Source organism: Esox lucius, chromosome 20 (genome assembly GCF_011004845.1).
Source record: "Esox lucius isolate fEsoLuc1 chromosome 20, fEsoLuc1.pri, whole genome shotgun sequence".
NCBI lineage: Eukaryota > Metazoa > Chordata > Actinopteri > Esociformes > Esocidae > Esox > Esox lucius.
Window position 1 is genome coordinate 36,424,915 of NC_047588.1, and position 144,179 is coordinate 36,569,093.

A 144,179-nucleotide genomic window follows, 5' to 3' on the forward strand; every position below is an offset into this window, starting at 1 on the left:
GCCGGGCACCGTGGAGGCCTCCCAAGGCTGGTCCCAGGTTGCAGCACACAGACACCAGCTTTGACGTGTCCGCGGTCACATGCAGGAAGCGTGTTTGTGTGGAAAAACATGTCAAATGGAAAAGTGACACCTGTGGCCACACCTCAACATCTCATCACGCCTCGCCTGAGAGGCAGCACTGAGTGGTGACCGTCTCACCAGGTGGCCCAGTTTGCCACATATGCAAAACATATTGTGGCTAGCCTCGGCCGTGATCACGGTTTCACGGTAGAGTTTCATCTGACTGCAAGGTCTGTGATCATCGTTTCATTTCGTTAATTACAGCGAAAGGTCTAAACTCGGTCCTCACAGGTTCTTCGGAGACCACAAATTATGATTTGACTGGGTTCAACATTGTGATGAGCATGTTATATTATTTTTGCCTGTTTGCCTTGCCTGTAATGTGTGAGTTTATTTTATTTTATTGGGTCAGTTGTGTTGTTGTATAGCTTTTTTTTGTTAAGAATTGTCACATCTAAAGCATGAATCACCATATGGTTAGTTGTATATTCTAATTCATTGATTGCATATTTTTATTCAGTGGTATAAACTGTATATTAAGTATTAAATATTTACATTTATACAGGAAAATGTTATTTTATCAAGTTTACATTATACAGTTCTTTACACTTTATACTTCTTTACGCCCTTGTAGTATGAATAGGCCCTACATCTCAGCATGAATAGAACTCTCCAGCCAACTCATTCGAGGTAGTCCACCCATTGATCATATACATACTATAAGCATGCTATGAAATCAGAATGCACACGCAAAGAGAAATAAACGTCATTAACATCTGTTGACATAAACCCCTGCAGGGCAGGCTCCAACAGTGTCTGTGCTGTCTTTGGACCTCTTGAGTCAACAACCGATGCTGTCCGCGGCAGCCAAGAGAGACAAATACGCTGTATGGGTTTACAGAAGCCTGTTTTGCAGATAAGCACAACAACCACTACTGGCAACCAATAAATCAATGGGACATATGGGGGTGTTCGAGCCATTTCGATCCAAGGGCACAGCTTTAATTGAGTTTCAGTGGACATGCGAGAAATGAAGTGGCCATGTCAGAGACGCGCGTCACATTCAGTTTTGCAGCTCGGCTGTTGATGTTTAAAACAAACCCTCATGAGTAGCACAGATGACGTTGACAGAATGGCGGAGTCATATGCCTCTTCTCCCGGGGACAGTGAGCCACCTCAGAAATGTTGTTTTCTGATTACAGTTATTACTGGAAGGAACAAACAACATCTACATATAACAGAAAACTTTCAAACAGGTGAATATTTATTAAATATGAATGTAAGTGTCCCTCCTTCATTCCTTGATTTGCATAACCACAACAACTCACTACAAGCTGAAATTGACTGGCACTACTAGCATTTTTACATACAATGTCCGAAACTTGACAGATGGTAGGACCCTGCAGAATGCACTGCTGGGTCTCCCATCTGTTTGCTATGCTAACAAAGTTGACAGTTCCACTTTTGGACCCAAAGTTGACATCCTTATCTTTATATTTCACTCTTTAATGGACTGCACAGCTAAAGTTAGTCATGGTGCCGTGTTTTGGTTTGCCAGTGCTTACGTTTCTTGCTCTGCCGAGCTTATTGCTTGGGGAGTTGGTGTTCCACTGCCCAAGCTGCACGGCGGAGCGCCAAGCTGCTTGTCCTAAGCTCGCCACCACGTGTACGGAGATAGTCAGGGAGCCTGGCTGTGGCTGCTGTCCAGTGTGTGCCCGGCTACAAGGGGAATTCTGCGGCGTCTACACGCCAAGGTGTTCCACAGGGCTGCGGTGTTATCCCACAGCAGATTCAGAACTGCCATTGGAACAGCTTGTTCAGGGGTTAGGGCGATGCTCACCCAAAGTGGACACCATACCCCAACTGACTCAAGATCACTGGGACATGAGTAGTAAGTACTGCTGCTTAACAAAAGGTTAGGATTAACGTAGGATAACAACTAATCAGTGTTATACACATCTTTATTCAGCTTCACTTAACACTGGCCACCGTTGAATTCAATATGTTTGTAAAAAAATATGAAACTGTACTTGACAACTATGTGCGATTAAGATTAGTTAAAGGTTAGTTTTCAATCCATGATGGGCTTTTTTCTGTCAAGCAGCATGGGACGGTATGTGTGTCATAAGCGGAAGTGAGATAGAAGAGTTGGTCAGCTAGAAAATTGGTTTTTACATGTCTTCCACTGTGTCAGCCCTAGTTTCATTCTGTTCACTGCTCAGATGCTTTGAGGTGAAGCAGTGACAGTGACTCTTCAGAAAGACTTTACCAAGACTAGTTTAGACTCAGGATCTAGGCTACTGGCAGGTGTCAGGCTCTTCTGTGATGTAAGATGTAAGATATGACAAACAAGCTGTTCGCTTATCTACGTTGCAATCGGAACTGCTACGGGTGATCATTATAAGCATGCAGTTACTAACTGTATAACTGTGATCCGCAGCTAAATGTGCGCAGTTGTTTTATATGGCATAATCTGAAATTATATGGCATAATCTGAAATTATATGGCATAATCTGAAATTAGTGCTCTCCAAGACATAATAATAATGCAACCAAATACAAAGATAGAATGCAGTTGTTAATGGCATAGGAACGTGCTCAAATGAGATGCCGTGCAACCTATTGTGACGTTTTATACAAAACGAACCATTCAAGTATGTTGCGCCTGCTGAATGTTGTAGGCTGAAAGTACCTCGCAACATGTATTGTTTCACAGTTCTGTATGTTTCCATGAAATATTAGAGATCAGTAAGTGGCAAAACATGCATTAAAAACACACACACACACACAACCAGACAACAACAAAACCATATGTTAATGTAGACAAGATTTACATTCGGTGATTAACTTGACACTGCTGGTTTCCCTGGAATACCTTGACTGGTGAATGACTGGTATACCTAAATTCAATTGGCCTTTGAGAACAAAAAGACAAATGTTTGTATGACAATTTTACCCCTTAGTTTGGTTATCAGAGCACAGGTCAAGATTTGCATTTCATAATCTAGTCAAATTTAGAGTCCCTAACAGTTGCCAAACAACTTAAAGTAGCAGGTGTAAAGGAAATGACTGAGTGGAGTTACAGCATCTGATTTTTGGTAAACTTAAGCAAGTCTGACAGTGTCGGTACCCATGAAAACTGGATGTTTGAGGTTTCTGTGGAATTTGTGGAGGGTTGGTGCCGAGGGGTTTCATAAATGGAGGGACACGTCACCTGAGGCCCTTTACAGTGTCCCTTCCACTTCTACAGTAGTTTAACCCGCTTTTCCATTCATCCATCATCCTCCCTACCTACAGGTAGTGTGGTCTTCCAGCTATGGAGCATATGTGTTCGCAAAATACAAATAACTAAGTTGCTCATTGGTTTAACTGGTGGCTGTCTGGAGGGATAAATACAACCTTTGTTCTCATTGGCCTGTATGCACATCTGACTGGACGTAAGTGCATTCAGTCTCTTCTGGCTAAGACATAACTTGTATGTTGTGCAATAAATACCACTGAAGCTGGCTGGGCATTGTACAGTCTAACAAAAATGATAGGTAGTTAGAAAAACCGACAAATCAATATCTACATGAAAACATGTGCTGCGCCGGGGATAGAATTATAATTTTTTATCACCAGTTTCATCAGGAGTCAATAACTGAGCTATAATTGGGCCTATGTTTTCATTAACTAATAAGTGTTGGCTCCGGTTAAAATACAACATTTATACACACTGTGTATAAAGCAAAAAATGTACCATCTCAAAGATGTGACTGTTTGCTGCTTGTATGCAACTCTGAGACCTTATAGAGCCTGCTGCTATAATGCATTGCCTCACCTCAGGCCAAATCAAAGGGTTGCATATATGTATATGACAAAACTTAGGTCTGCTGCATAAAAAGCATTGGATATTTTTACAAGAGTTCATTTCAGCTTGTGCATTTCACATTTTCTGAGGTTTCTATGTGGCACTAAGACACACCGGTTCTGGTTTTGTATCACAGTGAAATTACAAATCTGTGAGAAAAATTTGATTTTAGGAAGAGGAGGCTATGACCCCAATCCCATGTGAATGGTCCACCCTTGAAATCATACCTCCCAGCACGGTGAATTAGCCTGTCTGACACAGGCTCCAGGCTATATAGTTCACTTGGAATTATGTAGGCTAGTAAAGAGCATACAGACCAAGGGAACTCAAATCTTACCACACAAGGTCCAGGGTTTACAGATTTTTTTTCATTTTCTACCTCATCATTAATAGAACCCACCTGGTGTTTCAGGTCTAAATAATTCCAGATTACAATGCTGCAATGAAAAACTGTAATAAAACTTGGCTTCAACGTCCAAATTTGAATACCCAACCCCAGTGATATATAAAAGAAAACAGGCACAGAACGTGATCTGCACATGGGCAGTAGACTCTTGTACTTTAGCAAAAGAAGAGAAAAGAGTAGAAAATTTGACCCTGAGCCCGGCTCTATTGTTCTGAATTTAGTCCTTTTCTACTCTGAGGGATTTCAGTGGAATAGGGTTGCCCTTGTAGCCCTGCAGGTAAAGTTGTCCACAGACCTGTTTGTCTACACACTCCTGCAGGTGTTTAGTTAAGGCATGTGTTTGATTTTGCGTGTATGTGGTTGTGTGTGAAAGAGAGGGAGACAGCTCTCTGGGTGGGTACAGCATGTTAGTGCTTGTGAAAGCAGAAGAGACTGCCCAAAAGGAAAACAAAGAGTTTTCCAGGAAAGGAGTCAGCTGATGCTCCCTGACAGAACCTCAGCAGAATTAGACTGAACCTGTCCTGAAAGGAAAGGCTATGGGCCTGTAGAGCTTTAAGAATTAGACTGAACCTGTCCTGAAAGGAAAGGCTATGGGCCTGTAGAGCTTTAATAATTAGACTGAACCTGTCCTGAAAGGAAAGGCTATGGGCCTGTAGAGCTCTAAGAATTCTGGGCAATTTAGAGTTCAAAAAGGGTTGTAGACAAGCTCAAATATACAAACAAATTAAACACTTTTTGGAGAAAACAATCAATCAAATGTATTTATAAAGGCCTTTTTACAACAGCAGTTGTCACAAAGTGCTTTTACGGAAACACCTGGCCTTAAACCCCAAGGAGCAAACAACAGTAGTATTGAATTTCAGTGGCTAGGAAAAACTCCCTAAGAAGGACAAATTTTAGGAAGAAACCTAGAGAGGACCCAGGCTCAGAGGGGTGACCAGTCCTCTTCTGGCTGTGCCGGGTGAGATATTAAGAGTCCAATTGGAATAATTAATAAATGCATGTGGGCTAAATCCAGAGTCTATTTAAATTTAGAGAAGTATGACCAGATGGACAAGGACAGGGACAGGGACAGCAACGGGCCCCCCAAACCAGGTACTCCGCAGGTGTGGACCAGAATCTCATGACCTCCTAAAGTTTAAAACCGGAGACTGGGAAAATTCAGAAAATGCATTCTTCATATCAACAACGATTTATAGTGGAGAAGGAGAACTTAGTGGGGAAGGAGGACTGACCCAATCCCCCAGCACAATAATATAGCAGCGTAAGACCTTGGAACTGAGACGAGGGGGTCCGGTGACACTGTGGCCCTACCCGAGGGAGGCCCCGGACAGGGCCCAACAGGCAGGAAATCAATCCACCCACATTGCCAGGCATCAACCAAAGTGACACCCACCAACCGCAACCACCGTGAATGAGGGCCGAGTATTGCCAGCAGAGTACAGCCCAATTGCACAAGTGCGCAACAAAGAGACAACAAGCCAGAGACTCTCTATTTCTTCTTTAGCGCCACTCGGTAGGTCCCAATGTTTTATTTTTATGACTAAACAACTCAGGGAGAAAATATGTGGGTGACAATAAAATAATACCACCATGTGGTATTTATGCCAGAATATGTTGATGCCAGGCTGTCTCACAGTGGAGCCATGAGATGTTTAACGGAGGCTGAATATACAACAGTGCTGGCATAGGTTTATAATCTTCCTTCCTGTGCTCAGAAGGTGAACAAGGCCGAGAGTTTAAACAATAAACATATACTTTTGTGAGCTACTGTTACAATTACAAAAAAAAAAAACAACTGGAGTGAAATGGAATAACAACAACTGAAAGTTTAAGACATATTTCATATGGCATCATAACACAAGCCCCCAAAAATGCAGGTCGTATTTCTCTCAATGAGCAGCAAGAACAACATGTCCAAAATTGATAAGTTGACTGTCACAAAGATTTGTAAATGTTCTATTTGTAAAGAATGAAACTGTGACACTGACACACATACACACGTGCATTTAATTATTTTGCAATCATCTCTCCTCTTAGGCTGCATTTACACTGTATGCACAGAAACAAGGGCCAGCAAAGTGGAACGAGGGAATGGTCAGAAACCTCACTGAAAGTCACTGTTAACATGCACTGGTTTAGTTACCTGTACGTTGTTTGATGTTATGGTCAACCACACGATGCAATATGACAACCGGAACATGACTGATTGAGGTTTGGCTGGTTGTAGCATTATGTGCCTGCATTCATTGATCAATGTCAATCTATCTCCTTTGATTATTTATCTGGCTTTTCCCAACTTTATGCAAATAATATTTTTTTCTGCATCTTTTTTTTACTGTGTCCAACTAGAATGTCTTAATTTTCACAAATGAATAAATGTTGGTTCCATCAATCAAAACATTGATTTTATCCACTGAAGCATAAAGCCATCACGGCAGAGTAGCTGTGATGGGTTTCCCTGAGCTGTACCAAGTGAGAAGATGGCCACTAATAGCCAGGGGTTTCCTCAGTATTCGTTTCGTATTGGTAAAAAGGAGGAACCGACACAAATAAGATACTCCGCATCCAAAAATAAGATAAAAGCACTAAGGCAATTCATTCACTGCAGAAAATCTTGTTGTCTTTTCTAAATAATACGACATTCAAGGATGTAGCTTTGAATTAAATACTGAGGGGTCAGAGTCAATGGATCCTGGAATTTTCATTATTTTCCAAGGGGGTCAAAGTGACCTGTTTATAATACTAGGGGGTTCATGACCCCCCGTCCCCCACTAAATCTATATTCCTAATGACATTCCACTGACATCAGGAATCTGGATCAATTTTTCAGTTATCACACCAACAGGAAAGCAGTATCTTTACCTTTTTGATGTTAACTACAATGACAACAGTTGGCTAATCTTAGCGAGAGTTACATATGTCACTGATGCCTCTGTCTTTACATGCTTGAATTCCTGCTTTGGTTTGGGCATGCGGATGCACTAAGACAATTCGTTCAACCAGTCACTTCAACACTTCAAAACATTCGTACAGTAAGCCTAATTAGACCTGGAGATGAGGTTAGGCACAATATAACTATACCATCTGCAAACTGTTGTATTAATGATTTTTCCATGGGTTAGCCATTCTGAAATTGTCTCATTTAGGAGGTTGACTCATCGCCTCCTTTTATTTTCTTTCCATTTTTATGAGCTAAAACTGTGTTTTAGATGCAGAAAAGTCTAAATGCAGAGACTTTTGCAGTTAACTAAATATTTTTTTATACCTCCCATTTTCAGCTGGATGTGCAAAACTATGTTTGTGTGCACACATCTCCAAGTTGAAACACTATTATACCTGAGTTAGTAATATAATTCCAAGGTTGAAATCGGGTGGTTATGTTGACATGGGGCACAAATCAGCACATACATGATATAGTACACACTTCAGGAACGCCAGTGCCACCTTCAGGTCTAGCGGCCAAAAATCCCAGAATGCATCTTTAAGTTGAAGAACTTGAAAAACATACCATTTCTGGGGCTTTTTTGCCAGACTTACACAATAATTTTATTGTCACTACTTACCAACTGAAGTTGTTTGAAGTGGTCAAAGTGGATGAAAGCATCATGTTATAAAGAACCTTGGCAGAAGAAAAATTTACCAAATTCTGTCCTATTGGAAACCCTGTTTTAAAATCACTCTTCTGAAGTGTCTGATAGTTCTTAGAAAGTGCATTCAAGCGTTCTCAAAGCCAATGTTCAGGGGTAACGCATAACACATAGTATCACTGCTATCCTGACCCCCACAATGTCTGGTTACATCCTCTATTCTCCCTCTCCATCAATCTCCAGCAAGCTCTCTCTCAGACGCAGTTACTGACTAACTGTGTATGAATGCCACTGTCGACCCATCAGGTTGCTCTCCACCTCAGACCCACACTCTTCCTAAGAGTTGCATTGCTGTTTGTGCTCTTCCCAATCAAGGATAGGAGTTAGTGGAGCAAGATGCACACAATAGGTATTGCGATATTTTGTTTTTCTGAGATATATATTGCGATATGAAAAAATATAAGATGTCTTCAGAAAGAGCTCATTAATTAAAATGAAGGAAAGGTATGAAAATTGTTATATTTCAGAACAGGTTGCTAGGTAATAATATGTAACAGTAATAGTATGGCAATAGCAACAGTAGAAAAATTGAATGTGTAATTGGGCATAACTTACCAATTGCAAGATGCAGTCTGTGGCCAAAGCACTGCAATCTGGTCCACTTGTTCAGGTGCAGCCTTCACCATGTTCAAGGCATTGTCTGTTGTAATACAGACTAGACGACTCTCATCTAGGCCCCAATCAGCTAAAGCTTCTCTCATCCCTGTTGCGATGTTCTCACTTGTATGATCCTCTGGGAATAATGCAGTTTGCAAACAGCGACTTTTCAGGTGGAAGTCCTCATTAATAAAGTGTACGGTCAGACTTATGTAGGGCTCCGTTGTCTGGCTGGACCACAAGTCTGTTGTTGCTGTATAATATTCCACTTGTGACAGCACTTTTTCAACTTGTATTTGCCTTGCATTTCTCGTACAGCTCTGAGATGGAAACTTGAGATTAAATAGTTGCGTGATGGCATTTCATGCCTCTTGTCAAGCAAACGGATTATGGTTTTAAAACCCTCTTTGGTAACCGTGTTAATTGGTACCATGTCTTTGGTGATGTGAAATGTTCCTGAATATGTGATTTCTCTCTGCCGTTTGGAACCTTTCTTGTATGGTATTTCTGCTTTGGACGGCATTGAGAAGCTTTGCACTCCACATAGGAAGATTTGTGGTGCCGCCTTAAATGATCAAACAAATTGGTCTTGTTGCTTTGTGTTATGGCAACAATTGCAAGGCACTCTCGACAAAGTACCTGTTTTTGGTCAACATCATCTTGTCTGTAGCCGAAAACTTTCCATATAATTGACAATGCATTTCTTTTTGCAACCAAATTCTCAATTTCAGTCTTTTTTTGTCTGTTCCTCACTCATCATTTTGTCACGCGCAAGCAGAGCCTGCATGTCAGACAGATATAATGCAAGTTTTACATTTAAAAAAAATATATTGTAGACATATGTTTACCTTATTAAATCACACGTTCTGCGATGTGACTATTGCGGATGCGTACATCGCAATGTCGAGGCTGAAACGATATATCGTGCAGCCCTAGTACACACAAACAGACACTCACACACACCCAAACACAGACACACATGGTTGCACAGTGCCCCTGGCAGGTAGTTCATATCCCCCGAGAAGGCAGGCAGAGAGTCCTTACTCAGCAAGAAAACTCCCAGGCAAAAAGTGTTTCCATACTATTCTGTTTCATTCCCGTGACAGGCAGTAATGTTCTGCTCCTTAGACAACCATATGGTACTCGGTATTTTCCGTATCACAATTCTGCTGAGTTATAAACAGAGTTTTTCTGTTTCGAAATCTAAACAGAGGGATTAGGAAATGAGTATAACAACATAAGAGAGGGACTTTTGTTGGATGGATGATGTGTACTCCTGCGTCCTCCTGAACTGACCCAATATCATCATCATCAGGCCAATTCGTTCAGATTTGTTTGAGCAGACCCATGCTGCAATTGGTTTGAGTGGGCGGACACGTCACAGCTTTATCCCGTGGCCGTTTCAATGCGCTCATTACATGAATTTCTTTGTTCCTTCAAACGCTGAGACTGACTTTGCTTATACGCAGAGCCACTCCACAGATCTGGTGGTATGACATGTTCGCGTCAGACGGACAGAAGAAGTGTAGAGGGGAGGCGGGGCTTGTACACGTGGGGTTGCGGCGTTTACCGGCCATCTAACCACGTCTCGTCACTACAGTGTAGCGCGGCACACACTGTCGCCAAATAAGATCACAGTCCCGACCACTTCTGACACACTGCCCGGCGGGGGGAAATGACATCAGTGGGAGACACGTCACAGGACAATGCCTTGAGGGAGATCATGTGAAACACACGGTTTACAGAAACCTGTCATTAGAAACACAGCGTTTCATAGCTCCCCTGTGATTAAAGGAGAGCAAATCAGAGTGTGTGTGTGTGCGTGCGTGCGTGCGTGTGTGTGTGTGTGTGCACGTGCGCGTGTGGGTGACACACTGACAAGACACATTTAACGTTGTCCATTGTTTGCCGTGACTTTCAGCAGTGTGATCCTGTAGTGTGGTTACGGGTCTCGGGTGCATGTCAACTTTTGCTTGTGTGTGTGTTCGTAATCTATAGTGGAGTCGCAGGGTACTGAAGCCCCACCTCAGAAAAAGCCGGCCAAAGATGGCAGCCTGTGGATGTGGTCCAAAGAGACGGCCGTGAGGCACGCCCAAAATGAGCTGAAGACCAAGATGAAGACCAACCAGCATGCCGAGGAACCCAGGCCCTCGCCACCTACTAAGGTTAGGACACACTATTCTAAAACTGAAGAAAAAGTGAGAACTGTATGAGACAAGCCTCCGAAACTCCCTCGACATGCTGTTATGTCACTATCGGCAGTTGATGGAATACTGGCCTTACTGCAGGGGTCTGTGGTGATGCTGGTTGGCATATAATTTGGTACGGCAGTGCCCCCTTCTGGTCACATGCACAAACACCTATACAAACACCTATACAAGCACCTATACAAGCACCTATACAAGCACCTATACAAGCACCTATACAAACACACACACATCTTTCTATCCTTAAGGAGACCTGAGACCTAACCCTGACCTAGAAATCCTTGGTTCCTATTTCATAGGTCTAACCCTAAACTTAGCCTCAGTAACCTAAATGTTATGCCTAAACTTAACATAGCCCTAACGCCAAACCCTAAACCTAACCCTGACCTAGTAACAAAAAAAAAAAAAAATAATAAAAAAAACTCCCAACAAATGAGATTCTTTCTCCTAATTCTGACCTTTTCACTAGAAATCCGATTTTCTTCTAATGTAGCCGTTCTAAGGGACTTTAGACTGGTCGGGTTTCCCCATCTTGGTGTATACGTCAAGGTCTTCACATGTACACATCAACATGGATCACGCTAACACAGACAAGATTGTTTGTCTATCGTTGTGGGGTCCTGAAACGTAACCCTTACCCATGTTCTGTATCCTCTAAACCTGTGTTTCCCAATCCTGGTCCTCGGGACCCAAAGGGGTGCACTTTTTAGTTTTTGCCCAAGCACGGACACACCCCTTTTCAAATGTTGATTGACATTGACACTTGATTGACATAATCAACCTATCATCAAGTCTTTCATTTGAAACAGGTGTGTGAGTGCTTGGACAAAAACAAAACATGCACCCCTTTGGGTCCTCAGGACCAGGATTGGGAAACACTAATCTAAACCATACACAATTAAGTAATATTTTGACCAGATTATAATATAGCCCAAACTTTAAACCTAACTGTTAATGCCAAAAAAAAAAAACATTATCACAATAACCCCAGTAGTGTTTTGTTCATTCGAGATTATATGCAGACAACCTAGCCATTAGTTGACAAACCAAACACATTTATTTTGCAAATACATTTATAAAAACTGTTTGGCTACTGTGAAGGCCGTTCAAAGTAAAACACAATTGCGACATGCAAACAAGCATGGCCCCTGGGGGGGGGGGGGGGGGTTTGGGGGACAGGGAAGAGCCATAAGTGTTTTGACCTAGGAAACAATGATATACACACCCATATCTTCTCCCTCATTTAACTCTGTGTATTGCGACAAAACAAAGAGTAGGAGAGAGGGGGAGGCCAATTGATGAGACCATTAGAGACTACAATAGAATAGTGCATTGAGCGGGGGAGGAGTCCAATAGCCTATGCTATCTGGATTTTGTAATGGGCTGTGGAGAATAAGTGGGATGAACCAAAATAAACGTTTCAAACATTTTCCAGCCTGGGGCTTGCTGGAACAGAGAGTTTACAAATGGGTTCTCTATTTTCTGGAGAAAACAAATTCTGATTGTGAGGTAGATTAGTGATGTGGTCATTATTTTTCCCCAAGTAGAGATTAGAACGCGTGGTCATTTTATAGCCTGCTATTTCTACTGCTAGCCCCCTTTCCCTGTATACATGTAAAATGTGGCAACTCTGCATCCATTTGTTGTTGTAAAATCTAGATTTGAAGGCAGGCATGCTATGTCCTACTCGAATCTGAAAATATCAGAGCCCAGTTTTTCAAATTGATCAATCTGGATTTCACCTGACTGATTTCAGGATCAAATTAATGTTTCAAGTATAATCTAATAAAATGGTTGTCTCCATGTATATCAATAAATCTGATCTAAATTTCCATCAAAACAGTGCACCAGTCACACAGTTCAATCACTTCTGTACTGATTGGTGATGACATGTGTGTAAGATTAACAGTCAGGGAGACACAGCTTGCTGACTCAACATATCATGGTATGCAAGGCCCGTCTGGTGCAGAATTAATTCTTTTTTTTTTTTTGCTTGTATTTGTTTCTACAATTCTACCACCCGGCTAGTGTCAGATCACTACGGACCTGACACAGGTCTCCCGGCCTGGACTCAAACCCAGGCTGAATGGTGTTTTGTCTGTGCTCTTCAGAGCCCCTGTGAACAGGAGCTTGACCAGGTGCTGAAAGAGATCTCCAAAATGACATTCTTCGACAACAGGGGACCACTCGAGAATCTTTATGAGCTCAATTTGCCCAACTGTGACAGGAGAGGCCAGTACAATCTCAAACAGGTAAATGCCAAATTCACAGTTGTCGCAATGGTAATCTACGCATATTCACATACATACACAACACCACCCCCCCTACAATCACCACCAGCAGTACTGTATTGGGCACTGGGATATAACCCACAATCCCTAGAGCTGGTAGGTTAACTGCTTGAGCAACGTCCTCCCCCAGCGTCACCCTAACCACTCCTCTTAACGCTAATGGCGTTATCACTGCCCCCTACTGGCAGATTAAGTAATGTATAGAGGTTTGCCCCACCTGAGCAAACTTCTCATTTTGAAATTGATCTGGTGTGAGGCCTCCTCACACAAAACCTGCGCACACACACACACACACACACACACACACACACACACGTGAGCGCGCAACTTTCTTTTGAAGAATGCATTGAAAAGCACACCCCTTAACTCACCCCTGGATGCACACACAATCCCCCGCCCCAAACAGAGAGGAGAGCGCTGTCGTCGACATGGACACAACACTGTCTGAGTTCAGAGATACAAGGTAATACAAGTGTCTTGCAGACGGACTGAATCCAGATCTGGTTGAAACAACACATAGTTACCCACGGGACTCTTCTCAGTTTCCTCTGCTTGTCTTTGATACTTGGAAGGACCCACATATTGTTAGAATGTGGTCAAAACAACTACGAGATATCTGCGTCCTGAACATACAACCAGCGTTGGGCTTTTGTCTGAGGTGAAATGAGGACAGGACGGTGGGGAGAGAGAGAGAGATAGATCGACAGATAGAGAGAGAGAAAGAGAGAGAGAGAGAGAGAGAGAGAGAGAGAGAGAGAGAGAAAGGGGCAAATGAGGGCATTGTTTTGATGGTAAAACCCTTTGGTTCCCAGGGCTCAAAAAACACTGCACCTCCAACAACACTTAATCATTCGGTAATCATCTTGTTCCTCTAGCAATTACTGTAACTGTCACTTTTTGTTCTTTCTCATTGAAGGAAAAAATGGAAAGTGTTGTTTTTTTTTCTCTGGTCCTGTTCCGCTCGGCGTAAGATGTGTCCAGTTCAATCAGTTCAATTATGACCTCATTTTCGACAGAGGAGAAGAGGGTGTCCACGGGGGGCCTGGGGCCTGTTGACATGCTGGAAGGGACAGAGAGGGGATGGGGGGGGGGGGGGCATGACCCGAGGATGGGCTGTTATTGGGGGCCTGAGCCCCACCCCTCACACTCGTCTCATCTCAGCCAATCCGGATGCCAACGCCCTCATGTTAAGCTGCCACCGCCCCTTCGAACGCTCTATGACTGTATCTTGTGCTTCATTAACGCCCCCCCCCCCCCCCCCCCCCCCGTCTTATTTGCCCCTCATGTCTTTCAGTGTCACATGTCCGCCCATGGTCAGCGGGGTGAGTGCTGGTGCGTTAACCCCTTCACGGGTGTCCAGATCGCCAAGTCCACCAAGGTGCGGGGGGATCCCAAATGCAGTCAGTATGTGGAGGAGACTGGGGCACTGCCCACTGTTCTCCTGCAGATGGCAGAGATATAGCAGCACACACACACACACACAGAAACACATGTGGCACGGCCAAAAATGACTCAGGCTGACAGCTGATGTTGTGTGCATGGTTTTTACGTTTACGCAGTAGGTGAGGCCATCGTGTCTTTATGGGTGTATGTGTCCGTGAGAGGCACTGGTAATGTGTATTTTTATCGTCGTGAGATTGCATGAACGTGGAATTGTAATGTTTTATCTGAACAAACCATGGTTCTTAGTTATTCAATTAACTTGAACTATTAATTTAGGTTCAGTAATAACCCTGCAAACCGTTCAAAAAACATTGCGATAACTCTTAGTTTGCACCAACATTATCCTCACAAAACTGGCCTGTCGTGGTTATATCCATATTTTGTTTTGTACTTTTATTTTCACCTCACTTGACAAAAAATATATTTTTGCCTGTCCTTTAAAATGTTCACCGAATATTGCATTAGGTTGTTTGTATGAAACGGCACTGTATGTTGCCAAAACCAAAACTGTCCGGTTGTTTGGAAGATAATATACATTTTCTCAAAAGACATTCACCTGATGTAGGAAACAAACAAAAAAACATTCTCATATACACACACACACATTTAGTCTATTAAAGGTTCCCAGAATACATTAGGTTGTGGTAACAGTCTGGAAAAACTTGACCTTTTGTTGCAAAGTTACTTGACCTTTTGCTGAAAAGATATATTAATAAGGTTTTGCATAAATGGGCATATGACAAGAGTCAGTTCTCATGATGTTCACAGCAGTTTTGTTTAAGATGTTACATACTGTTCCATTGATATTCACAAAGTAGGGTTCATACAGTCATGACAAAATCTAATTCAAGGACTTTCCGGCACTTTTTCAAGCATAATGTCCTTATTTTCATGGACATCACCTGAACCAAGTAATATTACTATATATTGTTTATTAATTCAAAAATAATAGCATCAACAGCATCAAGTATCATCTCTGCTTAACCTACTTAACAAGAATCCAAAAACCAGCCAGGTATGCACCCTGGTATTTGACTACACTTTCATGTTGTTACTTGACGCTGGAACTAAAATCCATTGAAGTAAATGAAACAGAACAGACCTGCCGCCATCACCAACACAGTCAACTGCGTCAGGTATTTCTCTCATGTCTATGTGAGCATCTCTGCTAAATTGAGCTGACAGATTAACATAAAAGAATCGTTTCATGCACTATTACATCTGAAATTGTGTAATATACTTATATAAAACAAATAGTCCACTTAGTATCTATAATTTAGGTGCCAATATTAAAAGTGTATTGCGTTGGTAATCACATGTGGTATAAAGATTTCTGGTCTTTTTAGGAAAACAGAGGAATTTCCCAATCCCCATGTTACATGAGCTTCCCTAAGCCTAGTACGTTATTTATTACATTACTGTTTTGGGCTGAATACTGAAAACGATTACTGTCTTACCTGCTTTGATTTTGAGCCTAGCTGCAAGAAAAAAAATTACCTAATAACTACAAAAAAAATTTAAGTTATTTATTGTGAACTGTTTGGAAGTTGTTTCTTCTAAACCAAAGTTAAAAGTAAAAGTCAACAAGTCAGTAAGGGTGACTTGCCAATATTATCAGCATAAAGCCAGACAACTACCTTACTAATATAGGCCCATTTGAAAGATAATTGTAGGAAGGTTTTTGGTCTGTAAAAGTCCAAGGTGTGCCGTATAGCCAACTGCACGTCTGGTGTGTTTACTTACATTGAATAAGACAATAAATAAGACAACAAATGACTGTAGTCTACCGTTTTTATGATTTTCTTTTTGAGGATAATTCACTTATTATATCTTTTTGAGGATAATGCACTGTTAATGACTGAGCGATGAGGAACAACAGACATGTAAACCAGGAAGACAGTTTCAGATAAATGGTGTTGTTGGGCCCAGTGGGATAGGGAGGATGAAATAATTGACCTGTGACTGTATTCATATGATACAGCTCTGCCTCATGTGCCTTACTGCCTTTCTGGATTATTAACAAGGACATTCCTTGAGCCGATTACATTTGAGCCTCAGTTTAACTTCGTGATTTGGCATCTGCATCATGTGCTCTGGAATTATGAAATTAATTATGATTTTAGTTGGATAGAGCTTCCTTTTAATAAGTTGTATTTTCTATATTTAAATGGTTTTAAAGTCTCAGAAGTTTGAAACTAAAAACAACGTTCCCTTTTTTAACATGTTTTTGTTTCAAAAAATATTTTAAAATGATTAGCCTGACTGGACAGTTTTCACAATATGAGAAGTTTCCACTCTTTACGAACCATTCAAAAGACATTGCCGGGATGGATTTTAATCTCCACATAATGTTAAAGGCATTTAAAAAGTAATAATAAACAAGAAACCAGGCAAGCCTAGTTAAGCCGGCCCGCAATAGAAAATGTTGCCACCTTGAAATTCGCCCATGTGAAAGGCTTTGTCGTTTCACCACTACACCACAGAGCTGTACAGTTGCTGGGTGTCAGTATAGCCTCTTGTCTCTATCCTGAACAAATCCTTCTTTGCCACTGGCTGTTTTAATAGTTAATTTGCCATTCGTGAATGACATTGATACAGTTAAACTAACATTTCTTACTATGTATGGCGTTTGCCACTGGCCGTTTGAACAGCATATTAGCCAGTAATAAGCTTTACTCATAAGAATTAAGCAATTGCTAGCGAGTTTGCCAAAGCTATTTCATTTCATGGCATACAAACATCTTTTTTTCTTTCTTGGCAAAACAACATACTTTTTTCCGTAACACTTTATTTGAATGGGGTGTGCATAAGAGTGACATAATATTGTCATGATACTGTCATAGCCATGACATGACACATGTAAAAATCATTATGAACATTTATGAATGTTGTCATTAGGTGTAATTCGGTTGATTATGTCATTTTTTATGCAAGGTTGACATTGTTTGGGATGTCTTTGTGTTGACTCAGTTAATGTGAAGTTGTCATAACAATCTGTCAATGTCTTTGTTATGACAACTTGACATTAACCACGACAACATTAGATTAGATTCCACTTCATTGTAATTGAACAAGTACAGTCCAATGAAATTCAAGGAGTAGGATAGCATGTGCAACTGAAATGCAGGGATAGCACCAATGAGGTTCCCGAGGTAGACATGTACCTGTAGACAACTGAAAACTTCAGACTTTGTAAAGCAGTGTCAGAGTCCAGTAGTACAAAGGTTGGATATGGTTAGTGATGGGTCACGGAATTCAGCAGGGTTACAGCAGATGGAAAGAAAGCGTTCCTGAGCCTGCTGGTGCAGGAACGAAGAGACTTATACCACCTGCCTGATGGAAGGAGGGCAGTTTGTGGCATGGATGTGAAGGGTCTCTGATGATGCCACACACCCTGTGCAGACATCGCTTGTGCTGGAGGTCTACGATGGCCGGGAGCTGGGCACCAGTGATGTGCTGGGTGGTTTCCACCACCCGTTGCAGGGCCTTCCAGTCGAATACGGAGCCAACGCCAAACCATGCTATAGCGCAGTTAGTCAGAAACATTACCTGTCATAAACATATCATAGCAGGCCGGATTATCAAACTTAAAGAAACTATTTAGCTTTATGTGTTAGCATTAAATACAACTGTCATGTGGTTGGTTTTGACATTGGTTGTCATGAGACCATTATAATTGTGTCATGAATATTTTTCTTGACCTCAAGTAAAGTGGCACAATTTGGACTTGTCATAATAATAATAATAATAACAACTTATACTTATATAGCACCTTTCATAATACCCAAGGTGACTTAACAAATGAGGGGGGAGGGGGGACTTGGGGGTTAGGGATCAAAGGACTTATTGAAAATACATTTTTTTAAGGTGTTTTTTGAATATGGGCAAGGATGGGGCAGAGCGGATGTGGAGTGGTAGACTGTTCCACAGTTTTGGAGCATTGGCAGAGAAAGCCCGGTCTCCAAAGGTCCGCAACCTGGTACGGGGGGTATCCAGTAGGTCTTTGTCAGAGGACCGCAAGGAGCGTGACTGTGTGTTGGGGTGGAGTGGTTCTGTAAGGTATTATGGTGAGTGTCTCGGTTACTGAATGTGTGAGTGAAGGTCGGAGTCGTGAAATATTTCTGAGGTGGTAGAAGGCAGACTTGGTGATTTTGTTGATGTGGGACCGGAAGGAGAGAGTGGAGTCCAGGATGACACCCAAGTTGCAAATCTCTGTTGACGGGGAAATGGAGAACCCATCCACAACCAGGGCCAGGTCTCCAACTTTCCTGAGCAGTGGTGCAGGAGCCACCACCATGAGTTCTGTCTTGTTACTGTTGAGGAGGTTTGTGGTCATCCATGATTTGAGTTCGTGCAGGCAGTTGACAAGTTGTATGGGTGGAAGCTGGGAGGAGGGGTTTGTGCTGATATAAAGCTGGGTGTCATCAGCGTAGCAGTGGAAATTAAAGATGACATAAAGATGTCATGACATGTTGTTACACTGTCAAATGCATTCATAACATTGTCATTCATATTTTTCTTGACCTCAAGTTCAGTGGTACAATTTGTCATAAAGATGTCATTAAATTTGTCAAATACTGTAAAAAGGATGTAATTAAGTCTGTCAAATGCTTTTAAATACCTCAACAAAAGCAATACATTTCCTTCATTGTTTTGGCACAACAAATGTTTCCTAAAAAAAGAAAACAACTTTCAACAATCCTACTTCGGTAACACTCTCCGATAAGGGTACATGAACAACCACTAACAAATGCAGTAGTTACCTTGAACGAACATTGATGAACAATGATGAACAAGACATGAACGGTTAACTATGATAACCCTTACTTTATTAATGGTTTACAAATGCATTAACAAAGTGTGGTGTCATTTGTTCATGTTGACACAGGACATAAACTCATGTCGTTTTTTGCAAGAACACAGTACTGTAATTTGTCAAGGTTGATACAGGACATCAATTAATGTACAGTCCCTAGTTCTTAGCATGAACAATAGCCTAAGCAATATAAACTATTCATAATATAATCATATTGAAAACATTATTTATAAAGTAGGCTAGATAGTGATAGTTTAACAAATTATCTTCATGTTAACACAAATAGAACATGGTACAAATATAGCATAGAATACAGCAAACTGGAACCAGCTAATAACCAACCGAAGCCAGCTAACAACAAGGAACTAGCTAATCGCTAACCCTTACAATTAAACGATTGCAAAGTTCCTAAACAATACAGTTACAAATTTCAATTATATTAATCCTAGGGATATTGTCTGGAGTGTTGTTTTCGGAAAAAAAACCATTCAGTACAGTAGAGTAACAAATGTGTTTTTTCCCCCAAAAAATTCAAGGAATGCACCACCGTCATGGCATTTTACATAGACATGGGTCTCTGTCATAGTTATACAATTACCACGCTTTTACAACCCTCCACATACACTTTTGCAGGCAAGAACTGTATCGAAAGGTCCAGTGTACTTTTGTACTTTACCAACCAGGAAAACAGGATAAATGATGAGAAAGACATGGCTTTTCCATGTAGAGTTACGAGAACGTGCAGGTGTTTTGATCGTTAGCAGTCCCAACGCAACACGACCACGTCAACCTGCCCCCTATAGGCCAACCGTAGTAAGTGTCCTTCAATATAAAAAAGTGTCCTTCAAAAGTATTTTTCAACCCAAAATGAGACCATACATTTTGTATGTGTCACACCTATTTGAAGACGCAAGTATCCAGTCTACATTTTAATAATGGTTACCGCACTGTAATCATATTAACAAATTAGATTATGCATATTATCTCTTTTTAAGAAGGGGGACCGGAGGGTGTGTTCCAACTATAGGGGGATCACACTTCTCAGCCTCCCCGGGAAAGTCTATGCCAGGGTTCTGGAGAGGAGAATACGGCCGATAGTAGAACCTCGGATTCAGGAGGAACAGTGTGGTTTTCGTCCGGGCCGTGGAACACTGGACCAGCTCTATACCCTCTACGGGGTGTTGGAGGGTTCATGGGAGTTTGCCCAACCAATCCACATGTGTTTTGTGGATTTGGAGAAGGCATTCGACTGTGTCCCTCGCGGCATCTTGTGGAGGGTGCTTCGGGAATATGGGGTCCTGGGTCCTTTGCTAAGGGCTGTCAGGTCCCTGTACAACCGAAGCAGGAGCTTGGTCCACATTGCCGGCAGTAAGTCAGACTTGTTCCCAGTGCATGTTGGACTCCGGCAGGGCTGCCCTTTGTCGCCGGTTCTGCTCGTAATTTTTATGGACAGAATTTCTAGGCGCAGCCAGGGGCCGGAGGGTGTCAGGTTTGGGGACCACACAATTTCATCTCTGCTCTTTGCAGATGATGTTGTTGTGTTGGCCCCTTCTAACCAGGACCTTCAGCATGCACTGGGACGGTTTGCAGCCGAGTGTGAAGCGGTGGGGATGAGAATCAGCACCTCCAAATCCGAGGCCATGGTCCTCAGTCGGAAAAGGGTGGCTTGCCCACTTCAGGTTGGTGGAGAGTGCCTGCCTCAAGTGGAGGAGTTTAAGTGTCTAGGGGTCTTGTTCACGAGTGAGGGAAGGATGGAACGGGAGATTGACAGACGGATCGGTGCAGCTTCTGCAGTAATGCAGTCGATGTATCGGTCTGTCGTGGTGAAGAAAGTCTGGGCATCTCTGCTTAGACTGCTGCCCCCGCGACCCGGCCCCGGATAAGCAGAAGAAGATGGATGGATATTATCTCTTGAATAATGTATATTACTTAGCCTATTGTTCATGCAAACAACTAGTTATATAAATGGAGGTCCTGCATCAACATTAACATCACAGTACAAAATATGTTCCTGCAAAAAAAATGATATTAACGTGACTTGTTTTTTCACATCATGGAAAAGTCTGTCCAAGACACCATTATAATGGTGTATGGCTAACCAGTGGTGCCACTATCATTTTGAGGTGAATCTTCAGTGACTCAGGTGCGCGATAACCTTTATGACTCCATATTTCCACTGTATTTCTGCCATGCATGCTCAATATGCTGAGTATGAGCACTAGTCTCAGGATCAGCAGAGTTCCTTTTATGGCAGACAGAATACTGGTTAAATAGGTTACTCAAATTGGATAATTAGGCCCATGTTAATGCCAGGTTATGTTGTTTTGGTAATTGTCATGTTGTCATAAAAAAAGACACTGACAGGTTATGTTGTCTCAGTTAATGTCAAGTTGTCATAACAAAGACATTGACAGGTTATGTTGTCTCAGTTAATGTCAAGTTGTCATAACAAAGACATTGACAGGATATTTTGTCTCAGTTAATGTCAAGTTTTCATAACAAAGACATCCCAAACAATGTCAACCTTGCATAAAAAATTACATAAACAACCAAATGACACCTAATGACAACATTCATAAACGTTCAAAATGATTCCTTCATGTGTCATGTCATGGTTATGATAGTATCATGACAGTGTCATGTCACTCTAATGCACAACCCTTCAAATAAAGTGTTACCCTTTTGTCTTTCATTCGTGAATTACATTTATACAATAACTTTCAAGAAGGGCGACTATAACTAACTGTCTTTTGACTCCATTGAGGATTGTGTTAAACTGATTAATGTTTCTTATTAAGTTTACCTCCACTACAAATAGCGTCTATGAACTGTATTGCTTTTCCCACTGCCTGTTTTAACAACTTATTAGCCTGTAATAGGCTTACTAGTATCTACTAACTTCGTAGGATTAATCATAAGAACTGAGCAATTTCTAGCGAGACTGAAGATGAACTATTCCATGCCAGAAACAGTCGCAATATAACCGTATGCAGTTTCCTGTTTTAGCCAGCGAAGTTTTCGCCAATATGGAATAATTCACAATGCGTACTTCGCTTCGTCTGCAAGGAGATTTGAATACGGGACTAATAGTTCACAAGTCCACTTCTCTAACCACTACACTATTTAACAAGGGGTAGTCAGTCAGTCAGTCACTCACTCAGTAAGACACATTCGCTCTTCTTAGCCGGCAATCTTTTTTTAAATGTCATAATTTAATGTCAACAATACCCTTCCTTCAGTCCAATCATACTCTCAGAAATGTATTCATGTTCAATGCATACTTGGTAAAATATTTATAGCAGTGTTCAAGCGGTGGAGAACATTGCTAAGTAAACTCACAGTTTTTGGTCTGACACAAAGTCATGATCACATGTCTTTTGATTTACCTATTACAAGTTATAATTTCAAATCTTTGGTTAATATTGCACACAGATGTCTCAAAAATGTAATGAAACAAACTTAAAACAGTTATGCTTCTGCAACGGACATTAAAGTCATCTAAGGCACCATGAAGACCCCAAGTTTAAGGCTTCTGAAAAAGATATGAAACTAATCAATGTTATTGCAAATCAATCAATCAAACAGCATGTGTGACATTCAACAACCCGGAGGCACACTGCCTATAAAACAACAGACCATAGCATGAGTGGGAGCAATCAGGTAGGCTATCTAAGAAGAAAGCCCTGACCAAATTCAAAAAAAAAATGGTGATGAAAGAAACCAAAAATCCAAGCAGAGCATGCCCAGAGCATATGGCTGAGCGGTACCAGGGTAGAACTGAAGCAGTACAGATGCCCACCACTCCAACAATTTTGGAAACCCGCTCCGATCTCAAGCTTAATTATGTGTGCTCAGCTCTGCACTACAGTATACTCCAGCTCCACACCCTTCACATTCTCGGACGCACGCACACACACACCCATCAAAGGACTCATCAATCAAAGCCACCGGTGCATCTTAAACACACAACACAAGAGCACATCAGATTTTTTCCTTCCTGAAAACAGTGGCTATTAAAAATCTAGCTGGATCATGTTAAAGCGGTGTAGCCTGTGAAATAAGTTGACAGAGAGAGAGAGAAAGAGCGGCAGCTGTGCAATTATAGCCTCATCCTATTATGATTCCTAAACCTTTTTAAACTCACAGGCTATTCCCAGGCAGGTTTTATAAATAAATAAAAAGAGAATAGACACATTTCTACTACTAGCTCTTCGCCTTCCTTCCTTCCTGACTTACCCAATAATAAAGGTATGGATATGCACACAGGCATGCTAACCACTATGGTGTACTGTTACTCAACATTGAGCTCAGTGATTGCTAACGTGCTTGTGCCAAGGTCTCAAAATCTTAGCATTCTTTTGATATTTCTTATTTTGCTAGCAGAATTTGGCTTTTCTGAGGTCTGTGCATGATGATGTCAACATGTGTATCTGCACCTTTTCGAAATTTTCGTTCATTCATCTTTTTTTTTTAAATGCCAAACGAGGGGCTCCAACATGATTTATCAACTGAATTGTATCCATTTTATTTCATTAGACTGTTTGTTTTTTTGGTCAGGGCACAAAGTCAGTTAGGTAGCCAACAAAATGTGAGAAAAGAAATATGTGAGAAAAATGATGGTATGATTATGAAGGTGATGTACTGCAAAAAAAAACTCCCATGGGCGATCCCTGAACTCCATGTGATGAGACAACACAGCACCACTACAGCCGAGATTACACCAACTGAGATACCTGTACCAATGTCTTACAGCTAATCACAGATTAACACCAACTGAGAAATCTGTATGAATGACATACTGCCAGTAACAGATAAACCCTGTCCTATTCTTACAAGGACTCTCAAAGTGCATTGTTTAGACTTTAGACATACTGAAAATGTGTTGTGTAAATACACAGAATTGTTGTTGTTCCCCAATGGTAACCCACTGTTAATTTCAGGTAGTGAATTCATAAGGATTGTCAATCAGTAGGGCTATCAGGGACTGAAACTTTGATTATGAGAAAACACTGTTGTAGTGTGTAATAGCGTTTCCATTCTTGTCATGAGTTTATAGTTGTGTATAGTAGTAATGTCAGTGTTGGAGTAAATGTAAATAAAACAACTACTTTTTAATACTTTATTCTTTGTGGCTGCTTTTTAAATCCCATCATGTGTTCTCTCACAGGAACAGCTTCTGAACTGGACCACAAGTAAAACAACAACTTCATGCTCAATTTAAGCCTGCATTGCAGTACACAGTCATTTTTTAAATATGCTTAAATCGACAACCACAAACTTTTCTAGGCAACGGTAAATCAAATGCACAACAATTCCTGGGCGAGATATAGTTATAGACTTTGACAGTTCAGAATTAGAAGCATATGGGCATGGGAGGAATGTTTTAAATGAAGAAGGGTAGATTTTCTTGAATCCTAAACCAATATCTGTCCCTTCTAGAGGTCATGGTGAAAAATGCAATGTTGCATGACATCCACAGGTTTCTGGCACTGAGGAATGCATGTATAACACCACAGTCTAGCAGCTCCATGAAAGTTGCTTACACAATTGCATTTATGTGCTGTAATGACGGACAGTTTGTTTCCATCTAAACTCCAGCTTCTTCACCAATTGATGTGCGTTTTAGGAGACTTAAACCGTTTAAGCTATACATTTTAGGATCATCTTAAAGATGATTATGGGACCTAGAGAATATCATGTACCTAGTTATTATTATTATTATTTTTTTTTTTGCATTTTGCATCCAACCTGAGATTCAAAAGAGTATTCTGTAGTAGTAAGAAATCAAACAGTAGGGTGCAACAACTTGAGGAAGGGACAGGGCAGGAGCATACAGTACTGTGTCATCAGCATAACAATCAAATTAAATTACATTTTAAATTACATTTCTCACAGTGTTACAAATAGTACAACCCCGTTTCCAAAAATGTTGTGACACTGCATAAAATGCAAATGACACAGAATGCAGTGATGTGCACATCACTGATCCCTATTTACATTTTTCAAAGACAACATATCAAATGAGAAATGATGCCAGCAACAAATTTCAAAAAAGCTGGGACGGGGGCATGTTTACTACTGTGTTGCAATGCCTCATGTAATGCAACTGAGAATCATCTCACAAAAATGGATTACGGATTGCAGTGTCATTTGATACCAGCAACAGGTTTAAAAAAAAAAGTTGGGACAGGGCCATGTTTACCCCTGTGTTGCATTACCCCATGTAATGTGACTGAGAATCATCTCACAAAAATGTATTACGGATTGCAGCGTCATTGATTTTCTCTGAAACATGGCTAAACAATAACATACCCGACAACGTAACAGAGCTGGAAGGATGTCTTCTGAGCAGATCTAAGTCCAGGTGAGCTGTGCATTTATGTAAACAAAATGTGGTGTACAAACACTAACTAAACTTGGAGTCACTGCTCAAACAATCTGGAGAACCTGATGATCAGACGCAGGCCTTTTCACTCGCCTCAGGAGTTCACATCTATTGTTGTTACTGCAGTCTACATAACCTGGGTGCTAATGCTAAACAAGCAATGAAAGAACTGCAGGCTGCCATTAGCCAACAGCAGACGGAAAACCCGGATGGAGTTTTTGTGATTGCATGGGGATTTCAACCATTCATATCTGAAAGCAGTTTTTCCCAAATTACACCAAAATGTCTCCTGCCCCACCAGAGGAGACAATACACTTGACCACGTGTACATAAACATTCTGGAGGCTTACAAAGCCATTCCCCTCCCCCACCTGGGACCGTCAGACCATCTTTCATTGTTTTTACTTCCCAAGTATTTACCCCTCATTAAACATGTGAAACCATCAGTGAGGACAGTCAAAGTGCAGCCAGAGGAGTCAGTCTCACTTCTACAGCACCATTTTCAACACACAGACTGGAGTTTGTTTGCCACTAAAGCCACCCTTGACTCCCATACGGACATTGAAACATATCCTTCCTCCGTTCTGGATCAACATCTGCATCAACAATGTCACCACCCATTAACTAATTAAGACCTTCACCAATCAGAAGCCATGGATGAACAGAGAGGTCCAACAACTGCTAAAGACATGCAACGTTGCTTTCAGATCCGGGGGCCAACAGCTAATCCGGGGCCAACCTGAAAAGGGGCATCAAGATGGCTAAAAATGACCACAAAAACTAAAGATTGAGGAGCATTTCAACAACAACTACGAAATGTGGCACGGCATCCAAGCCATCAGTCTACCGGCCAAAAAAGATTCTCTGAATCTTTTAATAATATTATGTACCTTAGATGATGAGATCCCCAAAGTCTTTGCAATTTTATGTTGAGAAATGTTATTCTTAAATTGTTGCACTATTTGCCTACAGTCTTTCACAGTGATGAACTGCCCCAATTTTTACTTCTTAAACACTCGTCCTCTGTTTTTATACCCAATCATGTTACTGACCTGTTGCCATTTAACCTAGCTAGTTGTGAGATGTTCCATCAGTCTTTTTTGTTGGTATTACGCAGCTTTTCCAGTCTTTTGTTGCTTCTGTCCCAGCTTTTTTTTAAATGTGTTGCTGCCATCTAATTCTAAGTGGACATATATTTTTCAAAGAACATGAACTTTTCTCAGTTTCAACAACTCACGTCTTTTTTACTATTTCTATTGAATATATGGTTTAAATGACTTGCACATCATTTAATTCTGTTTTCCTTTACATTTTACAGTTCCCCAACTTTTTGGGAACAGGGTTGTATTAATGTACAGTGTAAAGGGCCCAAAACCAAACTTTGTGAAAACATTTCAGACTACAAGAAGTTCAAATTCATTACCTGCAATTACAATAGCACATGTTCTATTGTTGAGCAAATTTGTACATCAGAGACAAATGTCTTTGTTCCTGCTTAGTGAAGACAGCATTTCTAGTAAGACTGAGTGTTCAGGGAAACACAGCCCATTTAAGGCTTTTATAATAAAAATCACCACCAGTCGCAGTAATGGTACCAGTTCTAAAACAAGACACCAGAATAGTGCAAGGCATGATTAATTAGCGATAGGGCGATAATTATCAAGGTCTCTAGTATCCCCTCCTGAACACCTTAAACTTTAAGGTTAAAATATGTGCTAAAACCCCAGAAATAAGTGGTGCAGCACAAACTTGTAGGTCTGGATTAAGTCAGGACCAGGTGGATATTGAATGTCATATTGTCTATAGATAGCACTGAACAGATTATTTTCAAAAACTTTCGTCTTATGACAGTGTTCTTGCATGACTGCTCAATTGTCCCCCAAAAAAACACAGCCTGCTGCAAGCCAATGTTTAATAAATGCATTTACACTTGCATTTCTTCTAAATTAAACAAGTGGAATCCAGTATGATCTGCTGAATTCTGATTTCCAGAACCTGGTCACAGTTTCGATTACAAGAAGAAAGTGTGTTCACATAAAAGTCAGATTTTACTTTTCGAATATCTTATAAACGCAGTTCCTCAGCTTCTACAAGGTCTGCCGGTCCAAGCTTGTTCTTCTAGCCTTAGCCTATGCCTCATTTATTTTATGAATACCATCAGATAATTCAGAATAAAACCAGGGATTAGATCTGATTCACACATTTATCCTCTTATACGAAGCATGCCTATCTGCTACTGAGGTAAAAACAAGTTAAATTCTCTTGTGCAAGTTCGGTTTCTAGTACTTCTGCAATACAGTCAAGGTTATTTTGGTAAAGGTCTTGTTGCTCATAAAAAATCCTAAAATATCTTTCAGTGATGATGTGCGGTTTTGGCCCTGACAAATCTGGCATCTCTGGCACATGCAAATGGGCAATGATTACTAGTATCTAGTGGAAATAAACCACTTGCCATATATTTCTCTGGACCATTTGCTAGAATATAATAATGAATTACTGAAAACTTTACAGGATGTGTATTTGACCATGTCGCCTTGTCTATTATTATATTATTCCCAGTTCCCATCTCCTAAGATAAATAACAGTTTATATAAGTATGGCTAATAGGGTCAATGGCAAATGCCACATACCGATAATTGCAATATTACATGTGTCCAAATTCAATGTTTAAGGCAGGATATTTCAAATCTTTTGGAAAGGCGAAAGACAAGTGATGTGATCATTTGTAAAAATGGCAACACCAACTGTACCCATCCTATCACCTCCAAAAACATTGGACTTCCCTAGTGCAAAACCTTTGATAGCGGAGTATTAGATTAAATAAATCATGATTAGGGTGAGATACCCTAATCTTATATACCCCCATGTTTGTGAACATGTCGGTATATGATATGCTGATATAATACATTTCCCAGCATAGGTGGGGATCACGTACCTACTTGCCTTTGCCAGGTTTGGTTTCATCAGTCACTTTCTTAAGGCTGACTTTTCCTTCGAATCCGGGCACCCAGATGATTAGGGTGGATACCATCTTCCTTAGAATAATTCACATTGCTTCCAGAGCGTTAAACTGTCTTTAAAAGGTACATTGATGCATTTGCAGTAATCCAGTAGCCAAAAAAATTAAGGGAACACTTAAATCACACATCGCGTGAATGAAATATATCAACGGTTAAAATCTTTACTGTACCTTGTGTAATTAGTTGAGAACAAAATGACGGTCAGTGGAAACCAAAATCACCAACCAATTGAGGGCTGGATTCAACTCCGAAAAAACTCAGTAAACAATTGAAATCACAGGCTGTTCCAACTTGCGTGAATTTCATCACGGCAACTCATAACGTGACTCAATAGTGTGTATGGTGCCCACGTGCCTGTATGCGCTCTCAACGATGTCTGGGCATGCTCCTGATGAGTCGGCAGATGGTGTCCTGGGGGATCTCCTCCCAGCCGGGGATCAGTGAGTTCCTGGACAGTCTGTGGCGCTACTTGGTGGCGTCGGATGCACAGATACATAACGTCCCAGAGGTTCTCAATTGGATTCAAGCCTGGGGAACGTGAGGGTCAGTCAATGGTGTCATTGCTTTCATCCTCCAGGAACTGCCTACACAATCTGGCCACATGAGGCCGGGCACTGCCTGTGCAACCTGAATGGGCTGCAGGTACCGCCTCATGCTACCAGTAGTGACAAGGACACTAGCATAACGCAAAACTAGAGAAGAAACAGTCAGGAAGGATAAGGAGAAGGCAAATGTCTGTGGCCACCACCTGCAAAACCATTCCCTTTTTAGGGGGTGTCTTGCTGTTGCCTCGCCAGTGCACCTGTTGTCACTTTCATTTGCACCAAAACAGGTGACATTGATTCACAATCGCTTTTGTTTCCTAACCAGACAGATATCCCTGAAGTATAATTGACTTGGTGTTATATTGTCATATTACGTGTCCCTTATATTTTTTGAGCAGTGTATTCAATTCAAAAACAAGGTAGCTAACTCTAGAAAGATTCTACCCAGGGGACCTGTCCTATTGAAAACAATACAAACAGTATTCAACTCTTACCTAATGAAGTCCAGGGCCTGCTGTTTTTCTGCTCTACCTCATCTTTAATGGCACCCATCTGATGTCCCAGGTATAAATTAGTCCCTGATTACAGGGTTGCATTCCTTGCCTCTGACGCTTATCAATCATAGGACTGTAAAAGCCAGTTTAAAAAAAAAAGCCAGCAAACTATCGGAGGTCAACTCTTAAAACGTAGCTATTGAACACTTTCCATAATATTGGTGGTGTACAACAGCAGAAGTCAGGCCATCCACACTGCAGGCCTGGGTGGGGATGAGCTCCGCCATAAGGGATCCTGATCCTCTTTTCCCTCCTGTTTTGTGCCCCATTTTTGGGCGGAGGGCATGATGGGATTTCTGTTTCCAATTGTCTTTTTAATTTGATTCATTTATCATTGGCTCAAACATCTTGTATTGCATTATGTGATGTTGACTGTATGCTATGTTTTTCTTGTTCATTGTTCTTTGTTTTAGTATGGAAACTTAATAGAGAATGGAATTAAAAAAAAATACTATGATGTAAATAACCAAGTATTTGGCACCACACTGTTGTCTGATGAAAATGTGGGTCTTAGATTTCCGAAACATTTTCTTGATGTCATCTGGTATACAGTTATTTGTATTCACACCTTAGCAAAAAGAAAATCTGACACAAAGTAACCTATTAACGAAGTACCACCTAAACAACATCTTGTGAAAATCACATTTTTGAATAAATTGCCAGATAGAACCTTGTAGTTCCAAAGTTATGACAGTTCTTCCGTCCAATGTCTTGACAACGTTGCTACGTTACAAGGGTGCAGGACACAGGTGCAAAGGTTCTTCAAATTAAGTTTGTTAAATCCAGGTAAACCCGAGAACATGAGCCAGAAACATCATATGAAACAAGCAATAGCAAAAATGACAGACAAGAAACACTAGGGCAGGAGGAACTTAAATAGGGACATAACAAGGGGGCAAACTAGATACACATGAAAGCAACACACTAACAAGACTCAACTGAACATAGAAACAGAGAAACTAGAACAGAACAAAGACGGTCGTTACAAAGGTCTTGACAGTTTTGGCATTTTGGGTAAAAAAAACAATGGGTTCCCAAAAAACTGAGTTGAAATACCCAAACCCACATAGATTGACATTGGGATATAATGCACTTAATGAATTTGGGCATGTATTTACAATTACATACATTGCTGGAAAATTTGAAAGGTAGTATTTTTAAATAGGTAAAGTATACAAAAATTGTTGAGAATTAATTTTGATGTGACTTTACAGTAGGTCTTACCTAACTTCAGTCGCAGAGGTAGGACGATGAGTTTATTCTCCATTTCTTCATGGTACATTCAGCCACACGTGGTTATTTTATAACACCAAACCCACTGTGGGGCCCATTGTATGGGTCGTCCTGCATTGTGCTGGTGAACTTAATGACAATATCATTGACGTCTGCAGTAAACACAACCTTTGCCCGTTTAAAGAGTGGATCCAAGACCAATGTAATCTGGTGAGGCTTATTCTGCTTAAGTGGGTTAGGATGTTAACAGCACCGGCGAGGATGTAATTCTCCGGGCATGGATAGCCAGGGGACAGGAAGTGTGACAAGCTTTCCTGCATCCATACTGGGAGTTCCATCTTGATTCAGTGGCTGATGTCAAATGACTCTTCTGTCACACATCCGGTGCAAGTGTTGACATGCAGTGGTTAATGTTGAGGGCTTTGGAAAACGCTATGGTCAACTTTCATTGAGGAGCAGCAGTGTGTGAGCAAAGCATCTTCCGTGATGTGGGAAGCGAACATCCTCACTGTCATTGGATGTCATGGGTTGACAGTGTTGACAATAGTAAAAATGTCACCCGCTTCATACACCCGCGTCATACCCTCAGCTGTCTGACATTCACTTCCGTAGTTCAGCGTCTAGTATTGCTGCAATCTTCGTGGCCGGAAACGTTTTTGTTATACATCGTCAAATCATCTTTAGCCAAAGCTAATTGCGTACATTGTGTTTTAGATTAATAATAGAATGGCAGCCAAAAATATATGTATTGATGAAAGGACCTTCTTCACAAAAACCCATAGCATTGGTTTTTAGGATTGTCACAAATGCTCCAAAACCACACTGCAGTGTGCTACGCCCATTGGGAAAAACTGGACCTCATTGATCTCAAAGGGATCTGTCAAATTCGTGTCAGAAGAAACAGCTAATCAGTAAAACTTGAGCTAGTTGACTAAAAATGTGTTTTAGTTAACTACATGTCAAACGTAAGACTCTTTCTGTAACTGAACACTGAATAAGCCTACCTTTTTTGACACCTCTGCCTAATACTGTTAAGTATCTTGTGTGTGTGCGTGCGCATGTGTGTGCACAAAAACTTCCATCAGTGCAGGATCATCGATAGCACATACAATAGTAAAGAACTGTCCCCACCAATGTCCAAACCAAATGTATGCCCTTGGTCCAAAGTGCATTTGAACCCTGGCTTGCTAAAAAAACTGGGTTCGAGAGCCAGGCCGGGACTTTTTCCATGCTTAGATTCAGAGCAAGTTTCAGAATGCTGTATGCCTGCTTGTTTGTGCATATATGGTGTGTGTCTGTCTTTGAATTTGTGTGTGATTTATTTGTGTGCATGTGTGTGTATGTATGTGACTGGCTATTCATAGGTTTGATGCTGCGAGTAGCATGGATGCCAGAGATAACCCTACACTAATCACACCACTGTCATTGCATCTGGTTCAATTGGTATATCAGGTGGCATGTAACCTCCCATTTATGCAGCTGCTTGCCTTCCATGCCATGTTCCGTATCTATTTATTTAACCTTTCTCTTGTTACACCAGTCAATGTGTGACTGGATTCACAGAACCCTGCATGAAGCCTTTGCCGTATAGATGATCTGTACTCAGGGTTGGGTAGGATACATTTTAAATGTACTCCGTTACAATTACAAGTTACCTGTCCACATTTGTAATCAGTAACGTACCTTTTGGATCACTCAAACTCAGTAACGTAATCTGATTACTTTCATATTTAGAGGCATTAGAATAATTATTTAAATATAACCAATTGAACACCTTTTGCTGGATGAGGCAACATTACAGTTTACATAGGTGGCCAAAAATGGAATTAGCATTTTACCAAATTGGGTTATGTACAGTGCCTTGGTAAAGTGTTTTTAAACCATTGCTTTCTACTTCAGTATGATTGGGCTAGATCTCTACATTGCACACTCAAGGTCTATCAGATATTCAGTCATTCCAATGTATCCAATAAACCTTGATCTGACTTTTTATCTGAACATAACCCAAAATCTAAGGTTGAGTTAGCCTATTCTGTTATTTGTTTTTTGTTCATGGTTTTTATCGTTTTAAAACATTGGTGAACAAAAAAATGGTAATTTCTTCTTGATATTATTGAATATAAATATCAACATATCCATTGCTTTTCGCAGGTAAATTTGCAGTATTGTGATTATTTGCTCCACAACCACCAACATTTTCAAAATCATGCAGAACACCCAGGCAAGCGAATGCACGTTCGCAATTGGGAACACCCGCAATTGTAAACGTGCATTAGCAAAAATAGGTCTCGCTCACGCGAATGTAACCTGCGATTATTAGGGTCACCATTATTAGGGCCAACAGCTGGTATGATGGATTTTCAAAACGCAAATTACACACATGGCCTACCAGTATGGAGTTCAGGTGGCTGTATCGAATGCATCATCCTTAGGCTGAGTTCTTCACGACACACCTTTCCTCCACAAATAGCGTGATAAATTCCATATAACGTTTATCTTGAAGGCAGCGCCATATGGTAACAGATCCTATCTGACAACAGTTGCCTCTTCTAAACAAGTGCTATCTGAAAAAGAAAAAAACTGTTCGGAGAAAGATGCTTCGATAGTAGATTACTAAATCACATATAATATGGGAGACAATTAAACTAGCGATTCTTCGGTCAATTTGGTTATGCGCGGCACGTTTGTGTACATCATGATCACACAGTGTAGCGTTAAGCAAAAATCTCCACTCCAGCCCAACTTTTGTTGGTGCACAACATTGACTGTGCTACAAGTGAATCCACCGGAACAAAACTTAAAATGCGGTATGTACGCATGTGAAGCCGCGGAGCGTACCGTAGCTGACGTCTGACTAATAACAACACACAATATAGAAAGACAGATATGCATCGGCAGCAGTGGCGTAGTCAGAAATTGTATTTTGGGCGGGCCAGTGAAAAAGTGAGTGGGCCTAATTTTTCCTAGAAAGAAAATGACTTAAATAATAATGAAACCTTAGAGAGCAGAAAAAAGAATAGACAAACTAAAAACAGTTACACCTTCATTTTGCAATATTCGGCAAAGGCAATAACAATACACTAACACTGGTGTGAAATTAGTTGTTTTGGACACATTAAAAGTAACTAATTGATTAACTTTCCAGACTTAATGTCACAGTCAGTGTAAAGACGTAGATTCATGAGGATTTTCACTTGCAAATAAAGATTTTGAAAATTCAACTGTCACTCCCTCTGACTCTGGAGTATCACCAACAAACATTTAAAAGGCTTTATTTGTTTCAACACTGGTGTGTCTAAACACAAACCAGCATAGACAATTACCTGTCTATTTTATTCAGGCTAGTCAGCAGTGCTAAGACAATTCACCTGAAAATAAAGTAGGCTAAATGTAAAAGGAAATTAGTTAAACAATTGGCCTACCTTTGTTGTTTTCATTCTACAAAACAAGATGCAAGCACCTGGGTTTAGTGTTGAAAACAGAAATGATCTCATCATAGTCCAAAGAGTTCAAAGGACAAAAGGCACAGATTGTTGAGGCGGGTAGTACTCATGGATGCTCTGAGGTCCGTTTTTATTGTACCTGCAGTGGAGAACAGTCTCTCAACACTACAAGAAGTCACTGCAGTTTGTTGAGGTTTGGAAATATGTCAGGATCACAAATGTCCAATACTTCCATGAGGGCCTGAAATTCCAGGCCATTGGCTACTTTCCGACACAGTTGCTCAATGAATACTTTTAGTTCAGCATCTTTAACCAATATATGAAAGTGATCACACAGGGCCCGCAGAGAATCCTTCTCTGCATAAGTCTTAGACTGTGGGAGAAAAGTTGCGTCTGCCCTCATTATTCCATACTGATCCTCTTGGAAACGATTGTCCAGCTCTGTCAGCTGTCTGTCAAGGATGTCGTTCCATATGTGTCTTAGGTCATCATCATTTCACACACTTGTTGCTTTCCCCAAACAAGTTGTGATCACTGATCTTGCGAGCCTTGTCGGGAGCTTGCTCACTCTGGTCCCAGATGTGATGTCCCAGCTCGTGATTTCATCTTTCTGCATCAACTCTTCTGTTAGCTTCATTACTTGCTCAAAATCACACCCTGAATTGTCTCTAAACCGAGCAAAGCTCTCATTTAGTCCCTCAATTAGGTCGATGCACTCAGAGACTGAAAATGTTGGGCTTTGTAATCCCTGTGTGGCAAAATCGCTCATCTGAAATAATTTTCCAAATGTGATGAGTAAAAATAGGAACTTTTTGGTTTGTATTTGTTGCAGCAGGGACTGCGCCTCAACCTTTGATTGGCCGCTGCTTTCAGCATACTCGGCAAGCACTTCTAATATTACGCTGAGTAATGTCAGTACTTTGCTCACTGCTCCGGATTTGGAGCTCCAGCGCGTCTGTTGATCGCTCAAGTTCCAAGCACGGGCGTCCTGGATGAAGCTCCCTTTGCCCTGCCACAAACGTTGCGTGTCTGCTGCTGCCTGTCATGAAACTGTGAATATTGTTCAGTGTATCAAAACATTTGCTGACATACCCCGACACCTTTGATGCTGCACTGAGTACCAGATTCAGTCGGTGAGAATTGTAGTGGACATAGGACGCTTGAGGAAAGGTTAGTTTCAAAATCACATGCACACTACCCTTGTTTCCTGACATAACAGAGGCTCCGTCGAAACTGAAGCGAACGCACAGAGATGGGTCAAGTTGCAGTGGTTCAATCACCAGTAGTATCTTTTCTGAAATACCACTTGCGCTCAGGTCACTTGTGTCCATGAATCCAATTGCCCATTCTTTTATTTTCAATGCGTGAACATATCTCACACAAACAGCCACCAGTTCACGCTTTGACTCATCCTTATATTCATCTGCCATAAGTGCATAATAGGTGCCCTTTGTTTCACAGACTTCTGCTTTGATTTTACTCAACAGCAAGGAGGCTGCAGACTCCAGCAGCTCATTTTGTATATGGGCTCATCAAAGTTTAATTTCTGGACAGCTGCTCTAGATGATTTCGGATCTGTGGATCATATTTGCACATGAACTTGAACATTTCTATAAAATGAGTCTGAAGAAGTGGGTTAGGTGGACTCGGTAGATGGAGGCAGTGGCGTGTCTTCTTCCTCAACTCTTTTTTCAAATAACACAGTAAAGAAACTTGTTTAGCCATTATTGTGGTGATGTTAGTACATTCTAAAAGCAGCTAGCAAAGTTAGCTGGCTAAAGGCCGCCAGAGCCAGCCACCCAGAGGGTCTTCCTGTCGGAACCCCTAGCAACCATAGCAACCAATTACGTTCTGGAAGGAGGCTTTCTATAGCTTGCTTCAACAGTTCCATTTTATTCGGAAAACAAATTAAACACACACACCAGTCAACAATAAATCAGGTTAATATGAATATATTTTCTTAAATACATTTGAATAATAAAAATAAACTAAAAATGTATTTTGATAAAACTTGCCTGAGTGGGCCAGTGAGTAATGTGGGCGGGCCAGTGCCGCCCTGGCCCATTACTGGCTACCCGCCTGATCCGTTACTGGCTAGCCCAAAAACCAATTCATTCTCACCCGCGACATTGTTTGAAAATTAACAATAATTTCATGAAAACCATGGATGTGGCAACCCTGCACGCGGCAACTGAGGCGCAAAACTATTTGGTTTCAAATGGGTAGTTTTCACTTCACGGCATATGGGAACACCCACCTGCTGTGCAAAACAATTTCTTCTTCCGTTGTACTCCATCAACAACTCCAAAAATTACTAGTTATACTTCAAAGTGCCAGATAATTGCAGTTTCATTGGATGCGCGAACCGCGTATATATTGTATTTGCAATCATAGGCCTATGTACTAGGGGTGGAGCCGAACCCAAATACGGTATTCGGAAAGGCACAAATAACGTGGTTTTTACAAATACTTATTTCAAACAAATACTTTAAAAAAAAAATGTATTTGGGAACAAGAAAACCCTTATATCAAAAAGCTGCGTTTTCTCATGAGACCGCAGTACATGCCCGGATGAGTGAGTGAGTGACGTTCAGTTGGGGGAGGGGAAAAGAATAAAAGCGGTAACTGACACAGGCTGCTCCACACATCTCCATTTTCCACATAGCAACAGAGAGCGCTCGGCTGAGCGAAAAAACTTAACTGCGTCACAATTTTGTTTAATAGATTTTTGTACCTTAACTGGGTTCCAAAGGCAATTTATAACTTTCAGGAAGCGGAGTTTGATCGGGATATGATTTCATTACGCTGCAATCGGGTGAACCAGCCCTAACGCAAAAAAATTACGGCATTTTTACGCCTATTTTGAATTTTACTCGAATACAAATACAAATACTTTTTCCCCCTTAACAAATACAAATACAGATACAAATACTGGCTGCTTTGCACACCCCTACTATGTACATGTACATTGGAATGAATGAAATGGTCTGCTTTCGTCTGTACCGATTCAACAAATTCCAATGGCCTAGCTAACGTTAGTGAGGCTAGCTAAAACGCTCTTTTTAAACAAAAACAGCGTTAGCTAAGTAAACAACAAAGTTAATTCAGTAGAAAATCGCACCAATCCAACCTTCTCCACAGCAACCCAGGCTGTTAATTGTAGGTCATTTAAACAGTAGGAATGGTTTACCTGACATTGGGTAACAGTTTATATTATTACCATTACATTTGTCACACGATTCTGCGTTGTACTGGCTGCCATACGCTACACTGACCACACAGAACCAACGTTAATTAGGTAAATTAGCACTAAACATTGCTTTGACAATGAATACATTCTTCTCCTTCACCTCCCAAACAATTGCATTAATGACCCACCCTGGTGGAATGTACAAATAGCTGTCTGTACTTTTGTATGCTTTAATTTTGGCAGCAGTGTAATGGGATGGATTCCCCACAAGGTATATCCTACTGTATGTACACATTAGCAAAGTTCAGCTCCGGCTGGCATGTGGATGTTTTTTACCATGTAAACAACGCAGCGGGTACTGTATAATATGGGCCACAAGTGCCTAAGACTTGCAGTATGTTTGCATATCTTTATTTGTCATGTTTTGTGAAGTGATCTAAACACTCATGGGCTGTAAAAGTAGAAGATCGGCTTGTGCCGTAGCTCCATAGAATTCCCAGTGTTAGCTGCCCTGTTACAACAATGGTTTGCCCCCCAGGCTGTCAGAGCAACCACATGACTGAAACCTATGAATAGCAATGTTTTTAAAACATAAAATAAAAAATTAAAGCATGCAACATGTCATAATAATTTCGCGCACTTGTAATCGGTTACAACCCAACTCTGTACTAAACTAATGAACCATGTGAAACTTTATTATGTGGTCCACATATAACCGCACATAGGCCTATCTGCTGAGGCACTAAGCATGTTAATGCTAATTTGAAATGTTGGAATCATCCCTCAGTACAGAAACTCAGTTTCTTATGTAAGTTTTACTAACATGTATTTCATGATTGTTACTTAAATTATAATAATTTTGTTAAATAGTTGGACAGCTTCATAATGTACATTGTTACCAAATTCTTTCATGCTATTTCAATAATATGTTAGGATGACATTCTCGCAGACTGTTAGCTAGCGTTGTTTATGTGCACAAATCAAACTTTAGAAATGCTGTCTACTGATCAAACACACACCTTAATTAGATGGAAACTGGTATGATTTAACTTTCTCAAAAATTAGACTAGCTGAGCTTTTTCTTCCATAGCAAAGGCGTGTTATGACATCTGAGCCCATCACCAGGTCTGTTGCCCCGCTACGTTCAAATATGAATAGAAAAGTGGATCTACATTTTACTTAAATGCCACCTTGTTAATGAGAATAGGCCTTTACACCCTGGCTTCAGTGTTGGAAACAAAAAGGGGATGTTATGCATGTTAACAGTACAATTAATGGGGCAGTAAGATTTTTAGAGAAAGACAAGCAAAAATGACCAGTAGATATCTGCAGTCAATGTTTTTAGTTAATATTTCTAGTAATATTTTTCGGCAGAATTAATCAGAGTGAATGGCATATTCCCCATTTAAACGTTCTTGCTTGTCCATATACTCTATCAGTTGGAATTGACTTGGTAATCTCCTTATACTCGCTTTAGACAGTCACAGTACCATCCTTCTCACCCTAAACCACCCTGGACAAGTACCCAACTATACCTTGTTCAGTAAGGGAAGGCGAGGAGGAGACAACAGTTGCATTATTGTTTAGATAGCTGTCTGATAAGAGCTTCGGATGCTTGTCCCTTATACTGTGCATTTACCCTGAGTGCAATGAGTGAATGTTTTAAAATATGTCGGTTACCTTCTAAACATAGCAAATTGGAATGCAAAAAGGACTCAGACCACAACATTTTCTGAAGTGAACTGGCAAGAGAGCTGAAATCTTTTGCTTATTTGGTTTCATCCCAGAGTTCACTGGGCTAAATTGGGATTGGTTCTTTTATAGAGGACTGTAAGCCAAAACATCCCAAACAAGATTTGTCTGACACTCTCCATCGTTGTTTTCCACTGTCAACTTCAAATCATATCTCCTGTCCCTCTTGTTGATGAATTCTGACCACCGTCCTGTCTAGCTCCTGTGTATCTATCTTGTCCACTCTGTACACTCTGTCCACTCTTTTCAGTGTAATTCCATAATGACACTGGTCCGGAGTGGATATATTGTGGTGGTGTATGTGTGTGTTTGTTTATGGTGGGGAGGTGTGGATGTGTGTGTGTGTTGTTTTACTGTACTTGTGAGCCCACCCAAAAAAGTTCACCTTGTATATAGATGGCGATTGTTCTAGGAAAGGCTGTATGGGGGTGGGATTAGTGGTGGGGGAGGGTGAAGGTGTTGCTGGTTACTAATTAAGTGTTGACAGTGGGAAGAGATTAGAACCGAGGGCAGACATTGACAAATGTGATACTAAGTGGGTTAAAGTGTCTATAAATAAACCCAAGTTTGGAGTTGTATGTCCACTATGCCAACGCATGGGACCTGGCAGCCACAACACAGCTAGGCTGAGGACAATGACAACCAAAGGAGGGAGTAGGTGGTGAGAGCGGAAGGTGGACGTGTCCTGACCAATCCCTTATTCCTCTGTGAGTGCCTGCAGCTGATTGGCACCGATGGTCCCATGACACGATGAAGATGTCAATAAAATGTCCTCCCATAAGAATGCATCGACGATGGCAACAAGAAAAGAGGAAAGAACAACAGGCCAAACACGGAACCTCTGGCAAAAACAATAACATATGACCGGAGTCGCATAACATATGACTGGACCGGAGTTGTCAGTGCCATGCCGGTCCAGTCGCAATGCATAACCAGTTTTGTCACTCTCCGCATGCAGTGGAGCTAGCATTTTTCAGTTTTTGTAATAGTTTTTCAATAGCAAAAGCAAATTTGTTCTCTTTACTGTGATTTTAGTGCTTTAGGGACTTTGCCAGTTCTGGTTCATTTCCTGTATAGATTCGTGTTTGCCCGCTCGTACTGCACTATATTTAACGATAGTTTGAGGCTGGCCTACTTTGAAAAAGAAACCCATCCCTGTGGTTTTGGGTTGTATTGATTTGTCAGAGGGGGCTAAAGTGGATGCTGTGTGTGTGTTTATGTATTGTGTGTGCGCCTGCGTGTGAAGAAGGGTAGATTTGGCCAAGTGTGTATGTAGTATTTGTGGGCGGGGAGGGTGTTGGCATGGAGCAGAGTGAGAGTTCACCATATGCTGCAGTGTCAAACTATCAGAGCGTGTCCCTGTGTTTGGAGAACCTCACCCTAGGAGGGACAGAGGGAATTCTCTGAAGCAAAGCAAAGCGTCATAAGCCCTGCCAAGAACATTCACCCAGTGTTTGGCTTCCTCTTGTTTTTTCTTCACTTCCTATTTGATTTTAAGGCAGCACCTGGCAGAGTTCTTTCTGATCTGCGTGAGATGAAAAAATATACATTGTATTTTGAAATTCTTAAAAAACTGATTATACTGTAATATGGAGAATTGAAACACATGGAAAATGTTGCTTCTCTCACTGTAACAAGGCTGAGGCTATGGCCAAAATAACACATCTTTAAAAAAGCCTAAACTAATCATGTTACATGGAAATGCATCGATCAACAGGGTAAGATTTAAAATGAAAGAAGACTGACCTCACCAAAACTCTCCCTGTTCATCCTATAGCAAATACTGGCCTCTATTATCACAGCCTAAATGGTGGAGTGCTGCAGAGATGGCTGTCATTCTGGAAGGCTCTCTCATTTCCACACAGGAACTATGAAGGTTCGTCAGAGTGACCATTGGGTTCTTGGTCACATCTCTGGCTGTCAGGTTGGCTGAGTGGCCAGATGTAGGAAGACTCCTGGAGGTTCCAAAAGACTGTCATTTAATAATAATGGAGGCCATTGTGTTCTTGGAGACCTTCAATACTGCAGAAACTATTTGGTACCGTTCCCCAGGTCTGTGACATGACACAATCCTGTTTTAAAGCTCTCCATACAATTCCTTCCTCACGGCTTGGTTTTCGCTCTGACATGCACTGTCAACTGTGGGACTTTAATTGTTTAGACAAGTGTGTGCCTTTCCAAATCATGTCCAATCAACTGTGTTTACCACAGGAGGACTCCAGTCAAGTCATGGATATGTCTCAAGGAGGATCAATGAAAACAGGAAGTACCTGAGCAAAATTTTGAGAGTCATAGCAAAGAGTCCGAATAAAATTCTTTTTTGTCAAAAATGGCACACTGAACGTCAATGTTTACTACAAGTGGGTAACAATTTGTTTGTACAAAGTTTCCATCTTTCATTCGAGATGACATGAAGCTTAAATAAGTAAGGTAAGGTTGTCATTGTACATTGTACATTGTACACTGGCTTTCAAATGTATTCACCCCCCTTGGACTTTTTCATATTTATTGAGTTACAACATGTAATTAAAATGGATCCAATTTGTTTTCGCCATTGAACAACACAAAAAAGTCCATAATGTCCAAATTGATTATATGAGCATTCATCCCCTTTAGTCAATATTTGGTAGACATCTTTGGCAGTAATTACAGCCACGAGTCTATTTGGATAAGTCTCTGCCAGCTTTGCACATCTGGACACAGCAATGTTTGCCCATTTCTTCTTAGCAAAATTGCTCCAGCTACGTCAAGTTGGATGGGGGCCTTTGGTGATCAGGATCAACTGTTTCCAAATATTCTCAAATTGATTGAGGTCTGGGATGTCACTGGGCCACTCCATTGACATTATATATATTTTTTAAACCACTCCAATGTGGCTTTGGCTGTACGTTTGGAGTCATTGTCCTGCAGGAAGACAAATCTTCTTCGAAGTCCCAGATGTCTTGTTGACTTCAGCAGGTTTTCTTCCCAGGTTTCTCTGTACTTTTGCTCTCCAGGTCCTGACTCAGAGATGCATCCCCGTGCCGTGACGATGCCTCCACAATGCTTCACAGTAGGGATGGTGTCCTCAGGATAATGTGCGGTGCTAGGCTTGTGCCAAACATAGCGCTTAGCGTTGATGCCAAAAGGCCCTATTTTGGTCACAGTGATTCTTAAATATCCTTTCATCTTCATTGGAAACGGAGCATAAGAACCCACAGCCGTTGGGAAATAGACTTGTAATTGCCGAAAAACAACTGGTGATTTGGTATTTCAAGGTGTTCTAGTAAAACGCAGAGTGATTGAAAGGGACATTACCTCCATGATCTGTAATAGTTGTGTTTCTATACATATATATATTGTCCTGCATTTGGGTTTAGCTGGTCGCAGAATGAAGTAAAATTATTATTAAGGAATCAGCTTATTGCTTCTTAATAAAAATTTGAAACCAGCTTCCTTCCACATCTGCAAGCTGCTAATTCCTTCCATCAGTTATCACAAAGTCATTCAGCACAGCTCAGTACATTTTAGCCGACCCACAGCATTGCATTGTTTCTAAAACCTTCCCATGCGACTCTGTGGCCCCGATAAATCCCGGCAACCTCACATTATTTGACTCGAGTCACCTTGTTCTGGGACATGTTTGGTGCGTCAGGGCCCGCGTCGGGTTGAGACTCAGCCATCCATAGTTGTTCAGCCTAATTATGTAATAAAAGGGGCATGAATTCTTTGAAGCCCTAAGTGCCCTTGTCAGTCCCTTTGAAGGCAATAGTAATTGTCATGTTCACTACCTCACAAATCAAATCCCTACACATGTTCTCTCTCCGCGGAGTCTGCCCGGCTTCCCCCCTTATATTACTGACGCCTTGATCCGCCTAGATGTGTGTGGCGCACCGTCGATCACACACATCTGGAGTTGGTCAAGTCCCAGCATCCCGGGGGGAAGGATTTCCAGACCCCAACATCTCTTGTCTCATCAATGTGCTTCCTGGAAGCCGTGGGCACCCAGCCCCCCCCCCAAAAAAAATAAAGTTACTCTACCCTTGTCTTTCCTGTTATTGAACCATAAACCTTTTTGTGTGCGTGCGCGCGCGTGTGTGTGTACATGCGTGCGTGTCTGTAAGGCAGAGAACTACGATCGCAACATGGTCCTGTCCTGAACTTTGACTTGGCATGGGCAGAATGGCCACACCCAACATGCCAACCATGAGGAAAGTGTCCACGACCTTTGTCTTTTAAAAATCCCCTCATCCTCTATTGGGCTATTGCATAATGGTGAACTATGCTCAAATGTAAAAGAAAATGTGTTTGTGTGCGTTTGTGATGGTGCCTGCGTGCATGTGCGTGTGTCTGAGACTCAAATCTGCTTTTAAAAGCTGTGATAAAGGTCCTTGTCAGGATGCTATACCATTTGAATAGTTGACTCTAAATCACATCCGAGTTCACGCCCCTGGAAGTCAGTTGATATCCGATGTTAAATTACTTCCTAGTTCTTGTGCAATCTTTTTGACGTGTTAAAAACCAGCTGATTCACCCCCGGGCTGGCTTTTAATGAAGTCCTGGACACTACCTCTGACCACCATACTAATGTCTCCATCTTAGTCTGTATAATTTATTATTAGCATGTTCAGCATATTGCTCAAAACACCACTTATTTTGTTTTAAAGAAAACTGATTCTCTTCTTTCCAGTGATTTATCATCATGATTTATCATGATTTATCCTTGATTCTGGTGTGCTTCAAGTCTTTCCAGTGATTTATCATGATTTATCCTTGATTCTGGTGTGCTTCAAGTCTTTACTGTGGATTTTAAACATTTGCATTTTTTAGTAAGTTGATGATTAGTGTGGCTAACCAGTCATGTAGTCTTTACTTAATCATTACAATCTTCACAAGGCTTTCAATAGAAAGTGTGGCAGATAGCCCAGTGGTTAAATAGAGGGGCCAGGGACAGATAGGATATTGGTTAATTAAATCCCTGAGCCAAAAGATAAACAATCCGCCCTTGAGTCCCTTAAGCAATGCAATTAAACAAATCACTTTGGTAGACAGTGTTTTCAAAATTACTAAAATGTCAGATGCATTTATATTCTGGGTCTTTACATATATACTACATTCATCAACACTGTCTTATGGATTATGTTACCTCTTATGGATTATTTCCTCATCGAGGTATGCAAAAATGTAGCTGATGTCATGGCCAGTGTTAAGATATGACCTCATCATGTCATATCTGATCATCATATCATTAGGCGCTTGGCAACAACAGGGTCATTTTATTGGTTCTAGCTTCATGGGGTTTATTTGGCACAAGGTTCATGTCATTGTTCTCCTGTTGTGAAGGGATCAAGACCTGCCTGTGTTTTTAGTTTACATCAGACAAGCACTCAGGAGTGAACAATTTGCATGGACTCATTTGAATAATAGCTACCCTGTTGTTGTGATTTTCCAAATCACCACTAACACATGTACGCTGTGTACAGTCAGTGTGTTCATATGGTGTATTGCACCTCACACATGATTAGTGTTGGTCATTTGGGGCACTGGAAAAGAAGTCTCGAGCCTTCATCACACAAACTGCACATCATACAAACATGTCACTGCGAGGATTTAAATGAATACATAACTTTATTTAAATAAATGCTTTGTCATAACAAAAAAGACAAAGGTTTAAAGAGTACATAAATTACAAGTTGAATAAATATTACACAGTGATATTCACTTTAATAATTTGAGATTTTTTTTGTTTTTGTTCCATGAAGAGTTCCAAATGCTAACCATTTCATGAAGAGTTCCAAATGCTAACCATTTCATGAAGAGTTCCAAATGCTAACCATTTCATGTCACTATCCTGTGGCCACCAATGGGTCTTTTTTCACAAGCCAGTTAACTCCTCATGTTATTAAGAATACCGATTGATTTTGTCTCGTTTCATCAATAAAAACGTTATGCATTCAGAAAAAAAAGCTGTAGTTACTACTGTAGTATGAACTGTGAGTATGAGTCTATAACCAGCTCGGAGACTAGGAATCTGAAGAAGGCACTGTTAGAGTTGAAAAAAAGATATAAATCACACTTTAGAAGGAAGAGAAGCTGTCAACAGAATATCTCCCAACACCACAGTCTATCGCCATACCGTGAAGAAAATGAACACGCAGAATTTGAACGATTCGCAGCGTGTTTGAATTGTGCCAAATTATTGCTTAGATTAACATCCAATTGAGCCTTGAACCAATCTTAATTTAGAGAACCCCGGCTGGACTGGCCTGTGGCTGTCTGGCTGCCTCAACAGGCTCCCAATGAACCGGCGTTAAAATGGAAGGTGGACGTTGACGACTCTTTCTGCGTTCCTGTTCCTCAGATTCCCATGTCTCCTTTTGTCTGTTTCTAACTGTTTCTACCGTCATGCGATTGGCGTCCCCCCTCCCCCCCCTGTCCCCACCCCCCCCTCCCGTCCCCCTGAGGTGGGAGGCGTGGCTAGGCCCTGAACGCGACCACTGTCCACGGTGCTGTCTCTCGCTTTCTCTCTCTCTCTCACTTTTTCGTTCTCTCCCTCCTTCCTACCTTTCGTTCTTCCTCCCTCTCTCTCTGTTTCTCTCTCTCTTTTTGTGTGCTAGAGTCTGTAAGAGCAGATGAAGCGGGACTGTTGCACGGTACTGTGAGTAATTATCCCCCTTATCCTTGTTGGACATGGGTGATGAACGTCCCAGGCTTGGGCCACATAAGCCCCTGTCAACGATAGGCTGGACGTCCCTTGTAGAGGCCTTAACCTGTAACCCACCAAACGATTAGCTTATTTCTGCTTTTCTACTCAGGCGGCACTATTATAGGACGTTGTCGGTCGGCATTCATAACGTGATTGTTTCTAAGTCTTTAAGTGCAAGCTGCTTTCTTTCAAAGTGGACTACGGCAGAAGAGGGGAAGGGTATAGGAGAAGCTTGGGACCTGGGGTTTGCCACGTGCCCCGAAGAGGTCACTTGAAAAGTATGCAAAAATGCATTCTGGAGATGAAGGGTAATATGCTGTGTGCTGTATTTCTGGACGCGCTGAGCCCCCCCCCCACTACTGCATCACAGCCTGTCTTTGCCGCTGTGAGATTTGAAAAATGGCGACACGCAAGCCACCCCGTCTGATTTCCAAGCGGATGACGTCTGCAGTCCGACGTCACTGTCGGACTTCAGATTCCAAAGAGGATGGATGAAAGCTCCTTAATTTGTTGTCTGTTGATGGCGTTTCCGCCTCAGTCCCTCTCCCTGTCTGCAGACACTGTGACTAGTTAAGCTGTGGTCTAGAATCCGATGGCTACAAATACCCATCTTGTCTAACTACAGGGGGGAGAGAAGCCGAGGCGGTTTGACAGGCAGTACGCCCGTATTATGTGCCTCAGCATTTTCACATCACATTAGCGAATACTCTCTGGCAATCAAACACACTGTTAAGTCATCTTTGAGAGCAATATTCTAGCTTATTGGTGTTTTGAAAGAGACAGAACGGGCGGTCCGGGTCTCGAGCGTGGCGAGGAACAAGCGACGTGTTCAGAAAGCGTTTGCTGTTTTCTGTACTAGTCCTAAACCGGTTGCTACGGCCGAACGCCCCTTTGCCGTGATGGCCTCCCGGCCCGAGCTGGGTTTGTGTCCCTTAGACGACGGCCGTGCCACGTTTACGTCTCCTATTCAAATGTGGATTTGCATGTAGGAAGGCACTGCGACTTGCACACAGACGGACATAAAACGACTCTCCCAGCAGACCCCACCGGCTGTGTGCAACGCCATGCCCGTTTTCAGCGCTAGGAAAACCGTTCACCGTTCCCAGCAGAAGGAAAACCGTTCACCGTTCCCAGCAGAAGGAAAACCGTTCACCGTTCCCAGCAGAAGGAAAACCGTTCACCGTTTCCAGCAGAAGGAAAACCGTTCACCGTTTCCAGCAGAAGGAAAACCGTTCACCGTTTCCAGTGCAAGTATGGTGTTGTTCTGAAAAACAAGTCGCTACGAAAGACAGGAATAATTCTGGGGTGTGGCATGCAAGCGTAGGGGGAAAGACAGGAATGGGATATAGCTTTTACGACTGTCTTATATTCAAATAAGGATGGCCAGGTGTCATGGAAATATTCAAATTGTTTACAGGCTAAACTACAGGCGTCCTTTTCCATGCATCAGTACATTATCGTTGTTTGTTTTCTTAAAAAAAATAAAAGAACATTCATGAATCTATAGTTAAAGTAATACACCAAGTTTACACCATAGTAGTTAGGGGACCACTTGGTTAATGATCATGGCTCAAAAGTGGGCAGTTGTTACTTCACTGAAGGTAAAGAACCATACAAACAAAACCTTCCATGACTGCACCTGGAGCAACTGACACAAAGGGAAATCTGCTAGACTCCCAGGTGAATGCAATTCTGCAAAGTGCTTTACCCTTATTCTCCTCATGTTTGTCCATACTTTAGCAACTAAAGCATTAACGCTTATGATTATCAAACTGTAAAGTTGATCAGCCACATTCCAGTACTCTTTAAAGCCTCAGTTGTTTGGCCAGATTGCTGGGAAGAGCTAGAATCAGAGAGTGTGGGCACTTTGTGGCAGTATTCCCTTCACCAGTAGGGGCAATATTCTCCGTTATGTGTTGCTCTGCATGGCGTTGTCTGGTCACCACAGGCACAGTTGGCATATGAGGCTAGCTACAGAGTCAAAGAGTCACTTACATAGGTTCGTCCGTAATGCTTGTTATGTCAAACACTCAGTTTTCCCAGTGACCTAGGTTTCATAGTGGAAGAAAGCCATCCAACGACTACTTTAAGCACCCGCCATAACGATTGTTGATGTTGTGATGGAAAGAAAAAGAAGGATAATTCTTGTGTTATAGGCCCACTCTCCCTCTCCCGTACACAAACACACACACACACACACAAACATAAACACAAAATACACTCACACTAACTTAGTGAAGTTACATATATCAAAGCTGATTCCCCTATTGATAAGTGCTCTGACTGAACCAAATACACGGATAGAGTCAAATGTATCAGAAAAGCCCATCAGGTTTCCTTTTGTTTTTTTTGGGGGGGGAAACCCATATAGCTCTACCGATAGAAGGTCCAACTCACTCCTCTATCACCTCAATTGCAATAGATGAAAGATCCAAACCGTCCTGTTTATAATCAATGTGCCTTGTATTCATTTTATGTTAGGTTTACTTGACGCAAAGTTTGGTACTTACACCGCAGCTTCTATGAAAATATATAAACACAAGTATATATTTTCATGAATCATTAGTGAGGATCCCAGCCCTCAGTGGGGAAGGGGCTCAAGGGTCATACAAGGGCTTAAAACCTGCTGGGTTCCGTCTTTTAAGAGATGAGCATGCGGTCCCCACAACAACAACAAAACAAATTCAGGTGTCCTTTTTTTTCAAGCCTGTCCTTTCGTTCGTTTGTTTCGCTGTTCTTTTTCATATTGAAAATCTCAAAAAGTGACTGGAGGGCGGAGCAGACAGGCGAGAGGGAAAGGAGGAGGCGGGGCCCTGGGTCAAGTGATCGGGATGGGGGCGGAGCCGTCCATTCACTCGTTGTTGTTGCTACTGCTCTCTAGGTCCTTGCACTGGATGTCTCCGCCGCTGTAGTCTGTGCCGGGCAGCTGCACACCATACTTGTCCACACACCAGCAGATGCCCCGCTTTCTGCCGCGCGATGGCTTGCACTGGGGGGGGGGGGTTGGGACAGTGTAAGCCAAAAATTATATTTCCGAGCATTTATGAACATCCAAATGCACATCAGTCATTCAAGACGGGTTTATACATTGGAAGACATATTCTGTTGATGACGGTGTAGCGCTCACCTGTTTTCGTTTGAAGAAGCCCTTCCTGTCACAGTTGGGGAGGTACAGGGACAAAGGCATGACACGGGAGGTGTCCTTCATTCCCTGGATGATCCCGTCCAACTTCCTCCTGCAAGGGCCCTGTGAATGGAAGGCGCTAACATCAGCCATCTCCCAATGCAGGTGACGCGCACGGGGCAAAATCCTGCACAGCTAACTGGCTGTGTCTCACGATCAGAGCTAGAGATGTTAACACTCTGGGAAACGTCAGCCTCAGCCTTGGAATTGGCGGCAGCCCACGTCCCTCATGTTATCTATGTTTCTACTTACAAACTCTGGTTCATGCTTGTCGATGGGTAGAGGGGAGTAGTCCATGGGGCTGATGGAGCGCAGTTTGGCTGAAGCTCGCTTGCGGTCCTTATCCTTGCGCATGGCCACAATCTTCTTGCTGTTGATGAGCTCCTGCTTGGGGAGGAGCGGCACCTTTGCGGGTTGAAGTTGATCCTCTGTAATCTCGGTCGTCAGGCTTTCCTCGTGCTCCCGAGAATCATGTTCTGCACAGGGCAAAGACATATTTGTGTTGAGAAAAACAAGGCTCATTCGTCACATTGTCCCCTGTGTGCAATGAAAAAAAAAGTTAGATTTTCCTGCCCACTAAAATGTGGACTACCAGATGCCCTACCAGATGCCTTTCCCAGGGTTTGAGCCACCAAATGTTGCTTTTCTATTTGTTTACAAAGGGGGGGGTGGGGGGGGGCAGGATCACCAGCTGCTGAACTACCTCCAGCACCCCCCCACCCCCACCATACACAGTTAACATCTACATATGGAGACCAATGCCAAGAAAGTTAGCCCAGTAAACAAGCGATTTAGAGAAAACATTTTCGTTGAGGAGCACAGGGGCAAATTTAATTGATCGTAAGCTATTTTGGTAATAAAATACTTACCCTCATTTCCCTGCAAAGACTTTCAAATTCCCCACAAGATACATCAAACTTGGGAGACTTTGATATGGTTACTGAGGACCCATGGCAACTAAATGGCAGGGGCAGACTCCCGGGCGTATAATTTCCTTAAAGAAACATGACACACTAACGAATTAGCCCGAAGCTAGGCCCCATCCTGGCCCCCTAAGGAAAATCACAGTCCTAAGGGATACATATGGAGGCTCCACCAAGCTGGAGATTTGGGGTACTGATCCTTTATCCCCTCACCCCCAGTCCCTACTTGGGGCTCAGCCCACGTAAGCCCAGAGCTCCAGTCTGCATCGGGTTCCCTGAGGCTACAGAGATGAGCGCCTGTCTCCCCTCTTTGCTTAGTCTACCGTGAGCACACAGGGCACTGTCGTGGGTCTGTGCCAGGCCCTAACTGGCAAGCGGCTACGGTGCCAATACAGGAGCCGCTATATATTTACCCTGAAAGGAAACCCATGGGTCAGAGCAGCGGCGTTCATGAAAGAGGTCCGGCCCAACCAGAGTAGCGGCTGGAATGCCGCGGGCGAACGTGCCAAGTACTGGCAGGGTCGAGACAACTGCGAGATATCGACAGACAGCTGAGGAGGTGCGTGACGAGAAACGAATGAAACAAGTCACATTTCAGCGATTTCCCGTTCAAGGAGTGCCTATGAACGCCATCGCCGTTGACGTTTCCCAGCTAGCTTGTTGAAGGAGAGAAAAAAGAGAGGCAACCTATCAGTGACTTTACCCGCACACCAGTAAACTGATATTAGGCAAAGCACTGCAGAAGGCCGACCTTGACGTTTGCAGTGTATGCACGGTATTCTGCTTTTCCCACTCAGCATATGGTCAGTATTGAATTGATCATACAGCAACTTGAAAATGTGGTTTTCTGAACTGCTTTTGAATCGTTTGGACGTGTAAACACACGTCCAAACGATTGTTTAGATGTGTCCAAACAAACAGGACTATGAGAGAAAGAGCGCATCAGCGTTTGAATCAAACCATCATTTTAATAATAAAATAATGGCATTATTTTGTGTTACTGTGCCACTGAGAGATGTGGTCCTGGGAAACTGAAGAGTCTGGACACAGCAGGGATGTCTGGGAGGAGGTGTGTCGGGGATGAACGGAGGAGGGTGATTGCCAGCATTGGGACCCTGGGTTCTGCAATGCAAGGCCTCGCTTTGAAATTAATCTTACAACTCATGACTTGGCAGGTGGCTCTCAGTTTTCGGATACGTCCTCGACTCTCCTGACCACCAGGGCAATAAAACACTATAAATAAGTATGTCAAATGAGCGTTCCTACATGCTCAAAGCATGGATGCTTGGGCAAAAATCCTAAGTTTAACCGGTATTCAGACTACCACGAATGGCAGTGTTGCATTATTTTACTTTCAAATGTTTCAAACCGTCATGAAGGATTATGTTATTCTGAAAACAATCGCTCAGGGTCATCTACAGTAATATAGACTGCTGAATGTTTCACCCCTTCAATTTTAGAAAAACAACACACATAACATCAATTTGACCAATTTGACCTCCAACATCGCAGACAATTATGATGCTATATCATATCCTTGACATTTGAGCATTTTCCCAAAATACGTCCTGGTCTCTTAATCCATGATGAGACTTGTATTCACATTTAGCCTAATATAATTTTGTCTCAAAGATATCAAATTTAGAAATGTCAGCACATTGTCGGCTTACTGACTTCATTGCACTCCAATCACAATAGCAGTAGGATTTGGGAAGTAACGATTAGCTTATGAAAGTCATGAGTGAAGGAGATGAGAGTCTCTGGTTCTTGTATGTGGAGGCCTGTGAGGAAATAGTGGGTGTATACATTGGATGTTCATTTGAAATATGGCATGGTAAAAGAATTTGTCTCACATGACTTGATGGTGAAAGTGAACATCCATCAACAGTTTCTATTCTATCATTCCCATTGCAAAATGTAGCGTTTAGAATTATTTCAGTACAACATACTGCCTGTCCAGGGTAAATTAAGTGCTGTTGGGCTTCCAATACACATGTTGTGCCTACAATTCAAGACACAGAGACAGAATGTACCCATCTTCGGCCAACAATACCCAGAATGTAGCCTGTTTGCAGACAATAGTCTCCCTCGCGCTCTGTCTCTCTCTCACTCTCTCTGTTTCTAAATCAACAAATTCGCCTTTTCTGAAGTGGGCTCTTCACCACAACCTCAGAAACTCAGTTTTTCCGTGCTCAGGGTCCCCGGCTTGTAAAGGAGGCTTAGTGGGCCTGTGTTTAAGTACCAAAACACTGCCAAGATGCTGGCGTCATGCCAAGCCACCATGGTCACATGTAGCCCCCCTCTAAAAAGGTCAGGCCGAAGAGGTACAGGCGCCCCTACCCTTGGCCTCGTTGGAGTTTTCATTAAGACAAGAGGATCAGAACGGCCGGAGGAGGTACACCCGATACGCCTCTGTTTAAAAATTAACATGCGCGCGGGGGCAATTATGCTTCATTAATAACCCAGGTTTCCTGCAGCCAGAGCGCCTAAGCATGAAAGACAAGCCACTCTTCTTTCAGTTTATTTTTTTTTCTCTCGCTCAGCCAGTCTTTATGAGTCACAGTCACGCATCTCGGGGTGGAAAATGTGCCACGACAATGAGTTGCTGAAACTCTCACCAGCTTGCACACCTCACGCCACACCGAGCGTTCCCCGCTGTGTTTGTTGCGAGGACAGAGAACCTGGGTGTTGAGCGAAGGTGCTGTTACTCTGTGGGGACGGGTGGGGGACGGGTGTGGACGGGTGATTAGACCGTGATAACGGAACAGGAGCTCCTCTGTCATTGTGTTGTAGCCCAAACACAGACTAACCACGGCTCCCTCAGCCGGATTCTACCGCTTAACCGAGGCTTCAAGATGGAGTCCATGGCACGGTGGCCTGATGGCTTTGCTGCTGCATAGTGCGGGAGACATGTGGGGGTTTAAACAAAACGCACAGTTATTGGAATGCATTCCACAGATGAGTTAAAAAGATTAGTCCATCTTCATGAAATAAGAAGTGGCTTAAGCTGCTGCTTCTGAGGCCCTTTGAATGTGGCCCCCGTGCTCCATCAGCAATGTGGCCCCATGCTCCATCTGCAATGTGGCCCTGGGCTCCATCGGTACCGTTGCCCTGTGCTCCATCAGCAACGTGGCCCTGTGCTCCATCGGCACCATGGCCCTGTGCTCCATCTGCAATGTGGCCCTGAGCTCCATCTGCAATGTGGCCCTGTGCTCCATCAGCAATGTGGCCATGTGCTCCATCAGCAATGTGGCCCTGTGCTCCATCAGCACCATGGTCCTGTGCTCCATCTGCAATGTGGCCCTGTGCTCCATCAGCAACGTGGCCCTGTGCTCCATCAGCAACGTGGCCCTGGGCTCCTCCTATTATGTAATCAGTGAGGGCCTGGATTTGCCATTGAAGGCATCCGCCATTATAATTTAATCGATTGGGTGGGACTTCCAACATCCATCCTGAGGATATGACTCCAATTGGGTCACCAGGAAGGATCTGCCAATAAAGTTGCCGACTGGGTCATCAGGGAGAATGAAATGTGTAGCAACTGTCAAATCATAGCCAGACGGTGTTGTGGCTTGATTGTCAGGCCAGTAATATTGTGCCCTTGAGCAAGATAGTCACTCTAGATTGTTAAACGTTAAACTGAAACAAAATACAATTATTTTCTTCATTGACACATTTAGAAGGCATTCCCTCAAAGCTCATTAGCTGATTAATCTCCAAAACAAATGCCTCAAATATAAAAAGGTGGAATCAAAGGCAAGTGGTATCATTATTATCAAAACCTTTTGATCCAGCTTTGGTTGGACAAGTAGGCCATGTTGCTGCAAATTTCAGTAAATTGTCTTTGTGTTTAACTGAATATGTGAGGTGTTGCTTCTTGTTTTGGACATTGTTTCTGGCCTGTATCATCGGATTATCCCCACACTGAAATAAACAAGTCAGCAACTTACAGGAAACAGATTTTCCCTAAGGTACTATGGACAACAAATATGCAAAGTGCAATCAAAATGTTTCCTGTATTTATTTTTATTTCGGTTATCAGAGTTGAGCACGAACAATTCAGGAACTGAGAATTGAAAGAAACCTCACTAGGGATGAAAGTCACTTCCAAGTAGGTCATAGGTACTGACATCAATGCCCCTTTAGTAACTGCTGCGGTAAAAAAAATTCTCTTTTGAGGTAAAATAAATGTTTGAAAGCAGACTTTCAAGACAACGTTTCTGCTCTCCTTTTGTTCTGAGGTTCTAATTTCCCATCTTTTTTCAACAATCCAAATGGACACACGATGAATTTTTCTGGGTCACTGTCACCACAACACAATTGCTGGGTGTGATGAAATTCTTACTCCCCGGTGGCAGAGGCAGCTATTTTGGCTGTCCAAAGCTCAAATCCAGCCATTCAGGCCAGAGGAGAATGAATTGGCAAATATGAACTGCATTGTTTAGAAGCCGCAATAACATCCCTTATATGTGAAAGTGACAAATAAAATGCAAAAACTGGATGCTTGATTCTGGATGTGAAACTGATGCTGCAGATAAAAGATAACGTTGTTCTCATTCTGCAAATACACTTTTTTTTGTCAAACTCCTGACGTCAGGTTTTAACAACTTTAGGTCTTCTGCGGAAAGGGATACGTTTCTTGTGCTCTCCTGAGTTCCGTGGAAAGAATTTGCTTTCTAATAAGTGATTATTAGATAAATAATAAGTGATATAAAATAATAATAATTGCCGTCACTCCCAAAACATTTGGTGTTCTCTAATGAACACGACCCTGGTGTTGGTCTGTTAAATGGTGGCAGTGGGTTAAGGTGGCCTACTCAGCCTGGGCCAGATTACACCTGTTCCTGTTTAAAACCCAGCATGTGGAGGTTCCATCCTTTCCCGTGTTTTCGACCGGGGCGCCAAAGGGGCCAGCTGATGATCTCCCCAGCTGTTACTCACCCCCCTGTCCAGGTGTAAGTGACATAAGCATAATAGACTGATTGCTGTAAAACTTAATTGGAGGAACTCAACCGTACTATAGTTCCACCCTTAAGCATACTGCAGGGTAACTTAGGAGACCTTACATTGGCAACTGGTTTCTAATTATGAACACACGCGAGTCCACAGCAGAGGCAACTAGAAGCCCTGAACCCCTGCTTCAAATATGACGTGTTATACACCAAAGACAGAATGTCAGTTGACAGACTTCCAGTAACAAAAGGATTGTTGTTAGCATTCAACAACAACATATTTCTGTAAAGAGAGGGTTTCAAGGTGAGCTGTAAACTCAGCCGCGGCAATGGTCTTCTCCTCTAGACTGACTGACTCGACCCAGGTGTTTCACTGCTCTCTGGCCTGGACAGGAGCCTATAGTGACCGAAATATTAGCTCAGAAAATGTTTTAGCGCTTTGAATGTTTTCTATTTGCATGCGCAACACCCCGATCGACGGTCAACGATCACGTTTCGGTTGCCGCGGGGCGGTACTTCGGTAAAAAATCCAACATGTTCAAATTGAAATGGGAAGATCCAACCAGTGGGAGACAACGCCTTGAAGGATGAGAGTGCATCTCCTTCATTATCAACACCACTTGCCAACAACATCATAACACCCTTTCCAGACTCTGAATTCAGAAGGGCTTTGAGTCATGTGTCAGACAGACAACTTCCCCTCCTGAATAGGCCATGAAACATTCAAAACAGCTGGGACCATCTCTGAAAAATTATGACAGAGCAGTTTGTGAGCAGTACAATAGATGTTGTTCTAGTACACAGTAAATAGACCAACCAAGCTGCCTCAACCAAATGTCGTCTCTGATGTACGTTCTGTTGATTAGGGAAAACTGCGTCACAATACCGTAGCAATGCAAAACACGAGTTCAGAATTGCATTTTGCTGAACTTATATGTCAGTATATATGTATATATCAGTTCAGATCAGGACAATTGGTTTGCAGTGAAAAAAAAGTAATCGAAGTTAAACGTGTTACTGTAAAATATTTTCCCAGTGGCAGTGGGGTGTCCTCTTGCCATTAATAGAGCGTTGATGAAAATAACTTAATTAGCCCTCTAGTTCTGCCCTTTCAAGAAGAGTAAAGAGCCACAAATCACACTGCACATTGGCAGTTCATGTGTGGTGTTTACTTGGCAACTTAATTAATGTGCAGTGTCTGTTTTGTCACACAACCATTGTAAATATGGTAACAAGAGCAGGTGATCAACAATTGGCATCTTTGCATTGGCTTGTGATAGCACTAAAAGTAAATGTGCCCACAAAATATCCATCCTAGCTGTGTATCTGTATTTTCTCTGACATTTATGAATAAGGTCTGTCTTTAGCTAAAGATCCTGAAGCTTCTGCAAGTGCATTTTCCTAATAACACACATTTTATTTAGGCTATTTGGTGTCAGATGTTCAGAAGTATGATGCAGAGATGTGGGCAGTATTTTCAGATCAATCTGGGGGCAAGACACGAAGTAAAGGGAGGAATCAAGCAGTAAATAAGCAAGAAAACTTGCAGACTGTGATCCACACGTGCGTAGAACGTTCTGGATCTTTAGTGTAGTTATTCTCAAAAGCTCTGAGAAAAGACAATGTGCTTTTTCATGTGCAAGTCAGGCTTCCTAGATGTATCCACTCACTTCGGTCGTCTTCTTTTTTTTTTTGTTCTTGGCAAAGGCCAAACTGTTCAAACATAAGATTCTTTCACAGGCATTCAGAGCAAAGGGGGCCTTCTGCCATGGAGTCATATCTGTTGGCAGACATTCCAGGCTCCCATTCTATGGGCCTAACACAGTGCTTTGAGTGGCCTGCAACACAGACCAGCCTCCATGTGCGCAGCTATCAGAGCTAAGCACCGTTCCCCTGGAACACAACCCAACAGTCCACAGAGGACGATGACACTCATGCTGACATGAGCAAGACAGAGAACAGACTTGTGTAGTTTGGCAGCATTGTGTTACCGTGTTGTGCCCATGTCACGCACAGACATTATTAAATGCCATTCTCTCCTCTTTGTCAAGAAACATATCCTGGTCTTGTTTCCTACGTGTTAGTTCCATTCTGAACAAACTACAGCTTATGAAGAATGATACTGTACATATCATCACTATCAGACACACCCCTAAATCTAACAGGTTTATAACTGTACAACCAAGACAATGTATTGAAAATAGCTTTGGAATTTTCTAAATGGTGTGTGAATTCATGGAAAAATGCACGTTTCTTTTCCAGTCTAAAACAGGTCTGTTTTGGAGATGAGACTATATATAACCTTTATAATAATATAATAATATTCCTGTGTCCCGAGTGGCGGGACACAGGATAATGTAACGAATGAGGTTCCATCTTGGGAGACTTGACATGTCCTCTCTGTCTGGCTTGGTCAGCTGATCAGAGCTGGGTGAAACTCTACCCGGCCAGACACCAAAGGCTTGTGTCTAATTCCAATCGGAGAAGCCCTTGATGGACATCCCTTCAGAGAAAAGCAACCAGAGGCATTCTGCTGAATCACTGTGCCAGAGTACCCACACGGCCTGGCCAGGGGCAAGAAAAGATGGATGTGCTCTGGTTACCATCCAGAGCCTAAGGAGTCAGCGTTCACACACAAACAAATGCACGCATGAACGTCTGTGCACACGCGCGCACACACACAGATGCGCACTCACAAGCACACAAATGCGCGCGCACACACACTTACGCACGCACAAAAAACGCATACATGCACAGGCTTTGAACAAAGGCCCAGGTAGGATTCAAAGTTCTGGATCAGAGTGAAACTGTAGACAAAAGGGTTTATTTCAGTTATTGCTGCAAGTCTTTGTGGGATGTTATGCAAAGCTTTGCTGCCATTGCTACAGTCAACTGTGGCCTCTTGACTAAACTGAATTCAATTCCAATATTGATTGATGCACGTCAACCAAGGGAGTTAAATTTATATAAGGGTGAGTTATTTCAAACTGACCAGTCTATAATAAACCTGAAATATAAATCAAAAGTAGCTTGTCACCAAACATTTTTATGTTTGCCTAATAGTCTGGAGTGAAAATCTAAATATGAAATCCTAAAATACAATTTTTATCTCTGTGATCTCTAAACTGTGATGTTTGATTAACTCCAACCTAACCGCATTTGCTCCGTGCGCACCCACATACAAGAAGAACAAACGTGTACAAACTACACACATACAAATACACACCATCAGATTTAATCTTTGAGCGGTAATCCGACTCTTAACACCACCCACCGGGCCTAAACCTTAATTCTGCTTCAACGAGATCCGTTGCCTCAGGGGCAGAGAGCCCTCTTCATTCAATTACAAGAAGTACCGGATATTAAGCGGTAGACTACGTTGGAACATTTAGATTTTCATTAAGGGTAGCTTTTATGTTTTTGAGACATTCGAGTGTCGAACAAAGTGAAACGGGATGTGTGACATTTTTTAAACATTTTAAAGCAATGACCGAATAAACACAACGTTCTCACGTGAGAGAAAATGAAAGCACAAGAACGCAGTCCAGACAGGCTAGTGTGTCCGTCTGCGGCGAGGGAGGGAGCCATGTAGACAAACACGCAGTGGAACGCTTCGATTCAGTCTACCGTAACGAGCTCCGCGCAGCCAGTGCTGCGCACGCCGAATCACTCAAAACTAAACTGACAAGTGCGTCAGCACCCACTTGTTTCAGGCACAGACGTGCACATGTAATAACAATAACAACGATAACATAGGGAATAGAGTGTTTTGCGTAAGTGAATAATAGTTCAACAACAACTAATAGCGCTGTTAATCACAATCACAAAGCGTTTACAGACCAACACTGAAAACAACTCGCCAGAATTTCTATATCAATCTTGCTGTAACTATTGTTGGCTACGCAATAGCGTGTGCACGTGCTGTTCAGTTACAAACATTAAAGTGCAAGCAATAAGCGTGCAGTCTAACTGCAGTAGCCTACATATGTTTAAATATCAAAAAAATATGTCAACTACAGTACTCTCCCTAGTAAGTAGGCTAATGTAACTGTATTTATACTACTTTTAGAATTGTCGATTTTTGGGGGGCAATTACATCGTCCGATGTAGCACATTTAAATGCAGTTTGTGTGCTTTAGCTGCTGTTTCAAAGCTGCCTTTTTGTAAAGGTTATTGTTGAACATCGTGAATAATCGGACACACTCAAATTCACAAAGGCTGCCTAAATAAGACAAATATAGGACCGTTCATGCGTATAGCAGTTGCTCGTGCAGGGTGCACACCTGTGAAGTTATTTCAAATCGTTGAACCCAAACTAATCGCATTCATAATACCAGGTGTCTGTGAAAGCATTACTGTACAAAAACTTAAGCAAGCTCGTTTGCCAGCTTTCGCTGGTTTGGCTTGAACTGAATTTCAATAGAAGGACAATGTTCATGCTGTTGTATTTTACACTTTTACACATCTCTTTCATTGCTTCCCTCATGCGTCTTCTTACCTATGGGTGGATGGAGGGGTTTGTATCCTTTCTCGTTGGTGCACAATCCCCTGCCATGGAGAAGCGCATGAAGGGGCTTCTCCTCTCCGTTCCGCGGCAAGCAGCGCAAACCATGGGTGCACGTTCCAGTGTAAACGCCGCACGCCTGACCTTCCGACAGGGCGCAGGTTAGGCAGCAACCGCAGCCGGGCTCCTTCACGAGTTGACAACCGACGGGGACCGGGGGGCACATCGAAAGAGCCTTCTGGTCGCACGGCTCGCAGGGAACATATGAGCCCAAACACCCGGACAGCCCCAAGAAAAATGTCACCAGCAGACAAAAACTGAGAAACATAGCCGCCTCGATATAGATAAACCCCAAATATGAATCGAATTGACAGATAATTTTTGCGAGTTCAATTATCCGATTTATAAAGCTAAAAACCAGTCCGCATCCAAATGGAGAGAGTACTTTAACCACACTTAATTTGAAATAATTTGAGAGAAAAAATATATAGTATATATTTACAAAGAAAAAATATTCACAGAACAAGTCAAAATACCACGAAACTCTACACTTTGGATTGCAATAATGTTTTTTTCTTAATTGACAGAAGTGATGTCCTCTCTGGGTGCAATGTAATTATTTGCACAAAACCTGGCGTTTCTTTCCCTTTGAAATCAATTCCAATACTTTCCCCTCCGGAGAAGTTTCCTAAGCAGACTGAACAACTTTAGGCCAGGCTTGCCTTTATAAAAACAGCCGAACCCAAGCCCCTAACTATGAATACGACTAACATAAGGGAAGGGAGGCGCACTTGTTCGAGGTCTTGGCATGGGGCCAACCTTATTCGGCCACAGGATCAGTCTTTCACGCTGAAGGCTAAAGTTGCCAAGAGTGAGAAGATGCCAAGTGCGAGGAGCAACACAAGAAACCAACGCAACCTTTAATCAAAACATTTTAATAAAATAAAAAAAAAAAACTTCATTTGGAGGAATAATTCGATTCCATGAATAGCCTATTTAATACGTGCATTTGCTAAGCGAACACTTCTTTCGTACCCCTACTTCTAAAACGTAGACGCGGTGCACATCGATTTCATAGGTTTACGCAACAAGCGAAGCGCAAAACGAATGGAAAACCTGTTTTCAAAAATCAAAATTGCTACACAGCCAGAATGAAAAGCATTATAAAACGCGTGACCGTAAGAGAATGTGCCTAACCTACAGCACCTGCCTGCACAGCAATCACGCTACTGTATCAACTTTAATTTGGGTTGGCATCAGTGTCTTGGGATGAGAACCAACTAGGTGACACATTAATATCCAAAGCATTCAACGGCGTCACGCATTGCGTGAAAAGGCATACTATAAGCGAAATGCATGTGCTGTATTATCTGAAGGCCATCGTATGCATTAAGGCTTTATGCATTATAGTTATCCAACATTATTCAACACTGGTATGGAGTTCCCAGGTCATGATACCTAATGAACATGCCGTTTTCCAATAGGCTGTCCAAATGTGCAGTGTAAATGTAAAGCATGTCAACTGGTCTTCAGAGGTTGTTAAAATGATTTATGCCAGTAGGTGTTGAGGAATGTATGTCTGCCATGTAAGGCAATGCTCTGAGACTTTGGCTAAGATGATCTCTCTATTGTATTTAGATAAGGCTGGCTGTGGACGCCTATTTCATTCTAAATATAGGCCTACTTTAAAGCCCGCACCTGTTCTCACTGTTGAAAAACATTTTTGATACAAAGGTAGACAAGTGACTGTTGTAAATAAGCATGCCTTTCTGTGTATTGTGTGTGTCTGTTTGTTTGTGTGTGTGTGCCTTTGTGTTTTTGTGTGTGTGTGCGAGCACGTCTGTGCATTACTCTCCTACAAGGAGTGGAGAGACTGGCAACGATTCCCCATGTAGAAGCGTAATGGTCTGACAATTCTAATTCAACATGGGACCAGCATTTCATACTCGCAGAGAATCGCAGGATCTTTTAAGCATGTGTCCCTCACCATATGTAAACTACATCAGTCAAGTGAAATGCAGTGTTTCCATCTACATAGCTTGCAAATGAATGCATTCTGCTGTTACGTTAACCTTTGACCTAGGTACAGACTGGCTTTTTTTTCTTTCCACAGACACTGGGTATGTTGGAGGCTTCCCGTCTTTCTGGAAACATTCTCATTTGTTCATCTCCTGTTGGTGGGAGATTCATCCTGCTTATCTTTTTTTGAGGCAGTTTGAAAGTTGACCACTAGAAGGAGCTGTTACCAATGACAAGAGGGCGCTATGAGGGTTCAGGCCAAACGCAATACCGTAGCTCTGCTCCCACACAAACAATCAACAGTCAGCTTATCGCTGACCTGTCACAGTTCAAGACCACTGTGTGCAAGGCTGACAATACAATGGTGTGCTATGAAGTTTGAAGGCAACCACCGGCTGTGCTGTGAATTCTGACTACTGGCTGCAGTGCTTCAGTAGGGAAGTCAATCTGAAAAAGGAAACGTGTGTGTACAGTATGTACAGATGTGTTATAGTCTGTATCTATAACCGTAATATTATATTAATAAAGGGATTATTATAATTGTGATACATTACTATGAACCAATTATTTACACTGACCCTGCAGTATGTTACTCATTCGGTGTGTATTATGTATTCGGAACTTACTGCGAAAGGGTTACACACGTGTGCTTTAATTATGCTGATTCAATCTAAAAGTGTCATATATTATCATTATTCAATGTAATACAGGGTCTATTCCTTTGACGTGTAACACTCTTGGATGTTCCTGATCCATTCAAGCTCGAACAACCTTGGCATGCCAACTGGCATTGCCCATTCAGCTTCTGCATATGGGTAGGGTTTCCCATGCATGGCTCTCTCCTTCTTGCCTCCTTTCCTTCCTGTTTTTCTCTTTTTCCCACCGTTAACCAGAACCCAGAGCTGCCGCTGTCTGAATGTGGTTTCTATTCCCATCTCATAAGGTGTCTGGTTTCCTCTGGTCAGCCTTGCCCTGGTTCTTTACCTTGGAAAGAATCTAAAACTCACCAGAAAATCCCATGTACAGAAACCGTTGGAAAGATGCTGGAAATGTAATCCAGTTACTAATGAGGAGATAAACTGTCTTTAATGACTTGAGGCTGGCTCTGTGGGCCGCTGAGGTGCCGTAACCGGTGTTTCTTTCAGGAGTGTCCACTCACCACGATGCGCAAGCCTGAAATGGCATCAGACTGCCCCCACTGGTAGAGCCGGAGTTTCCTCACCGCAGCTACCAGGTTCAAGGGCGAAGAGTCAGTGAGTTTCTGTTTTTACTTTCAGTTGGTCTTCAATTAAGGACCTACACAATCAGGCGAGGGGGGTTCCTGACTAATTGCTGACCTTAATCAAATGCAGAGTAGGAGCAAAATCAACAGGCACTTCATGAAATGAGTTTGACACCTGTGTCATAGACTATACAAACCACTGCTCAAGTACACAGTAGAGAAACAGCTTTTACTTTCCAAGATGTAGCATTTGATCTGGGTTAGATCCAGCCCTCCATTTCTATGGCTCTTTGTTAGTACACCTTCAGCTGCTGGTTCACGATGAATTACAGCTTCATTAATCACATATCTTTCACCTTTGTTGAGACAAAGTCTTGAACATAAAGGGGCATAAGAACCTCAATAACAAAACTCTCTTACCATATTTAGGTGTGAAACCGTCCATGTTTGATTCATTCTACACTAGTGCAGCACGGGGCTGGTGTTTTGTCAGTTAGAAAATATTTACTTTTCTTTCATTTCTCTGTGTACACAAACACCCACATACTAAATAGACAACTTATTTTCAACCAAAAACAAAGAACAGAAAACACAGCTTTTTCCAAGCCATTTTCTTGGGGACTGAGATTGTGGGATAGAAGTGGGTGAAACTGAATTCCCCCTGTTAGTCAACGGAACAGAGGATTCATTTGGATATTCTGCTGGATGTTGTTTGTCTTTTCCTGTCCGTGGGCCAGTTAGTGGCACATCTGTGTCTTGTTCCATCTAAAATAAGTACCAATAACTTTGGTCTTGCATTGTTTACAGAATTGCATAACGGATGAATAATTCAGGCCTGATCTTAGGGCAACACCTTGCTCCCGCTCGTGTGTGTATGTGTGTGTGTGTGTGTTGTATCTGAGATTGTTTGTGTGTGTGTGTGTGTGTGTGTGTGTTTAAGCTGTGTGAATCTCCTGTGATTCCTCGCCTAAACAGATGGATCAGAAAGACTGTTGGAGAACTGAGCCTTTAATGCTTTCCTGTCCTACTTCATCAGACACCCATCATATACACATGATTCATAAACACTCTCAAAAAATATGCACAAACACTCCCACATTTCAGTAATTCACACCCAGATGTTTCCACTACATGTGCCACGAGGGAGAGGGAAAGAACGAAAATTCACAGACAATGTGTACGCATTGTGTTAACAATGATATCCTTCAGGGAATCTGGGCCCAGTTTAGTAACAACGATGGGCAGAGTCTTGCTCCTGGCTTTCTCAGGCGTGTCCTACCTTCAGACTATGCTTGGCGTCTGTGCTGTGCTCTCCCTTCTGCTATATACCCCCCATCTGGACCTGGCATGTCTTATACCATGTTGGGCTCCACTGGAAGGCTGATCACACACACACACACAAAACGTTTGTGTGTGTCCATCTGGGACCACTGCACTGATGTACAGTACGGTATCACTATGATCTTACTGTGATTAGATAGCATCATATGCATACCTTCTGGGTAGATCTGCACCTGTTCAGAATTTTCTTTTCAAAGCTTTTCTTGTCCTAGAGTCTAGACACATCTCATGGAAAGGTGATATGGACAAAAGCTCTACTGTCTTGCATTTTTTTTAAATGAAAACCACTGTCTGTGTTGTCTGGAGTCTGTCTGTTACCAATAGACTGTCTGTGTTGTCTGGAGTCTGTCTGTTTTGTCTGTAGTTCGTCTGTGTTACCAGTAGTCTGTCTGTCTATGTTGTCTGCAGTCTGTCTGTATTGTCTGTAGTCTGTTTTGACAATAGTCTGTCTGTTTTGTCTCTAGTCTGTCTGTCTGTGTTGTCTGGAGTATGTTTGTGTTGCCAATAGTCTGTTAGTGTTGTCTGTAGTCTGTCTGTGTTGTCTGTAGTCTGTTTGTATTGCCAATAGTCTGTCAGTGTTTTGTGTTGTCCGTCTGTGTTACCAATAGTCTGTCTGTGTGTCTGGCTACCTATATCTCTATCCTCTCATCACTGTCTTTCTGAAATGACAAAGAGGCCATATTGTTCTTAAGCTTTGGTCACAATCCATTTGAGTGGATTATCTACAGATGTTCAAACTATCAACAAATCTCTTGTTAAGCAACTGCTTGTTATGGTTATGGTTTATTGATTAGGTTTCCATTCACAAATGTACCAGAATAAGGGTTAAGGTTAGGGTTAGTGAAAAGTTAGTCGAAATGTTATTGACAAGTCATGAACCACTACAAATCATGTACAAACCACCTTCTGGGGATGTCCATAACTCGGAAACTCCAAAAAGTGGTACCACAGGTTCTCACAACACAGCGATTCTCACAAAAACATTTTTAACAGTAGCAAAGTCACTTGCAAAACCATGCCAAATGTAATGACGGGACATCGCTTCACCAGTCACAACAGAGTTCCGTCAGCACTCATTTGCCATGGACAGAATGAAAACCTTTGACCATACTGCAAATCACAAATTACACCCCGATTGTTGGTTTAAGGGCATTTAGTTAACTGTAGACATAAAACTTTGCATCTGGATGTGCGTTTCCAGTTTTTGATTAGAGGGTGGGTTTGAATTTTGATTTGGTCAAGGCTCTGGCTGTGCCTGTAATGCTATGGAGACTCCCGAATGGGCCCCGAGTGGACATAGAGGCTTTTTCAGAGTATGTAATTACATAGTAAATTATTCGGTGGCTCCCAACCAAAATATGAAGGCAGTAATTTTCTAAACCAGCTTACAATGTAGGTTCACTCACCCGAGGGCTACGCCACAACGTTGCGTATTTCTACATACGAGTTCGTCCGATCATTTGGGTCTACGTACTTTCATAACCGTATCTGTGATCGGTTTATTTTCTCATACATTTTCAATATGGGTTGGTATCTGCCAACTAATACTACAATGACATTAGCAACACTGTGGTTGAAAATAAGAAGCAAGGCCGTAATTTATGCACAATTTTAAAACGGCATCTTAAAACATCCTGGCACCAGTGTAAGCTGAACAGACAAAGTGTCTCAGTGCTACTGTCAAAGTTGTTTGTTATTTCTGCAGCCCAAGCAGTTTGTCAAGCCAAAAATCCCCACTCTCAAGGTTTCCGCCAAGCAATCACTTTACATATCTTTTTCTAATCAGCTGAGGAGAATTTGGCAATACAATTCTAGTCGGACAAACTCTGAAACAGGAGGGCTTTTCGTTAAACACAATGAAGGATCTATGAACTATGTGTATGTCATTAAACACAGTGAAGGATCTATGAACTGTTTGTATGTCGTTGAACACAATGAAGGATCTATGAACTATGTGTATGTCATTAAACACACTGAAGGATCTATGAACTGTTTGTATGTCATTAAACACAATGAAACATCAATGAACTATGATCAATGTGTATGTCATTAAACACTATGAAGGATCTATGAACTATATGTATGTCATTACACACAATGAAGGATCTATAAACTATGAGTTTTTTGTTAAACACAATGAAGGATATATGAACTATGTGTACATAATTTTTCAACCAGGTATTAATAATTGAAGTTTAATAAAGGTTTAATAGGTCACTAGAGTATTTGCCCTTGTTTGCCTTTAGTTTAGCTGAAATACGATGTGGGCCATAACTATTTGGACAGTGAGACTTATTTTGTTGTTTGGCTCTGCACTCCATAGTTTTCATGAGAAGCAAAAAAGTGTCAATGCCAGAAAAGCAAGCCATCATGAGGCTGGAAAATCCCAATAAATGTATCAGACACATAGCCAAAACTATAAGTGTGTCAAAATCCACTGATGGGTACATTGTCTCAGACCACAGGGGACCACTCTGGGGGTACTGAAGAATACATCTGTTGAACAGATTAAGAACACTCTCCAGGATATAGGCATGGATGTGTCAAGGAGTGTCATAAAGAGAACACTACCCCAAGCATAACCTCAGAGGGATTACCACAAGATCCACACTGTTTGAAGGCCTCATGAACGGAACAGCCAGGTTAAGGTTTGTTAAAAAGTACATGAAAGCCTGTGGAGTTTGGACAGGTCAAATTAAGGATCATCTTTACCAGAGTGATGGGAAGAGGATGGTGTAGAGAAATAAGGGAACTGCGTGAAACCTGGTGAAAGTGGTGCTGTCGCTTGGACATGCAGTATGGCTGCTACTGGAATTGGCTTACTTTTCTTCAGTGATGATGATATAACTGCTGACAGATGTGTTCAGAAGTGCATAGCAACATCTTATGTGGTCAAATCCAACCATATTCCAATGTGTCCCATTACTTCTGATCCTCTAAAAGGGTTTCTCTAAATTGAACCTTAATAATTTACGGTATATCCATGTGAATTCCTCCTGAAATTAAAGCTGACAGTCTGCTCTTTAAGAGTCAGACATGTTTCCTCACTTTAAATGCAGTCTATGGACAGCTGTTATTCTCTGATAGACAGATATTTTGTAAATGAACCCCAGGAAAAGTAGTTGCTGCATTTGGAACAAGCTAATTAGTAGCACTATTTGGAAATACCAGGTTTGGGCAAAGTTGGTCTTTGGGGAAACAAGCGGAAAGGGAGAAGGGAACTTGGACTGAGAATTTCCTTTTATTAGGGTGGAGACTTTTTAAACCATAACTCACAAAATTTAACACGTATAGGCACAAGTATTCAATTCTGGGTTGAAATAAGTCTTGTTGATAAATGAGACTGGTCTAAGGTGTAACTACAACCGACAATTTGGTTTCAGAAGAAAAGTCAGTACAAAGAAGAGCTTATCTGAAGCACTTTTTTGTTTCTATTAAATGCGTCTGACACATTGCACTATTACTACAGAGCGACTATTTGTGTCTATATTAGCTTCTAGTACAAATGTTTGTTGATAGCTACTTCACTGAATGGGACCCATGTACTACTATGTTGTACAACTCTTCCACCTACCTGAAAATGTACGCATTCATTGTTAGTCCGTCTGGATGAGAGCATCTGCTTAATTACTGAAATGTAATGTCTGCTTGTTGTATGCTGAAATGATCTATGGGCCATTTTGAAACCATAAGAAGCACTGGGTATTGTAGTAATGCCTACCGACCATATGTCCATTACTTTGTGAGAAACTGTTCTCTTTAATCACAACATTAATACAGTATGAATACAGTTCAGTCTGGAACCAATGGAAAAAGATCCTATCTACAGTCAAATATGGTGGTGGATCTTACATTTGATGGAGTTTTTTTTGCTTCCTCCGGTCCTCCGGCATGATAACCTTTACCAGTACCAAGACATTTTAGCTCAAATCTTGTTGCTTCTGCCAGGAGGCTGAAACTTGGCCATGTAGCTTTTCCAGCAAGACAATGACCTAAAATCACATAAAAATCTACAATTAGTGGCAATTTATTACACATTTAAATTAATTACAAAATCTCAATCTCTCGACATGAATGATATTGAAAACCTGTGGTGTGAATTGAAAAGGGCAAGCTAGAGGCTCTGAAGGATCTGGAACCAGGTTATTGTAAGGTTTATATTTTTCATTTTTCCGCCTCGAAGATTTCAGTCTGTTTTTCAATTGAATTGTTCACATTATATGTGACATTAAAAGTGGAAAAATTCTGACATGATTTATCTCTGTCTGATTCTTTTACATCACAAAAACCTTTTATATCCACAGTATAATTTCAGATTTTTTTTATTATTTAAGATTACATTTAGCCAATGAGGAACAACACATTTGAGCAGTATAAGATAACAAAACTCATTAAATGTGTTGTTTAATTTCATACAAACCTTTTTCTCATTGTTATAAATCATGTTGGAAGACATTTTATCTAACTTAAGATTTATATAAAAATGTAATAAATGGTCTCATTAATTCATTGTAAAATACTTTACAAACATATTTTATACAAGTGAATGAATAGTTAACTAATATTTACAAATGTGGGAGAGATTATTAAAAGATGACCAATAAAATTCTGAAACAATTGTTGTATCTGCTTTATCGTGTGTAGTTATTATTAAACACTAACCATTATTTGTAATGTACAACAATTAAAATACATTTTGAGTTTAAAGAAAATGTCAAACCATGTCAAAATGAATTCAGATTTCTGTTTCAGCTTTAACATTCTTATCTAACCTCTTCTTGAAAGTGTGTCTGCATGCATGAGTGTCAGTGTCAATTGGGATTTAACCGGCAAAGTAAGTGACCGGTAAACTGGTACCTTTGGTTTCCATTACACATCACTGGAACACCTCACCTCTCAGTTCTGACAGAAATATCAGATGACTCATGCTAATGACACTGCCGATAGATGACAGACGACCTAAGCTCTCTTCTGCGATGTAAGGCTTCAACTTTGAGCAGCAAAACTCGAAACTTATCGACAAAAGGCTGATTAGTAACAGTTAGGTTCAACCTCAAACTAATCCTTTAGTCCACAACCAGTAACTGAGTGAAACCTTCAAGTTCAGACTTCATTCACTGGAATTTGACCCTGGCAGATGGAGAAAATGGAGAAGCCATCACGGTTTTTGGCTGCCCAGAACATGTCTTTTTGCTTGTGCATGCTTTCTACCCAGTGGGGGGGCTTGTAAGCTTTAGGAAGCAAGCTGCATTCAGGCACTATTTAGAAGGGGCACAGCCTGCTCCACAGTGGCCCTGGGAAGGTTGAGGGGAGGGGTGTGAGTCGGTGGGGGGGTTAAGGGCATTTTTGCACTCATCCACTGTAGTCATGGTCACAGATGTTTGTTGGACCACTTTATTGGTGTGCCAATGCATTTTGGCACATTTTCACTCTAACATAGCTAGTATCTATGGGGACAGGTTTTTGTTACCAGAGAGACAGTGATTATTATTTCAAATGTTTCAAACTGTCATCGCAACACATTTCAAGTTCTTCCAACACGGCATCAAACTGTCTAGTTCTTTATTTCTGTGGCAGCAGTGTTCCCATTGGGGTTGTGAAAGTGGATTTCCAGTCTGTTATTTTAAGTTTGACTTTAATGGCAAGAACTGGCCAGTTGGTGCCCCACATTGCCACCTGTAATGTTTAGGGCACACACCAGATCATGTTGTCTGTTGTTCTACAGCTGTCTGAGCTGGCCAAGTCTCAATGCCCATGGTCGCTCATTGGCTGGCCAGTGCATTGTGACACGGTTGCCCATGGTCACTCATTGGCTGGCCAGTGCATTGTGACATGGTTGCCCATAGTCGCTCATTGGCTGGTCAGTGCATTGTGACACGGTTGCCCATGGTTACTCATTGGCTGGCTAGTGCATTGTGACACAGTTGCCCATTGTCGCTCATTAGCTGGTCAGTGCATTGTGAAACGGTTGCCCATGGTTACTCATTAGCTGGCCAGTGCATTGTGACACGGTTGCCCATTGTCACTCAATGGCTGGTCAGTGCATTGTGACACGGTTGCCCATTGTCGCTCATTGGCTGGTCAGTGCATTGTGACATGGTTGGCCATTGTTATCGACCCATTGTTTAGCCAGGATCTTCTGCCCTGGGTGAACAGGTGACTCCCCAAACCTTGTCCTCTGTCTAGGCCAAATTATACAGATATCTTCAGTTTGGCACTGTCATCAAAATAAACTTCAGCTACTTTTTATATTTGACAGATGAGTGGTTTCCTGAATAGCATACTGTAATGTAAACAATAAGCAAAGTGCTCATTACTTGTAACTTATAGCTGGTAAAGGATGACCTCTGATAAATACAGTGACTTTTTTCCCATGATCCTGTCCTCTGTAGAACAGTTGTGCTTATATGTGACTGACAGAATGCTGGCCATAAACAATACTAGTCGGCAGAGGCTTCATCTTTAAAAAGAAAATGATCCCAGTTTTCATTTTAGGAGGCAGCTTTAGCAAGTTATGAGGAAAAGAGCCATGATGAAAACACTATCCAGACGTATGAAATGACCCCATTCGTTTTGACTGACGGTGTTTAAATTACTTTCCTAATCCTCAAATTATATTAGAATTATTTACTTTGCGGATTTTGGCCATACAACTAGACATTTTGAAACTTGAGGGGAAAGACTGTAGGATCATCATTCTTAACTGCAAAAGAAATATCGTTTTTCTTTTGTGTCATGTTAGACACATGGATTGTTGGCACTGATATATTTTATGTGATGAGAACGTAAAATAACATACTAGGTACGGCAATTTGTTGTTTTATTTGTTGTGGCTATAAAGTGTGTGTGTTTTACTATCTTTGAGAGAAAGTGTTGCATCATGATTAATGAGGACATTTTGCCGGTCATTAATATGGTTTTAGGGCAAGAGTTCCCAATATGATACAGAGTTAGGGTCAGGGTTTAGGCTTTAAGAATTATGTTTTGGGTTAAGTTATAGGTTTAGATTTTGGAGTTTGGGGGGTTTTGAGGTTTAAGATTAAGGTTAGAGGTTAAAAAAAATAGGATTTTTTTGGTGGAAATACACTTTTGTCCTAAAAACAATAGTATTGTAAAACAAGCTTGGGTGTGTGCGTGCGTGTGTGCATTCCATCCAGCACAATTCAAATTGAGTGTACGTGATCAGTTTCAGGAAGTGCAAACACACTGCTGCAGCTAACAAACGATGATCCGTGGTTGACATTGCCTAGCAGAAATGGTTCACGGTGGTTGGCTTGTCTTTGAGTGCTGACAGTATGTCTGTTCCTCCTCAGTCCTGAACCCATGTGAAAAACCTGCTGCATACCTGACATTAGCTAAGCTTGTGATCAGTTGCCATGCCCCCCCCCCCCCCCCAATTAGTGGTTATATATTACGTTGCCTCAGATATGGTAAGATCATTTAGTCCACAGCTAAACAACCATAGAAATTAGGACAAGAGCCGATGAGATCAGTTCCTTGTCCAAATATTACAACATACAGTATTTTCTAATAAGCTCAATGCCAAATATATGTCTCTAATGAGGGATAATTATGTTCATACTGGAATGCTTCCAGCTAAATTGAGAGGTTTGTTATTCTTTTCTTGCTTTAAAGCAGACAGGAGGTCATGCAGAACAGTAGTTCATGTCCATGTCAGTACAAATGACATTAGAGGTGTGTTCTTCAGAGTCATTTTCTGTTGTTCCTGTAGAGTCTTGGGAGTTCTTCAGTCATTCATCTAATGACAACTGTCTAGTACAGGTTCAAGGGATGTGTTAGCAGGATGTGTTAAAATGTAAGCTCCTTACAGAACCTGTGTTGAAATTGCTTATATACTAATCTAGAATCAGGTCCCTCACTGTACATGCAAACGCTTTCAGTATTATCAAAAAAGGTCAGGCTGAACATTTGTCCACGCCTGCGATACATCAGCACAAGGCCCAGGCTGCAGTAAATGTGAGACATCTTCCATGGGTCTGGCTGAAATCAAGCCTGTCTGACAAAATAGCCTGGTCCAGCTGGTCATTCTGGCCGGCCAAGTAGCTCGCGTGATTGGCTCTCCTAATCACCCACAAGCCTCAGGGATGTCTTTGTGCCCCATGGGAGCCTGTGTCCCTCTCCCATCATCACTGAGGGGATGGAGGAGGGGCGTCAAGGGATGTTAGTCAACACACAGGCCTGGTTTCAACATGTGACCTCTGACCCCTACAGGGTATCACCTTGCGCTCATTTAAAAGGTCACGACACCGGGGAGACCTTGTGCCTTTTGCATTACCTGACCTTTGAGCCCGGACGGACACTTGTTCAGTCTTCAGGCCAGACAAAGGGCCCCTTTGAGAAAGGGTCAAACTGTGGAACATCTGTTGCCATGCACAGGGAGAAGGACTTGCCTGTCATGCAGGCCATTTTGAATTGGTGTCTGATTTGAAAGTACCTATAATCTAGAATTCAAAGCTTCCAACATTCCTCATTTGGTAAATTCAGTATGTTGTGAAGTTTGTGTAAGGAGGTCTGGTTTTATGTAGCCCAGATTATAATTTTTTTTACCAGATCTAAAAAAAGGTCAGAATCGGACTGAAGCAGGAGTTATTCTCTGCAGTTACAACAATATACCTAGGTTTACTTTTAAACATTTTCTGTAGATTGTCAGAATAAGAACAGATGTCTTGACATGTATTTGCCAGTTTTTGCAGTTTTTTATCCCCATATGCTGGATGATCGATAAGAAGAATATCATTGCATATTTTTATGTATGATAAACCAGAATGTATACAGGTATACTGTATATCTATATATCTATCTGTCTGGCTGTCTATATATATATATACATATATATTGTCTAAACAAATGTCAGATGTCATGTAATTGTGAGTTTTCTTTGAAATAGAACACACATTTACACCAACAGACAACACACAATTAAAAGTAACACAACTCAGTTCAACTCAGTTCTACACGTCAGACTATTTACACTGCAATCAAATCCAATCTTTCCAAAGGACACAGAAACCGAAGACCACGCAGACTTTAACGCACATTCTATCCAGTTACACCGGTAAGAGTGTTACGTGATCCATGCCGCGATTGTACCGCCTCGTGCCAGTCTCTGCCGAGACGGTAGGTTGGCGTGACGTGACAGGGATCTCTCAATCCGCAGGCAACGGCAGACAGGCAGCAACAAGGCATGTCGCTGAGTCACGGCAAGAGTGCTGACACGCTCACTCTGGGCACTCCAGTAGAGAAGGGGGCCCAAGCACTCGGCCCTATAAAATGAGTCAGTGAAACCGTTAAACTCTACAGTCTCCATGTCACTGTTTTTTTTGAAGTGCTCCTTCTTTTATTGTTCCTTGAACAATTGTAATTTGGGGTTTTGGATCAATCCATGAAGATGTATTTGTGTCTGAACTGGCAGTGGAGGTTGGGGGGAGGTTGAGACTGAATGGTTGGGGAAGATTTGAAATAAACAGTATTTTTGATCCAGTTATTTTTGTCCGTCACAATTTACAGCTATCTTGGATTTCAATTTTCCATCTAAAGGCTCAAATCTGGCCTTGATAGTCAGAGGAAAGACATGTAAAATACTTTGTGTTTGTGTGTGTGTACATTCGTGTACAAGATTGCATGTATTTTCCACTTGGAGGAATGGATATGAACATTGCAGGCAGGATAGATCCCACTCAATGTTTCTATGTTTTGGAACCCAAAGTGGAACACGCATCCACTTATTAGCAGGATAGCAGAGTCTCAAAAACATCAGCAACCATGTCCTCTTCAAACAGACATCTGCTCACTAACACAGATTTAGACAGATTTTTGAACAATATTTGAGAGAAATAGGCCTTTTGTGTACATAGAGAAAGTTCAGCTCATGATAAATGGGGGCAAAAACAAAAAAGTGTTGCGTGCATCAAAAGGAAAACATTAAATGTGATGTTAATGAAATTCTCAAAAGGGACAGGACGTCCACCAAGAAGATGGGAAATAGTAGTGTTGTGTACCGTGAGGAGGTGCAATTCATTCTTTTTTACAGAACTACCGCAGGATTCTTCTTTGTTGCAGATATTTTGTTGTCATGGATGTCATTTTGTTGCGAATTTTCAGCTCACTATACAGGTGCTGGTCATAAAATTAGAATATCATCAAAAAGTTTATTTATTTCAGTAATTCCATTCAAAAAGTGAAACTTGTATAATGTATACATTCATTCCACACAGACTGATATATTTAAAGTGTTTATTTCTTTTAATTTTGATGATTAAAACTGACAACTAATTAAAACCCCAAATTCAGTATCTAAGAAGATTTGAATATTGTGAGAAGGATCAATATTGAAGACACCTGGTGCCACATTATAATCAGCTAATTAACCCAAAACACATGCAAAGGCCTTTAAATGGTCTCTCAGTTTAGTTCTGTAGGCAACTCAATCATGGGGAAGACTGCTGACTTGACAGCTATCCAAAATATGACCATTGACACCTTGCACAAGGGGGGCAAGACACAAAAGGTCATAGCTAAAGAGGCTGGCTGTTCACAGAGCTCTGTTTCCAAGCACATTATTAGAGAGGCAAAGGGAAGGAAAAGATGTGGTAGAAAAAAGTGTACAAGCAATAGGGATAACTGCACCCTGGAGAGGATTGTGAAACAAAACCCATTCAAAAATGTGGGGGAGATTCACAAAGAGTGGACTGGAGCTGGAGTTAGTGCTTCAAGAACCACCACGCACAGACGTATGCAAGACATGGGTTTCAGCTGTCGCATTCCTTGTGTCAAGCCACTCTTGAACAAGACACAGCGTCAGAAGCGTCTCGCCTGGACTAAAGACAAAAAGGACTGGACTGCTGCTGAGTTATGTTCTCTGATTAAAGTACATTTTGCATTTCCTTTGGAAATCAAGGTCCCAGAGTCTGGAGGAAGAGAGGAGAGGCACAAAATCCACGTTGCTTGAAGTCCAATGTAAAGTTCCCACAGTCAGTGATGGTTTGGGGTGCCATGTCATCTGCTGGTGTTGGTCCACTGTGTTTTCTGAGGTCCAAGGTCAACGCAGCCATCTACCAGGAAGTTTTAGAGCACTTCATGCTTCCTGCTGCTGACCAACTTTATGGAGATGTAGATTTCATTTTCCAACAGGACTTAGCACCTGCACACAGTGCCAAAGCTACCAGTACCTGGTTTAAGGACCATGGTATCCCTGTTCTTAATTGGCAAGCAAACTCGCCTGACCTTAACCCTATAGAAAATCTATGGGGTATTGTGAAGAGGAAGATGCGATACGCCAGACCCAACAATGCAGAAGATCTGAAAGCCACTATCAGAGCAATCTGGGCTCTCATAACACCTGAGCAGTGCCACAGACTGATCGACTCCATGCCACGCCGCATTGCTGCAGTAATTCAGGCAAAAGGAGCCCCAATTAAGTAATGAGTGCTGTACATGCTCATACTTTTCATGTTCATACTTTTCAGTTGGCCAACATTTCTGAGATACTGAATTTGGGATTTTCATTCGTTGTCAGTTATAATCATCACAATTAAAAGAAATAAACATTTGAAATATATCAGTCTGTGTGTAATGAATGAATATAATATACAAGTTTCACTTTTTGAATGGAATTACTGAAATAAATAAACTTTTTGATGATATTCTAATTTTATGACCAGCACCTGTATATGACTTATATGCAAGAAATATGTTAAAATTTACATGCAAAAGTGAATCTTCTGTTTACATGTAAAACATCGCAAAATGTACTGTGTACATACAAATATGTATATTGTGTTTCTGTGTACTACACAATTGTACAGTATTCACTTTTCCCAGTAAACTTTTACCACTATTTGAAACTGGTATCTAAAAACCTCCATGTGATACACACCAGCACTCAGCTAGACAAAACAGAAATGTATATATAACAAACATTTCCAGGGTTGACTGCCATGGCTCACACGATGAGAAAAAAACCTTTTCATTTAGGTGGCACTGGCCAATTTACTGACACAATAACTAGGTTTTCGAAGCATGAATTAAAAGTTTTGGGTGAGTTACTACATTTTGCAGACATGCCATACAGTTGTGATGTCCCATGAAACAGTGGTAACGATTGCACTTAACAGTTCACATTCTTTTTAGACCGTTTCAAAAAATTAGCCAAAGCGATTGAGACAAACTGTAAGATTAATGCACGAGGCATGCCAACACATTTTCCACTCACTTGGGCCTGGCCACACCGGTGAAGAGATTTTTTTGCAGGCGCTTTGAGGTAATGGCAGAGTGAATGCTTACGATTAGCCGCGATTATGGTATTCTGATGAAACATTACCAGATGACAAATTAATCATACTTACGAAGAAGCCTCACGTAGAATCTGAATCATGTTCCCTCTGTAGATCAGGGAAAACAGTGACAAAAATGAAAAAGACAATTTACAATTACCAAAACACATGAGAGGATATGTGATTTTTATATACATTTGTTACTGCAAAAACAACTAGGATGCGTGGGAGATCGAATCCTTTACATGGTTCCTTTCCGGCACCAGTGTCTCTACTGACTCATGGTTCGATGCCGGTATTTTTTACCGCCGCCACGTGCGGCCCTCACACGACGCCCCAACGCCACCAGAGCCACGGGGTATTGTCCGATGTCTGGTTGTGGTGACCCCCCCCCCCAAAAAAAAAAAAACAATAACAAGGATCTGTATCCATGGCCAGTTGTATGGGGGGGGAGGGGACACAAACAGGAGAATGGAAAATAAACAATGCTAGCTCAGTAGAAATGACAAATGAAGGGATAAGGCCCCAGGGAGTTGTTTGGGGGACACGGGAGAAACCAAAATAAACTAACGGGCTTTGTGACGGACAGGCCTCGGAGGCTTTTGACTGCGCTATGCGTGGCACTTCAACCACATCCAGGCATATGGGGGCACTCTTTCTCGTCGCGGCGAGAACGAGCAGGTGAAAACACGCTCCGGATAAGATCTCTGCGCCGCATTGTGAAGACGAGGGTTGAAAGCCGTGAAGATAATCAGACACGTCAGTGAAAACACTGACCTTTTCTGCCTCGATATGTCCAACCACAGTGTTCTGGAGGGTCCTGTGTAAGACAGGGAGAGGGAGAGGAGGAGAGGGAGAGAGAGAGAGGTGGAGAGGAGAGGGAGAGAGGGGGAGAGGGATGTCAGTTTCCCATCTGATAGTGGTAGGGTGCTGGTTCAGACACGCTGCCACTTGAGCATTGACAGGAGAAATGTCTCCATATAGTTTCTACACGACACACACTAACGCACGCAAGCACGCACACACGCAATATTTGTTTTCATTTTTGGTATGGCTCATTGGATTGGCTGTGTGAGACACATTGGCTTCCAGGGGACTTAACAATTAACCACACCTGAGAGCCAACGGAGCACCTGACAAAAACCATAGAAAGTCAGTGTCTGTTCAACTAAAAGTAGAAATGTGTTTTTGGAACAGTGACGACGTGAATGGGATACACCCGACCGTATCTGTGCTTTACTGTGGAATCAGACAATGGTGGTCTTCTTTGCTGATGTCCAGTTTACCTTTTGGCCACATGCCTATCTGTCCTGGCCCCTTGGTGATTCACTATGATCCACTTCACAAGGCATCAACCCCTACTCTTTCCCCTAGCCTATCATCAACACGACCTACATCCAAGCGGAGTCACAGGAATCATATTGGACTTCACACTCATACCTGCTACAGGTTATTCAGGGGCCTTTTGCCACAGTGCCTTTTGTCCCAGCATGCAGAGCATTGGATCTTTCATTTAGCTATTCTTCCCTGTTGCCTTCTCTCTTGGGAGTCAGACCAGGGCTGGTTCTAAGCAGAAGCAACATAAGTAGTCACTTAGGGCCCTGAATTGCTAGGGGGCCTCCGACCGCTAGGGAGCCCCCTGAGGATAGGGGAGAGGGGCCCCCAAAAAACACTTCGCTTTGGGCGAAAGACGGCACTGAGTGAGACACTAACATATTATGTTTCTGTGTCTCAGAGCAGAAAAGGTCTGAATATTCTCTTTGAGTGGAATAACATTTCACACTCATGCCACAAATGGAAGTAACAGGATCCCTGTTATCTTCTAGCCGGAGTAAAACGGCTGTGGAATCAAACCTGGAGGTTTTCCTTTTCATGTATATTTTATTGCTGTATTGATTTCACACCACAAAACAGGGCTGCGGCGCATGATGGCCCTTGTGTAATGCAATTTAATACAGGGCAGTGTAAGGACCTCGGTTCACAATATCAACAATAGGTTTGTCATTGTTGAGCACTATGTAGCCTCTGTGTAACTACACTGTAAGGACACTGCACTTCTCACACAGTCTTACAACTGTGTGTGTATATAACAGGGGTATAAAGCACACCTTTTTTCAAACTAAACAACATCGAATTAAAAATGTATCGTTCTTGACTGCTATGAGATCCAGCTGTTGATGTGGAACCCTGGTTGGGATGATCCCTGGTGACCAAAGTTAGCTGAAGAGGTGATGAAACTAATAATCTCCCATGGTTACCGATCAGAGAGAGCATCAACACATCTCTGTTCATACAGGGAGACTAACCTGTTCTCCGATCAGATGACAAGAGGCGTGAAGACAAACACTGGCACTGAGAATGATAGGACACATGGAAGCCGTAGCTATGTAGATCATGAAACATTCCCACCCATTAACCCGATCGTCCAGTTCACCACGGCAACAGCACTGAAAATGATCAGGGCTGTTATACGCCGGGAGCAGCACTCTTCCAAAAAAGCGGAGGAGTGTTTTTCAATGTTTTTCTGTCGCAATGAAACCGACAACTCCTTGTTATTGTTTCAGTAGAGGACAGAAGCTCTCCAGCTGGAACCAGGTGTGATCAGTGTTTTCTGCCCCTCTGAGTCACATTGGCTGCCCTCATGTTGTCTGCCTTTTAGTAAGCTCAAAGGAGGTTTTCCATCCTTCTCTCTGCATTTATCAGACCTCACATTTAATTTTGTTGCATGGTCATCAGTTTTCACCATAACAGTACGAGGAAAAAAGAGATTAATACACCTTGGCAATAAAGAGGCATGGATACTGTCATGCTGTGTCATTTTAACCATTACTTCTGGGAACTCTGGCAGGTTTTATGCAGTTAATACAGTCCAGCAGAGTTTCACGTTTTGTAACACACGAAATGTAGGCTGTGTACAAGCATAAATACAGGAATATGTTATTAAATGTCATAAGATTCACAGCATGCAAAAAGCACAGGACGTGACAATCAATCTCCATGTTACAGTTCCAAAATCCAGCTATGTAAGAGAAGAAGAGGTCTCGTTTTGAAGGTCTCCAGGCACCATAATATTTGTTCTTGCCATGCCAAGCCACCAAGCAATTGAGAATAAAGTTCAGTCAATGAACATATTTACTTTCTTAAAATAGCAATTTGTTTGCTGAAGCAGAAGGCTAAATCCCTATTTTTAAATCCTTCATCTCAGTGAATTAGACAGCAAGGCACAATTTATGTTTTAGCACAGGCTTACGACTTCTCCAGATGAATAATTAGAGCAGGCTCAGACTTGTCAGGCACAAAAAAGTACTTGTAATTGCAGAAGGGGATTATATTCACCATAATGAGCCTATCAAAGGTGAGCATTGGTCCCGATGAAGACCCTGTTGAGTTTGATGGGGTGATGAGAAGTATGCTGAACTCCCTTTTTGGGTCATCTCATTTGCCCCCCACTATGATATATCAGGAGTTTCACTCCAAAAATTTTGTGTAAAACACACCTGTTCTGGATTTTAATCCAAAAGTTTTCCTTTGTCCTGAACAGCTTCCAAAATTGTTAGATTACTTTGGTTTGCCAGTTTGCCTAATACTTAATTTCCCACACAAACAATCCTAACCTACTTACTCACTTGATAGCGGGGGACTTACTAAAGGATGCGAAATAGCAAATAAACAGTGAATAAATACTGATCACACCACAAATCAGAGTCTGTCATCTGTGGCCTAATTTTAGACAAACACTGCCTCGCGCTAAGGGGGTCCTTTTCTCTGAACAAATTGCAAGTGCAGTGCATGGAACAAATTAGTCTCAAGCCAGCGAGCTCTGACTCACGCAGAACTTGCTTTTTGTATGAGAGAACTTGATGAGGCACTGGTTCCTATAAAACTACAGGGGAGATGAGACTTAAACAACCCTGGTGGGCTCTGGTCCTTCAGTCTCTGAATCTGCCTGGCACCGCCCTCAAACGTCTGATCATGTCACATTGTGGAATATCCAAGCCAGTGCCCAGCCTACCAAAATCTCCCTTTTGCATATTTTGGGGAGCAGAAAGGCATACAGAATAGCCTTTTAATGATTATGAATGCTGCCCGTGTGAACTTCTTCTCTGTCTTCTTCTCTGTAACAGATGATGGAGGTGGCGAGGTCCAACTGTGATCCGTAATGGAATATTCAAGCCTTTAGACAAACAAGCTGTGCCCAAGCAGTATTAGAATAACAAGCAGCTAATATGATTTAGTGCTGACATCTTTGCATTGGAATTCTTCTTGCCAGCATCTGGGGAGAGGTTCTCCCTGATTTCTTGCGTCTTTGAGCACATAATAACATTTTGTACATACCATGGAGCTGAGTGCAAGTGTCAGGATGGGACACAGATTAACAGCTGGAGACAAGGTCCTCATTATCAAACATGCAATGGAGATTCAGAGGATTTGGCTTTGTCACGAAGTACCTCAACCGTTTACAGAGTCATTATGTCTGGGCTTTATTTTTCAAGGGATGGGCCTGCACAGGGCTGATTTCCATGTATCAAACAGATTGGAAAAAATATATTTCAGCTCCTGAAAAAGTCCTGCATCCCCTGAAGGTTGTGATTCAACACTGGAGACCTCAATGTGCTGACAGGCTGGCAAAACAGCCTCACAAACGACTCGGCCGCAGCACAGTCATTAACGTGACTGCCACCGCTCGCGTTCGTCAACCGAATCTGGAAGAAAAGACCAATGAATGACACGCCAAGGGGTTGCCGCTGAACGTCCCCATGAATGTGTCAATGCCTTTAGAAAGCACCGGGTGCAGCTGCCGCTCCAGCCCACACATGGGCTCATCACTGAAGCCAAAGCTGTGTTCTTCGAGAGAGGGACGCTCAGGCGCCTTTGTGCGAGAGCGACGGTGTGGCGATGTGGAACCAGCCCGATGTTGGGCTGGTGATTAACTACCCTTCGCTGACGGCTGGAATTTGTGCACACAAAGCCGAAGAAACGGCGGGTGCCCAAGCCAAGTCCAAGTGTCATTCAAGTCACCACCACCTTCCACGTCGGTGTCTCCATGGACTTGGATCCTTAACTGGTCACGCTCGAAACAACGACGGCCCCTTAACTTTTTAGTTTTGCATTGGCCGAGGTTCGAAAAGGCAGACATGCAGATCAACGCAGTTGTTCTCGGGGAAAACCGTTTGTGGTGTGACCTCGAGGGAGGGCGTGACTAAGCGAATCGCCCACGTCTTCAACTGTTCTCTTCCTCATCAATGTGAAACTTCCTGATAGCTCACCCCTTGGCACGGGGGCGACACACATGCCTGGGAAAGGGAAACTCTCTGACGCCACCAGGTCTTCCCAATACCGCCGACGGAACAGGAAAAGATTCTCTCTACTCTGCGCTGACCTCTGAGTAACTGTTGCCTGGCACAAGCCTAACAGGAAACACCGGATTCCATCAGGGGGGAATTCTCCTGAGTGACGAATGATCGGATAATTGCTTTTGGGAATCAAAAGTTCCCCTTAGACAAGAAGTGCAAAGCAAATCACTGATGCGTTTTGCAACAAGGTGATATAATCAGCTTTGATTCTCAGTTGATTTGGAAAGTCCCAACAAAGAAATAAAGGTAGATTTTCCAGAGAGGAAATACATCACATTATTCATTTTTCTTTTTAAGGTTGCTAGTTCATATTTTTCCGTCACATCAACCTCCCTGGCCATAACACTGGACTGGTGCTGTAAGGCATAATGCATAAATGCAGATGTGCAAATTGTGGGATATTTCCTGATACAGTCACTGAAATTGATTCCATAATACATCAACCTTGATGTCACTGAATTTTCCGCTGTTGTTGCATGTGCATGTCAAGATTTCAGCTTGAGCCTTTGCTGGTTTCTTCCAAATGTGTCAGATGATTGTTACTCCTTCCTCTGCTGAGTCACTTCACATGTCATCAAAGAAGAGAGAAGAGGCTCCCAAGGCTTTACTAGCAACACATATCAGTATGACACAGTTTATTCCTTCAGTTTACTTATGCTATATATATATATAAATACACACACACACTCATTAGGAACACCTGTTCAATTTCTCATTAATGCAATTATCTAATCAACCAATCACATGGTAGTTGCTTCAATGCATTTAGGGGTGTGGTCCTGGTCAAGACAATCTCCTGAACTCCAAAATGAATGTCAGAATGGGAAAGGTGATTTTGAGCATGGCATGGTTGTTGGTGCCAGACGGGCCGGTCTGAGTATTTCACAATCTGCTCAGTTACTGGGATTTTCACGCACAACCATTTCTAGGGTTTACAAAGAATGGGGTGAAAAGGGAAAAACATCCAGTATGCGGCAGTCCTGTGGGCGAAAATGCCTAGAGGTCAGAGGAGAATAGGCCGACTGATTCAAGCTGATAGAAGAGCAACTTTGACTGAAATAACCACTTGTTACAACCGAGGTATGCAACAAAGCATTTGTGAAGCCACAACACGCACAACCTTGAGACGGATGGGCTACAACAGCAGAAGACCCCACCGGGTACCACTCATCTCCACTACAAATAGGAAAAAGAGGCTACAATTTGCACGAGCTCACCAAAATTGGACAGTTGAAGACTGGAAGAATGTTGCCTGGTCTGGTGAGTCCCGATTTCTGTTGAGACATTCAGATGGTAGAGTCAGAATTTGGTGTAAACAGAATGAGAACATGGATCCATCATGCCTTGTTACAACTGTGCAGGCTGGTGGTGGTGGTGTAATGGTGTGGGGGATGTTTTCTTGACACACTTTAGGCCCCTTAAATGCCACAGGCTTACCTGAGCATTGTTTCTGACCATGTTCATCCCTTTATGACCACCATGTACCCATCCTCTGATGGCAACTTCCAGCAGGATATTGCACCATGTCACAAAGCTCGAATCATTTCAAATTGGTTTCTTGACAATGAGTTCACTGTACTGAAATGGCCCCCACAGTCACCAGATCTCAACCCAATAGAGCATCTTTGGGATGTGTTGGAACGGGAGCTTTGTGCCCTGGATGCCACAAATCTCCATCAACTGCAAGATGCTATCCTATCAATACGGGTCAACATTTCTAAAGAATGCTTTCAGCACCTTGTTGAATCAATGCCACGTAGAATTAAGGCAGTTCTGAAGGCGAAAGGGGGTCAAACATAGTATTAGTATGGTGTTCCTAATAATCCTTTAGGTGAGTGTATTTGTAGTGGTGATGAGTGGTCTTCTGCTGTTTTAGCCCATCCGCCTAAAGGTTATGCGTGTTGTGGCTTCACAAATGCTTTGCTGCATACCTCGGTTGTAACGAGTGGTTATTTCAGTCAAAGTTGCTCTTCTATCAGCGAGTTGGCCCATTCTCCTCTGACCTCTAGCATCGACAAGGCATTTTCGCCCGCATACTGGATGTTTTTCCCTTTTCACACCATTCTTTGTAAACCATAGAAATGGTTGTGCGTGAAAATCCCAGTAACTGAGCAGATTGTGAAATACTCAGACCGGCCCGTCTGGCACCAACAACCATGGCTCAAAATTGCTTAAATCACCTTTCTTTCCCATTCTGACATTCAGTTTGGAGTTCAGGAGATTGTCTTGACCAGGACCACACCCCTAAATGCATTGAAGCAACTGCCATGTGATTGGTTGATTAGATAATTGCATTAATGAGAAATTAAACAGGTGTTCCTAATAATCCTTTAGGTGAGTGTACATACTATATATACAGATACAGTGTATCATATAAAATACTATTGAAATAATAGAAATAAAGGTCACATCCATTATACCTTTTGAAAATTCAAAAATTCAAAATGTTTAACCTTTCAAACTAAGGGTTGAAATATCCTTTCCCCTTCAATGCTTCCTCCTTCATAGCTATGCCAAAAACAATCCAGTAGGAACATGTGTCATCTGACCTCAAGGATGTTTCCGATCAAATCTGAATTTACTGTGACAAGCAAATTGTGTTATGCAAAACCACTTTTACCCGCCACGTATCCAAAGCCACTTGATGAAAGATAGCTGTGAAACAATCAAAATATTTCAAACGGGTTTGCTCTGACATTTTATGTTAAATCTTTCAATCTAGTGGGTTTTCTATCTACACACTTTGCTTCACATGAAATCCCCAAAACAGCCAGAGCATAACACAATGTATAATCCTCACATTTTTTAAAAATCATTATTAACAGACCCTTTCTTTTCTGAGCTTGGTAGGCACCAAATACATCTCAATTACTTGTCAGAAATAAGACATATCTTGTAATGTTCACACAGGAAAGATAGCATGAGGTGTTAGATCTTACAGGGGTGAAAAAGCCCAGATGAAATACCAGACAGAGTTTATTCAGGAACAAGAATGTTGATTGGAAGAGCAATGAACAATAACCCTGAGGAGATAACCTTGGTAGAAACAAAACAACGGCAGTGTATTATGACCCAATCTCTGTTTCAGACGCCATAACTACAAGGGAACCCACGTGGACACACTGGACACTCTATGTGATTTAACGATATGAGGTCTGGAGCCTGCTGGTTTTCTGTTCTACCTCACCATTAATGTCACCCACCTGGTGTCCCTGATTAGAGGGTTTCAAATGAACACAACGGATGGAACCGGCCTGGAGGTTCAGAGTAGAGTTTGAGGGATTTAAATCATCATCAACATTTGTAAGCTGGTCAGACAAAAATCAATGTTAAACTTGCTAGCGGTGTGAGTGTGTACGTTTGTTTTATAACAGACATTCTTTGGATATTCGGTTCCTGTAGTCAATTTCCATGGATAGACACACTGAACGTCCACCACAAGTTCATTATAAAACTACAGGAAATTATACTTTTCCTAGTCCAAACCAGTCTGAGGTGTAAACTTTACATAAAACGTACATTTGAGACACTCCGGGACAAATTCTCCATTGAGGAATGATTTTCTTAGTGCAGAAAATTTACAAATACTCTATGTCTGCCATTGTTCATCAATGGGTCTGAAGAGCTGATCATGTTTCTTAGTGTTGCAGATGTTGGAGCATGAATGCAGTATCTTCATATGCCAAAGGGCGGTGCAAACCAATAGAAATATAACATTACAGGATGATATTTTCACCGACACCCGGTTCAGATTTTTCCTCTGGAAATACAGACAGAATATATAGTTTTTCACACTATTCATAGAAAAGTTCATCACAGTATACGTTCACAGCATTAGCTTCTGGTAGGTCAACACGTTATATGGTAACCTATTTTGGATAACTCTTGGGGTGCCCGGTTTCAGCCGCGAGCCAGTGAACAACCCCACAACAAGTTTCAGACGGTACCTAAGGTGCAGGTAAAGACAGCTTCACACAGCAAACGCCCAGACTATTCACCATTGACACAGCCCACCGCAGGCTAGTGATAGTTCACACCGCGAAATAACCAATCCACACAAACGGCACGCTACATCAGCCAATCCACACATAAGGTAACTCATGGGAGTGTGGCCTCCTTTCCAACGACACCACCTCCTCCGTCCCCCCGTTAGCATCCCCAGGTCTGCCTACCGCAGGCACTGCCCACCATCCCCAGCTAGGTGACAGGGTTATCTGGTTCCTATGATTAGGGTCATGATGCTTCTTTTGTATTGTCATTAACTGCATTTTGTCAGCACAAGTAAAGTGACAGACGATGGTCAAAATGCTTTAATGACATTTTCATAAACTGTATTTTCTCAGTGACAAGGTCATGTTTAGTTATTTGTTCAAAGAAAAGTGACAAGAGCGTCGTGGCACATGACTTGGTAAATTATAGAAAATCTACACTAACATTATTGCATGACTAGCATGGTCTCATTTGGTCTAAATAAGGTACAACGTGTGTGTGTGTATATATATATATTTTAAAAAAACAGAGTTTTAGGAGTAACAGTCAAACCATTACAGTATCTTACGTCTTGCTTAAGTCCCGTTAACTGGAGGTGCCATAGGGAGGCTGGAGTGTTAAAATTGCAATAATATTACTACGAAATCAGATAACTCACCGAAACATGACACAGCTGTTTCCTCAACCGGTAAACTGTACATGGCCTGATGCTAATCAATACTGCTGCGGCCTCTGGTGCAGGGATGTCCTGGCGCTGTTTTTGTATTCTTGGATCCATTCTGAACCGAAAGGACAAGATCCCGGATACAGGCGGCCAAAATGAGTTTTCTCCGCAGGGTGGCTGGGCGATCCCTTAGAGATAGGGTGAGAAGCTCGGTCACCCGGGAGGAGCTCAGAGTAGAGCCACTGCTCCTCCACATCGAGAGGGGTCAGCTGAGGTGGCTTGGGCATCTTTTTCGGATGCCTCCGGAACGCCTTCCTGGGAAGGTGTTCCGGTCCCGTCCCACCGGGAGGAGACCCCGGGGAAGACCTAGGACACGCTGGAGGGACTATGTCTCCCGGCTGGCCTGGGAACGCCTCGGTGTCCCCCCGGAAGAGCTAGAGGAAGTGTCTGGGGAGAGGGAAGTCTGGGCATCCCTGCTTAGACTGCTGCCCCCGCGACCCGGCCCCGGATGAGCGGAAGAAGATGGATGGATGGATGGATGGATCCATTCTGAAAATGTCAAAGAATGTTATCTTTTAATGTACCTATAAAGTAATTAGTTGAAATCAAATACAGTTTGATTGCAGTCATTCTTACATTTGCATGGTCGGTGTATTAACTGCATGCAATTTCCTTGCATGAGCAAACAGAATAATCAAATGTTTGGTGCAATGCATACATCCTAGTTAATACGATTAGCTGCATGTGGAAATAAAAAGGCTTCTGTTAATGTACAACCTATAGCTTTTTAATAAGTTCGATATTTCCATGCAATTCCATTTGTTCTGTGCATACTGTATCCCAAAGAAGTCATAGCAATCTAAATTCCTGTAGCCCACCTACAAAAACGAACACTTCGAAGCTGCGCTCCTTCCATTGCGTGACAGACTTTGTGCCAACCATCATCTTCAACTTCATCAATACGTTTACATATGAACAAAAAACTAACACGAGGGCGCTAACATTTCAACAGAGGTTGGCTAAGCCCACCTTTGCTTTCTTGGCCTGGATAACAAAGCTAACAAGTATGTAAACTATTCGATAACTTTTTTGAATCTGCTGCTTGCTGGCAAAATACCTAGTGATATTACCTTGCAAATAGCTAAGTTAGCCAATGTTGTATATTTATTACATAATGTATTTAGCTGCCTATGTTAACATTTGCGAGAATATCCAGATTATCCTAAAAAGGGCAATACTGCTTGCTACAAGTAAGCTAGACAGTAATTTTTGGGGAAAATACCACAAGCTTATCTGCTTTACTTCAATTACTTACTGCCTGGAGGAATACAGGCAAACTGTGAAACAAAAAAAATTGACATACAGGACTATACAAACGCAGAGCTTGTAATTGGTCAGTAAACCCATCCTTGATTTCCAGGTGGAAATGAAATTGAGTTAACCTTAAAATACCTGGAAAAAGTTTACATTGTTTAGGACTGGTCAGTAAAAGAGCTTTGAAAAAAAAAACTGCATTTCTTCCAACACATGCTAGTCAGAGTTTCCTGGTTCTCTAAAGGGGTGTACATTTCAGTTTTTTTCATAAACCTGATTAAAAAAATAGCCTAGCACTTACATATCTGACTGCGGTAAAAACAATGTTAATCAGTAACAAAAAAACAGGCAACCCTTGGGGTCAGCAGGACGAGGATTGGGAAACACTGTGCTAGGCCTAGTGTATTGTCATTAAAAAGGATTAAATAGGGTTCCTCGATTTGTCCCCCAAGTGGAACCTTTCTTTAAATAACTATTTGCCGAGGGTTCAATATAGGGTTCTTGAAAGAAATCCCTGTATATGGTTCTAACTAGAACCCTATATAAAGGGTTCTACGAAGAACCATTTCACAATCAAAAGATGTATCAAACTGCATTAACTTCTTTTAGATCAGGAGCATGGTCATTGCATTTTTTTAAATCACCCAGTTTTCCTTACCAAGGCCAAGGTCCCTGTTTCACATTTTCAAATAAAGGGTAGTGTACATACTATTAAAAGCCTGTAATTATACAAAATTATGAATTATATTAAAATAGTGATATTATATACTCTAACTGTATTTTTTAAAATCAAAAGTATATAAATTTTTATTTACAAAACTACATCAACTTACATATCAGGAAATCTAAAACTGTGAACGGTGTTCACTGTTTCGCAGTTGATCCCAGTTATTGATGGATAGACCAGATTTTGCATTTTCATGTTTGCTATTTGTCACAGGAGAATGATCATGACTATAATGCACAGCTGTACTTATGTACTTATGAAAGGATATTATTGTTTATGTATATTATGGCTTTATCTACATGCTATATTTTTGCGGTGTATAAATACTTCTCCTTAAATTCTAACTACGTAGTTGTAATGTGCTATGCCACCATTCATAAGCTTATTACACTCATTTGTATTTATAATATTAAATAATTCTACCAATAGCTGCTAGTTTACACTTATGTATATTACTGCCATACTTCCCATTTCTAAATGTTCAATAATACTACCCAGATTGCTGCTAGTTTACAGTACTCTTTTCTTTAAACTGGTGCTAAAGTACGGTATTATGTATATTTTTACTTCATTTTATTATTATTTTTGGTCTGGCTATATTTTTGCTGATATATTCTCCTTCATAACTCTCACTACATATTTGTCGGGTGCTATGTTACAAGAATTTCATTGTGCAGGATGATGCTGTGTTGCTCGGTGCATTTCACAAATACATTTTGAAACCTGGAACTTGGATAATGATATTTTATGTCAGCTGACATAATATGTAATGACATGGTTATGGCAGTGTTATGACCATGTTATGACACTACACTTAACATGTTACCAAATTTCCATAAACTAAATTAAAAAAAACATTATGTATACACATGTATAGTGCAGGTAAACAGATTTAAATACTCCCTCACCAACTGACAATCTCTGAGTTGATCTTTAGAGAAGTGACATATATTATGTATAAGACTGTTTTTCAGTTCGATCAGAGCTAAGTGAGTTGAATGAGTCATTGTTGAAAGTAATTTTTTATGGTGTAGTTTTTCCTGTTTGGCAAAATGGATAGCAATTACATATCTGAAAGTGTATAATTTTTAATAGGCATTTCATCCCACTCCTTCACGGTTCATAAACTACACCCAGCCCTTATGGGATTTCATCTGAAATGCAGATTTTAGTGAGTCATTTCCTTTTACTATCTGTGTATACAATGAAGTAACATCAAACTGATCATAATGGACCCTATTACAGTTTCTGAATTTCAGCCAATACATTAGTAGCATTTGGAAGACATGTTCATAACAAGGACCTGTAATCAATTACCACTATGGAGAGGCCACTTGACCTTTGGAAACAAAATGCTAACTGCTATAAATCTACTCAGGCATCTGTTCGTCAAAAACATACACAATTTTACTAGTCCATCCAGAATTCCGTAACTGTGTGATCTAGAGATGTTTTTTTTACGAAGTTACAATCCCTTCTGAGAGTTTATATATTTAGACACATGTCATTCATAAAGAAATAATGTCATAATTATTGTTGTTTCGATTGAAAGTCACAGTATTGTTTGGTTTAGGATACATTCTGTGATGGACCTTATAATTTATGAACTACCATACCTGTAGACCAGGGGTGTCAAACCGGTTCCACGGAGGGCCGAGTGTCTGCAGGTCTTTGGGTTTCCTTTAAATTGGTTCCCAGGTCAGACCTGAACAACCAGGTGGGGGTAGAAATTAACCAATTAGTGAACTAATTAATCAATCAGGTACAAGGTGAGAGCGAAAACCTGCAGACACTCGGCCCTCCGTGGAACCGGTTTGACACCTGTGCTGTAGACTTTGTTTGCATAACTAATTGGTATTTAATTTTGATTGGTTGTACTGGGTTTCACCTAGTCTATTTATGTGGGTGTTGTGTGCCGGGCATGGATGACCTGATGAAGATTTGGGATCAAAACGTTGTCAATCTGTGTGTTTTATCGTATTACATTTCTTTGTTGGAGCATTATCAGGGTTGCAGACTTTCTTTACCTATATACTTTTTTTTTGTCCTGTACCAGAAGAGTTGGATGTGCATGTTTACTACCTTCTAGCTTATATATTTAACAATCAGCTATCACAATTTCCACATAAAAAAAGTCAAAACACTGCGAAAACGGATGTGTCGTGTACCTAAAAGTCCAGGAGTGGGGCACGAACAGAGTAAAAATGAGTAATGGCTTGCACATAAATACAAGATCTTTGGAGAAGTCAAGATCTTTGAAAACACTCAAAACATTGTTTATGAAATATAACGAAATGAAGTCAAATAATAATTGTGTCCTTTGCCAAATTTGCTTTCGTCAAAGAATCCTCCATTCCTAGCAATTACAGCCCTGCAGACATTTTGGATTCTGGTTGTCAATTTGTTGATGCAATCTGAAGAGACTTCACCCCATGCTTCCTGAACAGGTCATTGTCCTGTTGTAGGAGGAAATTGGATCCAATCAAGCACCGTCCAAGGGTATGGCACGGAAAAGCAAAATGGAGTAATAGACTATCTTCTTCAAGATGCCATTCAACCTGTACAAAAATTCCTCTTCACCAACACCATGTAGATACTCCACATAAAATCAGACGTTTCCAGCTACAATAGTCATTTACAAAATTAACAATGTCTCCACTGTATTTCCACTGCATTAACAATGTCTCCACTGTATTTCTAAACAATTTGATGTTATTTTAATGGAAAAGTTGCTTTTCTTACGAAAAACAAAGAGTGACCCCAAACTTTTGAACAGTAGTGTATGTGCAGTAGATGTGTGTGTACAGGTGAGTATGGTCAGTCAGTCCAGTTGAAGTGTTGAGCGATCTAATGGCTTGCAAATCGAAACTCTAAGGTTTTGTTTATGCTTCACTGTAGGGACAGGTGATCAGCAGAGCCTGGTTCCCTTCAGACCTGATGCTTGGCATTCATGCCAAAGAGTTTAATCTTGAGTTTAAAACACACCAGAATCTTCTTTCTCATGGTCTGAGGGTCCTTTTGGAAAACCCCAAGTGGGTTGTCATGTGCGTTTTACAAAGGAGTGACTTCCGTCTGGCCACTCTGCCATAAATGCCTGATCGGTGGAGTGCTGCAGAGATGGTTGTCCTTATGGAAAGCCTTTCTCCTCTGATTGTTCGCCTCAGCTCAGTTCAGCTTGAGGAAGAATGTTGATGGTTCATAACTTCATTTCAGAAGGATGGAGGCCACAGTGTTATTTTTTTGTTTACATTTGACAAAATCTATGCCTTGACAGAATCTTGTTTCGGAGAATTAACAGACAGTTCCTCAATCATATAGTTGTTGTTTTTTCCTCTGACCTGCACTGTCAACTGTGAGACCTTACAAAAACAGATGTGTGCCTTTCCAAATCATTTGAATCCATCACAGGTGTCCTCCAATCAAGTTGTAGAAGTATCACAAAAATGATCAATGAAAAGCGGATGCAATTGAGTGTGAGGTCGTTCTTCAGTTCTAGCACTAGACAACGCCATGGTGTCCCTGAACTCAGCTCGCTTCTCAGGTCGCAATCACCTGAACAACAGTACGGTGACGCTGAATGCAACCCTCCCCTCAGGTCGCAATCACCTGGACAACAGTACGGTGACGCTGAATGCAAACCTTCCCCTCAGGTCGCAATCACCTGGACAACAGTACGGTGACGCTGAATGCAACCCTCCCCTCAGGTCGCAATCACCTGGACAACAGTACGGTGACGCTGAATGCAACCCTCCCCTCAGGTCGCAATCACCTGAACAACAGTACGGTGACGCTGAATGCAACCCTCCCCTCAGGTCGCAATCACCTGGACAACAGTACGGTGACGCTGAATGCAAACCTTCCCCTCAGGTCGCAATCACCTGGACAACAGTACGGTGACGCTGAATGCAACCCTCCCCTCAGGTCGCAATCACCTGGACAACAGTACGGTGACGCTGAATGCAACCCTCCCCTCAGGTCGCAATCACCTGGACAACAGTACGGTGACGCTGAATGCAACCCTCCCCTCAGGTCGCAATCACCTGGACAACAGTACGGTGACGCTGAATGCAACCCTCCCCTCAGGTCGCAATCACCTGGACAACAGTACGGTGACGCTGAATGCAACCCTCCCCTCAGGTCGCAATCACCTGGACAACAGTACGGTGACGCTGAATGCAACTCTCCCCTCAGGTCGCAATCACCTGAATCTCAACCACCTGTGTTTGTTCTGCGTTCACTATTTAGTTCAGGTCTGTGGCTATAATAAGTCTGTGGCTTCATAGAGAGTCTGGAAAGTCTTCCTAGTGTCCTGGGCCAATTTTCCCAAAGCACTAAGATGATCGTAAGATGCGCTTAAGTGCCTTGTTATTTTATTGGTGCGCTTCCGGAAAGCATCGTTACTTAAGTGGCACATAACATCGCTCTTTAATTAAAGAGTGTTCCGGACCACTCCCTAGACCATCGCAACAGGCCCTTTACTGTTTTTGTGAGATGGCACCTCCCTTAACATGCAAACAGTGATTGAAAACAGTTAATATTAAGGCAATATAACGAATACAAATAATTAAAACAGTTTTGATTCAGACAAATTAATTTAGATAAATGATATAAGTGCATGGGGTGGATGTAAATGTAATTGAATGCAATTGGTCAACAGAGGATAAAGAAAAGCGTACGTAAAACAAGAAATAATTAAGCAAATGTGTTCAAAATGAACCATTCATGAGTCTAAAAACTCAATTGTACTGGTACTGTTGATTGGTTGAAGTCTACCCCATTCGTTGGATGTAACCATCCACCCTAAATTCAACTAATTCTTTGAGTTTTACATCTTCCTATTGATGCCTAATAGCAGTAGTAGAATACATTTCCAGGGATATTATATGCTTCTGATAAGCAATAGGCTCTGTGCACAAGCGTATGGACGATGTTCCGCTTTAGCCAGATGTCGGCATGTCAGTTTCTGGTTTACTTAAGGCGATCACCGCATCGTCCAAAATTTCAGTTTTTAGTAGATGTCTCCAAGACCTGCCTAAAATAAGCATTAGTGATGTCCATCGAATTGTTGATCCCTAGTCCCCTGCTCCAACAAGCAAGTGGAACAAGGGATTCAAACTCTACGTATCGAGTTATCTGCACAACTACGAGGGTAAGTAGTTTACTGTGGTGTAAGCTAGTTAGCGATGGGTTCTTTTTTAGTGTAGTATTAGGCAGGACAATAGAACGCATAAAAATTCACCCTAGCCTCAAAAACGGCAAAAGAACGCTGGCTGAGCTGGAACGCTAGCGTGTCCCCATAGCAAGTGAATTGAAACGAACCTTTGTTCAGCCTCTTCTAACCTGAATTAAGCTTAAAATTCCATAGCCTCAAATAAGCACCACAACAGGTCTCCTCTTTTATTTTACTACTGTAACCTCATTTCACAATTAAACTGAAAAATAACAACTGGCATAGGAAGTAAACATCTGGTCCTATATGATATTAATTGCGCTTAAACCTGCGTTACGTGGAAGTATATTAAAAAAAAAAAAATCGCCTTTTCTGACTATTTCTAGTCTAGGATTTGAAGTCATTGAATGGCGCAAGCCATATTTTATTAAAATGAGGACATTCTCCTGGTTAAAATGATGCCCCACTTGTACCTTGAAAATTAAATGAGTCATGTACATTATATTTATTTTTCCCCCGTACAACAGCATCACTCATCTTGTTGTGAGTTTAGGTGTTTACTAATGCGGATGAGTATTAGTAAGTAAACCGGAAACTGCAATGCAGACTTCTAGACAAAAGCGGAAGTTCGTTACTACGCTGGTGCACAGAGCCTATCCAGCTCTATCGAAAAGCATGGCCTAATTCCATTCCAAGCACCAAAGATGGACAATTTCCATTCCAAACAGCCATAACACTTACAAAGCACTTAATAAAAAATGACATACGTGATGGCTTTGGAAACAGGCATAACTCCGTAGTACCAAAATTCATCTTAAGGCTACATGCCTAAGTGCTATGTTATCGGGAAACTGGGCCCGGATCTGTGCCTGCCTTTTCTGACTGCCGTTTTCTGGATCATCCCTTTTGGTACTTCTGCTCCTGTCTATTCGAGTCCTGTGTACTGACCATCTGCCTGCCCTACGACTATGTGCCAGCCGTCTCCTTGGTTTTTTGTGTTGGATATCCAATAAAACACCAACCACCTCTCTGTCTCTACGAGTGCATTCATTACACTGAGCACATGTAACAAAGGGTATATGTAACATATCAGTGTTTTCTTTTGTAATACATTCAATATATACATTTTAGGATGGTCATTATAGATTATTTTGTGTAGATTAATGAATAAAAGGTTTTAATGAATCCATGTTAGAATAAAACTGTAGCATAGCAACATGTGGGGAAAACTCAAGGGGCTCACATACTTTCCGAATGCAAGATAATATAATTTGTTTCAATTGGATAGCTAACGTGTTGTCATGTCATAATCTCAACAATATTCCTAATTATTGAAAAGGTCATGTTTGGACATAGTCCAAGCTGCTCGGTTATGTTTTGATTTGGGAGAATGGGGATTGGTATCGTTGGCAACATATATTTCAGTATTAGTGACATGGATTACTGAATAGTTACTAAGAATGTGGAAAATTCCTCTAGTCATTATTTACTGGGTTTTTATGGGTTCCTCCCTCTGTTCTTTTCTGAGCACATCCATGCGTGACATCAACAGGAATACTCTTCGGTTGGTTTTTTGTGGTCACCGCATCCTTCCAGGGATACTGTCGGATACTTGTAGTATAATAATAGTAAAAAATAAATATTGACTTGCTTAAGGATAAAAATAAAAACGTCTCTGGGATCCAGTCAAGCAATATTTATGTTATATCAGATAACATAACTGCTATGCTTACTGCTGCCCGCTCAGAGCAAAAAACGTATATATTAGTATCATTACATTTGATGAAATCTGATTTGTACTAACTAAAATTTAAACAACATTAAAAACAACTTGGCACCCAGTTACTCTTCAAATTGCGGTGTTCATTATGTATTTAATTTTTTAGTAAAGGTAGAGATGCTAAAATCTGGACCTCATGATCTTGGCCATTTAATGATGCCCGCCCAGTTTCCAGTTGGCTCATTAATCCCCTTACACCCGTCTTTTGTTTTATTTTGTTTTTTACTCTAGGTCTTAAATGTACGCAATCATGCTACGTTGGTTGTTTTGGGGAAGAGTTTCAGCTAAATGGCTAAAATGGAAAAGCAAAACGTATGTAGCAAGTTTGTCAGATAAATAATATTTTTATGTCTGTGTTTAGTTTAATGCATATAATCATTTGTATTTTGTTGTTTTATCCTTGTACTGCTCTAGGCCCGGTTTCCCGATAGCGTAGCACTTACGATGGTTTAACGATACACGTAGCCTAAAGTTGTTTTTTGTTACAAGAGACTTGTTTCCCAAACCACCACGTAGGTCGCTCTTTGGAAAGTGCATGGTAAGTGCCATGTTACGGCCGTTGGGAATGGAATTAGGCCATCTTTGTTGCTTGGAGTGGAATTATGCCATTAATACGTTTTGAAATATAGCTTATTGCATTTTGGTAAACTTGCATTCTGGCATGTTCTTCGATGTTCTTCTTGGCAAGGTAGGCACTACCTATTAAATAATAGTAGCAGTACGATGCGGGCTTTCAGACTCGTGAACGGTTAATTTTGAAAACGTTTTCTTAATTAGCCTATTTCTTGTTTTATGTACGTTTTTCTTCATCCTCAGTTGACCAATTGCATTCGTTTAAGTTGCGCACTTATCTAATTTGTCTAAATCAAAACTGTTTTGATAAGTTTTATTCGTTCTATTGCCTTTATTAACTGTTCGATCATTCCTCTCATGTTGAGGGAGGCAATTCACAAAAACCGATATCGGTTAAGATGGACTAACGAATGGTCCGGAGTAGTGTTAATCTGTAAAAAAGAACAGACAAGAACCACATTGGAACGACATTAAACATGAAATGTACCGACTATATTAACTATACTGCCATATATATTGAAATGATGGCTTTTATTTTGAAAAGGAAAATCTGAGTTAGCGCTAGCATAATGTCCTGCTACTAGAAGAACAGTTATGAAGCCTCGAATGACCGTTCGGAGCACTGGTTAATTAACGAGCAATGTTGCGTGCCACTTAAGTAACGATGCTTTCGGGAAACGCTCTGATAAAATAACGATCCACTTACATGCATCTTACGATCATCTTAGTGCTTTGGGATACCGGCCCCTAGTCCATTATTGTTCTCTGTTTTTTGTGCGCAGATTAGCAGCTGTTTCAGGCACAGCTGACAAGGTGTCGAATCAAAATCACAAATTCTAAACATGACTGGGTGTGAACTAAACTCAAAAGACACGAAAGGCTATACAGCCCCAATTAACAAGACAAGGCCTATGATACACATGCTCCAACCATGCTCCCAGTAAAGTCCTATAATTGTAAGACATTATAACAATGTTATTCTTTAAAAAAAGAAGCTGGTCGTATAGCTGTGATTACATGACTACTAATTATTATAATGCCTTAAGCCCTCGCTGCATATACAAACCACCCCCACAGTCTACCAATCATTTACCCTCACAATGATGATGTAAGAGAAACATCTGGTGCCTGAAGCTAATTGCCAACAAGATTTCCAGTATATGGGAGGATAGGATAGTGTTTGGACTGGGAATTGAAGCCCAAACAGACAAACAAACAAGAAGTATTTTTTTCAATCTGTATTCACTATCCAAAGAGGTCGGTGCCAGGTTATTTAAAGACAAACTGTGTGTTCTGAGAGTTTGCTAAGTGGTTTGTTACGGTAAAATATACAGTGCTGTGTCTTTCCCGTTGGATAGTTTTTTTCTTGTCGAATGATGCAACTTCTGCATCATTGTGTGGCCTATTGCCCCACATATGCGGTGAATTGTAGGACGGTGTGTGTGTTTTCTGATATTGTCACTGACCGAAATGGAGGACACGCAGGTTGGATCAACATCTACTCCCAGGCTGTAGACCTGACTAAAGGCTGAGTTGAAGAGGCACCTGTTGTTTTCCCATTTAAGGTGCCCTTTATTGCTACAGCATTGACACCTTATCCTTGACCCTTATTAGCCTAAAACTAATCGTTGACAGAAATACACTTTAGATGGATATTCTCCCCTGAGCAACTCATTTAGTCCAGGAAAAGGTCTTAATCTGGGTAGGGATAACAGTTTGTGCTGTATGGGGTTTGCTGTGGCTTTGATCTCAATTTGGTCTCAACAATGGTAAATCAAACAAAGAGTTTCACACACCTCCATTCAGCCATGTGGAGGCTAGCTTATCAAAGAATGTCAGGGGAGTTTGCTGTTGATTGCTTTGGAAGGCAAGGTCATCAAATTTACCAAGTGCTGGGGAGGAAATCCTGAGGCTATTTAAAGAATAATATCCCATTACTTAGACTCAATAAACAGTAGTTGAAGAATTGACTGGGTACACTATGGGATCAGAACACAGACTTTAATCAGTTTTGTGTCAGTTCCAGGATGATTACGGCATTTTTTTTTAAAGCTTTTTAAATGTTTTAGAGATATTTATTTTACTGTACTTAGACACAACAATGGGCCCTTGAGAATTGGAGTTAACGAGTTCACGGATTACAGCAATGTTGGGAAATGTGTATGCCTCCGCTAAAAAAAATAGCTGAGCCAAACCACAAAAACCGTTGAGCCAAACCAAAATAACAAACAGACAAAAATATAAAAAATTAAACTTGGTCCCTAAGACTAAGACTATTGCATTATCTTGACCTTTGTGTGACAGACAGAAAGAAATTGTTGCAATAACCGCTGTTCACCATGTCCCCAAACCAATAATGTATTGAAATGCATAACCTTTTAAATCAGCTTGGAACACACGGTGGGCCCTCAGTCTTAGTATGTAATACCATATAGCCCAGCCATTTACTGCCTCACTGCCTACACACAATTTACATGCATGTTTAATGTTTAGCATTTCATGTCTTCCTTATTTAGGGCCATATTAAAGCAATTTATAACTAAAAATTAAAATATATATGTATATTTTTTTTGTCTGGACTTTCAGGACTAACTGTTTTTCCAAACCTTGAACTCTGCAATGCGATTTCAAACTTTAAGCTGTAACATAATTGTAAGTGGCTCTTTTTTCAGCCGGAATGATTGATCAGTTCTTCCATTATGGGCAGCTATATGAGTCCAGTCAAATTACTTATTCATGCTCATAGTTTCATTGCTAATGAACGTTTACTTGGAACTGTGTTAGGCCTGGCTTTGGGTAATGTGTCTGAGTTATTATTAATTTGATCAGTCACAGCATATGCATTTGCTGTGCAGGCTCCCCTCCTGTATATGGACAGAGTTCATAGCCGCAGTGTGTTTTCCACAGTGTAGATTAATCCAAAATCAACTAAATGTAAATCCTCCGGCATATGGTAGGTAGCATATCAAATACATTGTTTCCATCGCACATCTCACCCTTTTTACAGTGCCACACGGGTCTGGCAATTTAAAACAGGATTGGCCGACTGAAGCTGGTTCTAACCCATTCTGTAGTCTGCAGTCACTGATTCCTTGTAAACCGGGTGGTTTTTAAGTGAAGTGTATAAAGTCTGACATGAGAATTCATGTAAAGCCAATGTAAAACAAAAATGTGGAGATGTGCTAATGCATGAATCCTCTCCAGAGGTAGGCTTGGTCACTTCTTTTGAGCTAGCCTTTCCTGGACAGAAGAACATTTGTCAAAGCGGGGATGAAAGTGAACACCAGCTACCTCTCCATGAGGAGAATCGGCCATGCCTTCTCTATGGGTTAAACAGTGTAACTTCTATCAACTTCTATTATAACGACTTCTATTATAGTTGTCATCAAGGTGACGGAAAGGGCTGTCAAGCCCTGCTGCATTGCAGGATCTGGTTGGGTTAGTGACCAATTGAGATTGACTCTAAAACAGAGCGCATGAGGAACATGCCACAGGAACCCAATTTTGGTTAGCGTATTCTCACTGGTGGAGATTAAAACTGACTGCTGACATCCTGGCCTCTCAGCCTGAAAGGATATGAGATGGGTGTAGGTCTCCTCCTCGACGCACACAATGTGTGACGTCCAAATGACATGTTTAGTTGCTTTTGGGAGCTGTGACGAACCCATTCCCTACCGGATAAGAGGAAGGAAATTATAAACAATTTTCAATCAAGCCCTGCTGTTTGATGACTCTACCACATTTGGTCAGATGTCCCATGCAGCTGCCATTATAGCCCTTTCCGAACCTTTTCTGTCAGGGAATGATCTTCTGTATACAGTGTGTGTGTGTCCACAGAATGTTCGTCATATGGGGACTATTAGGTCCTCATTTTGGCACGTGTAATGCAGCAGACAGTGACGTCAGTGGTTGACATTACTTGGACTGGCTGTTGTGGCAACATTCCACGTGGTTGATAATATTATCATAATGTCTTTTGTAAGGGCCTTGAAGCCCCTACCTGACATTTCCTGTGGCACAAGTTTTTTTTTTATCCATCTGGAAAGGTTGGCATGCTTTTCTTTCAGTATGTTAAAAGCTCATGTAGCAGGTTATGGAGAACGTTAGGGATGTTTTAGCAAGTTAGCGACTGGAAGCATAATGGACTTGTAGTAAAATGTTAAGTCATTCCAGCCTGGTGTGTTATTGGCTGTGTGTGTGTTTCGCACCTTAAGTATATCATCTGTATTTCTTGCACCTGATGCTGTGGCTATAGCAACCATGGAAGGGTCTGTTATTTACCTATTTGACAGGTTTATGTAAAAGAGTTGCATTACACTTATCAGCCATCATAATTGTCTTTTTATAAACATTTTTACAAATGTACCTAAATAAAGATTATCTTTGCCTTTTTTAGCTGTTTCTGTCAAATAGTGAGAGAGTATTACAATCGCTAGATTTTCCGGAAAGACACCACGGATACACATAACAGTACATTATTGTTGTGTAAAGATGCACATCTCCAGGGAAACCTGCTAATCTAGGGAGCTGTTTAAACTGTTCATTGGAACAGCTCTAGAGAAAAACTCCATAGAAGCTGTATGGAAACATACTGTATCATGCTGGGGACACCAAGCATTCAAACACTGCACAGGCTTTTACAAATATTACAAAAGGGAGAAAACCAATCTAGTTGCTGAGAGAGAAAAAAATGTTTTTGGGCCAATCAAAAAGTTCCGCTGCCATGTAAAGGTATGAACTAATTGCCAGCGGCAGATCCATCATGGAGCTTTGGTTTCAAGGAAAAAAACACTCCAGATTCACAATCTGTTGCTCCAGGGACCAATCTTCAAGCTTTGGGGCTGAAAGGAAAATTTGAGATGACATTCTCATTGACAGGAACAAGGATAATGTGTGGATAGTGTGTCCCCTCAACAGTACCCACACCTCCCCCTTGTTCCAAATCCTCACAATGCTATGTTACTTACAATGCGTAGTGCCCAGTAAGGTGAGGTCATCCCATAGAGAAGCTAATCCATGAGTGGAACGTCGACCTTGAGAGTGTTTCTTCTAGCAGAACAAAAGTCTAGCACAGTCACTGCCACTGCAATCCAAGCCTACGCTCAATATGTAAGGTGCAAAGTAGAGTATGCGGAAGATGATTATTCCTCTATCATTCTTTACACTTAAGTTGTGGAAGTAAGCAATGTTAGATAGACAGTAGCGGAATATGAAGTCTTTCATAAAAAGGCTATGAATGGAAAACACAGATTCAATTCAAACTGACATGGAGCGCCCCTCCACAATATTAGGTAATTGTCCATACAAAGGACCCTTTACCTCATCTGTCACTTGTAATAACATAATGGGTGCTGGGTAATGGTGAAACAAAACCAACTGCTAAGCTAACAGGCATAACTCAGACATCAGAAAGTTGAGGTCACAAACAACGGAGTGACATAACTCTGTATGCATATGCTGAATGGAATTAAGCGCCACAGGGCTGGGGGGTTATATCCCAAATGTCTTGTTAAAGCCGACCTGTTCAACCAGTAACACAGCCCTTCCTCCTGCTTTTGCTACATCGCTGATGCAGCCTGGACCATTCTCCCCCGGCACATGAAATGAGTAATACTAATTACAGATGCTTCATTTCCTGCAGATGGACATTTCCTTATGCTGCATTCCAACCTTCACACTATCGCCTTAGTTCGCGTGGGGAATGAGAGGTCTTTAAGTGCCACTAAGCTAGCGACCCCCTCCCCGAGTGAAGTTACATTTTGCAGGAAGCACGTGGTTGCTAAGCGACACAGGTGGTTGGGGATTCACATTGTATACTGTTCCTTAGCCCTCTCCTGGTTCCCATGTCAACTTTCAACATTGAGGCCTTTCTCTTAGAGATCCTAAGAGCCTGGGAGTTCGTGTTTAAAACCTCGAAACATCCCGAAAGGATTCCAGTTTGGAACATTTACTGCTAGAATGGGTTTTGCTAGTATGTGCTCTTTTTTTGGTGGGAGGATTGTGAGCCTGTTGTGTGTGTGTGTGTGTGTGTGTGTGTGTTTGTGTGTCAGTGGCTGGGATGGGTGGGGTGGTGGTCGGGGGGGGCAGTTGTGGGTGAATGAAATAAATGAGAGATTCCATGCGGTGTTTGTGTGGTTAACCTCTGATTAATTGCTTAGCTGTGGGGCAGTCCATTGTGGTGAGAGGGTGCTACTGTAATTTCGCAGCTGCTCGCCCCCTTAGCATGACCAATATGATACTCTCAATCCAATTGGCCTTCTAACCACATACCAGAGTACTTAAAATAGTTATCTTTTCTCAGGCTGTGAATATGGTCAAAACAACAAACATGTCAGTAGTTCACATTATTTTGTCACTGCGTGTTGAAATCCATCCAGACAACAGCAGGATTGTTTGAAGCCTGTCAAAACCAAACGCAGCGTCCGGTTTGAAGCCGGGCTCTCGTGCTGTCTGAGCTCCACAGCAGGGGTGTATCGTGGTTCAAGAGAGGCACGGCAAGCTGTGCAACCGATAACTTGTTAAGCTACTGAGACATTGATACATTACGGATATCCAACAAGAAGCCCTGATGTAGAAGCCTTTGGTTTCTTCCTCACCTCTTCTGCTATTTTGATGCAAGGGGTTTTGTCATTTCACCAGATGGACTTTTCCCTCTAAGTGCAACCGGCTTCTTAGATTATTTGAATTGAGTGCCAGCCTAGACAGGCTCCACAAACTCAGGGTCTTCATGCAGTCAGGCAGGACAGTCCGCTCGTTCCCTGGGGAAAGGCTTCCAGTGTCCTTGTGGCCAGCCCTATGGACGTACAACAGAAAGAAACACACAAAGACATAGCTAATACAGAATATACAGTCCATTCATTCCTTCACCCAGTAGGAAGACATTAAATAAAAACACATGCGCATACAGGCTCAATACATGGACCCATACAGGCTAAATACATGGACCCATACAGGCTATTGGCATGCTGACTGCAGGAATGTCCACCAGAGCTGTTGCCCGTACATTGAAGGTTAATTTATCTACCATAATGTTCATTTCTCTACGTTTCAGAGAATTTGGCAGTACATTCAACCGGCCTCACAACCGCAGACCACGTGTAACCACACCAGCCTCAGGACCTCCACAGCATCTTCACCTCCAAGATCGTCTGAGACCAGCCACCCGGACAGCTGCTGCAACAATCGGTTTGCATAACCAAAGGTTTTCTGCACAAACTGTCAGAAACCGTCTCAGGGAAGCTCATCTGCATGCTTGTCGTCCTTATCGATGATCACATTTGATGGCGTCTGGCACTTTGGAGAGGTATTTTCTTCACAGATTAATCCCGGGTTTTCACTGTACAGGGCAGATGGCATTGTGCTGTATGGCGTCATGTGGGTGAGTGGTTTGCTGATGTCAACGTTGTGGATCGAGTGGCCCATGGTGGCGGTGGGGTTATGGTATGGGCAGACGAATTTTGAATGCACAGAGATACCGTGACGAGATCCTGAGGCCCGTGGCGACATCCTGAGGCCCATTGTTGTGCCATTCATCCACGACCATCAGCTCATGTTGCAGCATGATAATGCACGGCCCCATGTTGCAAGGATCTGTACACAATTCCTGGAAATTCTTGCATGGCCAGCATACTCACCGGACATGTCACCCATTGAGCATGTTTGGGATGCTCTGGATCGACATATACGACAGCGTGTTCCAGGTCCTGCCAATATCCAGCAACTTTGCACAGCCATTGAAGAGGAGCGGACCAACATTCTACAGGCCACAATCAACAACCTGATCAACTCTATGCAAAGGAGATACTGACTGGTTTTCGGACCCCCCCAGACCCCCCCAATTCAGTGAAACTGCACATTTTAATCTGTGAAGAAAATACCTCTCCAAAGTGCCAGACGCCATCGAATGTGATCATCGATAAGGACGACGAGCATGCAGATGAGCTTCCCTGAGACGGTTTCTGACAGTTTGTGCAGAATTTCTTTGGTTATGCAAACCGATTGTTGCAGCAGCTGTCCGGGTGGCTGGTTTTAGACGATTTTGGAGGTGAAGATGTTGGATGTGGAGGTCCTGGGCTGGTGTGGTTACACGTGGTCTGCGGATGTGAGGCTGGTTGAATGTACTGCCAAATTCTCTGAAACGTAGAGAAATGAACATTATGGTAGAGAAATTAACCTTCAATTTACGGGCAACAGCTCTGGTGGACATTCCTGCAGTCAGCATGCCAATTGCATGCTCCCTCAAAACTTCCATCACACAGCATTGTGCTGTGTGATGGAACTGCACATTTTAGAGTGGCCTTTTATTGTGGCCAGCCTAAGGCACACCTGTGTAATAATCATGCTGTCCAATCAGCATCTTGATATGCCCCACCTGTGAGGTGGATGGATTATCTCGGCAAAGGAAAAGCGCTAACTAACACAGATTTAGACAGATTTGTGAACACTATTTGAGAGAAATAGGCCTTGTGTTTACATAGAGAACGTCTTAGATCTTTGAGTTCAGCTCATGATTAATGGGGCAAAAACAAAAGTTTTGCGTTTATAATTTTGTTCAGTGGATATGTACCTATACAGGCTAAATACATGGACCCATACAGGCTCAGGCATGGTGGAGAGATTTCAAGGCTGGCTGAAATGTCTTCATAACTTCACAATGAATTGATTTGTCCTCCTCTCTGCTGAGTTAAATGTGTGCAGGAAATGCGTCCCAACCAGATGTCTATGGAAAAAGAGATATGGGCAGGTTTTCACTGAGCAGGTTCTGGACACAATAGTTTTCTCTGGCAACAGTGGAGAGAACAAATGAGAGGAGAGGAGTGGGGTGGAAGTAAAAAGAACAGCCCAATCTTATTCGTTGCATGCAATCCTATTATTTTCTAGCAAGTAAGAGCTTATAGGTTTGTGGTGCAAGCAGGAGAGTGGACACTTTCTTTTTTTTTCTCTACACCAAGTGACACTTGAATACCCCGTGTTGCGTTCAGGATTTCAGGTGAAGCAATTGATTTTACGGTGTCTTCTGTGACGAGAACAGCCATTGTCTTGGCGCGGGGGTCCAGAATAGGCCATGCCACCCATTGTTTTCATTGAGTCGGCACAGATCGGCTTCGCAAATTCCCTGGAGAAGACGGGGAAAGACAGGTCTCTTTGACATGGCCTTATTTCGTATTCCCCTCAGGATTGGTTACTCTCACGGGTCGATTTCAAAAGGTAAATGAAGGCCCCCCTTGCCTGACATTTGAAAGTATCTGGGTGTACCAAATGAAGGTGGCATGCAAAGCGAGCACTGAGTGAGGGCTGGGTGAACTTCTGAACCCATTATCTTGCCATTCTCTTCGGCGGCTGGATGTGAACTTTCAGTGGCTTTGTGTGCTTTGCTGAAGATGGAATCTGAGGTTGGACTTTGAGTGAACTTTTCTCATTATCCTAATACCACCCCCCCTCCCACTACCACCACCACTGTAACCATCAACACCACCAACTGCAACACTACAACCATCACCACCACTGCCACCACAACAATCACCACCACAACTTTAACCATCACCACCACCACTAGAATCACCCCCATAATTTTAACCATCCCCACCACCACTACAATCACCACCACCAATTTAAACATCACCACCACCACTACAAACACCACCACCACTTTAACCATCACCACCACCACTACAAACACCACCACCACTTTAACCATCACCACCACCACTACAATCACCACCACCACTACAATCACCACCACCACTACAGTCATCACCACCACTACAATCACCACCACCACTACAGTCATCACCACTATAACCAACACCAACACTGCAACCACCACCATCACCACTACTGCTACCACCACTACAATCACCACCACCACTACCATCATCAGCCCTACTACCACGACAGCCATCACTACCTCTCACACCAATACTAAAACCATCACCACCAACACCACTACAACCACCACCACCAATACTAAAACATCACCCCAACTACCACTACAACCACCACCACCAATACTAAAACCATCACCCCAACTACCACTACAACCACTACCACCACCTAGAATTCTGGTGTTTTTTTCTATACTACCTGGCAGACAGTTGTGTTCCCCTAAAGTCCTGGATCTGAATTGTTCCCTGATCAGAGGAGTAGATTTACAACCAGCAGCACTCTATGTCCTGTTGCCTGGAGTCGAGGCCCACTAGAGGAAAGCACACAAACACCCAACACAGAGAGACAGGTAGGCAGAGAGACAGGTAGGCAGATAGACAGGTGCTCTTCTAACAGACTGAGACAGAGTGCGTGCCTCCTCAAGACCATCCAGGGCAGCCGACATATGGAGTATTACATTATAACGACTCCATTTTCTGCACAACATGATAAGATATAGGATTAGGCTTTGCAGCTCTCACTCCTCGGAATTACTAACATTAACTGACCTGGGTTTCAAATCCAGCCAGAACACATGGGGCCTTTTAGGCACCAAGAACCATTTAAAAGAGATGTCGTTTGTGGTTCCAGTCCGTTCTGTAAACGGTCTGTGGGATAATTGTCTGTTAGCTCCGGACTGCTGCCGTTGCACCGCAGTTCTGGGACCGTTTCACTCAATAAATGGGCCCAAATGTCTCTGAGTTGTTTAAAAGGCCTTTGTCTTAAGGCTGTACCATTGATCCTGGGTCACACAATCTTTCCTGTCGGGTAGAAGCATTGAGCTCTAAAGTTCACTATTCATTTAATTTATTAGTGCCTATTGTTATAGATGTTGATCTGTGTCCTCGCCAATATTTCAACTGCATTCCCCAGAAATCTGGTGCGGAAAAGTCTTCATATCCTACTACAGTCTGTGGAACCATTGCATTTAGCACATGCAGCGTGTGCATGTAATCAGCCAGGTTTCGGAAATAGGTCACCTGCAGACCTCATTAATATATTAGCTCACTAAGTTCACACACGCAAGCACACAACATAAGCCCAGCTGAATTGATTCCCCATCAACAACCGAGCAAACTCCGTCTGACCTGTCATGGGGCCCTCCTCTTCCCTGCTCTCCACAATAAAACAATTAAGCTGTTTGCTGGGTGAGGGAGACAGGGATATCCGTCGAGCTACCTCGCAAATTGGTCTCCAGTGAGGGGCCCGAATGGTTCCCATTCCCCGGCAGTGTGGCCGGACAGCTGGATATGCTAGCGGAAGCTGGGATCTGTGCTGTTAGCTCAGAACATCTGGGGAAAAAAGCAACATTTCAAGGCTGATGACGACGTGAGGAAAAGTGCTTTCCCCCTTGCGCTTGGTGGAGCTGTGATTTGTGCTGTGGTGTTTTTCAAGAAGGATTTCTTTTTTCTCTAAGTGCAGCCCTTTCAGACATTCTGCACCTCAGATGTCTTTCTACCGGTCTTTCCCACTTGATGCCACAGTGCTTAACAACACTATAGGTGACATTTTTACCCTACGAAACAGGTCCACCCTACCGCCTATATGGGCAGGCACCTGTGATTCTAGAAATGACCATCATCTTCCGTCAGCACAACATACATTTAGATTTTTTTCTGCTTATTAATCAGTTGAATACAAGTTCCAACCAAGGCTTCCGCTTTGCTTAATCCCAACCAAGGGCATTTCTGGTATGTTTTAATTGGCATAAACATATACAGTTTGACCCATTTTTAAACGCACTGAATGTTGGCTTAACTATGTAATATACTGTATGCCCGTACATGATTTAAGCAATTTGAAAACAAATGCATGCAGTGCATTAAAAGCGGCATCCCTGAAGAGATGACATAAACATGCTTTTGCGTTTTCCTTTTTTAATTACTGACCTGATTCTGATAAGATTAGATTGATGATTGCTTGGAATCTGGAAACTTTACCTTCACCAATTCTTTAATCTGGAGGACTGGAGGAAAAATATAAATACACTAGGACTGTCAGTGTTAACGCGTAAACCCATGTGATTAATTACAAATATTTTTGTGTCGTTTTTTTTCTTTTTTGAGCCTCAGAGCCATCGATAGTCATTGTATTACTTGAGCGGGTGTTTTTGGGAGTGCGGTACTGGCATTTAGCCGGTGTCTTTTGCAACAGTGTAGCCTACCGGTAACTTCATTGATGCCTGAATATGTATGGAGTGCTTCACAAATGTTAGTTTTTCCAATATAGCCCTGAAAACTGGAATATCTCTCCTTAAAAAATATCTCACTGAAAACTGGAATATCTCTCCTGAAAAAACATCACACTGAAAACTGGAATATCTCTCCTGAAAAAATATCTCACTGAAAACTGGAATATCTCTCCTGAAAAAATATCTCACTGAAAACTGGAATATCTCTCCTGAAAAAATATCTCACTGAAAACTGGAATATCTCTCCTGAAAAAATATCTCACTGAAAACTGGAATATGTCCATCACCTGCCTTAAACTAGTCTCCCTCCAAAAACTAGAGAAGCCCCGTGGTGCCTCCCCTAACTTTGACTCTCTTTTCCAGCTAGTTAACAAGATGCCTGTTTGTGCAAATCCACTTGTTAATCACTTGCTTTTAGCATGATAAATTGTCATTATTTCATGATTTTGCTAACCAATGTTACGCCCTCCACATCGCCTCCTCATAGTCTGTGCCGGGCTCTTCCTCTCTCCTGTCTGTCTGTGTGTGTGTGGGAGCCGGATCCGGGCTCCTGCAATCCAGTTCCTGCTTTCCTCCACTACTCCTCAAGTCTCCACTCCTGCGGTTTATTCCCTCATCAGCTTGCCATCAAATACCCTGGTTTCCCGTCCGCTCGTCGCTAGATCGTTATTGTTCGTTCACGGTAGTGAGGTTCACGGCCGCTCAAAATCATAGTCTGAGTAAACCTGTTTGAGGCGTTCTTCCTTACTAACATTATTTCTCCTCTGTTCAAAGATCCACCATATCCTGCCTCCTAACTTGCCCGCCTACCTGCTCTGCCTACCCCACTGCCCTGTCTGCTTCACCCTGCCTACCTACCAGCCCTGCCCTCGCACCTCCGGGCCGGCCCGGCCTGGCCTCTGTCCTTCCACTCCAACCTACATTAAAACACCCCTTGAGTTTCATTGCTTGTGTTTGGTGTTGTGCGCATTAATGTCGTCTCCTATAGCATTTCCAACTAAACATACAGCTCCGGAAAAAATTAAGAGACCACTGAACCTTTTTCTTTCCTTTTCAAATTTCTTTGGTGAGGAAAGAAAAAGGTGCAGTGGTCTATTAAAGTTTTGAGTGAGGAACAATAGCGTTCAATCTGCAGTGGTCTCTTAATTTTAACCCTTCTGTTCCTCACTCAAAACCTTCCTTTTCAACTTTTTTGGAAAGAAAGAAAAAGGTGCAGTGGTCTCTTAATTTTTTCCGGAGCTGTGTATTCTAAAAAAGGAATTAACGGACTACTTCCATGCTCTTCATAAACTGCACATCTTCCCTGATTATTGTTTGTAGATAAACATATTTGCTTATTATTCAAGTAGCCTACCTTGTGCTTTTGGAAATCATTAAGGACAGAGTATTTGGCAGTGGCTAACCATCCATTAGGAAAGCTACTGTTTACAGGGCCCCACGTGAACCCAATTCTAAACACATTTCAGTCTAAACATCAAAGGACAATAACTTGAAAAGTTTAAGTGTGATTCAGTGTTGGATCAAATGCCTGCCCATCCATCAGCTCTCCAGATAAGAGGGACTGACGGTTTTTATACAACATCCTAACCAAGCAATTATTGCACTTGGTACCTTTTCTTAAGAAAACAATGGTAGGAGATGGTAGAACTATGGGACCCGATGAGACCAGCTACCTTCTATTTAGATGGGCCACAATTAGAATGACCCTGCCAGTTATTGTGGTTAGTTGCAGGCTAACATTTAAGGGCTGTGACACCCTTAAATGGTGGAAAAAAGACAGGTCCTCTACTTCTTTAATTTCAAGTCAAGCACTGTTTTTAATATGTTTTTAACATGACACAATGCTTTTTAAATGGAAAATTGTGTATTTAGGGCCAAATTTGCACACATTCTAAAGTTGCGATTAAACAGAACCCGATGAAAAAGATTCCAGATGGAACTAATTCAATGTTGAGAGTGCTTGTGTTGGATGTTAAGGCTTACAATGTAGACAAAACAGAGTTCTCTTAATTGTCTTCTACTACACATTTCTTTTTAAATAAAATTAGCTTTATTATTAATTTAACTTTTTCTGGCACATAAAAAACATTATCATTACATTTGTTTCTGGAAACTGTATGTGTGTGGTGGGGTGGTCTTTTTCAAACTTTTTCGTACCTCCTCGCTCCTCCATTCCTACTGTGTTTCTTTCTAAAATGTTCAAAGGTAATCCAGGAAAGTTGCGCTAAGTGGAGCCGGCCAAGAAGAGCGACTGACTGACTGACAGCACCTTGTTAAATAGCATAGTTAAAGAAGCGGACCTGTAAACTATAGGTTCTGTGTTTGTATCTCCTTGAAGGCAAAGTGAAGTATGCATTATGAATTATTCCGTATATATGAAAACTTTGGTGGCTAAAACTATCAGTATCCGCATTATAGTAAGCCAATAAACAGTTCACGGTTGTATTGCAACTGTTTCTGGTGGATTTTCAAAGTAGGCATGCGATTTGGCTCAGGATAGACAAACACATTTGCTGGCTACAACATACAGTAGTTATCTTATAGTAAGCCTGAACTTAAACTGCATATGGTTATATTGTGACTGTTTCTGGCATGGCGAAGTTCATCTTCAGTCTTGCTAGCAATTACTCAATTCTTATGATAATTCCTAGGAAGTTAGTAGATACTAGTAAGCTAATAAGCTGTTCAAACGGCCAGTGGCAAACGGCATACATAGACGCTATTTCTTAGTAAGAAATGTTAGTCAGTTTAACTGTATCAATGTCTTTCACAAATGGCCAATTAACTATTAAAACGGCCAGCGGCAAAGAGGATTTGTTCTAGATAGAGACAAGAGGCTATACTGACACCCTGCCGATGTACAGATCTGTGGTGTAGTGGTTAATGACACAGCCTTTCAGGTGGGCGACCAGGGTTGGAATCGTGAGATGGCAACACTTTCCTTTGCGGGGCGGCAGAACTAGGCTTGCCTGGTTTCTTGTTTTTTATTGCTTCAACAGTTTTTTTTATTAAAGAGCTTTTAGATTTTTATTTAAAATGAGCATACATTTCTCTTTTAACACAAAACTCTTCTGACGTAGGATATGATTCACATGATCTTGATTCAAGTTGTGTGTCAGGCAATGAGAACTTTGATTCGCCTGTTAACAAACCTCTTGTACATTCAGCAGTTTTCGAATGTAGTCTGGATTTTTATAGAATGACAAACGCATGCATAAACTCAAAACCTCAGGAGTCTAACATTTTAAGTAACTATTCACAGGTTGTTGATACTTTTTCCTGTCAATAAATAGGACTGACACATCCTCAGAAATCTTTATCAGAATGTAGAATTCTTAAGACCCTGGCTACTTGTCTTTAAAATACTGGCTCTTGGTCTGCATCATCTGTTTTCGTGTCATCCCCACAACGACTAGAAGACCTGTTGATTAGTCATTTTTGGATACCAGAAATAGCAGCCTCAAGAAAAGATGGGGCCGGTTTTGAGGCCAGGCTGACTGGAAATTAAGTGTGTAAAAATTGCCCTCCGGTTACATATTTTTGGAACAGTCCCAAATGCCCTGTTTGTTTTTTCAGGATAAGAACACCCTATGTTGCCAGGCACTGGTCCCTCAAACAGTGAACAGGAAGACCTCCTCCGAAATCCCACACCATGTTTGCGTTTACAGTAGCTGATTGGCTGGAGTGATTTCCATTTTAATGTTATCACTGAGCAAGGATTTGAATGAAACCATTGTTTTTACCCAGTTGGTCATTTCAACATCCTTACCACCTCACTATGGTTGGTAAGATGAGGGAAGACATGGAATTCACAGTCAGAGATTACCAGCACCAGCAGATTGTGTTATGCCCATTTAAAGGGGCTACGCACAATGATGTTGTTATTTCAGTAGTAACAATATTACTGCAATGCCAGGTCATTAAAATGCAAGCAGTTTGTGTTGTTCAGAAATGAACACGATTCGTGGAAAATGGGAACCAGTGGACCTTACAATGAAACAAAAAGATATAATGACCATCACTTTTTCTAAATTGCACTTTAGAACATCAGTTCTTGTTCTGCTCACCTAATCTCAATACAAATAGACTGATATAATAAGCATTTCCACTTCCTATATTCAGTCCAATCAAAAATATCAATCTCCGTCACCATGGCAGAGGCAGCACACCCTCTGCCGGGCCCCCAACAAGCAGAAATGTTGGTTCTGGAAAGACAGGGTCTGTGATTTATTTTGCCAGCCGCTGTTAAATCTTCCTACATATTCACTGTATAAGTTGCACATTGCGGGAGAAAACCTCTCTACTCCTTTCCCCATATCAGCTGGTCTAACTTGTAACACCATAGGACTACTTCAAAAGAAAAGAATCCGGAACACAGATCTGGTGAGATCTTACCAGAGACCTAGTTTTAATCAGAAACTTCTGGCAGTCTTTAATTAGGCTGGACCGAGAAGACACATTTTGTCAGCGTATTATACACTGCCATGAATGCATGCCAGTTTTGGTATTACAGTAATCCGTTCAAAAGTGCTGCAGAATTAGTGTAGCTGGGCAAGGGGTGGGGGCTGGGGGTTAATTACAAGTGATTCTGTCTTTTTGTTTAGAGGTACCTTCTAAAAAGTTGGAAGTGAAGACTTTTCTTGAGAAACAGCCATATGGTCCCAGCATTCTCTTTTACACAGTGTATATAGGCCATGCTGCTCTTGAGAATGCTGCTCTTATTCAAACCATCTTCATTTTTTGTGGACATTTTAATGGAGAGCAAAGTGAGGAAAAGAAACCAAATGTTAATATGCCTTTGTTTTCTAGTGGTAATGTATTAACATCTGAAATTGTCTGTAATGTTAGATGAGGCATTTCTCAGCAGAAGGGACCTAACTAAACATGAATGCATATTGTGGTAAAAATGTAGCATTTTTATACTGTATGTCTGGGTTATTATATGGAAAGTGTATTGCAAAACAAGCATACAGCCTTTTTTATTATGATTCATTTATTTTAATTAAAGAAAAAAGTTAAGTGTAACCGCCCAGCAAAAGTAATTCTCCCGCAATAGCTATGAGCTATGTGCCCCTATAGTCATAAAATAAATAAAAAATAAAAATAAAGGAAATGTGTGGAAAGGAAAAGCATATTGTAATGCCAGATTAATGGTATGTTATGATAAGATAGCCAATTATCAACGTAAATTACCCGTAACGACCCGGGGGGAGTGTGGTTGCCAACAGTGTCTGCTACTGGGCCCAGGCTGCTTCCTGTGTCACCACAGCAACCAGTAAGCAAAGCTATCTCTCATTTCAGGGGTCCACGTTGTTTTGTTTCCCCATTGAAATAAGAGGCCTTACGTGAGGTGTTATATAGCTGGAAAATAAATGTTTCAAATATAGTATAAAAAATATAAAAATATAATAAAGTTTTATCATACATTAAATAATGCAAAGCATCTTATCTATATTTATACCGTGGCTGGTTGTCCACCAACAGAATGGAAGTCAAATGTTGTTATAAGTGGTTTTGGTGTAATGGCATACATACTGTAAAGCAAGATATGTTTGCTTTAGAGCAAAGTCATTTTAGTGTTGAAGGCAACAAAATCATATTCTGAGCTCAGTTGGAAACCAGGAATGGAAACCACTTGTGTCTGTAAGGCATTCCTTTTGCTCAGTGGTGTACCACTTTGTTGGTTTGTGACCTGATTATATTATGCTGTTAAGGATTATCTTGTCTGTCTATGTAATTATGAAATTGTAATATAGCTTTACACCCCTCATTTTCCAGTGATGTAAGCAGTTCCCTCTCTTCTGCTCATAGAATTCCTACTGATACTTTCCAAGGCTATGTGTAAAATTGTCTCTGGCAGCTTTAAATACGGTATGTACTGTACACTGTAAAAATGTATAGCGAAAAAATGAATATGATCCAAAAAGGGTCAGTCTGCACTTTCTATGGGAGATGTTTGAGCTATGAATAAAATGCAACCCTTGATTCTGAAAACAATATAAATGATTTATGACATTATACTGTAGCTATGCCTTTGGTTTGCCTATTTGCTAGCTATGGTTAAATTGCAAGATCAAGCATCTTGATTGGCACAATGAAAAACAACCTCTACTCAAGTCTGAGTAGCCTTCTGTTTTATAACTTAAAGAGCCTTGTTGTCTGTCCTTATTATTTAGTTTATGTTTGCATGTGCTTGTTACCATTTATCTGTTATGGTATTTCAGTCGTACTCTGCAAGCATTTTATGTGCAAAACATACTGTGTTAATACAGTATACAGGTACACACATTATAATTATGTTAGTGATTTCAGTGATGATGGCTTTCATTTCCCCAGCCCATTCCTCAGCTTTACAGAAACAGAAGTGAGGAAAAAGTATGGACAAATGTACAACCCTTTTCCCAAAAAGTTGGGACCCTGTGTAAAATGCAAATAAAAACAGAATGCAATGATGTGCAATCATCCCATTGTTTTTAGAAAAAAGTAGAATAACAACATATCAAATGTTGAAACTGAGAAATGTTGTTGTTTTTGGAAAAATGCATATTCAAAAAAGTTGGGACAGGGACATGCTTACCACTGTGTTGAATAATCTCTTCTTTTAACAATACTATAAGTGTTTGGGAACTGAAGAGACAAATTGCTGTAGTTTAAAAAGTGAGATGTATTCCCATTCTTGCTTGATATAGGATTTCAGCCGCTCAACATTTCGAGGTCTCCTTTTCTTTTCATAATGCACCAAATGTCTTCAATGGATGATAGGTTTGGACTGCATGCAGGCCAGTTTAGCACCCAGACTCGTTTACTACAGAGCCATGAGGTTTTAATATGTGCAGAATGTCATTTGGTGAAAAAAGCTGAAAGCTGAAAAAAGCAAGACCTAAAAAGACGTTTTCTGGATTGTGGCATATGTTGCTCCAATACCTGTATATATTTAGTATTAATGGTGCCTTCACAGATGTGCAAGTTACCTATGCCATGTGCACTAATGCACCCCCATACCATCACGCAGGGACGCCGACACCAATCCAAGGGCCAGGGACAAAAAAAAAAAAAAAGAATTATTTAACTGCTCAAAAACAGGTCATGACATTTTATAGTTTAATGCTTTAATTCATAACTAGGTAATTTATAAATTGGTTGCATGGTGGAAATGTTTTACGTAGATAGCTACTGTACATACAAAAATGTATGTTGTTTAAATTTGAACTTTCTTTTTTAAAGCTACACTAGGTAGGTTTTTGTCAGTAAAAAAACTATTACAGCATTTTGCAAATGCCCGATATGCAATGATGTTCAGAAGAAAAATATGGTAAATAGAATTACATGTTGAAAAATTTTTTTTTTGCTTTGCTAACATTAGCTAGTAGCTAGCTATAGAGAGTTGCTCTAAGTCTTCATTCTTCTCTGCCGTTTTCATAGTGTATGCTGCAGTAGACAAGGGAGGAATTGACAGTTTACATACCCTGGCAGAAATTGTGACATTTTGGCATTGATTTTGAAAATATGAATGATCATGCAGAAAAACTGTCTTTTATTTAAGGATAGTGATCATATGAAGCCATTTATTATCGCATAGTTGTTTGGCTCCTTTTTAAATCATAATGATAACAGAAATCACCCAAATGGCCCTGATCAGATGTTTACATAGCCTTGAATGGTGACACACGCAGGTGAAAATAACAATTAAAGGGGAATTTTCCACCCCTTGGCTTTTTTAATTGCAATTAGTGTTTGTCTATAAATAGTCAATGAGTTTGTTAGCTCTCATATGGATGCACTGAGCAGGCTAGATACTGAGCCATGGGGAGCAGAAAAGAACTGTCAAAAGACCTGTGTAACAAGGTAAAGGAACTATATATAATTTTATATAAAAATGTATCCAAAGCCTTGCAAATGCTAGTCCGTAGTGTTCAATCACTTATTAATAAGAAGTGGAAAATTCAGGGATCTCTTGACACCAAGCCAAGGTCAGGTAGACTTCATTTCAGCCAAAACTGCCAGAAGAATTGTTCGGGATAGAAAGAAAATCCCACAGGTATTCTCAGGAGAAATACTAGCTGCTCTGGAAATATACAGTGTGGTTGTTTCAAGGAGCACAATATGACGATACTTGAACAAAAATGAGCTGCATGGTCGAGTTGCCAGAAAGAAGCTTTTAATGCCACAAATAAGCCCGGTTACAATATGCCCAACAATTCCATGACACACCTCACAGCTTCTGGCACACTGTAATTTGGAGTGAAGAGACCAAAATAGAGCTTTATGGTCACAAACATAAGTGCTATGTTTGGAGAGGGGTCAACAAGGCCTATAGTGAATAGAATACCATCCCCACTATGAAGCATGGTGGTGGCTCACTGATGTTTTGGGGGTGTGTGAGCTCTAAATTCACAGGGAATCTTGTGAACATTTATGGCAAGATGAATGCAGCACGTTATTGCAGCATGTTATGGTCTTTCCAGCATGACAATGACCCTAAGCACAAGGCCAAGTTGACCCTCCAGTGCTTACAGCAGAAAAAGGTGAAGGTTCTGGAGTGGCCATCAAGCCACTCTGGGGAGATCTCAAATGTGTGGTTCATACAAGATGACCAAAGACTTTGCATGACCTTGCTGGTGGCAGCTATACCACCAGCAAGAATTTGGTGCCTCTTAGACAATTATTACAAAAGACTGCATGCTGTTGTTGATGCTAAAGGGGGCAATACTAAGAACTAAGGGTATGCAGACTTTTGAACAGGGGTCAGTAGAGTTTTAAGTCGCATTTGTGGATGCAGTGACATACTGTGTTCACCGACAACAGTTTTCGGAAATATTAACTACAGAATTTCGTCCCTTTTTTTTATGCAGTGCCGCCTGAGGGCCCACAGATCATGGCCATCCAATATTGTTTTTTGGCCTTGTCCCTTGCATACAGAGATTTCCCTGGATTGTTTGAATCTTTTAATGATATTATGTACCCTAGCTGGTGGGATCCCCAACCTCAATTACATTATTCTTAAATTCTTTCACTATTTGCCTGCACCGTCTTTCACAGAGTGAAAACCTCCCAACCTTTACTTCTGCGAGTCTCACCCTCTCTGGGATGCTCTATTTATACCCAATCATGTTACTGACCTGTTGCCAGTTAACCTAATTAGTTGTGAGATGTTCCACCAGGTTTTTTTTAGCATTACACACATTTTCCAGTCTTTTGGTACCCCTCTCCCAGCTTTTTTGAAATGTGTTGCTGGCATCAAATTCAAAGTGGGCATATATTTTTCAAGAAAAAATAACATTCCTCAGTTTCAACATTTCATATGTTGTTGGTATGCAAATTAGAGTGGGTTCAGAGTCCAGGATGATGTTGTTTATGTAAGCTAGGACCAGCGTTTCACAGCATTTCATGACTACATATGTAGGTGCTACTGGTTGGTAGGCAGGTTTCTTTGGCAACTTGTACATTGGTGGTCTGCTTAATTTTTGTTGGAATGACAGACTGGGTCGAGAAGATCTTCCAATCAGTTACAGAGACACGTAATAGCATGTCTTTCCATGCTTTGGTATAACATCTAGCATCAAGGCCTTACACATGTTTACCTGCGCAAAACATGACACTTTTTAAAGAGATTCGGTTAAAGGGAATCCTCTTTTTGAAACACTGTAAAGACAAACATCACCCCACAAACCATCTTCTCACATGTAAACAGCCAATGTGGCGATATCAGTTGGAAAGAAAACATTTTTACTAAAAAGTGCCGGTTAGCATTTGCCGGACCGCGTGAGAGGAACCGGCCAAAAGAGCGAATGTCTCTTACTGAATGAGTGACTGCCTGACTGAATGGCTACCCCTTGTTAAATAGTGTAGTGATTCGACACGCAGACTACCAAGCAAGAGGTCCTGTGTTTCAGGCTTGTCACAGTCAAAACAAATTATGCATTGGGATATGTTCAGGATAGACAAAAACACTGCTTGCTACAAACCTTCAGGAGCTACGTTATAGTAAGCCTAAAATAAAACTGTTCACGGTTAAATGTCAAATAAATGTCAAATAAATGTGTCACACATGTATACCATAGCACAATACGCAACCACGTTTCAATGCGAAGTACATTTCCTAATTCACATACATTCCGTGACTATTGAAATAATGTGTATATGTGTATATTTTTATAGTTTATGCTACAATATGCCTCGCAGTCATGCTTTCCCGGGGTGCTTTAACTTTCTTTAAACTACATTCATACCTATTGCATTGATGAGTGCAGGGGGACGTCAGGTTATGGAGCCTGAGTCATCGTTTCCACACATACTTTCGGTGATCCACCTTCCCATCAGGGGTTGCAGTATAAGCTCCCTCTCAGTTTACGTGTTGATTATTTTCACATGCTGATGAGCAGCACAGGTAATCAAACCACCATGTTGTTTATATGGTGTTTCAAACAAAACCGGGTAAGGGATTTACAGACCCTGCGCAATCTACCACAAGTTAATGTGGGTTTGGCTCATACCCTTGCTTTAATTATGCCTTTAGCCAGCTTTATACTGTTCACTCTGCTCTTCATCATCGCTCTGCAGGCCCTGTTAGATATCAACCGAAGTTCATTCATTTCACATTTTGTGTACAGTCTTTGTGCATCCAGTCAATACTAAATTGATTATCAAATGCAAAAGCTATGCCTAAAATATGTTGAAATTGATCAAATAAGTCTTAAAAAGTAGCGGTAAGTTAATTCAATAAGAAGTAGTAACAGCTCCTTCCCTCAAGTATATGTGTGCATATCTGGACCAAATTCGTTGGTGGCACCTTTTCGGATGTTTATCAAAACCAAAGAGTTTGCTGGAGTTATATCAAAGGGACTGTATCAGACCATGCCTGTTCATGGTCCTATTTCCTCATGTGAAAACCCAGACCACACTTGGGAACCCCACACTTCCAATGTACTGTTGCTTGTCTGGTGTGGGGGGGACACACATATTCCACGCTTTATTTATTTGGCTGGCTTAATTTAGAGCACATATGACATAAATGATACACTACTAAATAGAGAGTTGTCGTTTACAATGGGGCCAAACTTGTGACCACTGGAAACAGTTTAAAGACAACTAGTTTCTCCAGGTCAAAATCCAGATCAGCCAATTAAACCATCAATTTGCTCTCATAGAATGTCACATTGTTGCTGGTCCCATCAGATAACCTGGCACACGTTAGCACTATGCTAATCTGACCAGGTGGGAGTGATTACACCCTGGAAAACAACTTCTTGATTAGCCTTTCTACGTTATCAGACTTTATATCTACCAAGTAATGGAATTTCATAACAAAGGTCAATCTGGCCACTAAAAAGGGCATTGGAATACTGCGAAGACTCAATTCTTTGTTTCATTGTACAATGTCCATATTATTAGGACACTCAGTTTCAGTAAGACTGAAGTAATTGTTGATGAAACACTTTTTTCTCTTAATTACATTTGGCATTTAGGTCTGTAGCTACACAAAAAACCTGTTTTTTAACATTATTATATTTAGCCATTTCTAGTACGGTGCATACAAACACATTGTAAAACATGTTCAGAAAATGGCAGATAATCAAAGCATTTATTATAAGGACATTTGTTTGGAAGAGTACTTCCTAAAGAGGAGATATTTTATGTACATTTTTGCCCATAATGGTTGCATGCTTTTTGACACTACTTTCCCCACATGCATGACCAGGATTTTTACAGAAACAGTACTTTACATAGAATCTGAAGCTTGTGTGCGTCATGCAGCAACATCAAAACCACCAAGACTTTACTGTTTCCAACATATACTCCTGACATCCATTTTTGACAATCTGTGAACAGGGTGTGAACGAACACATCTTTCTGTCACTTACCATGAGCATGAATGTCTTCCCCTGACTCTAATTTCAGAATATGTAACTCAGGTTTTCTTATTGCTTACTCTTTTCTTCTTACTCTGATAAAACAAGCATTTCAGCAAGCCCTATGCAATTAAATATATAAATAGTTTAAACTCAGAAGAGCTTGAAGGACTTAGTAAAAAGAAAAAAAGCTCTCCAGGACACAGTATAAAAAAGGTATTTATAACACAACGTGGTGTTGTCTGGCCATCAACCGGTAGAAACAATTATCCTCTGGAGTATAGCAGAAATATGAGTTCAATATTTCATAACCCGTACATTTTTTATATGTTAAAGAAGTGGTAGCTGATGTGTGTCATAATGTGTAAGCATTAACACACAACAGACTGTAGGCTGTCAGGGAATTACAACACACCTCTGCGTTATGAGAAGGCACAAAGCTGAAATTGTCTCCTATGGTTTTTGTTTTTGTTAAGGCTCACGGATCCATTATCAGACTGCATATTTCTTCAAACCCCTTATTATATAATTACTCACTGTTTCATGCTAAGACTTTTTCAGACTGCAACAGTAGGAAGTTACTCTAACATTGATGTTGTTACTAAAAAAGCTGTACATCCTGACTGGCAGGAGTAATTTTGATAACATATTTCAATAACAAATATATAACAGAAATAGAACGAAGATGAAATATGCTGAATGAGGGTCACAAACTGATGGATAAATGACATCATATATGAGAAATAAACCACAAAAGAGTATGACTTCAAACACCAAAATGCTAACTTAACTGAATTACCAATTATCAGGGCCAAGAGAGCTAGCTTGTAAGCATTCAGAGTTTTTTCAGTGTTACATTTACTGAGCTCTTGATACTGTTACACTCCCATCCATCGCTCTTTTGTCTAGAGAAAAATAGTGGTGCCATTTTGTGTTTGGTTTCATATACTTTTACAGTATAATTAATAAATATGCTCACTGAAGGGAGGTAAAAGGAAAAGATTAAATATCTGATACTGAATGTGTCCCCCCCCGGTTCCTAACTTGAATTTGAACTTGCATTCATCTTATTGTTTAAAAGACAGCTTAAACAGATACCCTGCTCATTTGTAGATGGGTGCACTTTGTGTTTAACAGGGGAGTATTCAGTGGGTTAGGTAGGACAGTTATTTTCAGGTTCATAAACTTTTAAGTGCAGTTGTGTGGAATGATCCAACACCCAAAAGCCTCACTACCTTGACTGAAATAACAGTTCGGCCCGTCTTAAGCCTTAAAAATAGCTGGACCCTGGAACTCTCATTATGGCCATCCATCCCTGCTCAGGAAAACATTCTAGGAGGGAAGAACCTTTTTTTTGTTTATGAACTAAAAACACATGCTGATTTCCATTACTTAACGTATCAAATGTTTTCACATATACTGTTGCATAGTATATTTAGTGATATCAATATGCTAGCATCAGGAAAAAAAGCACATTGTTGGTTTTTAGGTGTAGCATAGCAAAACCATAATACAAGATAATGTTCAGGAGAAACCAGACTTGCTGAGGGAAGATTTCATTTTGCTGATAGTAGCATAGTAGCTTTCTATTGTCACATTTGGACAATTAGACAAACTGAACAATAATGTAATGAAGTTAGAAGCAGTGGATGTGCTAAAATATAGCTGCCCACTACATGACTGTATACTTCATTATATGTATATAGTATATGTATATAGTATATGTATATAGTATATGTATATAGCGAAAACATCCAAAGTCTTGTAGGCCGAGTAGGTCATCAATTACTCTACGCGTGCACTCCCCATAGAATAATTTGACCGGCATGTAAAGCCCCAACATCTGTCAAGCAAGTTGCTTTATTCATTTGCTTGGAATACACTAATATCAGGTGGCAGAACCGACTCACACTCAGTGGTCCTACTTGGCTGGACCCAGTTAAAGCCCACTCTGTCGTATTGGACCAGCAGCACCCAGATCAGCTGGGCCGTGGCCGACACAAAAGAAGACACAAGAGAAAGCAATTGAAGGCGAGAAAAGGGCTGAGAATTGAACTAGATTTGGTATTTTCTAAATTCACACCAGCTGTAATGATGTCAGAAAGCAGCACGTCGAATATTCCAGCCACTGCGCGAGGGCTGCAGATAAATCTGTGTACTCAGGTGCGTCGTGTGAAGTCAGCCCGGCAAAGCAGCCAAGCTGGGGTCCGAAGGGAGCTTTGTCCCCAGGCCAAGCACTCTCGTTCTTTTTCTCTCCTGCGCTCTCCTGCTCACTCTCACTTCCCATGAACCTAAGCCCGAAAAACAAAGTGGGGAAATAAATGATCTCTCTCTGACCTAAGTGAACTGGGCTTTCTTCAGACGTTTTTTCTTTCTCTCTTTCATTACAAATCCATTGAGTCCAGTATATGAATATTGCAACCGAGTTCGTCAGTGTAAACAAAGCAAAGGTTATTTCAATACATTATCATTATATTAGGATTAGCCATGTGTTTTGTTAGGAAGAAGTGTAGAAAAAAGTCTATGTTTAAACAGTTGCATCAAGAAAGAGGATGTGATGAAACAATAGACAATTTTGAGTAGCTTCTTATCTGGGATTCATTAGGTCGATACTCCAGATGATTGTTCTTGATAGTTGAAAGAATGACAAATGATAAACATGCCTTACAAGGCTGTTCAAGGCTTTTATAGAAACCAACAATTGGAAACCACTGAAATCCCCAACTGCCTCAGATTCGACAGGCGAGGGATTCAGTAGATGAACAGGAGCAGGAAGGGCTTATGTAAGCCAGGATGTTTACACTGTGGAGTGCTATGAGTTTGTAACACGGTGAATTGAGGTGCAGTCATTTCAGATAAGCTGTTCATCAGGGGATAGATAGACTTATTTTGGCGATATCTGAGGAAAATGTAAAACGATCGAGTGGATTGAGTTACGATAGATGTTGTATTTCGGTCAATGGAACTTGACTAATGAAAGTTGAAATGCCGTTGAAACCAACGAGAAATTATGCTGTGGGTTTGTAGAGTCGTGCACTTGCAATGCCAGCATTGTGTGTTCACAGGTGGCAAGTACACACAAGTATGAAAACGTATGCACTCACAATGTATTTCGCTTTGGATTGATAACAGCATTTCCTAAATTAGTTGAACTGCAGAAATTCCTGAATCTCTTAATTGTTCAAAACCAAAATTAGCCTTCATATAGGCTATTGATTGTATGTGTTTCTCAAAATGATGGAGTGAAAATGTACACTACCGTTTCGAAAGTTTGGGGTCACTTAGAAATGTGCTGATGAATGTACTTCTTTTTTATCCTAATACCTCAAATTTAGATTTGTCTGTCCATAACACTTTTTTCCAATCTTCCTCTGTCCAGTGTTTGTGTTCTTTTGCCCATGTTAATCTTTTCTTTTTACTGGACAGTCTGAGATATGGCTTTTTCATTGCAACTCTGCCTAGAAGGCCAACATCCCAGAGTCACCTCTTCACTGTTGACGTGGAGACTGGTCTAATGCTGGCACTATTCAATGAAGCTGCGAGTTTTGTAATGATCAGTTAGCCTTTTAAAAGTATAAACTTGGATTAGCAAACACAATGTGCCATTGGAACACATGCCTGATGTTTGCTGATAATGGGCTTATGTAGATATTCCATAAAAAATCCGCTTTTTCCAGCTACAATAGTCATTTCCAACATTAACAATTTCTATACTGTTTTTCTGATGAATTTGATGTTATTTTCATGGACAAAAATGTCGCTTTTCTTTTAAAAACAAGGTCATTTCTAAATGACCCCAAACATTTGAATGGTAGTGTATGTGTGATTCTTATATAGATTTTTAATTTATATTTATAATATATTTAATATATTAAATATATTATATACAGTATATCTTAATTGGATTTGAGCAACCAAAACATGGTCCTGGTACAATAAATAAATCATGATAGATTTGACAAATATTCACTTTGTTAGTTCAGATGTTTTGACTCTACGCCATTTGACGTCATCTTTCTTCTATCCCCCACAATCTGTGTTCCATTGAAATTTTTACTACATCCATTAATGTTTAACCATTGTGATGACTCAAACATGTGACAATAACTTGGCTATGGTCATGTGAATAAGTACGATCTGCTGGAAAGTTGTCTTTATTTATTTTATTTATTTTTTTACAGATTTGGACACATGGATATGAAATATTCACTTCAACACGATGGTCAGATAAAGATAACCACATATGACACTAAAACATTAAATTTTCAAGCAATTTATTTGCCATATAATACGCACACCCCCAACTTCAGTATCTGGGGCTGCCCCCTTTGGCTGAAATATGGCAGAAAGCAGTACCTTACATTACATACACTTCTAATAATGCTTACCACTCTTTACCGTACTGCTTCAGTTTTGTCATATTCAAGGGATTTCTTGAATATACTGCCTGCTTCTAGTCCCCCCACAGCATTTCAATAGGATTCAATAGGATCTGAACTTATGCATGGCTATTCCATAAGCCTTAATTCATTCTTTATGAGCCATTCTGTTGTAGTTTTGCTTCTGTGTTTCGGATCATTGTCCTTTTCTAAGATCCATGTTCGGTTCAGCTTCAGCTTTTTGACAGATGGCCTCACATTCTCAAGAATTCTCTGGTGTCATGTCATGTCATCATCTTCCGCTTATCCGGGACCGGGTCGCGGGGGCAGCAGTCTAAGCAGGGATGCCCAGACTTCCCTCTCCCCAGACACTTCCTCTAGCTCTTCCGGGGGGACACCGAGGCGTTCCCAGGCCAGCCGGGAGACATAGTCCCTCCAGCGAGTCCTAGGTCTTCCCCGGGGTCTCCTCCCGGTGGGACGGGACCGGAACACCTTCCCAGGAAGGCGTTCCGGAGGCATCCGAAAAAGATGCCCAAGCCACCTCAGCTGACCCCTCTCGATGTGGAGGAGCAGCGGCTCTACTCTGAGCTCCTCCCGGGTGACCGAGCTTCTCACCCTATCTCTAAGGGATCGCCCGGCCACCCTGCGGAGAAAGCTCATTTCGGCCGCCTGTATCCGGGATCTTGTCCTTTCGGTAATGACCCAAAGCTCATGACCATAGGTGAGAGTAGGAACGTAGATTGACTGGTAAATCGAGAGCTTCGCCTTGCGGCTCAGCTCTTTCTTCACCACGACAGACCGATACATCGACTGCATTACTGCAGAAGCTGCACCGATCCGTCTGTCAATCTCCCGTTCCATCCTTCCCTCACTCGTGAACAAGACCCCTAGATACTTAAACTCCTCCACTTGAGGCAGGCACTCTCCACCAACCTGAAGCGGGCAAGCCACCCTTTTCCGACTGAGGACCATGGCCTCTGATTTGGAGGTACTGATTCTCATCCCCACCGCTTCACACTCGGCTGCAAACCGTCCCAGCGCATGCTGAAGGTCCTGGTTAGAAGGGGCCAACACGACAACATCATCTGCAAAAAGCAGAGACGAAATTGTGTGGTCCCCAAACCTGACACCCTCCGGCCCCTGGCTGCGCCTAGAAATTCTGTCCATAAAAATTACGAACAGAACCGGTGACAAAGGGCAGCCCTGCCGGAGTCCAACATGCACTGGGAACAAGTCTGACTTACTGCCGGCAATGCGGACCAAGCTCCTGCTTCGGTTGTACAGGGACCTGACAGCCCTTAGCAAAGGACCCAGGACCCCATATTCCCCAAGCACCCTCCACAAGATGCCGCGAGGTACACAGTCGAATGCCTTTTCCAAATCCACAAAACACATGTGGATTGGTTGGGCAAACTCCCATGAACCCTCCAACACCCCGTAGAGGGTATAGAGCTGGTCCAGTGTTCCACGGCCCGGACGAAAACCACACTGTTCCTCCTGAATCCGAGGTTCTACTATCGGCCGTATTCTCCTCTCCAGTACCCTGGCATAGACTTTCCCGGGGAGGCTGAGAAGTGTGATCCCCCTATAGTTGGAACACACCCTCCGGTCCCCCTTCTTAAAAAGAGGGACCACCACACCGGTCTGCCATCCCAGAGGCACTGTCCCCGACCGCCACGCGATGTTGCACAGGCGTGTCAACCAAGACAGCCCCACAACATCCAGAGACTTGAGGTACTCAGGGCGGATCTCATCCACCCCCGGTGCCTTGCCACCGAGGAGTTTCTTGACCACCTCAGTGACTTCAGCCCGGGTGATGGACGAGTCCACCTCTGAGCCCTCATCCTCTGCTTCCTCAATGGAAGAAGTGACAGCGGGATTGAGGAGATCCTCGAAGTATTCCTTCCACCGCCCGACGACATCCTCAGTTGAGGTCAACAGCTGCCCACCTCTACTGTAAACAGCGTTGGTAGGGCACTGTTTCCCTCTCCTGAGGCGCCGGATGGTTTGCCAGAATCTCTTCGAGGCCAGCCGATAGTCCTTCTCCATGGCCTCACCGAACTCCTCCCAGGCCCGAGTTTTTGCCTCCACAACCACCCGGGCTGCAGCCCGCTTGGCCTGTCGGTACCCGTCAGCTGCGTCAGGAGTCCCACAAGCCAACCAGGCCTGATAGGACTCCTTCTTCAGCTTGACGGCATCCCTTACTTCCGGTGTCCACCACCGGGTTCGGGGATTGCCGCCTCGACAGGCACCGGAGACCTTACGGCCACAGCTCCGAGCGGCCGCTTCGACAATGGCGGTGGAGAACATGGTCCACTCGGACTCAATATCTCCAACCTCCCTCGGGATCCAGTCGAAGCTCTGCCGGAGGTGGGAGTTAAAGATCTCTCTGACAGGAGACTCGGCCAGACGTTCCCAGCAGACCCTTACAGTTCGCTTGGGCCTGCCGAGTCTGTCCAGCTTTCTCCCCCGCCATCGGATCCAACTCACCACCAGGTGGTGATCAGTTGACAGCTCCGCCCCTCTCTTCACCCGAGTGTCCAAGACATACGGCCGCAGGTCAGATGAGACGACAACAAAGTCGATCATCGACCTGCGGCCTAGGGTGTCCTGGTGCCACGTGCACTGATGGACACCCTTATGCTTGAACATGGTGTTCGTTATGGACAAACTGTGACTAGCACAGAAGTCCAATAACTGAACACCACTCGGGTTCAGATCAGGGGGGCCGTTCCTCCCAATCACGCCCCTCCAGGTGTCACTGTCGTTGCCCACGTGGGCGTTGAAGTCCCCCAGTAGAACAATAGAGTCCCCAGTCGGAGCACTTTCCAGCACCCCTCCCAGAGACTCCAAGAAGGTCGGGTACTCTGCACTGCCGTTCGGCCCGTAGGCACAAACAACAGTGAGAGACCTATCCCCGACCCGTAGGCGCAGGGAAACGACCCTCTCGTTCACCGGGGTAAACTCCAACACATGGCGGCAGAGCTGGGGAGCTATAAGCAAACCCACACCAGCCCGCCGCCTCTCACCATGGGCAACTCCAGAGTGGTGAAGAGTCCATCCTCTCTCAAGGAGTGTGGTTCCAGAGCCCAAGCCGTGCGTAGAGGTGATCCCGACTACCTCTAATCGGAACCTCTCAACCTCACGCACTAGCTCAGGCTCCTTCCCCGCCAGCGAGGTGACATTCCACGTCCCTAGAGCTAGTTTCTGTGTCCAGAGATCGGGTTGTCTAGGCCCCTGCCTTCGACTGCCGCCCGATCCTCTTCGCACCGGCCCCTTATGGTCCCTCCTGTGGGTGGTGAGAATTCTCTGGTACCATATGAAATTAATTGTTGACTCAATGATGATAAGTTGGCCAGTTCCTGAGGCAGCAAAGTAGCCCCAAACCATAATTCTATGCTTTACGGTTGGTTTGATATTCTTCTGTTCAGAGCCTTTAGTTTTTGCTAAACATGCCGTCTGGCATTGTGGCCAAAAAATTCTGCCTTTGACACATCTGTCCAGAGAACAATGTTTCAATAAATTTGTTCTTTACTCAGGTAGTGTCTGACAAATATCTGTCCTGTGTTGATATTCTGTTTTGAGAACAGGCTTCTCCCTTCCTGACCTCCCATGAATGCCAAATTTGTGCATTCTCTTTCTGACAGTTGACTCATCCACTTTAATTCTGGCAAGAGACGCCTGTAGACCCCTTGATATTACTCTAGGGTTCTTATGAGTGTCTTTCGGTCAGCTCTTGGACTTAATTTGGCAACCTATCCTCAGTGGTTTGGGATTTTCTCCATTTTAGATGATCTGTCAGACTATGGAATGATGAACTTTTGCTTGGAAATGGCTTTGTAACTCTACCCAGACTCATTGGCATCAATATTCTTTCTTCTGAGGTATTTTGATCTTGGCAGGAAGTGTTACTACACATAAGTATGGTTAAGACCAAACCAGACGAAGTTTCTAGTCTTTATGGAAGGCTGGACCAAGTCACTCCCTAATGCTTTTCTAATCATTAGCATCTGTTTTGGTGCACCTGATAGACATTTTTGCCAGTTTATGTGTTGTTTAAGGCAGGTGTGAACTAATGTTTTCTGCACATAAGGAAATTGCATTTCTGTTTTTATATTTGCATAAATAGTTTCAAAGTTTTATACACTCACCTAAAGGATTATTAGCATTTGTGAAGCCAAAGCATTTGTGAAGCCACAACACGCACAACCTTGAGGCGGATGGGCTACATCAGTAGAAGACCCCACCGGGTACCACTCATCTCCACTACAAATAGGAAAAAGAGGCTACAATTTGCACAAGCTCACCAAAATTGGACGATTGAAGAATGGAAGAATGTTGCCGGGTCTGATGGGTCTCGATTTCTCTTGAGACATTCAGATGGTAGAGTCAGAATTTGGTGTAGCAACAGAAAGCACAATGTGTTTCTAAATTTGGCATGCATTAATGTAAAATAGGTGGTGAGTATCCTTCATATTTACAGAATTACAGATCCAGTATATGCATCTATCTTAAATTATGGAGACGGTTAGTCAACAGTTAACAGTTTGAAGGTGTTTCTTTGCATAGTCTAGTTTGGTTTGTGGGGCAGATGGCCATTTGCCGAGGGCCACAGCAAGGGGATAAAAGAGGGCAGCCACTGAGTAATCATTTTGCAATCATGTTTAACAGTGTAATGGCTTGGAGGTAGAAGCAGTTTGTGCCTGCCTCTGCTGTCGTTGCCTGCCTCTGTGATGAACTTGACTGTTCGTGTTACTTTGTGAAGTGCCTCGAGATCTGCCAGACCAAGCTATGACACAGCCGGGTAAAGATGCTCTAAACGGTGCAGCTGTGACATTTTGAGGATCCAAAGGCAGATGCCAAATCTGTGCCCACTGATAGGCCCTCAGCTGTGTGTGTCTCTGTGCGCATCATGTTCCTTTCTCTGTGATCTGAGGATGTTGAGGATCTCTGAGCTCTCGACCTGATTCCCTTCAGCCCAGTCCATGTGGATCCCTGTGTTGCTTTGGTCCCTGATACGCTCTGGTGTCTTGCAGATTTTGAAGGAGAGACTGTTGCCGTGGTTCTGAGGGGTGGCCAGTAAACATTTTAAGAGTACAAATTGTAGTAATTAATAATTGCATGAGGGCTGTGTCCAGAGTCTATAAAACACAATCCAGGTCAGAAGGGGGGGGGGGGGTGTTCAGCGGAGGGGCAGCTGGAATCATCAGGTATTGTCTTGATCAGCAGGAGGACGTTCGACAGGGGCAGCAATGAGTCTTTAGAGCCTGGTACATGGGAGGTGTGGGTCAAAACTGCATGTCCTCCTAAGTTTAAAACGGAGCAGGAGACAAGGACAATTTAGAGTGGATTCTTAGGTTAACTAGGATTTAGAGTGGAGAAGGAGAACTGACCCTACTCCCCCGGCACAATAATACAGCAGCGTAAGACCTTGGGGCTGAGACAAGGGGGTCCGGTGACACTGTGGCCAAAAAGGCAGGAAGTCAATCCACCCACATTGCCAAGCATCAACCAAAGGGACACCAACCAACTGCAACCATCCTGAAATGAGGGCTGAGTATTGCCAGCAGAGTTCACCTCAGTTGCACAATGGGAGCAACAGAGAGACAACAACAAGCCAGTGACTCCTCCCCCGAATGGCATTGGAGAGAAAGCATCCCAGTGGCAATGAGAGCCCATCTGAAAAGACAGCAAGGGTGGACACTATCCAGCCTTTCCGTTCACCTTCACACCCCTGGGCCAGACTACACTTAATCATAGACCATGCTGTAGAGATGAGTCTTTAGTAGACACTTGAAAGTTTGCACTGAGTCTAAATTTCTAACCTTAATTGGCAGATTATTCCCTATACAGCTCCGGAAAGAATTAAGACACCATGTTACCTTTTTCTTTCCTTTCTAAAAAAGTTGAAACGGAATGTTTTGAATGAGGAACAGAAGCGTTCAGTTTGCAGTGGTCTCTTAATTTGAACCCTTCTGTTCTTCACTCAAAACCTTCCTTTTCGACTTTTTTATGAAGGAAAGAAAAAGGTGCCGTGGTCTCTTAATTTTTTCCAGAGCTGTATATGTTAATCAAAGGAGAGGTCAGGGTCGAGGGTAACGCTGAGGTTTCTCACAATTCTTTGGGATATGACCATACAACTGTTGAGAATCACTATGAGATCTGCCAACAAAACCTTTTGTTTCTTGTGTCCTAAAATTTGCATTTCTGTTTTTCCTTTAAAAGCAAGCACTTCTCTGTCATCCGCATGCTTCCAAGGTAGCTAATTTTGGGGTGTCTCCATGTTTCTGGGTGTCATCCGCAGCTCTGTTGTGGTGGTATGCAAACTGAAATGGGTTCAGAGTGTCCAGGACGATGGTGTTTGCGTGAGCTACGACCAGCGTTTCACATACAGCATGTAGGTGCTACTGGTTGGTAGGCAGGGTTTTTAGGCACTTGTACATTGGCGGTCTGCTTGATTTCTGTTGGTATGATAGAAAGGGGTCAAGAAGAAGTTTAAATAATTTACAGAGACATGTAACAGTTTGTCTTCCCATGCTTTGGTATTTTCTCTAGCATCATGTTAATCTCTTTTTAAAGAGATTTGGTTAAAGGGAATTTTCTTTTTGAAACCCTGTAAAGAAAAACTCCCCCACAAACCATCTTCGCACATGTAAACAGACAATGTGGCAGTATCAGCTGGAAAGATCCCATTGCAAAAATGTACTAAAAAGTGCCAGTTAGCATTTTTCTGTGAGAATTGTATGTAGTTGATGTTTTTGCAATGGATGGGTTTTCCAAAATTCTCAACTGTCCCAACCTTTTTTGTTGCTGGCATTAAATTCAAGGTGGGCATATATTTTTTCAGAAAACAATAACATGTCTCAGTTTCAATATTTATCTTAGTACTATTTTCTATTGAATATACACTCAGCTAAAGGATTATTAGGAACACCTGTTCAATTTCTCATTAATGCAATTATCCACTCAACCAATCACATGGCCGTTGCTTCAATGCATTTAGGGATGTCGTCCTGGTCAAGACAATCTCCTGAACTCCAAACTGAATGTCAGAATGGGAAAGAAAGGTGATTTAAGCATTTTTGAGCGTGGCATGGTTGTTGGTGCCAGACGGGCCGGTCTGAGTATTTCATAATCTGCTCAGTTACTGGGATTTTCACGCACAACCATTTCTAGGGTTTACAAAGAATGGTGTGAAAAGGGAAAAACATCCAGTATGCGGCAGTCCTGTGGGCAACAATGCCTTGTTGATGCTAGAGGTCAGAGGAGAAAGAGCTGACTGATTCAAGCTGATAGAAGAGCAACTTTGACTGAAATAACCACTCGTTACAACCGAGGTATGCAGCAAAGCATTTGTGAAGCCACAACACGCACAACCTTGACGCGGATGGGCTACAACAGTAGAAGACCCCACCGGGTACCACTCATCTCCAATACAAATAGGAAAAAGAGGCTACAATTTGCACAAGCTCACCAAACTTGGACAGTTGAAGACTGGAAGATTGTTGCCTGGTCTGATGAGGCTCGATTTCTGTTGAGACATTCAGATGGTAGAGTCAGAATTTGGCGTAAACAGAATGAGAACATGGATCCATCATGCCTTGTTACCACTGTGCAGGCTGCTGGTGGTGGTGTAATGGTGTGGGGGATGTTTTCTTGGCACACTTTAGGCCACTTAGTGCCAATTGGGCATCGTTTAAATGCCACGGCCTACCTGAGCATTGTTTCTGACCATGTCCATCCCTTTATGACCACCATGTACCCATCCTCTGATGGCAACTTCCAGCAGGATAATGCACCATGTCACAAAGCTCGAATCATTTCAAATTGGTTTCTTGACAATGAGTTCACTTTACTGAAATGGCCCCCACAGTCACCAGATCTCAACCCAATAGAGCATCTTTGGGATGTGGTGGAACGGGAGCTTCGTGCCCTGGATGTGCATCCCACAAATCTCCATCAACTGCAAGATGCTATCCTATCAATATGGGCCAACATTTCTAAAGAATGCTTTCAGCACCTTGTTGAATCAATGCCACATAGAATTAAGGCAGTTCTGAAGGCGAAAGGGGGTCAAACACAGTATTAGTATGGTGTTCCTAATAATCCTTTAGGTGAGTGTAGTGTTTAAATGATTCGCACATCATTGAATTCTGTTTTTATTTACATTTTATACATCAATCACAACTTTTTTGGAAATGGATGTCACAAATGGTTTTACTGATAATTTCAGTTTTTCCTTTTTACTTCAAAACTCAATGCTGAAATAATATTCATTTCTCTTTGTCTTTCATAATCATTCCATTACATAGATGGCAGTTTCGCTCTATTCCCTTTTTTAAATGCATGAAAAGCAATTAACAACATCCAAAAAACGTAATGTTTTGAAAACACAACAGCTTTTTTGTAGTAGCTCTTTATGGTTAAGGTATGTTTAACACACCACATGGCCCATCCTGTGACACCCACCCACACAAGATAACAAACATCGTACTGGAGGCTTTTCATCACTAACTAATGTGAGGAAGGTGTCTTTCTCCCAGGGTGCAGAGAACCTTATTGTGACCTGGGACAGCATCCTGCCATTATCTGCAAGGATCAAGGTGATGACTAACTCCTGCAGGTTCATGCTCTACAACATTTGTGCAGTACAAATTTACCTGTAAATAAAACGTCTCTATTGTTTATCCTCTTGTTCTTCGTCTTCTTTATTTTCATTAATATTTAAAAATACTAACAAAAATCTAACCTTTAATTAAAATTTAAAAATTTATAATAATTATTGCTATAAATAAATATTATTCTAAAATATTTGTGTACCATAATTATTGGTACCCCTATATTTAATACTTTATGCAACTTCCCTTTGCATAGCTCTGAGTCTTTTCCTATAATGCGTAATGAAGCTGGAAAACACATGGCAAGGATCTGAGACCATTCCTCCAGTCTCTCCAGATCCTTCAGATTCCGAGTTCAACTCTCCTCTTCAGCTCATCCCACAGGATTTCTATCAAGTTTAGGTCACACGACTGGGCAAAACCTTATTCTTTGGTCAGTGAACAATTTTTGTGTTTATTTTGAGGTGAGCTTTGGATCATTGTCTTGCTGTAAGATCCAACTACGGCCCAGTTTAAGATCAAAGATCCACCACCGTACTTTACAGTGGGGATGATGTACTTTTCAACATGGCTATCTTTCTGTTTATGTAAGGGCCACCTCTGGTGTTTGTTTCCAAAAAGTTCTATTTTGGTCTCATCTGACCATAGAACCCAGGCCCATTGAAAGTTCCAGTAACATTTGGCCATACTTCCCTGACCACCAAGCTACTATTACACACTCACAGTCCTTGAGTACCCAGAGTGCATCTTGCCAGCCTGGTGCCTTACATTCCTGCATGGTTTTTACATTCCTCTATGGTCAAAACAAAACACCCGTGTCCACTTCTTAGATTAAATAACTCCTCGCATGGGTTACGAGCCACTTTAAGTCCTCTTGGGCTGGTAGAAAAAAAGGCCAGTGTCCATGTTACTGGTGGGTTTATGTTGCCATTGTCTCCAGACAGTGCCTTTAAACATTAGCAGAGACCTTTTATTGGGTGTGTTGAGTTATGAATGATGTGGCACAGAGATGACGCAGCAGCACCAGCATAAGGTTTAGCTCAGCCCGAGGGAGACATCCTCTGTACTGCACATTTTCGTGGCTGTAGCACTACCCACATGCCATAACGGGTCCACGGGAAGAAAAGATACGGAGACCGGCTTTAGATTGTGGCTAGAAAAACAAGGACTCCTGTTGGGGCCAAGATAAATTCTTCCTTGTCACTAATTGCAATGAAAAGTTGGCCTTTGGGGAGAGATATTTAATCTGAGTAGTATCCAAAGCAAACAGAGTCACTGCTGACATTGACATAGGCCACTGGTGCCCTGGTGCCAACTCTAGCTTAAACAATACTCCTCAACTAAACGCACATCTGAACTTACCGTTCCACTAGCCCCGCACATAGCCCAAAACTGTTAAAACTGTCTAAAACTAATACCACAACGATGCTAAAAATATTGTACAGTTTGCCACGGCACATACCTATCGTCTTACGCAACAACCTAGATTCACATAGACAGGGTTTTATTGCACAGTGAGTTCAACTTAAAACATCTGGGACATTTTCTGGAGTGACAAGATGAAGGATTGGACTCTGATGAAAAGGGAGCCAATTTTGGCTTAATTGATCAGAGCAATGCTGCTGCAAGCCAGAGATGTTAAAACAGTTCCCAGAGTTGATTACCGACATGGTCATGATGTTAATGACTTAACATCACCCAACAATCCAAATTCATGGAATCATCACAACTACAAACCAATACAGCATACTGTTATCCTTAGCTCATCTGTTAATCACAACGTTTACACAGCCACTTATTTATTTTCTTTTAGTTGTGGCTCTCATGCATGTACTCAGCATATTTTCGGTAAAATATGCTGACAGTCTGCGTCAGTGTGACATAGTAAAGACAGACTGTTTGACACAGTAAATACAGCCAGTACGACACAGTGGGGCCAACCAGTATGACACAGTGGGGCCAGCCAGTATGACACAGTGGTGCCAGCCAGTTTGACACAGTGAAGACAGCCAGTATGACACAGTGGGGACAGCCAGTATGACACAGTGAAGACAGCCAGTATGACACAGTGAAGACTGCCAGTATGACACAGTGAAGACAGCCAGTATGACACAGTGGGGACAGCCAGTATGACACAGTGAAGACAGCCAGTATGACACAGTGAAGACAGCCAGTATGACACAGCGGGGACAGTGAGGACAGCCAGTATGACACAGTGAAGACAGTCAGTATGACACAGCGGGGACAGTGAGGATGACACAGTGGGGACAGCCAGTATGACACAGTGAAGACAGCCAGTATGACACAGTGAAGACAGCCAGTATGACACAGCGGGGACAGTGAGGATGACACAGTGGGGACAGTCAGTATGACACAGTGAGGACAGCCAGTATGACACAGTGAAGACAGTCAGTATGACACAGCGGGGACAGTGAGGATGACACAGTGGGGACAATGAGGATGACACAGTGGGGACAGCCAGTATGACAGTGGGGACAGTGAGGATGACACAGTGAGGACAGTCAGCATGACAGAGTGAGGGCAGTTAGTAGGACATAGCGAGTACAGCGCTGATCCTTTATGACATTAACACTGGCAGACCATCTTAGGATGAGGAAACCTTGGGATGACATGACACGCACTGTGCAGGCCTTCCAAATGTTGTTAGTGAGCAATTTGACTCAAGGTACAAATCACCCTCATCCACAATTTCTAATGCTCAAATACCCCTTTGATGTGCTGTGTCTGTGACCTGAAATCAGTGGTTACCCAAAGGAAGATCGATCAATAGCTATCTAAAATCATCTATTATGTAGATGTCATATTCTCTGTAGTTAAGAACAAGTAAAGACAGATCGTTGAACAGCCTGTAGCTACAGCGTATTCTGCCAGTGATCTTTACAGAATGCTAACTTTTTGCCAGATACTCTTTTTCTCTCAAATGCCTTCATATGAAATCTAGGGAGGTTTGAGAGCAAGAGCTAATGCTTCATTACTGTCAAGCCCTCTTTCATCAGTAGCTGACATCTCTTCATCCTTGTGTGACAATACTCTCAAGTGCTTGGATGAGTCTTTATTAACCCTAATCATGTCAATTCGGTACATAATTCCCCTCAGGGGCCCACTGGTGTTGAAAGATGAGACACATTTAAGGTAAGCTACTATTGGATAGTTGCTACCTACAAATTCTTCAGAGAATATGAAATGGATGTTTTCAGTGACGGTTTAGGGCCTACAGGGATACCAGTATATATATATATTGAAGATAGCATACAGTGAAAATGCTTTGCCACATGTTTTACTGACAGAATGTTTCACAACTTTATGAAAAGAGTAAAAACACTGAATGTTTAAAAGAACCAAATGATCCCACTAATTAAATAGACGTTTTACAGAGCTCAGCAAACTGTTACATGTGGGATGAAAAAGACATAGAATCACACATAGATGTCACGCCCATGCCAGCCTAACCTGCTGTGAGCCTGAAACATGTACACACGCATGCACACACTCACATTTACACACAAACACACACACACCCCAACAATAATTAATTGGGGCGAAACCACAGCAAATAAACCACAGCAAAGACTGGACAAAATGTTATAAGCGGTCACAAAGAAAAAAATAACAACGCACTATTCAGAGGAGGCAACTGTGCCCTGGATTCGAGGGGGAACTGCAGTGCATGTGTCACTAGGCATTTATGGGCCCAAGTGAGTAGCCTTCTGGGACGTGGGGGTGGATGGTGTGGCCCACTGGAGTGGCCGTTAGTCTTGGTTAGGTGTGTTTGAAAAGCAAGACAGTGAAGTTACGAGTCTGGGACTGGCTAGGACGTTGTGTTACAGTGTGTGTAGTATATGGCTTTAAAAAGCCTTGCCAATCATTACTGTATCAAAATTGTATTCAGACTTGGGCGCAGTTTCTGGAGTCCCATATGTTTCTAGCATTGATTCAGAATTCAAATTCCCTGTCTTTGTGGAGTTAAAAAAAAAAAGCATGCTTCACTGTGTAGTATGCCTTGCAAAAGTTTTTAAACCCCAGACCAATTATTTTTTTGTTTTGAATTATTAATGGTACTTTGGAATTTATGTTTGATATTTTATTTTTAAGAAACTGGATGGGTTGACAATGGTTTTATGTTAGGAAATATTTGTAAGGAAAAAAAATTAATGTGTTTCATGCATAAGTATTCACCCCCTATTCTGTGGAAGCTCTCTTTAATGCAGATTAAGGAAATTGGCTTAGCAAATACAACTTTTTATCATGGCCTCCACCTGTGAACCATTATAGTTTCTGTTAAATATTTTGGTTAAACATTCCACTGTTGAATGGTCATTGGTTGGATTAAAAATCTGAAGGACAATGTTGACCAAACAATATTCAACCAAAGGTAGAGATTAAGAAATACAAATGCATGGATAACAAAAAGTTACAAAATATTATTTAAGTGTTAAGATATCACAGTGACTACAGTTAGATCAGTAAACAAAAAGTGAATGCTGCCTCATTTCACCCAGGCAATGCAAAGAAATGCTGTCCCTCAAAACTCAGCTCTTTATCAAGTATAGTAGTGAGAGAAGTCACAGAGAGGCCAACAATCACTTTGACGGAGCTACAGAGGTTAGTAGAGATTACCCAAAAGTACCATCTGAAAGCATGAGGGCAGCCCAACTTTCATGTGGGAAAAGGTTTTAAGATCAGTTGGAGTTTTTTGGACAAAACTCAAAGCGCTCTCTGGTGAAAACTCTATGGCATTAACTAACACTGCAATGCTTCAACAACCATCCTTCCTAGTGTGAAGTGTGGTGGGGACAAACTCTTTAAACAATTTGATTAAAATTGATGAAAGAATGAATGGAGCAAAATACTGGGAAGACTGTAAGAGAACCTGCTACAGTCCCCTACATAACAGAAGCTTGGATGGACAATGGAAAAAAACAACATTAGAGTGGCTCACTAACAAAAATACATCTCAATCCAATTTAGAATCTGGGACACTATTTGAAAATTGTGGTCCACTAGCGTTGCACAACCAACCGGAACAAGTTGGAGTTGATTTGCCAAGAAGAATTGGCACTACATACAGAACTTACCAAAAGACTGGTCATAATGACTGAGCAGTATCTAGCCAGCTGCCTCACTCTAATCTGTACAGTGCTGCAATCCAGAGGCCACACAGTGTGAATGTGTGTGACAAAGACTAACAAATATCCATCAGCCTGTGCCCATATCCCATGTTCTCCAGGAGCGACAATATCTGGCTTGTTCTGGGACACACAAACATTCATGCTACGCATACACCATTTCATTTAATTGTTCCATTGTTGTTGCATTGATGAAAGGTGAACTCACCAGTAGACATTTCACTGCACTGTGTACCTTACAAATAAGCAATCTTTAACTTGAACAAATCCAGAAAGAAAGACAAAAAAACAAAACTACTTGATGGTCCTGCTGAGGACTAACATGCAGTTTAATGTGCAGATAAACATTCCAGAACATAGATCCACACAGCCTGCACGCTCATAAATAGCCCCTGGTCTGTTTCCTTGTGGCTGTGTTGCACTTCCCATACAATGGCTAAACAAATGGTTATTCTATCTAACTACCATGGTCATTATCATCATTATTATAATCATTCATGCCCAGCGCCCTCTTGGGTTGTCAATGTATCTCTGTGTCTCGATGCACCTCTGCAGTGGATGTGCCTCTTGGTGTTGGGGCTGTCTGTTAGAACGTGCCCCTCTATCTTGATCTCATGTGTGAACAGACTCCTGGCACTCCTCTGTTCGGGCTTGTACCACTCCGGTCCCACAGTGAGGGTTCCAGCATTACCTCATGTGTCAGAACTAAGCCACGGCGGGGATAGAACGGGCGGGGGTAGAACGGGCGGGGGTTGGGAGGAAATGGAACAAAGGGAAAGGCTACTGCTGAGAGCCAGGGAGAAGTCCGTATAGGAAGGGAGGGGAAGGAGGGATGAAGGAGGGAGGGAAGGAAGGAAGGAAAGACCGGCAGGAGGAAGGAAGAGCATAATAGCCATGGGAGACGACACAAACTAAAGGCAGGTTAAGTGAGGCTTCTGCTGATAGGAGAAGGTAGTTCTCATATTACAACTCCTAATTTATTCCATGTGCTTAAGCTTTCTTCGTGTAAGCATTGCCCCAACTGGCTCCACATGTAACATTCCAACTTGATGTTTTAATAGATATATTACGGACGTTCGCAACGACTTATTTGAAATTGCCTTGACGTGCATCTTCAGTTAGGAGTGATCACTACAAGGATGAACATGACATTTGAATATAATTTGACAAAGTATATAATTATCTCAACTCTGTCACTATGTAATTACCATAAAATGCTATGCATCTTAAATAACTTTGGTACTGGTGTTCTACATTATATACACATTAGTGTGGCAATATGTCGATTTAAATAAAAACATTTCAATTTTGATCAAGTTTTTTGTTTACTGCTGTCAGTAAATATCACCTCAATCCAAATAGATGTTTGTTGAATACTTCCAAAACTTCTCCTGTCAAGAATAATAATTACAGGCCTGACAAATTCTGATAATCTCCAATCTTTTTTGTTTCAAAATCACCGAAGGACATTATATGTTGTAAATCTTCATAATATACTTTGTAGGTATTTAACTTGTTGCTAATACTCTCGTTACTTTAGGCCAGACCCGTAATTCCCGTTTCATACAAAGCGAACATGGAATTATTTTAAGATGGCCATACAACTGAGCATTTTAATGAAGAATTTTAAGACCCCCATAGGAATATACTTTGCCCTCCATGATTATTGGCACCCTTGGTAGCCAGTATAAGTTTAATTATTGTTTATATATCATTTGTCTCAGGAAGAACACAAAGAACAGACACAAGGAACAAACTAGATTTGTGAGTCTGACATACAAATCTAGTTGTTTTGATAAAATTTGACACTTTGCCCCCTACAGAAAGATGCAGGTGACTACTGTTTCATTGAATTGTGGCTTATACCACCACTACAAAATAGAAAAGTTGTTCCCTCATCTACTCAAGCTAAATCAACTTCCAGGCATAGGGCAGCTTTGGGAATTAGACCGGCATTTAAATTGCCCTCCACTAATATGGGCACCATTTTTAAATAAGAGTAATAATGATGATCTGTGAAAAACTAAATATTGTTTATCCTCTTGATCTTTCATAATTTTTTTCTCCAAAATCTAATATTAAATCAAATAAAATTATTAAAAACTTGTGTTTGATTAAATATACAAATTAATTGGAAATAAACATGTTTTTCTCCAAAATGTGTGCCACAGTTATTGGAACCCCAAGACAATCTTATGGATAAAATCTGAAGTACAACCCTGTTTCCAAAAAAGTTGTGACGCTGTGTAAAATGCAAATAAAAACAGAATTCAATGATCTGCAAATCAATTAATCTCTATATTAAATTGAAAATAATACAAAGACAACATAACAAATGTTGAAACTGAGAAATGTTATTGTTTTTGGAACAATATATGCCCATTTTGAAAAAATTTTGAAAAAATTATAGAGTGGATATAAAAGGGCTACAAACCCCTGTTAAAATGCTAAGTTCTTGTGATGTAAAACAATGAGACAAAGATAAATCATGACAGAACTTTTTCCACCTTTAATGTGACCTATAACGTAAACAATTCAATTGAAAAACAAACTGAAATCTTTTAGGGGGAAAAATAAAAAACGCTCAATAACCTGGTTGCAAGTGTGCACACCCTTAAACTAATACTTTGTTGAAGCACCTTTTGATTTTATTACAGAATTCAGTCTTTTTGGGTAGGTCTAATAGCATGGCACATCTTGACATGGCAATATTTGCCCACTCTTCTTTGCAAAAGCGCTCCAAATCAGTCAGATTGCTAGGACATCTCCTGTGCACAGCCTTCTTCAGATAACCCCAAAGATGTTAAATTGGACTTAGGTCTGGGCTGATTAATCTTCTTCTGGTGAAGCCATGCTTTTGTGGATTTGGATGTGTGCTTTGGGTCATTACCGTGTTGAAAAGTGAACTTCCTCTTCAGCTTTCTAACCAACGCCTCAAGGTTTTTTTGCCTGGTATTTGGATGTGGTCATAATTCCCTCCACCCTGACTAAGGCCCCGGTTCCAGCTGAAGAAAAACAGCCCCAAAGCATGATGCTGCCAACACCATGCTTCACTGTATGGTGTTCTTTGGGTGATGTGCAGTGTTGTTTTTGGGCCAAACATAACTTTTGGAATTATGGCCAAAAGTTCAACCTTGGTTTTATCAGATCATAACACATTTTCCCATGTTATTTTGGAGGACTTGATGTTTGTTTTTGCAAACTTCAGCCAGGCTTTGATGTTTTTCTTTGTAAGAAAAGGCTTCTGTCTTGCCACCCTACCCCATAGCCCATTCATAGAAGAATACGGGAGATTGTTGTCACATGTAGCACACAGCCAGTACTTGCCAGAAATCCCTACAGTTCCTTTAATGTTGCTGTAGGCCTCTTGGAAGCCTCCCTGACCAGTTTTCTTCTCGACTTTCCATCAATTTTGGAGGGACGTCCAGTTCTTGGTAATGTGTCTATTGTGGTAATGTGTCTATTGTATTTTCTGCAATAGATGATGACTGTCTTCACTTGTGTTCCATAGTATATCTAATGCTTTGGAAATAATTTTGTACCCATCTCCTCAACAATGAGATCCCTCTGATGCTTCGGAAGCTCTCTGCGGACCATGGCTTTTGCTCTGAGATGCAACTAAGAAAATGTTATGAAAATCCTACTAGAACAGCTGAACTTTATTTGTGATTAATCAGTCACTTTAAATGATGGCAGGTGTTCAATGACTTCTATTTAACTTTAAATGTGATTGGTTAATTCTGAACACAGCCACATCCCCAGTTATAAGAGGGTGTGCACACTTATGCAACCAGGTTATTGTATGGTTATTATTTTTCATTTTTCCCCCTCAAAGATTTCAGTTTATTTTTCAATTGTATTGTTCACATTATAGGTCACATTAAGAGTGGAAAAAGTTCTGACATAATTTATCTTTGTCTCATTCTACATCACAAAAACCTAGCATTTTAACAAGGGTGTGTAGACTTTTTATATCCACTGTATGTAATATATTAGAATGTTTTGAAACAACACTGAAATGAAGGAGCTAACTAGCTATGTAGAAGTTGGACGGAAGAATGCCCAGGGCTGCTTACCCAAGATGCCATCATCGCACAGGTTGAATCCCAGGTCGCATACTTGCACGCTACTGTATATGCCTGATTAATAGGTGAGAAGATTAGTATGTTCCAAACCATATCACGGTGAAAATAGTATGCCAAAAGTACAGAGATGGTCTACTATTTCTGGTGGATTTTGGAAGTATGCATCTGCATACTTTTTGGTGTAGCCTAATATATAAAACAACCTCTTGCGCAGTAATTACTAAATATTTGATTCCAAAAACGTTCTTTTTTACTTTGAAGACTTTGCTTTTAGAACAAATTCTAGATAGCAGCACCCTATGCTACTTAGCAGACTAGTGTTATAATTTATATAGGGAAATTCTGTTTATAGTTAAGTTAGAATATTCTGAAGAGCACTCGCCCATCCAGGTTACAGGTTAGGCTACCGGTTATGGAATGCTTGATTAAAAAGTGGTCAAAAAATTTCTACACAATGAAATACAATATAAAATCTGATATATATTCTGAAAGGGCAAGCACAACAAAGGCTTTAATGCGGGCGTCCATCTTCTTTTCCAACTTAGGACAGTGGAACGTGATAAACTTGGGTTAACTCAGGGGTGACGTCATCCCCAGTTAAACTTCCGAGGAAAGTGGAATGCAGCTTTATTGTTGCTGCCGGTTGTATATAACGTTTCACCGCAGACGTTTATTTTGAGGGGAAAATACTGTCTTATAGACCCTTATTGTGTTCGTAAACAGTGATGACATTTTGTGGGCGGAGCTGAACTGGTGGCAGAAAGTGACGGTTAACTCTTTACAACATATAGGAATATGGACCATCCATACGCCTCCTACAATTATTTTGTAAAGTAAATGTCATATCATAGATATAATATTACCTTATATCCCATTCATTCATTAAATGCTTGCATAAATACTGAGTAATGTAAGCTAAACTGTATAAGTATGGGCAATTTGGTTTGTCCGGGGCCTCCCCCGGGTAGGGCCAAAGTGTCGCCGGACCCTCCCCCCCGTCTCAGTTCCAAGGTGTTACGCTGCTATATTATTGTGCTGGGGGATATGAGGAATGCACTTCTAACTTTTCTCAGTTTCTTCCAATTAAAAATTTTAGGAGGAGATGAGGTCCTGGTCCACACCTGCAGATTACCTGGTTTGGGGGGCCCGTTGCTGTCCCTGTCCTTGTCCACCTGGTCATACTTCTGACCTAGTCTAAAATCAAATAGCCTCTGGATTTAGCCCAGAGAAATGTATTCATTATTCCAATTGGACTCTTAATATCTCACCCGGCACAGCCAGAAGAGGACTGGTCACCCCTCTGAGCCTGGGTCCTCTCTAGGTTTCTTCTTAAAATTCAGCCTTCTTAGGGAGTTTTTCCCAGCCACTGAAATTCAACACTACTGTTGTTTGCTCGTTGGGGTTTAAGGCCAGGTGTCTCTGTAAAGCACTTTGTGACAACTGCTGTTGTAAAAAGGGCTTTATAAATACATTTGATTGATTGATTGATTGTTTGCATTCTAAATCTGCTGACACGTTAGCTAATGTTGCTAACATTGGTCCATGGTGTTTTGTGAAATAGCCTACTGAGAATGCCAGCTTTGTGGTTGCTGCTGTTACTAATTTATCATTATTATTCTAACGACGTAATTGATTTTGCCTGCGTGTGATTAACAGTGAACAAAACTTTACCTGATATGAACTGAACACTGCAGAGTACAGCATTCCGGATGATTTCATCAGTCCAGTGTCTCTTTAAGGGCTTGCAACTATAAACATCAGCATTAGATTCAAAGAGTGGCTTCGACAACAGTATTCTATAAAAATGAAGGCCATCTTTTTCGCATTCCTATTGTGACATCCAATGGCAC

General features: G+C 41.7%; 2 protein-coding genes and 2 long non-coding RNA genes across 5 annotated transcripts; 2 read left to right on the forward strand and 2 right to left on the reverse strand.

The window, feature by feature from the left end:
• Positions 1-1,575: 1,575 nt before the first annotated feature.
• LOC105018742 (insulin-like growth factor-binding protein 2-B) lies at positions 1,576-62,285 on the forward strand. 2 transcript variants are annotated; one of them, XM_034288812.1, is made up of 4 exons: positions 1,576-1,975; positions 10,561-10,727; positions 12,881-13,021; positions 61,803-62,285. In XM_034288812.1, the coding sequence occupies exons 1-4, from the start codon at positions 1,594-1,596 to the stop codon at positions 61,896-61,898; spliced, it is 786 nt and encodes a 261-aa protein (XP_034144703.1). In that variant the 5' UTR covers positions 1,576-1,593; the 3' UTR covers positions 61,899-62,285. The 2 variants fall into 2 exon arrangements, with proteins under 2 accessions (XP_034144703.1, XP_010882707.2); XM_010884405.4 differs by lacking the exon at positions 61,803-62,285 and adding an exon at positions 14,355-16,279 and having other exon boundaries at positions 1,576-1,951.
• Positions 47,607-60,394, reverse strand: LOC105018741 (insulin-like growth factor-binding protein 5). Its single transcript, XM_010884403.4, has 4 exons — positions 59,684-60,394; positions 49,563-49,786; positions 49,254-49,373; positions 47,607-49,115 (listed from the first exon to the last, which is right to left on the reverse strand). The coding sequence occupies exons 1-4, from the start codon at positions 60,015-60,017 to the stop codon at positions 48,978-48,980; spliced, it is 816 nt and encodes a 271-aa protein (XP_010882705.2). The 5' UTR covers positions 60,018-60,394; the 3' UTR covers positions 47,607-48,977.
• Positions 62,286-77,100: 14,815 nt separating the features above from the next.
• On the reverse strand, positions 77,101-88,344 carry LOC105018740. Its single transcript, XR_004574850.1, has 3 exons — positions 88,188-88,344; positions 86,567-86,687; positions 77,101-77,384 (listed from the first exon to the last, which is right to left on the reverse strand). It is a non-coding gene; the product is annotated as an uncharacterized LOC105018740 (long non-coding RNA).
• Positions 88,345-96,128: 7,784 nt separating this feature from the next.
• LOC105018739 lies at positions 96,129-109,195 on the forward strand. Its single transcript, XR_002195710.3, has 3 exons — positions 96,129-96,251; positions 108,739-108,933; positions 109,026-109,195. It is a non-coding gene; the product is annotated as an uncharacterized LOC105018739 (long non-coding RNA).
• Positions 109,196-144,179: the final 34,984 nt, after the last annotated feature.

Bases quoted from the DNA above. Each gene is read 5' to 3' on its own strand.
- LOC105018742 (XM_010884405.4), top strand. From the start codon at position 1,594: ATGGTGCCGTGTTTTGGTTTGCCAGTGCTTACGTTTCTTGCTCTGCCG. The intron at 10,728-12,880 runs GTTAGGACACAC...TGTGCTCTTCAG, and splicing joins GGCCCTCGCCACCTACTAAG to AGCCCCTGTGAACAGGAGCT. The intron at 13,022-14,354 runs GTAAATGCCAAA...CATGTCTTTCAG, and splicing joins GCCAGTACAATCTCAAACAG to TGTCACATGTCCGCCCATGG.
- LOC105018741 (XM_010884403.4), bottom strand. From the start codon at position 60,017: ATGTTTCTCAGTTTTTGTCTGCTGGTGACATTTTTCTTGGGGCTGTCC. The intron at 49,787-59,683 runs GTAAGAAGACGC...TGCCCTGTGCAG, and splicing joins ACCCCTCCATCCACCCATAG to AACATGATTCTCGGGAGCAC. The intron at 49,116-49,253 runs GTGAGCGCTACA...CCCCCCCCCCAG, and splicing joins GCTTCTTCAAACGAAAACAG to TGCAAGCCATCGCGCGGCAG.